The sequence below is a fragment of the Marmota flaviventris genome, chromosome 3 (assembly GCF_047511675.1).
Source record: "Marmota flaviventris isolate mMarFla1 chromosome 3, mMarFla1.hap1, whole genome shotgun sequence".
Classification (NCBI taxonomy): Eukaryota; Metazoa; Chordata; class Mammalia; order Rodentia; family Sciuridae; genus Marmota; species Marmota flaviventris.
The window spans coordinates 148,143,584-148,287,762 of record NC_092500.1 but is presented as its reverse complement, the minus strand read 5'-3'; positions in this window follow the sequence as shown (position 1 = coordinate 148,287,762).

The following is a 144,179-nucleotide window of genomic DNA, read 5'->3' as shown; positions in this document are numbered from 1 at the left end:
ACATCAAAGAAAGATAACTTCAGACCAATAACTCTAATGAACATAGATGAAAAAATTCTCAATAAAATTCTGGCAAATCAAATACAAAAAACATATCAAAAAGATTGTGCACCATGATCAAGTGGGATTCATCCCAGGGATGCAAGGTTGGTTCAACATACGGAAATCAAGAAATGTAATTCATCACATCAATAGACTTAAAGATAAGAATCATATGATCATCTCAATAGATGCAGAAAAAACATTTGACAAAATACAGTACCCCTTCATATTCAAAACACCAGAAAATCTAGGGATAACAGGAACATATCTCAACATCATAAAGGCTATCTATGCTAAGCCTCAGGCCAATATCATTCTATAATAGAGAAAAATTGAAGGCATTCCCTCTAAAAACTGGAACAAGACAGGGATGCCCTCTGTCTCCACTTCTTTTTTTTAATACATGACAATAGTGGAATGTATTACACTCATTATTACCCATATACAGCACAATTTTTCATAACTCTGTATATAAAGTATGTTCACACCAAATTATGCCATTATACATGTACTATTTTTTGCATTACAATTCTTAATACACACATATATACCACAATTTTTCATATCTCTGTTTGTATATAAGGTATGTTGACACTAAATTCAAATCTTCATGTATTTTGTATAATGACCATCACATTCCACCATCCTTGCTATTCCTCTTCCCCCTCCCTTTCCCTCCCATCCCTCTTCCCTACCTAGAAATAATCTTCCTCCCATGTTCTTCCTCTCTACCCCACTTTGAGTCACCCTTATATCAGAGAAAACATTCAGTATTTGGTGTTTTTTTTTTGATTGGTTAACTTCACTTAGCATAATCTTCTCTAAAGCCATCCATTTACCTGCAAATGCGATGATTCTGTTCTTTTTTAGTGCTGAGTAATATTCCATTGTGTATAAATGCCACATTTTTTATCCATTCATCTACTGAAGTATATCTAGGTTGGCTCTACAGTTTAGCAATTGTGAATTGTGCTGCTATAAACATTGATATGGCTGTATCCCTGTAGTATGCTGTTTTTAGGTCCTTTGGGTATAGTCTGAGAAGAGGAATAGGTGGGTCAAATGGTTGTTCTATTCCCAGCTTTCCAAGGGATCTCCATACTGCTTTCCAAATTGGCTGCACCAATTTGCAGTCCCACCACAATGTATGAGTGTACCTTTTTCCCCACATCATTGCCAACACTTGTCTTGAAACACTAGCCAGAGCAATTAGACAGATGAAATAAATTAAAGGGATATGTATAGCAAAAGAAGAACTCAAATTGGCATTATTTTCTGATGATATGATATTATACCTAGAAGACCCTAAAAGTTCCACCAGAAAACTTCTAGAACTAGTAAATGAATTCAGCAATGTAGCAAGATATAAAATCAACACCCATAAATCAAAGGCATTTCTGTATATCAGTGACAAGTCCTCTGAGAAGGAAATGAGGAAAACTACCCCATTCACAATAACATAAAACAAAAAGACACTTGGGGATCAACTTAACGAAAGAGGTGAAAAATCTATACAATGAAAACTACAGAACCCTAAAGAGAGAAATCAAAGAAGACCTTAGAAGATGGAAAGACCTACCTTGCTCTTGGATAGGCAGAATTAATATTATCAAAATGACCGTACTATCAAAAGCACTTTACAGATTTAATGCAATTCCGATCAAATCCCAATGACATTCCTCATAGAAATAGAAAAAGCAATCATGAAACTCATCTGGAAAAATAAGAGACCCAGAATAGTTAAAGCAATCCTTAGCAGGAAGAGAGAAGCAGGTAGCATCACTCTACCAGAACTTAAACTATACTACAGAGCAATAGTAACAAAAACAGCATGGTACTGGCACCAAAACAGAGGGGTAGACCAATGGTGCAGAATAGAGGACACAGAGACTAACCCCCAAGATTACAATTATCTTGTATTAGATAATGGTGCCAAAAACAAGCACTGGAGAGAAGATAGCATCTCCAACAAATGGTGCTGGGAAAACTGGAAACCCATATGCAACAAAATGATGTGTACTTATTATGAATCTCATTGATATATATATAAATGTTTTATATAATATATAAAAAGATGTGTGTGTTTCATATATCCCAATAAAATGATACATAAATAAATAAACAAGTATTTTAATCTAAAAACATAGAATGAGGAGCCAGGCTCAGTGGCACTCACCTGTAATCCCAGTAGCTCTGGAGGCTGAGGCAGGAGGATCATGGGATTCAAAGTCAGCTGCAGCAATAGCAGGTGTTAAGCAACTTGGTGAGACCTGTCTCTAAATAAAATACAAATAGGACTGGGGATGTGGCTCGATAGTTGAGTGCCTCCTGAGTTCAATCCTTGGTACACTGCCACACCCACCCCAACCCTCACCAAAAAAAAAAAAAGCAGAATAAAATTTTGACTAGGTTTTCCTCACAATCATTCAATAATGACACAAATTGGAATAGTTTATTATTTTTACTTCTACCACCACTTTATGCTCCCATCTTATTTTCTAAGATTATGAAAAAAGCCTCATTTCTGATCTTCTTTCCCTGATTCATATTCTACTCCACATATAAATTCTCTTTCAATACATAAAAATAATATTGCTAAATCAGAAATGAAATAATTTCCCTTGTTATCAAAAGCATAAAATTCTCTTATGGATATATAATTAAAAATTTAAAATCATCTCATGATCTTTGAGATCATAATGAATTGGTTCTAGCTATGATAAGTTGATTGCAAAAATAGCACCAATGTGTACACACATTGGTTTACGTTGTGTGTGTGTGTGTGTATGTGTGTATGTGTGTATGTGTGTATTTGGCTTTTTTTGGCAAATACTCCCAGCATGTGACAGAACCTGTTTCCTCATCTCACAAACCTGGGTTGGCCTAGTGACTTAACTTGATGCAAAAGAACTCAGTGAGGTGAGCTGTGACACTTTCATACCCAGAAGACAACCAGCCCTGCATATTCTGTCTCTGCTGGACCCTTAATTCAATCATAAAATCAAGCCTGAGTTAGCTTCTACTAATTGAGAAACTGTATGGAGTAGAAGTGAGCCATCTTATGGAGGCCATCCTAACCTATCTAGCATGCAGCTGACTTACCAGTTCAGAGCAGATGTGTAGGAAAACCTATGAGAGATTGATAGGCCAAGGTTCATGAAGTCATGTAAAATAGGAAACGGTTGTTTTTGAGATCACTAAAATTTGAGAGTGACTTGTGATGCACCAAGTCCTGATTTACCTGTATATCTTTCCAAGATCATTTCCATCAATTGCCATTTATCTCTATTTTATCTAGTCTAGATGGCTTTCCTCGAAGTCGTGCCTCACACCTCTCTCAGTGATTTGTACCTGATCTTTCCTCTATCTGCATGAGATTTTTTCTATATCTTTCTCCTACCCTGTGTTCATTTATCACACCACTATGCCCTTCAGAAACAGCTTTGTGATCATTGTACTTCATAATCATTGTAGTGTTCCCCTAACTGGGATACTTATATCAACTATCCCTACCCAATATACATCATGCTTATGTTTTCATTTTCTACAAAGTAGGACATAAGTTTAAAAATAGATGTGTTGATTTTGAATATCTAGGACTGAAAAATATTCTCAATGAATAAAATCAATCAAATTACAAGTAAAAATTGATAAATTTACATGTTTAGGAACTACATATTATATACACAATATCACTTTCTGAAAAAATAATGTTTCTGAAATACCTCCATATAATAATATTAATGTAAATTAAGACTATAGAGAAAATTCAGCTGTCACCAAACCTGCTATGACAGATGGTATAAAAGTATTATTAGCCTTCCTCAAGTTGAAGTTCACTGTTTCAAAATAATAAAGCTGAGACATATCAAAATTTTTGATATTAGGGTTGATAAATAATGTGACAAAAAGCTGTATTCCAGAAAATTATTTGAATAAATGTATAACTGTTTTAAAAAGTAATTTTCAACTTAAAACCACTGATTGGTATAGACGACTTCTCCATTATTCACAAAAATGTTGCATAAGAATATCAACAGTTTTCAGAGATCACCTTGAATGTGGAGTTCCCTAGACCTGGGATTGCCCTCCTTAGATATTAAGCTTTATGGAGCAGCAACTGTTCATTTGCTTCTACATTGTATGAAAAGAACAGTGCTGCAGACACGGAGCAGTGCATTTTCAGCAAACCACTGAGGAATGTGCACTGATAGCCTAATTAACACTTGTAGAAGCTGCTACACTTAATTTCTGAACACATCATTCACTGTCCCTTTGTTATTCAATTCTTTAAATGCCACATTCATGTCTTTGGCTTAGAATGAGGACATAGGCTCCAGTAGGAAAAAAAAAAAAAAAAGAGGACTTGTGTCTTAGCAAATTTTAATTCTAGTTCTTGCCCCCTCAAAAGTTGTAAAGATTCATCAAACAGACTGGAACTAAATTTTGCTTCATATTTGAGGTTAAGGAGAACCGAATACAGTTGTTTTCGTTACATTGAAGAGAAAGAGAAAAATAGTTTTTAAATAAACACATGAATTTTGTTCACCTTCTGTTCTGAACCCAAGCCAATACCAAATATAAAAGGAATGTGGAGAAATTTGGCATTTTTCACAGCATTTTATATGGCATAATCTTTCACACCCAGGAACACCCAGAATGTCACAATAATCACACCTATTTTATCCTAACAGTATTAGTTTGATTTGAGCATTCCATAATAAAATAGATCAGAAAGTATGTTTAGTGAAAGAAATTTTAAACATCAAAAATTCAAATTATTTAGTAAACAGTTTCCTCGTGTTATTTGAATAATGCTAGAGAGTAAAACAATTTTGAAAATTCACTATGAGCTTTTAATATTTTCAAGCTAATTATTTTCCAGTCATTATACTCTTCAAAGTTTCTATTAGTTCAGAAACTGTTTCTTAACATATTGGACGTAATACATGATGAAAGAGAAGAGTTTAAAATGATTCTAAAATATTTAACTTGAGTGACTGCTAGATATCTTTAAGAAAGATAAAAATAATTGAGGTGAGAATATTGAAATTTGATAATTTAAAATAATAATATTGAATTTTAAAAGCTTGGATTTAAAGATACTTAGAGAAGTTCAGTGAGCAGTTGAAAAGCGTATGTCAGTTCAACTCTGGAACAAGGTCAAAGCTAAGATACAGGATGTGGAATAACCGATATTGATACCTGAAGTTATAATGTGGATCAAGCTGCTCCGAAAGAGGACAGAGCATGGATTCAAGGTGGGGGCTGAGACCTTATTTGAGTGGCTGAGAAGTACCTGGATGTGAGAAGTGGAAGCAGCAAGTGTAGGCTCCCCTTTTGAGAAGTTTGGCAATTAGAGGAGAAGAAATACTTGGCAGATTTTAGGAGGAAAAAAAAAAAGATCAGGTAAAGTTTGCTTATTTTATGTAAAGGAAAAAATCACGACGTTTTCAAAGAATCCCTGGATTGAGATCTGTAAGTGTCTTAAGGTATCATCAAGCATAACAGTTATCACACTTTTATTGCTTCTACTTCCAGGAAAATTACATCACAACACAAAACTCATAGTAATATTGCTTCTGTTTCTTCTTCCTTTCTCTAAATGTCAAGAGAGGGGAGTAGTCTCAGGTAAGATCAAGCATTGTAACTTAATGCAACTTCGTATGTGCCTCAGTTTCATGCCTTTTGCTGATTATGTTGGTATATCCTTTTGAAATTTTTTGTTTGCTTTTATATATCTGGGTCTTTCGACACAAGAACTTTTACCTGTACTAACAACCTTTTGCAGTGATTTTCAACCACTGATGCACTGATGCACATTAGGATCAACTCAGAAGCTTTTTTTTTTTTTTTTTATAAATATCAATAGCTCAATCTGTATTCTTGATTCCTCTTCTATTGTCTCAATTCTGCCCTTCATTATCTTTCAGCAGGACAAGAGAAACAGCTTTCTAACACAGTTTCTTAAATCCCAATTCTCAAGTCTCAGCTCTACAGAGCCCTCAGGTAATCCACTAAAAAGGAAAATATGATCTTGTCATAGCCCTGCTGAAAACCTTTTAATGGGTCTTTATTACCTTTGGTTGAAACATTTATTTTATCTTCACGTATTCATTCTCTGATGTTCATACTTTCTTTATTCTGATCCACCTTTCTTTCCTGTATCATTTTTTTTTCCTCTGAAAAAAAATCCTTCTAATATTTCCTACAGAGCAGGTTTACTGGCAACAAATTCTCTCAATTTTTGCTTGAAAAACTTTTCATTTCTCTTTCACTTTGGAAGATTAATTTTTCAGGGCACACAATTTAAGGTTGATGTTTATTTCTCTCTAATATCTAAGGATTTCACTCAACTCTTGCTTTTATGGATTCTGAAGAAAAGTAAGATGCAATTTAGGCTTATATTTTTTTTTTCTGTGGGTGAGATGTTTTCCTCACTGGCTTTTAAGAATTTTTCTTTATATTTTGATTAAAGTTTGAATATGATATTCTTATGTGTAGATTATTTTTGGAGCATTTATCCTGCATGGTGTTCTCTTAGTTTCCTGAATCTGTAATCTTATGTCTAAGGATAATTTTAGAGAAATTCTCAGTCATGATTGCTGCAAATATTCTTTTCCCTTCTCTTTATTCTCCTTCTGTTCCTACCATTATACACATGTTGCACCTTTTTTAGTTGTCTTGGTGCTTGAATATTCTTTATTTTATTTCATTCCTTGTTAATGGACATTTATTTATTTATTTATTTATGGTGCTGAGAACTGAACCCAGTGCCTCACACATGATAGACAAGTGCTCTTCCACTGAGCCACAATCCCAGCCGCTTGAATATGCTTTACTATTTTTTTCAAGTCATTTTTCTCTTTGCTTTTCTGTTTTGGAAACCCAAGCCTGGAGATTCTTTCCTGAGTTGTACCCCATATATTAAGGCATTCTTCTTTCTGTTACAGAATTTTTGATACTAGAATTTTTTGTCGATTCTTTTTTAGAATTTCTATCCATCTGCTTACATTGTCATTTGTTCCTTTGTGTTGTCTATGGATTTTTTTTTTTCATTAAAGCTCTAGTATAATAACCACCAATCTTTTAAAAATGGTAGGTCAGATCATCAGTCCTGCCATATCTGACTCTGGTTCTGATGCTTGTTCAACCTCTTCAACCTGTGATTTTGCATTTTGTTATAAATTATAACATTTTTGTTGTTGAAATATGGACATGTCATGCTAGGTAAAAGGAATTGAGTTAAATAGTCTTTAGCGATATGGTGGTAAGGATTAGGGAAACAGAAAGTATTCTACAGTCTTATGATTAGGTCTTAATCCTTTCATAAGCTTGGGTCCCCAGATTATGAACTTCACTAGTGCTTCTCAATTCCCTTCCTCTTAAAGTGGGAGAATGACTAGAGGAGGTTGGGAAGGGGTCCTTTCTTGCCCTTAGGAAGTATCAGTTTAGGCTCTGATAAAACACCAGCAGGTTAGACTCTGATGAAATAGTCTCTTCTGAGGGGCAGACTATGTAAAAAGAACAAAATGTGCTGTGGCACATTTCCAAATGGTTCCTTTCCCCCTCTGCCAGATGGAAACATGAGAGGATTTTTCTCTAATACTTACTGTGAAGAGCTGGTAAAACACAAAAGTATCAGGGCTCCCATGACTGAGTGACTGCATCCCCCCAGAAATTGTAATTCTCAGACTTGTCCACACTAAGCTTCCAGCAATTCATCAATTACAGTTCAGGTTTTCCTACCCTGGGAATTGCCTATAGAAATTTCTGTTCCTGAATTTCTATCATAGTAAATTCTGATTCTCTATATCCTCTAATTTTAATGGCATGACTTCAACATGTGACCTCATTTGTAGAAAGATCCAAAAATAGTTGTTGATGTTTCAGTTTGCTCAGCTTTTTTGCTTGTTGTTAGGAAAAAGTGACAAATTTTAAGTTGTATTTAATTTTTGCTATCATAGTAAAAGATAGTTTTTCCTTTGATTTTAACATATGTTTACTTGCATTTCAAAGTTTTTTTCACAATTAAACTCAGCCATTAATCACAACAGCAACAATAATAATATGTAAATAAGTAGACATGGCTTTGCTTCCATAATACCTTATTTATGAAAAGACCATGAAGAGATTTGGCTCTGGTCATAGTTAACTATGTTCTGTTCTAAACTAAAACTATTGTCTAATCTTAAAGATAACAGCTCTAGATAGAGAGTAACTGTATTATTAAATTAAAAACTCACAAAATAGTCAAGAATATTCATTATAATTAAGCATGAAGCAGTAAAATCATATAGAGTATATATGATGGTGTTATTTTTTTTTCTGAATGTTTTTTGCTGTTTTCCTAACTATTAGAGCTGGGATAACATCATGACAATTCCTTTTTTGTTTGTTTGTTTTTGTTTTTTAGTTGTCAATAGACCTCCTTTTATTGATTTATATGCGGTGCTGAGAATCAAACCCAGTGCTGCACAGGGGCTAGGCAAGCGCTCTACCACTGAGCCACAATCCTAGCCCCATTACAATACCTTTTAATTGTTCTAATCTGTGTTCAAATACCATGCATAAATCAGCTAAATACTTACATTCATTTTACATATGTTAACTATAAAGGGATAGATCTATTTTATCTCCATTATACTGAGAATTGCAAGCCTCAGTCTAATTTTTCTTGGGAAACTCTAAAATATCAACTGTAATTTCCTTGACTTTCTTAACCTGCTAGTTTCTTTGTAAACCTTAAAGCCCCAGAGTGCATTTTCCCAGCCTTGCTTACCCTCTGAAAATTGATCTTTGAAACTTTTTCTTATGCCACTGCCTTTGCATCATTGCCCTTTTCTTTGTTTTGAATTTTTCTTCAGATTAGCCTGTGCGATAACATAAAATCTCTCATATCTGCTAGAAGGCAGCACAGACTCATCTTCAGATTGAAGCTCTTGCTAATGGGGACTAAAGGCTTTCACTTTCTTTCTCCATTTTGGTGATTTTTATTTTAGGACGCTTTGACATAACTCAGTATTATTTATCAGTATTAAACTTTCTCTCTTTTAACTGAAAATAAGAACAGGCAAATGCATAAGATATTTAAAATGGTTATATTTAATATTTTATTTCAAGGACCTAATGGTTTGAAAGCAGTCACTTGGTTTCTATTTTTTTTTTACTGCACCTGCTCAAATATAATATATTAAAAGTTAATATATTTTGTTCTTACACAAAATGTCAAAAATAGATTGAACTGCAAGGAAACTTATTTGGTTTACAGTTTTCCTTTTGATTGTATGCATTTGTGTTTAGGACACAGGTGTTTTTTTTTTAAGTTTTATTTTATATTAGTTTATGGAGTTTGTCACACAGAAGCATTTACTATTTGAGGAATAGAACACTGAGATTTGGAAAATCTATATAGTCATAAAACCATTATGAATATCAAGATATAGAAGAGTTTCCTCAACACAGAAACTTCCACTTTCTCTCAAACACTACATCCTGGTAATTTCTGACTTAACTTTCTGTAACTACAGTTTTAATTTTTTTCCCATGCCATAAATAGCTCTTTTAGTTTTTTCTCTTTCACTTAGCATAAAATATTTGAGATGCCTTCATTTTGCAATATCAGTAAGTTCCTTCCTTTATAGTTGTTTTAGTTAGCTTTTTCTCCACTGGGACAAAAAGAAATGACAAAGAGAATAAAATCATGGCATTTGCAGGTAAATGGATGTTTTGGAGAAGATAAAGCTAAGTGAAGTTAGCCAATCCCCAAAAATCAAATGCCAAAGGTTTTCTCTGATATAAGGAGGCTGACTCACAGTGGGGTAGGGAGGGGGAGCATGGGAGTGATAGATGAATTCTAGATATGGCAGAGGGGTGGGAGGGAAAGGGAGGGGGCAGGGGATTAGCAAGGGTGGTGGAATGTGATAGACATCATTATCCAAAGTACATGTATGAAGACATGAATTGGGTGTCAACATACTTTATATATAAGCAGAGATATGAAAAATTGTAGTATATATGTATAATAAGAATTGTAATGCATTCCACTGTCATTTTTTTAATCAATAAAAAAATTTTAAAAAAAGACATGAAAAGAACAATTAGAAGAGGAACAGTTTATTTGGAGGTTCACAATTTCAAAGGTCTTAGTCCATAGACGACCAACTCCATTCCTCAGGGCCTGAGATGAAACAGAACTTCATGGCAGAAGTAGTTGGTAGTGGCTCAGGACATGATGATGATCAGGAATCAGAGGGAAAGAGCTCCACTTAATAAGGACAAAATATATAACCCAAAGGCACAACCCCAATGACCTGCCTTCAACCAGCCATACCCTACTAACTGCAGTCACCACTCAGTTAATCCCTATCAGGAAATTAATGCACTGATTGGGTTAAGGCTCTCATAACTCAATCATTTCACCTCTAAACCCTCTTGCATTGTCTCACACAATGAGAAACCTCATGTTCAAACCATAACAGTACTCCTGAGTTGTATTACATTGTATAAATGTACAACAGATAGTCTTTTCATCAATGGAAGGATGTTTAGGTAAGAATCTAGTTTGTAAAAAAGCACACACGTAAAGTTTCTAGAAACAGCCCTGTCAAGGACTTAACTATCTTCTCACACAAATGTTGCAGCCCTAACTAACTGCCAAGGTAATTGCATCTGGAAATGATCTATTAAAGACATAAGTAAGTTTAAATCAAATCATAGAGTGGGATTGGATCCAAGTCTTATTGATATCCTTGTAGGATGAAGAAAGACAGCAGTTTTCTCTCTCCCTTACCATCCACACCCAAAAAAAAGACCATCTGAGGATATGGGGAGAAAGTACCTTTCTAACCAGAAAGTGAAGATTCACTCAAACCAACACTGCTAACATATAGTTCTGGGACATCCAGCCTCCAGAACTGTAAGGAGATAAATTTGTTGTTTAAACTACTCATTCTACAATATTTCGTTAAGTTTACTCAAGACAACAGATACAGTTCCTATTTACATTTTTGTGTGAACATAAGTCACACATATTTTTACATAAATATTTAAGAATGGGAATGTTGAACGTTAGACTAAATTAATGTCCTATAAGAAAATACCAGACTGTTTCCCAAAGATACTGTATCAAATTTAATTACCCCCTGCAATATATGAGTCCTACAGGTATTCCACATCCACATCCTTGGAGAGAGTTGATATTACCTATTCATTCATATATATATATATATATATATATATATATATATATATATATATATTCATAATCTGTCATAATCATCTAATATTTTAGTTATTTTAGTAGATGTGCAGTGGCCTTTCATGTTTTTAGCTTGCATTTTTCTCTCTTATCTGTCCTTAGTTCCATCTTTCATTATTTCTCTTTTTGCAGTGCTGGGTTCAAACCCAGGTCCTTGCACATGATAGGTAAGCACTCTAGCATAGAGCAATACCCCCATTCCCACCTTGCATTTTTCTGATGACTCATAGTGTTGAACGTTTTTCATGTGCTTATTTTATATGTGTATATCAATTTTGGTATTTAATATTTTTGCCTATTTCCTATAAGGTTGTATTATGGGTTGGATTTGAAATGTCCCCCAAAAGCTCATGTATTGAAAGAATGGTCCTAATGTAGTGTGGTTCAGAGACAGAATTTTTAGGCAATGATTGGATCATGAAGCCTCTGACCCCATCAGTGTATTAATGCACTTGAAGGATTAATCCATCAATAGCTGAGTAGACTACCAGGATGTAGTCAAGCAGCTTCATGTCCAGTATCTGGGACATGTAGCATGAGATTTGATTTCCAAAGGGCTTAAGCAACCCCTTATGACCTCTCTTTTCACCAGGATATATCTGCAGTCAGCAGCTTTTCTCAGCAGACACTCCACATTACTGGCATCTCTTAATCTCCATTTCAGCTTCAGCTTCACCTTCCCAGTCTTATGCATCATGCACTCAGGGGCAACCCACAAGGATTTTGATGCTATTATACTTGGCCTCACCTACCAGACCTTCATTTGAAATACTTTTTAATATTTATTTTTTAGTTGTAGTTGAACACAATATCTTTATTTATTTTTATGTGGTGCTGAGGATTGAACCCCGGGCCTTGCACATGGCTAGGCAAGTGTTCGAACGCTGAGCCACAACCCCAGCCCTCTTTTGAAATCTTTTTTTTTTTTTAATATTTATTTTTTAGCTTTAGGTGAACACAATATCTTCATTTTATTTTTATGTGGTGCTGAGGATCGAACCCAGAGCCTCGCACATGCCAGGTGAGCATGCTACTACTTGAGCCATATCCCCAGCCCGTTCTTTTGAAATCTTAATGGAAGTATTCATGACTCTCTAACTTCATCATCCTTCATTTCTTCAGATCCAATACCATGTAAATCATGCCAAGGTTTGCCACCAGCTTGGGCAAATAACTTTCTAGACAATCCTTTGTGAACAGGTTATCTCTAAGTTTTTTTTTTTTTTTTTTTTTTTAAATGAGTTTTTACTTCTGTATCTTTGAGTATGCAATTGTTATGGTCTTGCTGATTCCTGAGGTATCCTCAGGCCATCTTTCTTACTGTCTTTGTACAATGTATTTAACTTCTCTTTAGTGGTGGTAATGTCTTCAACAACCAGACCCTTCTTGACCCGACTTTTATCCACACTTTTCTGATAAAATTGTGAGTTCTTAAAATCCTTCTGTTCCTGATTCTCATAGTAAACCTGCATAAAAACTGATAGTGATATTTGTGCCACCTCCTGAATGCTGTACTGCATTGAAATTTTCTCCACCAGGTTAACTAGTCCATTATCTTTAATAAAATGAGTGTCACAGAAAGTCTCAGAAACAAACACATTTGTTTTTTATTTGGGGGGCAAGAACATGTGTGGTGTCTTTTCCAGTTCCCAATAGAGTCCTCACTCTCCTTTGAAACCTCATGAGCATAGTCTTTTCTTTCTGAATTCCAATCCCCATTGTGGTCCTTTGAGCTCCCACCAGAATTGACCATTAAGGTCTGCTTCAAACATTCTAAGGTTTCCCACAAATCACTCCTAAAGGCTTCTAAATCACAAGTTAATCACATAACAATGACCCCATTTCTCTGGGACCAGTTTCTTTGTTAGTCAGCTTTTTTATTATACTGTGACCAAAATACTTGATAAGAACAACTTAGAAGAGAAAAAAATTATTTCAGCTCACATATTGAGAGGTTTCAGTCCATAGACAGCTGACTTCATTGCTCTGGGCCCAAGGTGAAGTGGAGCATCATGACAGAAAGGCATGGTGGTAGAAAGCTGCTTATCTCATGATATCCAGAAAGCAGAGAGTGAGAGGAAGCATAGCCAAGGGGAAAATAAATTCTCCCAAAGCACATGCCTATTGATCAATCTCTTCCAAATTCATCTTACCTGGCTGTGGTTACCATCCAGTTAGCCCATTCAAACTAGGATGCACTTTTTAGGTTACAGCTCTGATAATGTAATCAATTTACCTTGGAATTGTGCTGCATTAACAGAGGGGCTTTTGAAGGACACATCATATTCAAATCATAATTGAATTATTCAATTTTTTTTTTTTTTTTTTGCGTAGAAAGGTCAATAGTTCCAGCAAAAGTTGGTAAAAAGCCGATCATTTGATCCTTGAAAATCCTTAATGTCTTGCTAAAAAGTTTATTGATGTTATTTATAAAGACCTACCATTTCTGCATTCTCTATCCAGTTCTACTAATATATTTACTTTTTCTTCAATACCTAAATATCTTGATTAGTGTTGCTTTAATATAATTCTTGCAATTATGTAGCTGAGTACTACAATTATATTGTTTATCCTGATTATTTTGACAATTCCATTTTCTTCCTATATGAATTTTTAAAATTATCTTGGAGATTTCTAGAAAACAAAACAAAAAAAAAACCTTGTCAAATCAAAACATAATGGTTGACATTGATATCTGGATAAATATATGCCATTGATAATGAGTCATCCAAACTTGGAACATTATATGCATTTCTCTGTTTCTTTTGCTCTCTTAAAATTTCTTCTATTATCAATAAGTTCTTGTTTTTAGCTCAAAGATCCTGAATATATTTTGTCAAAATTTTATTTTGAAAAGGCAAAGAAATGTTTATTTATTTTGCTTTTCCACATGTTAGTAATGATCAGTTATTGAGCAAAATCATGTGGTACTGAAAATTTTATCTTCAGGAATACTTAAATTATGAATTTGTTTTCCTTAATAGTATCAGGGCTAATCATACTATCTGTTTTCCTTTAGATAAGTAGCTATAGTTTGTGTTCACACCATCTAAAATGAAAAAGTTATATGCATAGAATTATAATAATATCCTTATATTCCCCTATTAGAGTTTGGATATCCCCAGGGTCTGTAGTAATATCCTGTTTCATTCCTGATGTGTTATAATCTGTATTTTCTCTTTCTTTTTTAATTTATGTTCAAACTATGCACCACCCACATATTTTGATATTTTGTATTTTAATTTTCATTAAATTAAATATACTTTTGTTTATTTATTTTGTCATTTCCTTCTTGAGATAGTTTATTTTGAACTAAATCGTTTTGTTTTTGTTTTTGTTTTACAAATATCAGGATGTGATTTTTTTTCCATTCATTTAGTTGTTAAATTTTACTTTGATTCCATTGTGACCAGAGAATAGATTCTGTAGGACTTTAGTTATTTTAAATTTAATAAGTTTATTTTATGGCCTTGAATATGGTCTTTCTGATATATCTTCCATGGAAACTTGAAAATTATGGGGCTACTTTTGAATGAAGCATTCTAAAAATATCAATTAGATGCTGATGGTTGAGGGTTGGTTGAACTCTTCTATTTGTTTATTTTCTGTCCAATTGCTTAATTGATTGGGAAGTCTCCAACTTTAATTGTGTATTTGTCTGTTTTTTCTTTCAGTTCTATCAGTTCTTGCTTTGTATATTTTACTCCTCTCTTATTTGATGCATATACACTTAGAACTTCCGTGATTTCTGAATACCTTATTATATAAGGTCAATTTCTATCACTGGTGATATTCTTTGCTCTGAAGCCAACTTCGACTGACATTAATATAGCCACTCCTGCATTCTTTTGATTCATTGTTCTGTGATATATCATTTTCTAACTTTTATTTTTAACTTGCTTGTGAAAAATACTTGTTAATTATGCTTTTCAATCTACTTTGTCAATCACTTTCTTTTAACTAGTATATGCCCATTTGCAGTTAATGCAAATGTAGATGTTTAAGGTAAAAGCCTGCAATTTATTTAATTTTTCCTTTTCTTTTTTTCTATCTGTCCATGGGTTACTTGAACATTTTTAGAATTTTAACTTATCTTATTTAGTGTTTTAGATTGCATTTCTTCATATAAACTTAATAGTTGCTTTAAGTATTACATTTATATACATAACATCACAGTCTACTGATATTGTTTTACCAATTTCAGTGATATGTAGAAACTTTACCTTTCTTCATATTTGTTTACCTTACCCTTTTATAATATATTTGCTTTAAAAGATTTTTGCAACATACATTTTGAATCAAATCAGTACTGAAAATATGTTTCACCATAGAATATAATTTAGAAAACTCAAGAGAAGGAAAGAATATCTTATTTGTCCATATATTGTTTATTTTGTTTCTTCCTTATATTCCAAGATTTCTTCTTCCATCATTTCATTCCTTTTTAGAAAATTTCTACCAGCCATTTAAATACACATTCTGCTGGATACATATTCTCCTATTTTTCCCTCATATTATAATGTCCTGTTCCCCCTTCAATCCTGATGGGTTTTATTACTGGATAGAGGAGGGAGGTTTGACATTTATTTTGTTTTGAACTTTAAAAATGTTGTGCCATTTCTTATGAGCATCCATTTTCTGATAGGAAGTACATGGTCATTTGATTTTTTTCTCCCTGTGGTAATTTATTATTTTACTCTGGTTTTGGGAAATTCTTTTTTTTAGACCAATAATTTTTATTGTTAGGCACTGTTTCTGATATTTACTTAAGAAGAAATGTTTTTTTTTTTGTATTAGAGATTTATAGTTATACATAGTAGTTGGGTTCAACCTGACAAACTTATATATGCATGGAAATAGATTTTAGCTCCTGATTCCCTTCTCCCTTTTTCCCCTTATTGCTTTGCCTTCTAACCTCTCTCTCCTCTCCCCTTCTCCTTCCTTTACTCTAATAGACTTCCTTTTGCTTACCCATTAATTTGTATTTGTTTTTTTTCTAAATGATTAAATACTTTTTAATTTTTTGTTTTTTCTTTATATATGGGTTACTTGAACATTGTAATTATTATTACACATATAGAGCATTGTAATTATACACATAGAATGCATTGTAATTATTATTACACATATAGAGCACAATTTTTCATATCTCTGGTTGTATACAAAATATATTCACACCAATCTGTGTCTTCATACATGGACTTTGGATAATAATGATTATCACATTCCACCATCCTTTCTAACCCCATGTCCCCTTCCTTCCCCTCTAACACCTCTGCCCAATCTAGAGTTCATCTATTCCTCCAATGCTCCATTTTCCTATCCCACTATGAATCGGCCTCCTTATATCAGAGAAAACCTTCCGCATATGATCATCTCAATAGATGTAAAAAAAAAAAAAAGGATTCACAAAATACAGCACCACTTTATGTTCAAAACACTAGAAAAACTAGGGATAACAGGAACATATCTCAACATCATAAAGGCATTTCTGTATATCAGTGACAAATCCTCAGAAATGGAAATGAGGAAAAGTACCCCGTTTACAATAGCCTCAAACAAAATAAAATACTCAGGAATCAACTTAAAAAGAGGTGAAAGACCTATATAATGAAAATTACAGAACCCTAAAGAAAGAAGTCACAGAAGACCTTAAAAGATGAAAAGATCTACCTTGCTCTTTGATAGGCAGAATTAATATTATCAAAATGATCATACTTTCAAAAGCACTATACGATTTAATGCAATTCTGATCAAAGTCCCAATGACATTCCTCATACAAATAGAAAAAGCAATCATGAAATTCATCTGGAAAAATAAGAGAGCCAGAGTAGCTAAAGCAATACTTAGCAGGAAGACTGAAGCAGGTAGCATCACTATATCAGACCTTAAACTACACTATAGAGCAATAGTAACAAAAACAGCATGGTATTGGCACCAAGACAGATTGGTAGACCAATGGTACAGAATAGAGGACAAAGAGACTAACAAAATTACAATTATCTTGTATTAGACAATGGTGCCAAAAACAAGCACTAGAGAAAAGATAGCATCTTCAACAAATGGTGCTGGGAAAACTGGAAATCATATGCAACAAAATGAAATTAAACCCCGTCTCTCACCATGCACAAAACTTAACTCAAAATGGATCAAGGACTTAGGAATACAACCAGGGACCCTGCATTTAATAGAAGAAAAAGCAGGCCCTAATGTCCCCATGTGGGATTAGGCTCCAACTTCCTTAATAAGACTCCTTTGGCCCATGAATTAAAAAAGAATCAATAAATGGGATGGACTCAAACTAAAAAGTTTCTTCTCAGCAAAAGAAACAATCTGTGAAGTGAATAGAGAGCCTACATCTTGGAAGCAAATCTTTAACCCTCACACATCATAAAGAGCATTAATCTCTAGGGTATAGAAAGAACTCAAAAAGTTAAACACTAAAATAATAATAACAACAACAACAACAACTACTCAATCAATAAATGGGCCAAGGACCTGAACAGATACTTCTCAGAAAATGATGTACAACTAATCAACAAATATATGAAAAAATGTTCATCATCGCTAGCAGTTAGAGAAATTCAAATCAAAACCATTCTAAGATTTCATCTCCCATCAAAATGGCAGCTATTAAGAATACAAACAATAATAATATTGATGAGGATGTTGGGAAAAAAGGTATACTCATACACTGCTGGTGAGACTGCAAATTGGTGCAGCCAATATGGAAAGCAGAATGGAGATTCCTTGGAAAATTGGGAATGGAACCACCATTTGATCCAGCTATCCCTCCCCTTGGTCTATACCCAAAGGACTTAAAATCAGCCTAACACAGGGACACAGCCATATCAATGTTTATAGTAGCACAATTCACCATAGCTAAACTGTGGAACCATCTAGATGTCCTTCAATAGATAAAAAATGTGACATATATACACAATGGAATATTACTCAACAATCAAAGAGAATAAAATCATGGCATTTGCAGGTAAATGGATGGAGTTAGAGAAGATAATGCTAAGTGAAGTTAGCCAATCCCAAATTACCAAATGCCAAATGTTTTCTTTAATATTAGGAGGTTTGGGGAAATCCTTATATCTTACTTTCAGAAATTTGTATATTTTTCAGTCACTCTGATTTACACAGTTCCACTGGTTTTTATTGGAATTTTAGCCTCGGTTTTTTATTCCTTTGTGCCACTCTTCTCCTAGAATATGTGTTTGGGGCAAGTCCATAAGAAAATGTCATAAAAAAAGAAAGCAAACTCAGGCTTTCATAGGTCACTTTCCATGATCTACTTGCTTCCCCCCGCCCAGTCTCTTTGAATAATTGCTTTTTGCACTTCACCCAGAGATTTTGATATGATGAATGAAAGGCAGCTATTAAGTAGAAAAGTTAGACCATAGTGGACATATCCTGCCATATTGGAAGCAGAATACCCTGGTGTTTTTAATTTCTGATAAATAAAATGGTTCTGGATGTTTTACTTGTTCCATTAAAGACATACATAAAAGTCATAAAAATTCACAAAACATTGAATTGGAAAGATATTAAAAAAAACTGTAACTATGGTTCTACATATTTTTCCCCTTACTAACATTGAAGATACATAACTCATTACAATTCTGAGACTTTTGTTAACAAGGGTTAACATTGTATTTCTTTAGATTCTATATCCCCATAAAAATTAAGTATACGCTTTCATCCATTATTTGCCTATAATCCAAACACAAATAGCAGTACAATGTGGTTAAAGGGTCATTACAAAAACTGAGCATAACCTCTAAACAGATTAAAAGAACATATCTATTATTAATCCTGATGTTACCAAGCATATTAAATGTTGTTTTACCTGCTACAAATAATTGAACTTGTATAACCACTATATGTGCAAATACTGAGAATTAGGCACACTGTTGATTAATGCAATAGATGGCTTGAGGTCCCAGGGACTTAAAGCATTGTAAATCTGCTTATATATTTACACATAAAAATAATGTTAAACAGGCTTTGAAAACTTAGTTTCATATTATCCTTCTACTTGGTTGTACAGAACATAAACTTAAACATCTGTCAAATTCTACAACTTATCATTATGGTTTTGTGGTTTTGAAAAGGACCATTGATCACTTGTATCTAATAATTGATCAAATTTTACTGAAGTTATATATTTTTCCATTTGTTCATCTTTTTGGAAAATATGAATTTGGCAATTATTGTAAGATTTAAAATTATGAAGTGAAAAAAGTACAGTTCCTGGACTTCAAGAAATATAATTAAGATGAAAAGCCACATACTGAAGAAATATCACATCACTAAATTAGGCAGGAGATGTTAAATGACCTTGGACAATGAAAATTCTGCCACTTAGTTTTACTCATCTATGAAATAAGTTTAACACTATATTTTTTTAAGCTTCTAAAACAGCTGTCAAATTAGTGCTAGACATAATACTGTACACCAAGAAAGGATGGGAGAGGGATGATTGTTAGTCTCATGTTAAAACAGGCTCAGAGTTCTCTAGTTAATAGTAAGTTCATTCTTTTTTTCTTCAAGGTTCCAGGTGCTGAACCCAGGGCATCACCCTGGCTAGCCAAGCACCCTACCACAGAGTCACATCAGCAGCTTACAACAGAAAGTTCATTAAATTTCAATCAGGTAAAGGTATTATCCCAATCTATAATTATATATGAGTATTTGAAAAAAAATTTTAGTTGTAGTTGGACACAATACCTTTATTTTATTTATTTTCATGTGGTTCTGAGGATCCAACACCCCCACACATGTGCCCCCACACATTCTAGGTGAGTGCTCTACTGCTGAGCCCCAGCCCCAACCCCTATATATGAGTATTTCAATTATATTTGCAGAATTTATTAGTACTGCATTAATAAACATGTAATGTTTAATAGAAAATAAAACATACAATATGTCTGGGATTTAACTCAGTGGTAGTGTGCTCGCCTTGCATGGGCAAGGCCCTGAGTTCCATACTTAATACTGCAAAAATAAATAAATAAATAAAGACTAAATAAAGTGTATGATAAACTATATAGAATAACATATTATTTACACTGGACACAGCATACCTGAGTGTTGTAATATCTGTGTTGTTTTTTAAATGGTAGATTAAATTTTTAATAGTGACGGTACTTAAAATTTGAAGGATCTCATTGAGAAGACTGAATAAACAAATGCACAATCATAAAGGATTTTTAAAAGAAGGAATAAGAAAAGAGATTGTTATTTTGAGGTTGTTATTATTTTGTTGTTTTTTGTTTGTTTTTTTCAATCTGTTGTAAAATGGAATTGTTCTAACAGATATTAATTGTAAAAATATTCCTGTGGTTAGGTAACTTTAGAAAATATTAAATATGAAATGTTCTAAGAAATTTATAATATATTACTAAAATTCCAGAAGGTTTGGTGGGGCTTCATTATGTAGGCATGATTGATTAAATCGTGAGCCACACATTTGAACATGTCCAGTGCCACTTCTTTCCTACAGTCAGGCTGATACCATCTGGCTCTAAGCTCCAAATTTCTACTCAAGTGGTCGATCTTCTAGACATTTTCCTAATTCCCAAGGGGTTACCTCTGTAGTATAAATTATCTGTTATGATCTGAAGGGCCTTTTCTCACTCTCTCTTTCCGTACTCCCCTTCCTTCCTCTATCCTCCTCCTCCTCTCTCTCTCTCTCTCTCTCTCTCTCTCATCCTTAACCTTAGAACTACATATATTTTTTAATCTTTTTTTTTTAACTCAGGGAAACTGGGTTTCAAATGGAATCTCTGTGGAGTTCAGTGCACAAAATGGAGAATACAGAGCTGAAGTGGGTAAACAGCCTTATCTGCTCACCACAAGGGTGTCTTGGTGGACATTTCTGTTCTATGTCAAGCTCCTCTTTTCAGTTACCATTCTCTTAACATCTGCGACACTAGATCCCTCTAATTCTCATCTTGCTTCATATTCTATTGCACCATATTTTACAGGGAAAGAACTGCAATTCTTCCTCTGCTCACCCTTTAAAGATAGATATATGGCAAAATTTTAGGTGACTGCCCTGAATGGATGAAAAATTGAGCAAAGGAAGTGGTGTTTGAGGAGACTTGAAAAATCAGCAGTAGTCTAACTATTGAAGGATAGTGGATTACCTCAGGAGGAGGATGCAAAGAAGGGGTTAATTCATGTTATGACTTTGTTGAAATGTAAAGGTGAATGGAGGATATGTATTTATGGAGTTAAGTAGCATATACCTTTCTCATTAATTAAGATAGTATTTTTACTTTTTTCACTGTCTTTAAAGAGTGATAGGATTCCCAGTGGGACATAAAGTTATTTTTTAATGAGATAAAGAATAACTGAACCTAATTAACCTATCATTAAGAATACAAGAGAGATTTAAGAACATACATAATTCTTACTTGGGGCAAAGAGAGGCAGGTGAGAAACATTTACCATGCAACTCTGAAAGTAGGTACAGTATAACAACTGGAAACAGTATAGTGTTTATACATAGCCCTTATACAGTGCTAATTTGCTTTCCTATACACACTGGAAATGGATATAGTTCAGAATTTAACGAATAGAGATAGACCTAAGGGGTGGTGGTCAGAGTTTTCTTTCCTACTGATGACTCCTTAAGCTGCTTATAAGACTAGTCAGTGACTATCCCAAATGGTTTAATTGGATTTTAGAAAGCCAATATAAAAGCATAACGCTACAGCAAAGATTATTTCTAATAACTACATAAATTACCATTGAATTTTCATTCATAAATTACCATTGAATTTTCATTCATTTTAAACTGGACATGTAAAATGCATAAGACAACAAGACTTATCTTGAAAGATGGAGTTAGAGTTATGAATAATGGAGTATAAACATGCATGCCTAAGCCTGGCACAGTGGCACATGCCTATAATCTCAGCAACTTGGGAGTTTGAGGCAAGAGGATTGCAAGTTCAAGGGCAGCCTTACAACTTAGCCAGACCCTGTATCAAAATAAAAAAATAAAAAGGGATGGGGTTGTAGCTCAGGGGTAGAGCACCCCTGGGTTTCATCCTAAGTACTACAGAAAAATAACAATATGCCAAATTATTGAGCAAATTTAGTCTTTTTAAATATATTTACACATCTTCAGATTATTTTATAGTTTCTGAATGGGGAAATGTTAAAATATAGTCACTCTGCATTCTATTACAGTGAAGACAATTTCTGTGTTACTTGAATATATTATGTTTACATACTATAACAACATTTTTGAGAATTCTTAGCAAACATCCAAATATTACAAAGTCTTTCAATATAATGACTTTTGCTCCACTAAAAATCACTGAGGCTGTAAAAATCATTTATTCTGTGTACATACTTGTGCATACATACAAAAATCAACACATACATGTGTTTAGATGTATATGTATGTATATGTGTTAGTCAGGTATGTTTTATTAGTTATAAGGAAACTTCTTTATATAATAACTTTGTACAAAATATATATTATTATTTAAATTATTAGCACTACCAGAAAATTGCCTTTTGTAGCTTATGTGAAAAAGATAGCTATGAATTCCCTGAAGCACAAAGACATTTTTTTAAAAGCCAATAATCTGGTGTGAATAATGAATCTTAGTAATGTAAAAAAATTTGAAAGATTGCAAAATATATATTTTGACACTGTATCTATATGTACAAGATAAGGCACTCTGATCTCGATTGTCAGTATGGACTTTTTGTTTCAATTTATAAAGACGAAATTCACAGTTTTGAAGTGAGTTATTATTGCATATCTTCATTTAAGGTCAGGAAAAATTTTGAACACGTTAATCAAAGAGAATACTTATTGTCATATCTCACTTCTGACATTTAAGAAAAACTCTTCATGCAAATTAAGTATGTGACTAAACTGCCAAAAGAGTATATCAAATACTTTACACAGAAATACAATGAACTTCTCTATATTGACTGAAGTCCTTCATGTGCCTCCTCTCAAGTGCAAATTAGACTTAGATTTCTCCTCTTTGAAGTAGAGTTACCCTTGTACATATGCTGCTTAGAGCATACTGATGTCTATCATGAATCAAAATTAAAGTATCACTTTAAAATATTTCCAGGCACAGAATTTTATTTTATTTTCTAATAAAAATACCCAATCCAGCAGGAATGTTAAATTCATCAAACTATTTTCTGTAACTTATAATTGGCTTTTTAAAACTTTAAATATCAGTTCATTTTTTTTCCCTAAGATAATTTCCTTCAAATACTTGACTTCGTTATCACATTTGATTTTTAATCATTAACTACCTATTTTGCTCTAATTTACAGAGCCTATTTATTATACAAATTGTACTTCATCAAATAGGACACTTAATTGGGTATAATTGGTGTGGAGGTTGTTCTCACATGTGTTTTTTGAATCTTAAAGGCAGGGGAATGGTTGCAAATAAGCACTCTGCCACACACCCTCCCTCCTCATAATGCCTCTTCCTAGGATGCTCTGTCAGGCAGAAGAGGCACCTACTCACTCTCACCAGAGTTCCCACTGCTGCAGTGAACGCTGCAGATCCAAAGTTCTTTTATTTACCTAGTATCCACTGGCAGAGATGTGTAGCAGAAAAGGACCTTGTTGAATCAGGAGTGTTTTCTCAAAACCAGAATGCTAGACAAATTTAGAATGACACCCAGAGAAGAGGGGATGCTTTATTCTGGGTTAGTAAATATTTGTTTAGCTTATTCTATGTCTCATCACAGAACTGTGCTGTTGATTCAAAGTGAAGGGGACATGGTATTTGCCCTTGGAGAGCACTCAGATTCTACTTTATGTCGAAGATTTATCTTGGATCATGTCACTTTTTTTCTCCATGTTAACTTCAAAATTAAACTGTCTTTTAATGCACTAGGGAACATCATACAATTCCAAAAACAAAATAGTATTGTTTAGTTCATTAATCTTTTTTTTAAACTTGATATAAGGGTCTCCTATGATAGTTTGTTAAAGAAAACAGTAAAAATGTACCTCATGTTTTAAATTCTACCTTAATCTCTACCAAGTAGTTTATTTAAGCATGGTTATTTAGGTATCAGAATAACCTGGGTATTATTATTTATCCAATATAAGCCTATGAGACATCTGGAAACTTTCATATGATATAACAAGGCAGAAAATTTCATTACTTTTCTGTAAAGTCACACACATGCCATTGAAGGTCAGATTCCATGGCAAACAGATTCTGAGATGGAGATTATTGGGAATTGCTTTCAGAATCAACTTCTGTGTGGACCAAAAAAAAAGGCAGGATTGTGTAGGGAGAAATGAGGTTGCTGTGTGTCAGAACCAAGGTCTAATTTGATCTGTTAGGTAGTTTTTGAGGAAAGATGGCCTACAAAATTGGCAGTAGGTGAAGGTATGGAGACCAGATCTTTATATCTAATAGTATCCAATCATGGGACATAAGCACCACAGAAATGGTGATATCATCTTGGACAAGCAAATCTCTTCAGCAATGGACAATTCCCAGGAAAAGAGACAGCACTGTGGAATTACTGTCAATGCTACAAGCATTTGAAGACAAGTGTGCTTCAATTCTGAAAGGTACAAGAGGGGGGATTGGGGTAGCACTCCACGGCACCCATTACTCATATTTGAAGTGAGCAATATTCTTTTTTCTTGCACTTTGTAATTAAGAGATTGTAATACATTTGTTCATTGAAAGTGCAAATGTCTCCTTAACATCACAGGATCCATAATACATGCAGTCCTCTGCCTGTTTTTTCCCCTATATTTGATTCCTTTCTCCAATCTTATTTGTACAGTTTGAGTGACATTTCTTTTTTAAAATTTATTCTAATTAGTGATATATGACAGCAGAATGCAATTCAATTCATATTACACAAATAGAGCACAATTTTTCATGTCTCTGGTTGTACACAAAGTAGAGTCACATCATTCGTGTTTTCATACACGTACTTAGGGTAATGATGTCCATCTCATTCCACTGTCTTTCCTATGCCTGTACCCCCCTCTTATCCTTCCCCCTTTGCCCTATCTAAAGTTCATTTATTCCTCCCATGCTCCCCCTCCATCCCCATTATGAATCAGCATCCTTATATCAGAGAAGACACTCGGCATGGTTTTTTTGGGATTGGCTTACTTCATTTAGCATTATGTTCTCCAACTCCATTTATTTACCTGCAAAGGCCATGATTTTATTCTCTTTTAATGCCATGTAATATTCCATTGTGTATATATGCCACATTTTCTTTATCCATTCATCTACTGAAGGTTGGATCTACAATTTAGCTATTGTGCATTGTGCTGATCATTAAAAATTAAAAAAAAAACTGTTCAATTTGTCATTCACCTCCTATTAAAGAAAGGAGAATATTTATCCAAAGTCAGAATGAGTAGCTACTAAAATCTTGGTATTGGCGGTATGGAAAATACAACACTTTTCCTTCCAGTTTTAATCCTTTGTTTGTGAATACTAATTATTTTTCATGGATAAATAAAAGTTATTCATTGTGAAATGTATAGCATTATATAGCAAAACAAAAGTTCAGAACATATGCTGACATGAAAAATAGTAAACTTAATAACAATTTTAAAAATTGTCATGTAAAATTGACTATACAATGGAATATTAAAAGGAGATGAGAACATATAGAAACATTATACACAAAATAATTGGAGTATATGGAAGTATTCCTAGTTATGGAACAACACTGAACACTTTTTCTGAGAAAGGCTAAGATGTGTATGAATAGAGGGAGTGTGGGGATAACATATAGAATACAGAGTCCCAAAAATTAAGTCAAAGATATGGAAAGTAACTCATGTTCTACCAGATCACAAAGGACTTAGAAGTGATCAACAAAATTCCTATAAAAAGTTCAAACTTTTCTAATTCCTAGGTCTGAATGAGTATGCAAAACTTGGTGACCACATTTGGCATATAAGATTATGGACAAACAATTAATCTGACTCACAGAAGAATGAATGTTTTACTAAATAAGTGGATATCAAAAGGGTTGTGAAAATGTGATTACAAATCAGAAAATATCCTAGCTCATAAAATGTTGAAGCACTGAGCTACATTAAATTCTTCAGGTCCTGTCCTCAAATAATATGTAGAAGAATATGTGCTGTGGTATATAAGGGCAATAAGAAAATAAAACGATGTTTATAGTTCATATATATGCCAGATATTTGTTAAGCATTGACATAATTATATCCTCTAACTTTTGTAAAAATGAGATAGATAGGCAAAATAATGGTGATCTTATATTTAAAGAAACATATTTGGGAAAGTCAGTAGTTTACCCATGTGTATTACTTACCCAACCAGTAAGTAACAAACCAAATTCTAAATCCTATGCTTAGGAGATCTAGGATTACAATTTGTGAGCTGATGGATGGATACTTTTTCCTCTCCTATTACTCTAAAAACTACCTGTAAAAGCAGACATACAACAAATAATTTAATTCACTCCCCAAATATAATTTTTCACCATTTAAAATTGTCAGAGTTGTAGTAGTTTTGTCACAATATCTGTGGAATCATCATCCAACTGATAAAATTTGAAAAATATACTAAACTGACAATATGATTATGGCTACAGTGTTTACATATACAGAGTCTAGTGTATAGTGGAAAATATCAAGTAAAAATATACCAGAAGCCAGGCATGGTGGCACAAGCCTATAATCCCAGCATCTTTGGAGGCTGAGGCAGGAGGATTGCAAGTTTGAGGCCAACCTGGGCTTCAGCAACTTATCTAAACTCTGTCTCAAAATAAAAAACAAAAAAATAAAAAGGACTGGGTATCTAGCTCTGTGGTAAAGCATTCCTGTGTTTCATCCCCAGTACCAAACAAAGAAAAAAAACCACCCTAAATAAGTAAATATATAAATAAAAACACTAGATAAATAAAAAAGGCATACTCACTCATTTCCATATTTATTTGGCAAACCTATGGCACTATTTGGATGATATGTATGAAGCCAGGAATACTAAAGTAAAGTGTGTGACTTTTTCTAGAAGGAAATGGCACTATTTTAGAAGGTTGGAATTTTAACCAAAAGTTTTGATATAAAGCACTGTTCAAAGTTGCTGGTTGTATTGCAAAATGAAAGTCACCTTAGGTGGGAGAGAGAATAGCAAACTTATATATTCTAGAAATTAATTACTTAATTATTTTAAAAATCTAATAAAAGGAGAGAAATAGTACTTTGTCAAGCGATATCATAACTTCTGAATCAGAAGTCTTTCTTCCATATTTTGAAGTAGATCCTAGTAGATTTCTTAGCTGTCCCACTTCCTCTCAGCATGTCTCAGCACAAGAGGATTGGTACTTTTCAGCAACCTAATTTCTAAAGCCTCCATTTAAATATGTGTTGAGTATTTAAGGCGGATTTTTATTTTGTGGTTCCCTTTTGAAACAAGAAAGGCAGTAGATTCAAAACCATGAATCATTTCTTTTCTAACTAAAACTTCTGTGAAAATCTCTTTCACTCTGGGGTACTGATTGAAAGCATGTGCTATTGTATCTAATGTAATTTTGCCAAACGAATGAAGGGTACAACTCCAGATGTCTTTGTGACTCATGACTGTCTATGTGACTGTCCATTAGCACCAATGCCTTTCCTAATGAGACCAAAGTATATTTTCCTATAGGCACAAAAATCTTAACTTCATACTCAAGGTCATGAGAAAGTGTTGATTAAAGAAAGTCTCTGAAGGAACTGCAGGATGGTATTTAATATCCTTGTCAATTATGTAGGTGGTCAGTGGCTTTTTAAAAATAGAATGTGTTTTAAAACTCACATTTAGGCATAAATATTACTTGTTTAAAAAAAAGATTACTCCATTTCAGAAGAATTCAAGGTGGAGGAATATTTCAGTGTTTCACAGCTTGGATAATTTGGGCCATATACTTATGAGAACCATCTTTCTTTCCAAGACCCCGAGGTCACCATTATAGATGCTGTTAAAAGAACCATGTGGTCTTTTCCATGCTGCCACTCTGGAGGAGGAGATAGAGAGCTAAATTATGCCCACTTTGGAAAGCTGGAAAAAAGCACTTCTTCAGTATGGAATTGATAACTACAAAGTCTTGTCAATTTCTCTGTGGACAGAAATCTCCAGATACCTGAAAACAAAGAACACTTTAAAATATTTCCTTCAGATTACTTTAAAATTGAAATGTGGATTCTTAATACCTTCCTTGCTAATAGAGACAGAATTCATAATGCAGCCCCTAATCAAATTGACTTTAGCACCAAGGATATAGGAAAAAGGAAACATTGTGACATTAATTTAATTCAAAATCGTCATGCAGAATCCTGGCAATATTTGACACAATTCTACCTTTATCTGAAAATAAGCAAGTAGAAAAGTACTGAGTATATTTAAAGATATATATATATATATATATATATATATATATATATATATATATATATATATGTTAGGTTTTGCATTTCCAAAGTCATAAAACATGTAAAATGTTCTAATTTATATTCATTGTTACCAGAGGAGGTATTTAGTTTTCAGTAAACTCTCCAAGGAAATTGTTTCCCCAAATTATTTAACTCTTCAGTGTGATGATTCTTTTATAAGAAAATAATAAAAGTGCATTGCAATTACAAATCATGCATCTTTGTATCCAAATTTTACAGTTGAGAAATAATTGACTCAGGGAGCTGAACTGGCTTGCTTAGAGTAACACAGATGGTAGGTGGCAGACCCAGGATTTGAACAAGTGTCTTCTCTCTCTAAAGCATATGCTCTGCTATTTCCCTTGAAGGAGAAGTTAAGTCTCACTGACACCTGAAAGGAGAGTTAATTCTAAGTGGTCCCTTCAGAAGTTCTCAAAAGGGGTGGCTTAAACAATAGAAGAAATTAATTAGAAAGCAAAAATCATCCAAGTTCTAAAATAGAAAAAACAAGCATAATATAAAAAGTGTATTGACAAAGATAGGCTGAGTCAACAGAAGCAGGTCTTTACGTGAGACTTTGAAAAATTATTATTATGGTTGTATCACTTTGAAAAATGGGATAATAAGGGCAGCGAGAGATTGAGGATGGGGTATTCTCTACAGCCTGGTGTTAGAGTAAACATGGTTTGGATAAAACTAAGACTAGAGATTAGAAGGCATATGATTAGGGTTTAGACATTTTTGGGTTTTGAGGTTCTATGAATCAGAGACAATTTGTAAAAAGGGAAAATGTTAACATTATGAGCATGATTAAGCTTTGTCAGATGATGATTCAGCCCTCATTTTCTCCAAATTGAGTCGTCATCAGTCATAACTAAGGGACTCCAATAGCCTTTCAGTCCTTCCCCATGATGACAGAGCTTCTATTTACTTATTTTCCTCTCTTCCTAAGACCCTTAGCTATGCACGTCAATCATTTAGGTGTCATGTACCTTAACAATTAATTTTTATGCATAAACATTAGTTGCAATTTTGACCAAATATTTACTAAGTAAACTTGTACAACTAGCTTGTCAATAGGGAGAAGTACTGGAGAAAGAGACTGAGTCATTGCTATGTAGATTGTGCAAACCACTATGCCTTGGGGATTCTCATTTAGTAAGCTAAGAAATATTCTTCATTTTACAAGGTGGTGGAATTAGACTTTTCTATGTCCTGCAAAACAAAGTATTATAACTGATAGTATGTATTATGAACTGATACACGGACTTAGTAAGATTAGCTCCAATGAAATAGAAGTCCTTTCTTCTAATGACAGTATAAAGGCAGACTATCATTTATTATTTGCTAAGCCCAAATACTTGCTATAAGATCCAAAATGTAAGATGAGTAATAAGGCATATGAGCAAATAATGAGAAAAGTAAATATTTATATTAATTAGTAGAAATTCAGAATAGTAGTTAAGATTTTTGAATAATGCAATACAAGCATTGTGATTTTAGGAGGATAATTCTAACTGAATTTCTATAGAAGAGTACAAAATTGAGAAAATGTAAGACTTACCATGAATGTCAGATTAAAACTAGCCATACAAGAGGATCGCAAGTTCAAATGCAGTCTCCGCTAAATTTAATGAAGCCCTAAGCATTTTAGTGAGACCCCGTCTCAAAAGAAATATAAAACTGGCTGGGTAGAGGGCTCAGCAGTTAAGTGTCTCTGGGTTCAATTCCAGGTACACAACAACAACAAACAAACAAAAAACCTGTCCACAGATGCTTTGTGACAATAGGGAAGACTAGGTACTAAAGAGAGCACACTTCATACTTTATCCCATCAGAAGGATGAGCTGGTCTGTAATCCCCCTTGACCAACACAGTAGAGCAAATGCTGGGACCAGATGGCAATTCTGAGTCTTGAATTTAAGAGTACTGGCAGCTTCCTTATTCTCTTGTAGTCTATTAGGTTGCCATGCTAGAAGTCCACCCTCTTCATGAGAACACATAGACAGATCTGAGTTGACCTTAAAAGGGAGAAGGTCCCGAATAACCTTATTCTTCCAGGTGTCTATGCCAAATGTCAGTCATGTGAACAATATGGTCTTGGACTTTTTAGGCAATCTAATAACCAGGATAATACCACCAAATATCTCCAGAGGAATCCACATGGAACAGAAAGAATTGCTGAAATTATTGAACCAAAATTTCCTCTATTTACAAGAATGTCATTTGGTCTATCTCCTTCTAATGTCCATAGTTAATCCAACTCTTCTAGCTCTAGGATTCTCTCTCTTTAGTGGGGAGTTTGCAGAAAATGAGAATTCACAGGAATGGGTGAGAAAGCCTTGAAGATGCTTCAAAATGTCAGTGAGAACAGTGTGAGTTATGGATTTCCCTTAAGGGAGAAATACAAAATGGACCTATGCTCCCATTGCAGGTTCCTGGGCAGACTATGGATCTACCACCATTAGCATGTAGTATTAGGCTAAAGAGGAAAGTTGAAGGATTTCAAGAGATTTGGGAATTTCAAGAGATGAAAAAATACGAACAATTGCTAGTCTTCAACATACTTACTGGTATTTAATAATTTTTCCAAAATTAAGTTTTAAATGCATCTCTAAATTTAGAAAATTTTTTAAGAACTAGTGCTACCAATAAAAAGAGATTCACAAATAAGTATATTATGGAAACCCCCCTTCCCAAAAAAAGGTTGAGAAGAAATCTATAAAAGTAGTCAGAGAAAAAAGTCAAATTTTGTACCTAGGAATGACAATTGGAATAAGCACAGTTATCTAAACAATGTAAACCAGAGAATAATGGGATTATAGAATATTGAAGTAGATATATATTAATCTGGAATATTAAAAATGCTAATATCTCATTTGAGAAAAATAAAAACTGAAACAGTAGCTTCATCCTACAAAAATGAACTTCTAAATATTGTACTATAAGATGACAATATATTGCTGGATACAGCAATATTCAAAAATCAAATAAAATGGGGAGGCACAAGTAAGTTGGAAGTTTGGTCCTAACAAATACTCATAGAGAAAAACGTTTAATCTGACCCAAAAATCTGCTAAAGAGAGAAAGCTGGACCATTCTATACTTTATTTTATATTAATTATAACCTTACAATAATACAAGCCTCAAAACAGTAGGAGAAATTAAATTAGGATAGGATAGGCTAATACAGATAGGCTTAAAGAAAATCATAGGCACTCAAAATGATAAATAATGATTATCTTACCCTCACGCACCAAAGCAAGACTAAGCTTAGTCATGAACTTACATGAAAATTTTCCTGAGTTTCTTCCCCCAGGAATTATTAATAACCTTGATTAAGATTCTTAGTTAGGCCAGGAGATCCTGCAGGGCCCTTGAAAGGCAAGGAACATAAACTTATGAGAAAAACATTATTCTGTTGGGTATTTTCTAATTGTTAGGCATATGCTAAGTGTTTTACATACATTATCTCATTCAGTCCTCAGAGTAACCCTATGAGATAAATCCGGTATAATTATTTACTGTTACAGATAAGGAAACTCAGTCTCTGAGATTTTAAATTACTCGCCGCATGTCACACAAAGCAGAGAGGGAACTTTAACACAGATAGTTTGACTCAGGAGACAGCATTTACTACAGTGAGGTGAACATCCTGATTCTACTACTTTCTCATAGTGTAATCTTGGATGAATAATTGAACCTTCTTGAGCTTCCATTTCCTCCTCTGTAAAAGGAAATAAGTATACTAACAAAAGGGATTTTCATGATTATTAAGTGTAGGTAGTTTGAGGATTATATGCAATAAAAGAGGAGGATTAAATCCATATAAAATGTGTGACCTAGAGTCTAGTGTATAGTGGAAAAATATTAAAAGTTGTTTATTAATGCATTATTAATGGGTCTTTTTTAAATTAGTCTATCCTCAACACTGTAAATGTGGACTATTTTTTTAATCAAATATATCTTGGCCAGAGTGTTTACCTACAGTGAATAATGAGATTATTTACAAATATGAATCTTCTAGATTTCTTGAGAAGCTATAACGTAAGTCTGAACTACTTACCACTCAGCAAGTACTGGGCAATTGGTGATCATATTAACCCAGCATAGATTATTTTAGCAGTCCTTTTTAAAGTTTTCTATTTTAAGTAATTTCTTCCATATGAACAAAATTGCAATTGTTGTCTTTTACAAGATGGCCTTAGAGAAAAAGGGCACTTTTAAAGATATGGGCTGTAAAATTGCCATTATCCTGGGCTTAACCCTAGGATTATTATTCTTTCAATTAGATAAATTTCACACATGGCTACAGTGACAATGATGTGTAAATGCGCTTTTTTTTCCTCTACTCAAACAATCCAGAGTGTAGAAAAAGTTATACAATGAAAAAAATAGCAACTCTAAGAAAATAGCATGAAAATAGCTATCTTCCTTTTTTCAAATCATATACTTGATTAGCTTAACAGAAGAAGAAGTTTAAGGTTATAAAACATATGAGGGAAAATATCCCCCCTACTTTTAAAAGTCCAGTTTATGTAAACTGCCTTCATTTATGAAAATGTGTGATTATATTAGAAATAGAGAAACAACAAGGTTTTTTATAAATAATTACAAACAACATCAGCATTTTGTGAATATTTTTAAAAATGGATATGCATTTCATTTTATGTTCTTAATAATTCTGACAAAATTTTCCAAATTATATCTAACACAGCTGTTTCACTAGACCTCATTCCCTCAATCACCTTTAAAATGAAGCTAGGTCTTAGAGAATAAAATTTAAATCATGGCAATCTGCAGGATTAGAGCTTTAAAATATAAGTCAACATCAACAGGATCTTGCCTCATCTCATTCATGTTTTGCTTGCTGTTCATTATCCAAACTCTGCTGCTGTGGTAATTATTTATGCTGTGAGTTATTGTCATACTGTTAAATACAGCTTTGAAAGTGACAAGACCAATCTTTTTTATTTATCATCCACCAATCATTCTGCCCAAATCACAAAAGTAAATTATATTTTTGTTAAGTATTTATTGAAAACATTGCATATTATCACTCAATTTCTTGGGGCAAGGGAGCCAACTGGGAAGCTAAACAAAGTAAATTAAACAGCTAGAATTCCCTTTTTTCAAATAACATTTAAAATGTGTATGGGATAGCCTAAAACTGAGAGTCGATGCCATTGCAATATGAAATAAAAAAGGAATTTCTAATCTTCTACCCCATACCTCCCTCTCCCTCATAATCACACATCTCAGTTTCTCTTTGGATTTCACAAATGAGTTCTTACTTCAAATTTATCCAATCTCTGGCCACTTCTTTTTAGTCCACTGCTAACTGCTCTGGTGCAAATCACTGTTGTCTCTGCTTCAATTTTTGGAGTAGGCTGGTAAACTCTTCCCCAACTCGTGCTTTTGCTACATTTCCATTCGTTCTCAACCTGATTGATACTGAGGAACATCAAGACAAAAAACAATTTTGCTAAAAACAAAAAAACAAAACAAAACAAAACAAAAAAAAACAATGACAATGGCTTTCTAGTTCTAGAATAAATCTAAAGTCAGTCTTAAAGTCCACAGGGACTTACAAGATGGGGTTCTCCCTCTTCCACCTTCCTCTGGCCTCATTTCACACAAGGCTCTCCTCTAGCTGTCCAGACCTCCTTTCTGCTCTCAAAAAATGCACTCACTCTCCCTGAGTGGTGGCACACACCTGTAATCCCAGCAGCTCTGGAGGCTGAGGATAGCAAGTTCGAAACAAGCATTAGTAGTTTAGCAAGGCCCTAAGCAACTTAAAATGGGTTGGGGATTTGGCTCAGTGCCAAAGTTCCCCTGGGTTCAATCCCAGGTACTAAGGGGAAAAAAATGGACTCACTTCTGCTTCAATATTTCTCTACCCTCAGGCTCTTTACCTTCCTTCACCTCAAATGACTCCTTTGTTTGAAGTCTTCCTTACTACACTCTCAAATTCCTATTTCTAACACACACACACACACACACACACACACACACACACACTTTCTCTCCCACTCCATCTAGCCTTTTCATGCTTAATTTCCCTTACAGCATTTATCTTCATCTAACATACTCTAATTGTACTTATTTATTTTTCATTAAGGTCCATCCCTCCTATTAATTAAAATTAAACCATGTTTTATCAGCAGGGACTCCTGTCTGTTTTATTCACCAATGAATTACCAACACTTACACTAGTTCCTGATGCATTACAGATTGAATGAATGAATGAATGTGAATGTGTGGTTCAAAATTTGAGACCCCTCCCCAACAACTCTAATCAGTGTGACGTGTCACTTTTCTCTATGAAACTTACAACATTAACTTCTTCTGGAACCCTCCTCTCCTGCTTAGGTCCTGTATTAATTTTTCTCCATTCAAAAGCAATCACTCTCTTTCTCTACAGCCACCATAAATATTTTCTTACCTAAATAAAAAGTTCAATCTTTTAACTTCTAAACAGTTTCTTATGTATTACATTTATTTTACAATTAGAATTTTGTATTACAGTTATCTTATGTATTACATCTATTTTAGAGTTAGAATTTTCTACTGCCCCTTATCCAGACTGCTTAAATTATCTTACTGTAACTAACTTTTTATTGATTTCAAAAAACAAAAAAAAATGACAGTGGAATGCATTATAATTCTTATTACACATATACAGCACAATTTTTCATATCTCTGGTTGTATATATAGTATGTTCACACCAATTCGTGTCTTCATACATGTACTTTGGATAATGATGCCTATCACATTCCACCAACCTTGCTAATCCCCTGCCCCCTCCCTTTCCCTCCCACCCCCTGCCCTATCTAGAATTCATCTATTCCTCCCATGCTCCCCCTCCCTACCCCACTATGAGTCAGCCTCCTTATATTGGAGAAAACTTTCAGCATTTATTTTTGGGGGGATTGGCTAACTTCACTTAGCATTATCTTCTCCAGCACCATCCATTTACCTGCAAATGCCATGATTTTATTCTCTTTTAATGCTGAGTAAAATTCCATTGTGTATATATGCCACATTTTTTTATCCATTCATTCACTGAAGGGCATCTAGGTTGGCTCCACAGTTTAGCTATTGTGAATTGTGCTGCTATAAACATTGATGACTAACTTTTGGTCAAAACCCTAACCTCTCTGCTTCTGCTTTTTAAATATATCCACCTAGCAAAACAGAAATTGAAATGAATTAAATGTACAATATACACCTTCCAGTCTTGAGTCTGGATGTTACTAGAGAATTCAAACATTCAGTTTTAGTAGCAGTCTTACTAAATGACCCAGGTCAACTCTGATCAACTTGAGTAGATATTTCTATTTGCCTATCTTAAAACACAAACAGGTAAATGATAGCACAGCAAATACTTAGGGAAGACAAGATATTTCCTGTGAAGGATAGTAATGGATTCAAAATTAATTAAAAGTGACAATTAAACAGTGTAAATCCACCTTAAAAATATCTATCATATTCAAATTCTGAAGTGTCCCTGTGTGGCTTCATTCATACATCTGTAATACCTTAACAAGATATGCAACTAAAATTTAGTGATTAATGTTCTTCAACTATTTCAACAAAGAAACAAAAGTTCTTGAATTAGTATATTTATGATGTGATCTATGACACCATATTAATCCATTTAATCAAAACTAGTTATAAAATCAGAATATTCAAAAAAATGTATGTTTCTTAAATTCCTAGAAAATAACATATTTTAAGTATTTGCACAGCTGACACTAACTTTTTTCTTCCCCTGTAAGATCTTTTATGTTTAATAACTCACCAGTCTTCCTCAGTGCCAGATCTTAGAGACTTAACCCTGAACAGAGGCAATCTCATAAAAATTAAAGGCCAAGAGCTCACTGCACTCCAATTGTGTGTCATATCCCTCAGGCACCTACGGGTTTATTTCTCAAACTCAGTGCCCGTTTTGTTTTTATTGTCACATCATATATATAGGATAAAGAAAACATATCTAATCAATAAAGTCAGCAAAATATAATAAGCAAAATGCATCTCCATTCTTTAGCAAATGGAATTAAATAATATTAAACACAAATTTAGAGTTGCATGAAATCTTACTCAGTATGTAACTCAATTTGATTAGTTGAATTAATACCCAATATCAACTGATACAATAACTAAGTGATTAAAAAAAATCTATTGATCTGGGAGCTGTGAATGTAGCTCAGTTGGTAGAGCACTTGTCTAACATATGAGAAGTCCTGGATTCTATCTGCAACACCACAAAAAGAGAGGAAAAAAATCTATTGGTCTGATCCAAACTTAGTCCTATCAATGGGTATTTACTTACCTAAATAGGGACTTCTACATTCTAAATTCTGTTAAAATAGTTCAGGTTTCCCTACAATTAGATTAGCAGTTAGATCAGATCTGTAGTATAAATTGGCAGTGAGATCTAGCTAGCCTCCCGTTACATGTGAATTTTTTTTATTGTTTTGATAACTTCCTGAATTAAATGTGGAATACTTAATCTATCTGGGCTGCTATAGTGCATTGCCAAAGACCCAGTAGCTTATAAACAATGGAAATGTGTTTCTCACAGTTCAGGAGGCTGAAAATCCAAGAACAAGGTGCTGGCAGATTGTTAGTTGAGTACAGGTTTTCTGGTTCATAGTCATTTTTTGCCATGACTTTATATAACAGAAAAAGTGAAGCATCTCTCTGGTGTACCCCAAAGGGGAGAAATTCCATTTATAAGGACTTTAAACTCTTGACTTAATCACCCCTTGAAGGCCCACTACATACCATTACATTGGGAGTTAGAATTTTATTATATGAATTTGGAGGACATAAACTTTCAACCATTGCATTCTGCCCTAACTCCCCCAAAATCATGCCCTTCTATCACACAAAATGCTTTCATTCTATATCAATATTCATGAAAGTCTTAACTCATTATAACATTAATTCATAGGTCTAAAATCAAAAGTCCTATCTAAATATCATCTAAATCAGATATTGCTGATACTCAAGACATGATGCATTGTGAAGCAAATTTTCTTCTCAGCTGTAAGCCTGTAAAGTGAAATAAGTACTGTGTTTATGGTAAGACAATCGCAAGACAGAAATTCTCATTCCAAGAGGGAGACTTGGCAAAGAAGAAAAGAGTTACAGATCTGGAGCCAGTTTGAAACCTTAAAGCCAGAGAATAATCTTTGGCTAGAGGCTCTGGCCTCTGGGTTTGCTGGGGCTGTGGTTCTACCCTTGTCAATTTTTCTGGGTAGGGATTAGACGCCTAAGGCTCAATGAAGTTCTACCCTCTTAGCTTTAGGTGGCCCAACCTCCATGGCCCACTTTGTGACTCTCACCCCCTATTGGAGGTTCTGTGGTGGTACCACCCTGAGGAGATTCTTGGCTTTGGTTATGCACCCACAGCTTCCAGGCTCTTCATGCTTAGAAGTGTAAGTGGTGGCGGCCATATTCTATGTATCCTGCAAATCAGCATAGAAGGCATAACATACCATGTGGAGGCTACCAAATGCTTTTGTCCTCTGAAGGGGCAACCACTGCAGCTTATGTCACCTGGGCTCATCAGAGCTATACCTGGATTGCCAAGGAATGTGTTGCAGGAATAAAGAAGGGAAACATGAGATCTGAGGCAGAACAAGGCAGCACACTCCTAGGCTCCCTAGGCTCAGCAGGCAGTTTGCTTGGAAACCTCTCTGATGATCTCTGCATTAACTTAGGGTAGTGGAAAGACACTCTTCCATTGTATTGGACAACAGCTCGGGAATCTCTTTGAGAGCTAATATCCTTATCATGAGTTTTGAGAACACCCTTTGTGTTCTCTTCCGAATAGGCTCTCCCATGATTTTCAATGTGCAATAGGCTGAAAGTGTCTCAAATCTTTTAAGTTCTGCTTTCCTTTTCATTAGTACTTCCATCTTTAAGTCATTATCCTCTCTTCTTCTATTTTGATGAAAAAATAGTCAAAAGAAATCTAGCCACCCTTCCGAAACATTGCTCAGAAATTTCTTCTGCAAATATCTACTCACAGCTTCTACCCTCTAGAAAATTCTAAACCAAAAAATAATTCAGCCAAATTTCCACTTTTCTATTTCAAATATCCCACTGAGGGCTTTGCAGAAAGGCCTTCATGACTATATTTATGTCATAATTTTGATCAAGATGACTTAGTTATTTTCTAAAAATATTGGGTGTTTTTTTTTTGTTGTTATTGTTGTTGTTTTTACAGATATCTTCTTATCATTCTGTGCTCCCACCATAACTACCCTTAATGGTCCATTCCTGGCAACGTTGGCCTTTCCTGTCATGCACCTCAAAACTCTCCCAATCTCTACCTATCACTCATTTCTGAAGCTACAGCTGCATTTTAGGTATTCATTACAGCAGCACCTTCACTTCTTGATAATCATTTTTTTTTTGTTTCAGTCCATTCAAGCTGATAGAGCAAATCAGCTTGGGCTCAGTGGCTTATACAGAATAGCTTTCTTCTTTATAAATAGCTGCTCATAGTTTTGGAGGCTGTGAAGTCCAAAGATAATACTACAGTCAATTTAGTACCTGATTAGGTCCTCCTTCCTAGTCATAGATGGCCATCTTTTTTGCTGTTTGCTGTAATCTCATATAACAGAAGGACTGAGGAGGAATTTCTCAGAGGTCTCTTTTATAAATGCACTAATCCCATTTATGAAGACTTCTATTTCATAACCCAAATAGCTTTTAATGCCTCAACTTCTAACAACATATTCTTAGATATTAGGATTTCAGTATATAAATTTGGAGGAACATAAACATTCAATCCATAAGTACATTTATACTGATAATTGTGTACTTTTTGAAAAGTAAAATAGAATTCATCTAAATATGATTCATAAAGTTTGAGTCCATATAGCCTCCCATATTAACATTAAGTAGAATTTATTAATATTAAATAGAATTCTTATCAATTTGTTTAAGTAATATATCTGTCAGAAGCTCAAAGCAAAGTCTTAAAATATTGTAATTGTCACTATCCTATGCTTGTTGTATATGTTTCTTCAAATGTCTTGCATGTTATCATATGATGCATAATATAATGAATCCCTGTTCTATATATTTGAGGAGTAAGGAATAATAAATATCTTTCAGAGTGTTTCATTGTAAGCAAAGAACTGATTATAGACATACAATCACAAAACATCACTTATGGTAGAATCCTGTGATGGTGAATTAGGTCATCTTACAGCCAGGTCATATATACTACCAACATAAAGCTTGAACACCAGGCTCCTTGTCACAACACCATAGGAGGGGATATTCTTCCAAACCACAGTAATGCTGACAGCAGACCCATCTTGTTCTACCTCCACATCAGTAGACCCAGAGCTCTCTAGGAGATGGTAAGGAACCTCCCATGAACTAGCAAAACTAGATTGGAGATACCTACTATATCGCTACATTATAACACTGTTGAATCCCATTCTCTGACTCTAGCAGGTGCAGGTCTAGTGCTTCCTCAGTTTCATGGCTTAAAATGTCTTTCTTCCCTCTCCCAGAGCTTTCTGTCTACCCCTGCTGGGTCCCTGTGCACTAAGTCAAGATGAATGATGTAATACGAGACCTGGAAATGTGCTGTTTCTCATGCTTTCGTGAGATTATCTTAGTGAATATTGTGCCAATAGGCATAACATGTGTTGTCAAATAACTTCTAGGGTTTTTTTTTGTTGTTGTTTGTTTGTTTTATTAAGTGGCCCAACCAGAAGGAACCATTTCTAGGTTCAGCAGAGAAATTTATGCATCATTTAGATAAGCTACTCTTTAAAATGAATGAGGTGACTGAATAGGATTTCTGGTTGTGCCCCTGAGGAAGGGGGTTAATGCATTCTCTGTGAGAATAAGAATATCTACATACTTTTGAGGTGTAGGAGAATGATTCCATCTAGTCCACCACATTTTACTGTCATCTTTATGTTGAACAGTACATAACAGTAACTGGAAGGTAGCTGTTCACCCAGAAGCCACAAGTCTTATATGTCCTTATCATTATGTGTGGACATGTGAGCAATTCTTTTCAAAGAAATGAGAGCAAATGTAATGTACGCTTCTCCCAAGTGAAGGGTTTAAGATGCAGGAGTGCCTGTCTATGCTTCCTTTCTTACTTTACCACTTGAAAACATTCAATAACAAAAGCCCTAGGAAATGATAGATTTGTACAATGAAGAATCCTGGGTCAATGAAAGATCACATGAAGAAGAACCAGCCCCCGAACAAGAATAATCTCACAGAACTACGTGCGAAATTATGAAGCAAATTTCCACAGTGTTGTCTTTTTCCATTTTTGAATCTATTTCTTACTACATCCCAGATAACAGGCTGTTGGAGTTCAAATTAACTGACAGAAATTCTGCTTGTTTTATTAAATAGACAGATTTTATACCATTTCCTAGTGCTTATTGGAAGAGCAGAGGACCCAGATTTATCAATATTAAAAGAACAATCTTAAATTAGATAAAGTAAGGAAACACATGGCATACCCAAATTATATAGAACATAGAAAAAATAAGAGGGTTAATGTTACCATAAAAAGGGAAGTAATTCTAGAAAGGTAGCTCATATTCACAGATACTCTGATTTTCCAAAACATTAGTTAGCAACAATGTCTAATGATGAGATAATCTAGCTAATTTCAATATTAGGTGTACTTTAATATGTGTGCCATTATAAGTCGCCAGCTCATTAGTTCTCACTAATATGTTAGACTTTAAAATCTTCAATTAGACTGCACTCTAGGATATCTGATATGTTTCTCTCTCTCTCCTCTATCTTTGTCTTTCTCACACTATCTCTTTTCTTAAGAAGCACTTACCTTGATTGAACATTCAGTTGAGTATGTGTGAGATACTTGTGACAATTAACACATGTAATACCCTACCCACTTACTTGATTGAATCTCCCTGGATCCCTCTGTCTCTATTGACCTTCTACCAGCCTCTTGGGGTAGGATCAACATGTATGAATCCCACTGATCCCAGTTCTACAGCCCCTCCAATCTATTTTCTTTTTGTTCTCTTGATGGCTATCACCCTTCAGCCCCCTTACAGCAATCTGAGACACCACCTGTGATTATTTCATTCTTCAATATACTCGTGAAGGACTTCTACTGAAGGTGCCTGCCTTATGCAAACTAATCATGTCCAGGGCTCTCCCCTTTGCTAACCAGTAGAAAAACAGTCTAATAATCCTCTTGCCCTACCTTTGCAGAAAGTCTTCTCAAAATAGTGGCTATGGACTGATTCACTGTCACCATTCTTTTCTTTTAGCAAAAATCTTCCCTTTATATTATCTAAAAAGTGCCAGGAAAAGGTGAAGGAAAAGGAGAAAAATGGGTCAAAAGAAATTTGGAGTTATTTTCACAGTGTGCATGTAGCCACTGATGAATATCCAAAGTTGATTTTCAGTGTGTTTTCTTTCAACATACATTTTCATCAATGAGGATTTTATTTCAGAAGACACATTTTTGTTCTTCCCCAAATGAACCCTTTTTAGAAAACACTAGTGTATCCAGTTAATCTGTACATATTTTGTCCCCAACTATCCTATCTCAAGACCTCCTGAAAGCAGGATAGGGAGGAGGCAGGCCATAGAATTCTGTATGCTCCAGATAAAATAAAAATTTCCTTGGATCCACTCAGCTTTCATAAGACTATAGAGTCACAGACCCAGGAATACTTCAAAGAGTGAGGAATTTCCCTTGATCCAGTTTCTATATTACCATTTACAAAGGTGAATGGTAAGCCCAACATATCTACATGATTTTCAAAATATAACCACCACCTCTGGACTGTTCACCTTTACAACTCAGGTACCACGACATACTTTGAAACCTGCAGAACTGATAGGGTTGTGTTTCTGTCCCTTTCTTCTCAGTTCACTAACATAACCCACAGACTATCCATTATCCCTCAATTCTGGGCTGGCCATTAATGCCTAATTCTACTTTTCTGTTTTAATATCAAAAGGATATTGATATGTCCCCAGAACTCACAGTCAGTCATCAGAAAAAAGTCTTATATTTTCAACCTCTTCTGTAAATTTTTCCTTCGATTTCTTTCTCTAAAGGAAATCTAAATCCCTAAGAATTATCTCCCTGCTGCTGCCTTCCCCACTGTCTGTTTTCTGTTCTAAACCCTGAATACCACTGGGCTTGGAAGTAGAGCTTTTTGATGTCCTCTAATTCTTCATTTTCTCCCATGATTATAAAATCCACACCAACAGATTATACCACCCACCACATCTCCATGAGGAACTCATCTAGAAAACCACAGGCATTTCCCCTCATTCCTTATAGATTTAAACTCCTGAATCACTGTCATTATCTTCATAATTCATGTCATAATTTCTGATGATTTCCATGCCAATTTAGTATAGTTTTCTAATATCCTGGATTCACAAATGTTTACCTTTGTCTAAAATAACATTTTTTCTCCATCTGTCTCACTTCTTACTTTGAGATCTTGCCTTGTGCTTGCTAATTATCCCAGATCCTCATATCATAGCAACTTCAAACCCATTTTAATTAAAATTAAAACCCATTTTAATTTTCCACATTTTTCCAAGTTCATTCCATGGAATAGAATGATTACAGATATTCTTCCATCTCCCAAAAAAGTATCTAGATCTTACTACCATTCCACTGTGCACTTTTCTCTACAACACCTGAAGGTCAAGAGGAGGAAGTGCTTTAGGAAATCTCCAAAGGGTTACAGGACTGTAACTGCCGTGGCATTAGTTGAGAAATAAGAACCCCAAGTCTCTCTGCCTTTACTCTCTGATCTCCTGCATCTTCCATGGGCCAAACTCAACTAGAAGCCTAAGAGTAGGGAGCCCATGGAATCTGTAAAATAAGCCTCCATGGACAGCCAGGAAAAACAGACAAAAAGTAGATCAGGAGAGCAAGCAAAACCATTAAGCCCACACATTTTAAAAACATACCTTTAGTATACTCATGAAAACAGGGTTTTTCATTTCTATTCAATTAAAAAGCCATCTAAGTTTCTTTATTTTTTTTACCATGATAAAATACTTCTAGCTCTATAGTAACTTAGCTGTTGAGAATTTAATGTACTTACTTTGTGCTACCTTGTTATTATTTCAATCTTGAAAGTAGAATTTTTATTACATTCTTACATATAAAATAATTTTCAAAAATGAGGTAAAGTGGACATATTATTATTTGTACATAAATATTTAGCTTTTAAAAATGCATTAATTGCTTCAGCTGAGTATTTATGTTGACATTCACCAGACACAATCTTGATAATTAATAAATATTTAGTGATTTTTTAAAAAGCCTCAAAACTATATGTGAAGAACCATATTTTCATAATATAGTTAGAAATCCAATCATATGTTATGATGATTGTTCTGAGACAATTAATTAGATTTGTAGGGGACAAAAACTTTGATTTTTAGAGACCTATAACTAAAAATGGAAAAATTTTTAAAACTCATGCTTTAATTTTTTTCTTTCATTTCCAAGTTAAAATTTGGAAATAGATATATTTAAGGTTTCTTTCTACATATTTGAAAACATGAAACGCTTATCTTTTAAATTACCACAATGTAATTTGTAAAATAATTTTTTGGGTTTCAGAATGCTTTTGAAAATGTGTTGTCAATTTAGATGATATTCCTTAAAGTGTATTAGAGAAAGAATATAGGAAAATTTCACATCTCTTATGAAACAAAGTGTTTAAAAAGCAATTGTGAAATTTGCTGTCATTTTGATTTCTTAGAAGGTACTGTTGTGATATGAAAAGAATGCTAGCATGAAGTCACCTTGCTTCTGTCCAATATACAACAATAAAAACTGTTCTCAAATACAATAATGATGTTGCCAAGTTATCATTACGAATATGATAGTAATTTCTTTGGTGCACCATTAATAAGTATGTGTTCAGGAAATTCTAGCAATACCTTCCATATACATGAATAGTCCAATGCAAATGTGTCAATATTTTATATGTCTGTGGAAAAAAAAAGAACATATTATTTTTGTGTTTTGTCATAATTATGTTTTTATCCAAAGAAGTCTTAGATTGAATAAATTATTTAATGTTTTGGTACTATTATAAAACAAAAATAATATCATTTCCTCAATTTCTCTGTTTTGCATTTCTAACAATTTTACTTTTCTTTGAGGGACATGTTCTTTGTTTTTATTGTAAATTAATACATTTTGATTGTGTATATTTATGGGGTACAAGATAAAGTTATGATTTATGAATACAACATGGGATAATTAAGTCAAGCTAATGAACATATCCACCACCTCAAATTCTTACAATGTTTGTAGTGAAATCGTTTTCAATTCACTTTTAGCAATTTTGAAGGATACATTTATTTTTTTTACTCTATTCATCCTACTGTGCAATAGATCTCTGAAAGAATCTTATTTCTCCTTTCTGAGACTTTGAATCATTTGACAGTCATCTGACTATTATCACCAACTTCCAGCCTTTGTAACTGCCATTCTACTCTCGGCTTCCATGAATTTAATTTTTTAGATTTCAGATATGAATGAGAGCACACAATATTTGTTTCTCTGTTCCTATCCAATTTCATTAGCATAATGTTTTCCAGTTCCATTCATGTTGTCACATATGACAGAATTTCTTCTTAAGGCAGAATGGCACTTCCTTGTGTATGTATACCACACTTTCTATATCTGTTCATCTGTTCAGGGACACTTAGGTTGATTCCCTAACCTGGATAGTGTGAATAGTGCTACAATAAACATGGGAATGAAGACATCTCTGATTTTAATCTTTTCAGTAAGTACCCAGGAGTTGGATGCTGAATTACATGACATCTGTTTTTATTTTTTTAGGAATTTTTATACTGTTTTTTTATAATGGTTGCTTAATTTACTAATTTACATTCTCCTTAACAGTGTACAAGGGTTCCCTATTCTTCATATCCCTGCCAGTACCTATTATCTCTCACCTTTTTATGATAACAAGGGTAAGGTGATTTCTAATTTGTTTTAGTTTGTTGTTTCCTCATGATTAGTGACATTGAGTTATTTTTTCATTTATCCAATGGTCACTTGTATATTGTCTTTAGAGAAAGGTCTATTTACACTCCTTGCCCATTTTTTATTCAAATCATGATCTTTCTATGGAATTGAATTTCTCATATATTTTGGATATTAACCAACTATCAGATATGTGGTTTGCAAATATTTTCTTCCAATTCATGGGGTTTATCTTTATTCTGATATTTTATTTGTTATGCACATTTTTTTTTCATATTTATTTTTCATTAGTTCTAACCAGTTATACAAGACAGTGGAAAGCTTTTCAATTCATAAGTAAAATTGTGGCATTTGCAAGTAAATGGATGGAGTTGGAGAATATCATACTAAACAAAGTAAGCAAATCCCAAAAACCCAAAGACCAAATGTTCTCTCTGGCAACAATTTTTTAAATATAATCCTATTTGTCTAATTTTTACTTTTGTTGCCTGTGTATTTGGGGTAAAACCTTAAAAAAATCATTGTCAAAAAGTGTGATGGAAAAGTTCCCTATATTTTGTTCAATAGTTTTTTTTTTTTTTTTAGTTTCATGCCTTATTTTCAAGTCTCTTGTCATTTGAAGTTGATTTTTTAAAAATTATTGATTTATTTTAATTAGGTATAAATGACAGCAGAACTCATTTTGATTCATTGTACACAATTGTAGCACAACTTTTCATTTCTCTGGTTATACATGATGTAGCATCACCCCATATGTGCAATCATACATGTACCTAGGGTAATGATGTCCATCTCATTCCACCATCTTTCCTGCCCCCATGCACCCTCCCTACTCTTTCCCCTCTTTGTCCAATCAAAGTTCCTCCATTTTTTCCATACCCCTTCTCCCCTTATTATGGATCAGCATCTATTTATCAAAGAGAACATTTAGCCTTTGGTTTTTGGGGACTAGTTTACTTCACTTAGCATGATATTCTCCAACTCCATCCATTTACCTGCAAATGTCATAATTTTATTCTCTTTAAGTGCTGAGTAATATTCCATTGTGTATATATACTACAGTTTCTTTGTTCATTCATTTATTGAAGGGCATCCAATTTCCTTCCACAGTTTAGCTATTGAGAATTGAGCTGCTATGAACATTGATGTGGCTGAGTTAATATAGTATGCTGATTTTAAGTCCTTTGGGTATAGACCAAGGAGTGGGATAGCTGGGTCAAATAGTGGTTCCCTTTGAAGTTTTCTAAAGAATCTCCATACTGCTTTCCAGAGTGGTTGCACAATTTGCAGTCCAACTAGCACTGTATGAGTGTGCTATTTCTCCCACATCCTTGTAAACATTTATTGTTGCCTATATTCTTGATAACTGCCATTCTGACTGGAGTGAAATAAAATCTTGGAGCAGTTTTGATTTGCATTTCTCTAATTACTAGAGATGTTGGATATTTTTTCATATACTTGTTAATCAAATGTATATCTTCTTCTGAGAAGTGTCTGTTCAGCTCCTTAGCCCATTTATTAATTGTGTTGTTTGATTTTTGGTGTTTAGTTTTTTGAGTTCTTTATATATCCTGGAGGTTAGTGATCTATTTGACGTGTGTGTGGCAAAAAATTTGCTCCCAAAATGTAGGTTTTCTTTCCACCTCATTGATTGTTTCTTTTGCTGAGAAGAAGCTTTTTAGTTTGAGTCCGTCCTATTTATTGATTCTTGATTTTATTTCTTGTGCTTTAGGAGTTTTGTTAAGGAAGTTGGGGCCTAATCTAACATTATGAAGATTTGGGCCTATTTTTTCTTCTATTAGGTGCAGGGTCTTTGAACTAATTCCTGGGTCCTTGATCTACTTTGACTGATTTTTGTGCATGGTGAGAGAGAGGGTTTTATTCTCATTTTGGTGCATATGGATTTCTAGTTCTCCTAGCACCATTTTTTTGAGAGGCTATCTTTTCTCCACTCTAAGTTTTTGGTGCCTTTGTCTAGTATGAGATAACTATATTTATGTAGGTTTGTCTCTGGGTCTTCTATTCTGTATCATTCGTGTATGTGTACATTTTGGTGCCAATACTATGCTGTTTTTGTTCTATAGTTTTGTGGTATAATTTAAGTTCTGATATTGTGATGCCTCCTGCTTCACTCTTCTTGCTAAGGATTGCTTTGGCTATTCTGGGTATCTTGTTTTTTGAAATGAATTTCATGATTGTTTTTTCTATTTCTATAGGGAATGACATTGTGGTTTTAGTTGGAATTGCATTGAATCTGCATAGCGTCTTGGGAAGTATGGCTAGTTTGACAATATTAATTTTGCCTATCCAAGAGCATAGAGATCTTCCATCTTCTAAGGCCTTCTTCAATTTATTTCTTTAGTGTTCAGTAGTTTTCATTGTAGAGGTCTTTCACTTCTTTTGTTAAGTTGATTCCCAAGTATTGTTCAACAATTTTGTTTCTGAGTATTCTGCTTTTGGATTTAGGTTGTAATAACTCTTTCTCACTTTGGGATTGATTGCTAGCTTCTTTAAAAATATCCTTTCTCTCTCTCTCTCTCTCTCTCTCTCTCTCTCTCTCTCTCTCTCTCTCTCTCCCCCCCCTCCTTCATTAGATTTCTCATTAAAATTTTTTGAAGAATTTATAAATGGTTGGTATTAGTTCTTTGTCTGATAGAATTCAACAGTGAAGACCATAGATTGTGGCCTTTCTTTGATGGAATCTTTTATTTTATTATCCATTCAGTCTCCTCACTTATTATTGGTTTGTCTGGGTTAAATCTTTGGTAGGTGGCATGTAATAGGAATTTAGCTATTTGTTCTTGATAATACCATTTGTTTGGCATATAATTGCTCACCTTGATTAATTCTCTCATCTTCTAATAGCTGATTATTTTCTTGGCATTGAGAATCTCCAAAGGTTTCAAAACAACTGATTATAAAGTGTAGGGGAAATGTCTTGAGATTACATTTGTTATAACATAAATGTTAAATGTTAACATTATCCCAGATGCACGCATGTGTTTACCAGTAACAATACTGACCAGTGATAACAGTAACGCTAACGTGCTCTTGAATTTTATGAGAGATAAATTGGTGGTTTAGATTTATCCATGATTCACTAGTTTATTTGTGCTGAAAAGCACATTCTAAACTGTTCTGGAATGCCTTAAGACATTGAAACTACAAATTGGGATGGTGTACCTAATTTTTTACTGGTTGGAATTAAAGCAAACAATTTTCCTTGATTGAAATGACACAGCTAAAAGACATGACTGATGCAGAGGTAGAGGTTACAAAATATTTGGATTGAAAATTTGTATTATCTGAAGAATTCTTGAAATAATGCTCAAAAACTTAAATTTCCAAATAAAATATACATTTCCATGAAGATACTAAGATTATGTAGAGGTCTAAAAAAATGTTCACTTTATATTTAGCATTATTAGGTTTTATGTGGACTCTATTGTCTTGTGGTAGCTTATGTGGTTGTAAAGCAGCATTAACTAAAAACACGTTTTAAAAACTCTTTTTAATTAACTTGACAGATACTAAAATTTATGTTTTAGTTATGTTTTTTGTTGCTGTGATCAAAAGACTTGACAAGATCAACAAAGAGAAAGAAGTTTATTTTGACTCAGTGTTAGAACTCTGGAACTCTTGACCTGAAGTGAGATAGAACATCATTGCAGAAGGTCAGTGGTAGGGAGGGGGGTAATTTAGGACATGGTAGCAGGAAGCAGAGAGAGAGAGAGAGAGAGAGAGAGTTACAATCACCAGGGACAAACTATAAACCCCAAAGTCATACCCCAGCGACCTACTTCTTCAGCCATCCCTACTTGTCTACAATTATCACCCAGTTAATCTATATCAGTGAATTAATCAATTGATTAGGTTACAATTCTCATAACCTAATCATTTTACCTCTGAATATTCTTTCATTTAATCACACATGAATTTTGAGGGACACCTCATATCTAATACTTTGCAAATTAATTGAGATTTTAACTGACAAATCTAGGCATTTCACTAAACTGATTGTGTCTGTTGGATTAAATAACAACACAGCAGATAACAAAATGAAGAAATGACTATCTGTATCAGTGACTATACAATTTAAACAAAAGTGAATTTAGAAAATTTGATTTTATTTCAATGAAAAGTAAGTAAAGGACATAAGTTTTTGTTTTAAATTAATAACTACTTTTACGTGTTGTCATCACATTAATTTAGCACATTTAAAAGCTTCTGAATTGATTTTGGTTGTTAAAAGGCTTCCAATATTGAAGAAATTAAGGAACACCTAGCTTAAAGTATTTTACATTACTATGGAACATTTATACTTTGAATATGATAATGGCATAATTTAGTTTTATCCAATATGGTATTATTACTTGTAAATTAACTTATCAATAGTTGTGTATATTTCCACTCTTTTAAAAAAAGCATGCTGTGTGTGTGTATGTGTATGTACTTGGCCACTGAGCCACATCCTCAGCCCTATTTTGTATTTTATTTAGAGACAGGGCCTCTAATAGCGCCTCACGTTTGCTGAGGGTGGCTTTGAACTAGTGATCCTTCTGCCTCAGCTTCTCAAGTCCCTGGGATTATAGGTGTGTGCCACTGCACCTAGCTAAAAATAGCATCCTTATGAACAGAGGAAAGATGGGGTGAATATAATATACTAATAATAGAATTAGGTGTTCTGACTGATGTCACATTCTTTGAAATATGAAGAATCATGTATTTCTTCATGAACAAAACCTTAAAATGAATATCACCTCAATTATGAAAGTACTTTTAGCTCAACCTTCTAATAATATATAAAATGTTGAGATTAGATAGTCCAAGTGGGGGGAAAAGTTTTTTTATACATATACACACACACATGTACATACACACACATATATATATATATATATGTCATCAAATACATAGTTTTATGATTTTATGATTATATTGCTTTTATGTTGTTTTATTTTAAATTCCTCTCTTTATTTTCCATATGCACAATTAACCTGTGTCATGAAAGACAATGTAATAAATAAATGGGAGATGCATATAGAAATATTTTTAGATGTGCTTTTACTCCTGAATATGAAGAAAAATATAAAATTTAAACCTTTTATTAGAGAATAAAGATAGTTTCTACTTAAGGAATATCTCCAGAATTAGATCCTAAATCTTCTGCTAATCCTAATCAGCACCCTGTGAATACAGAATTGTATTATAATTATTGTGTACCAGATAAAGAGAATCCATATTTGTAATTTCAACATACTCTTATAGGATAGAGGAAATTTCTTCAAGAATATTATGGTACATAGATGTGCACATATTTTGACCAATTTTAGATATATCCACATTGTTACCATAATCTTCCATCTAATTTTCTTGACAAAGCCATGGGAAATGAAGATATTTAATGATAAGATAAATGCAATTACTTGAGTTCTGCATATTTGGAATTCTGAACATTATTTCAAAATGCCTAAGCTTCCTTGAAATCCATGCATGATTTGTTGGCTAGTCACACCACACCATTTATTCAGTGTACACTGAACGAAGAAGACAAACAACAAGGGAGTTCAATTCCTTTATCATCATAAAAATTGTTGGCATTGTTTTTAAATCAAGTTAGGTTTTGTGCTTAAAAAATAGGACACAATTTTTATTCTTTTTATTTATTTATTTATTTTAAATCACAGACTTTAAATTAAAAAAGACTTGAATTGGCTCCACATTCAGAAAAGGAATCAAAAGCCCTAAAACAAGTCAAGTTTACCACAAGGAAACAGGAAGAATCTGGTTTGAAGGTGTGAGCATAATCTTGACTTATGTATGTAGGACATTGATCTTAGGGAGTGAATTAATTTTTGAAAACCTGGATAATAACACATCAATCTTCATAAAAATAATTTTGAATTTTTATAGAAGTACCATAAGCAAACAACACCTGTGAAGGGATTAAATTATCTACTTTGTTCCCTTCCCAAGGTGTGGAAGAAGAACTGAGCTTGTTAGAGTAACTTAAGAATTCTTGGGCAAATAAGAAGAGAAGCAAAGACCCCAGTGTTTACACTGAAAGGTCAGCAGTACTTAAGAGTTTATTTAGGAAAGCAAATGAGAAACAACTATATTTGAATCCTGAGTTCATGTAACTCAGTTTAGTCTATTATACAAGTTATTCTGTCATATCTAGCTCTGACTTAACTCAGCAAATATTTATTGAACATCTATTATGTACCAGGCATTTTAATAATGCTACATAATCTATGATTGATTCTGTCATTTTTCACAGGCATGTCCTGCTAATATTTTCAAGGTTAAGCTGATTTATTCTTATATACACTTCTAAGCAAAGTTTTTGAAATAATCCAAAAAAGTTTTTAAGGTTAAAATGACAACTACATATATTATAGATTTTTATTCCTTGTATAATAGAATGTAAAATATCAACTTTGCTGTGCTCCATTTTACTATCTTAAAAGTGACAATGAAGTTTATCAAATATGGTTTCACAATTATAGATATTCCTGTGTCCTTATAAAGGACACAGTAATTATGTTCACAAGACATCAAATCATTTGAATAAAAATAAAAACCCACATTATTCAGATGTTGAGTTCAAATAGTGCCAAACATCTATTATTGCCAAATAGATATTACTTGACTCTGCAAAATCAGTTGTGAAAGTCCAGGGATTTAAATGTCATATGTTCTTAGCCAAAAATTTTTTTAGCCTAAAATAGCATAAAAGCATTGGTGATACATTAAAAAGAAGTTATTTCAAGAGATGGGCTGACCCATAAATGCAGAACCTAAGGCTTCTGCCACACCCCAAAGAATCATCCTATTACACTGAAAGCTAAGAGATATTATTTTCTCTTACAAATCCTGCCTTTGAAAAGTTCCTGTCATTGATTTGACCAATACTTTATCTCTATCTACTAGCTAACCTTCTCCATATGTAATTAGTTAGAATAGTCAGGACTAGAAAGTTTCCAAATTAACAATGTTTGTAGTTTATCTATTTAAAACACAAAAATCACGAAACTTTATTGATAAAGTTATTTTTTTTAGTTGTTGATGAACTTTATTTTATTCATTTATTTATATATGATACTGAGAACCTAAACCAGTGCTTCACACATGTGAGGCAAGCACTCTCCCACTGAACCGCAACCCCAGCCCTGGTAAAGTTATTTTAAACAAGATTTCCAATACAGCTTGGGAAAAGACCATATATTAAGAACACTGTTAAACAGTTTGAAAATATGAATATGTCGCTAACAAATATGTTGTAAAAATCTATTTAATATACATACCTCTGTGACATATTTGATATATATATATATAAAATTGTCTACAATGGATCTATTGTTTGGTGTAAATTTCAAAATTTAATTTTTCCTGCAGTGTACCTAGCATCATTTATTGCAAAGACTCCTCTTCTCTACTGCTAGACAGTACCGTGTTTTTCAGGAAGACAGTATTATAGTTGATTGTATTTGTTCTGAACATCAGTTGGATTTTATTGGGTATTTTTTATTTTTTGCGCTGTTACCATACCATCTTAATTATTTTACTTTTATCAGTATAACAAAAGGGAGTTAGTGGGAGTGATCCTCCTGGAATTTAGGGATACTTTATCACTAATATCCTTTAGAATTGCCAGTGCAGGTAAATAATAAAAAAGCAAGCAATGTCTTGTTACTTTTATAATGATTTTAAAAATCTGTATTGACTTTTCATTCCCTTGTGTCCTGAATCCCAGTGAACTACTGTCATCATCTCAACATATTCTTGACACTCAATGTAATTATTATATTTGCTAGAGCATACCCTCCAAAATGTGTTCCTCAAGGGTGTCTTGTCTAAACCTGGAATTCTAAAGTCTATGCAAATCTTTTAATTAATTAAAAATGAAGTAAAATAAACAAAAGCTATGATAACCAAAATAAAACTACTATAATTTTCATTGAAATACCAGTGAATCTATGGAGCATCGTGGAGTTAACTGGCAAAGGATATAGAGGATAATTTATGCACGTGTTTGAAATAATACAAACTATACCTCCTCTACATACCTCAATAACTATCTATATTTCTTTTTCCTTAATAACAATCTATATTTCTCTAAATTTCATATTTTGTGTGTTTATAAAGTATTTAATATTTTATTTTATTTTTTTTAAATTTTTTATTGTTGGTTGTTCAAAACATTACAAATTTCTTGACACATCATATTCCACACTTTGATTCAAGTGGGTTATGAACTCCCACCTTCACCCCATACACAGATTGCAGAATCACATCAGTTACACATCCATTGATTTACATATTGCCATACTAGTGTCTGTTGTGCTCCGCTGCCTTTCCCATCCTCCACCCTCCCCCCTCCCCACCTCCCCCCTCCCCACCTCCCCCCTCCCCTCCCCTCCTCTCTCTCTACCCCCTCCACTGTATAACCCTGAGGGTCTCCTTCCATTTCCATGCAATTTCCCTTCTCTCTCCCTTTCCCTCCCACCTCTCATCCCTGTTAAATGTTAATCTTCTTCTCCTGCTCTTCGTCCCTACTCTGATCTTAGTTACTCTCCTTATATCAAAGAAGACATTTGGCATTTGTTTTTTAGGGATTGGCTAGCTTCACTTAGCATAATCTGCTCTAATGCCATCCATTTCCCTGCAAATTCTATGATTTTGTCATTTTTTAATGCAGAGTAATACTCCATTGTGTATGAATGCCACATTTTTTTTATCCATTCGTCTATTGAAGGGCATCTAGGTTGGTTCCACAGTCTTGCTATTGTGAATTGTGCTGCTATGAACATCGATGTAGCAGTGTCCCTGTAGCATGCTCTTTTTAGGTCTTTAGGGAATAGACCGAGAAGGGGAATAGCTGGGTCAAATGGTGGTTCCATTCCCAGCTTTCCAAGAAATCTCCATACTGCTTTCCAAATTGGCTGCAACAATCTGCAGTCCCACCAGCAATGTACAAGTACCCTTTTCCCCACATCCTCGCCAGCACTTGTTGTTGTTTGACTTCATAATGGCTGCCAATCTTACTGGAGTGAGATGGTATCTTAGGGTGGTTTTGATTTGCATTTCTCTGACAGCTAGAGATGGTGAGCATTTTTTCATGTACTTGTTGATTGACTGTATGTCCTCCTCTGAGAAGTGTCTGTTCAGGTCCTTGGCCCATTTGTTGATTGGGTTGTTTGTTCTCTTATTGTCTAATTTTTTGAGTTCTTTGTATACTCTGGATATTAGGGCTCTATCTGAAGTGTGAGGAGTAAAGATTTTTTCCAAGGGTGTAGGCTCCCTATTTACCTCTCTTATTGTTTCTTTTGTTGAGAAAAAACTTTTTAGTTTGAGTAAGTCCCATTTGTTGATTCTAGTTATTAACTTTTGTGCTATGGGTGTCCTATTGTGGAATTTGGAGCCCGACCCCACCGAATGTAGATCGTAGCCAACTTTTTCTTCTATCAGACGGCGCGTCTCTGATTTGATATCAAGCTACTTGATCCATTTTGAATTAACTTTTGTGCATGGCGAGAGAAAGGGATTCAGTTTCATTTTTTTGCATATGGATTTACAGTTTTCCCAGCACCATTTGTTGAAGATGCTATCCTTCCTCCATTGCATGCTTTTAGCCCCTTTATCAAATATAAGATAGTTGTAGTTTTGTGGATTGGTTTCTGTGTCCTCTATTCTGTACCATTGGTCCACCCGCCTGTTTTGGTACCAGTACCATGCTGTTTTTGTTACTATTGCTCTGTAGTATAGTTTGAAGTCTGGTATCGCTATACCGCCTGATTCACACTTCCTGCTTAGCATTGTTTTTGCTATTCTGGGTCTTTTATTTTTCCATATGAATTTCATGATTGCTTTCTCTATTTCTACAAGAAATGCTGTTGGGATTTTGATTGGCATTGCATTAAACCTGTAGAGAACTTTTGGTAATATCGCCATTTTGATGATGTTAGTTCTGCCTATCCATGAACAGGGTATATTTTTCCATCTTCTAAGATCTTCTTCTATTTCTCTCTTTAGGGTTCTGTAGTTTTCATTGTATAAGTCTTTTACCTCTTTTGTTAGGTTGATTCCCAAGTATTTTATTTTTTTTGAAGATATCGTGAATGGAGTGGTTGTTCTCATTTCCATTTCAGAGGATTTGTCGCTGATATACAGGAATGCCTTTGATTTATGCGTGTTGATTTTATATCCTGCCACTTTGCTGAATTCATTTATTAGCTCTAATAGTTTCTTTGTAGACCCTTTTGGGTCTGCTAGGTATAGAATCATATCATCTGCAAATAGTGATAATTTAAGTTCTTCTTTTCCTATTTTTATGCCTTTAATTTCTTTCGTCTGTCTAATTGCTCTGGCCAGTGTTTCGAGAACTATGTTGAACAGAAGTGGAGAGAGAGGGCATCCCTGTCTTGTTCCAGATTTTAGAGGGAATGCCTTCAGTTTTTCTCCATTCAGAATGATGCTAGCCTGAGGCTTAGCATAGATTGCTTTTACAATATTGAGGTATGTTCCTGTTATCCCTAGTTTTTCTAGAGTTTTGAACATAAAGGGATGCTGTACTTTGTCGAATGCTTTTTCCGCATCTATCGAGATGATCATATGGTTCTTATTTTTAAGTCTATTGATGTGGTGAATAACATTTATTGATTTCCGTATTTGAACCAGCCTTGCATCCCAGGGATGAATCCTACTTGATCATGGTGCACAATTTTTTTGATATGTTTTTGTATCCGATTCGCCAGAATTTTATTGAGGATTTTTGCATCTAGGTTCATTAGAGATATTGGTCTGTAGTTTTCTTTCTTTGAAGGGTCTTTGTCTGGTTTAGGTATCAGGGTGATGTTGGCCTCATAGAATGAATTTGGAAGTTCTCCCTCTTTTTCTATTTCCTGAAGTAGGTTGAAAAGTATTGGTATTAGTTCTTCTTTAAAGGTTTTGTAAAATTCTGCTGTATACCCATCCGGTCCTGGGCTTTTCTTAGTTGGTAGTCTTTTTATGGTTTCTTCTATTTCCTCAATTGATATTGGTCTGTTTAGGTTGTCTATATCCTCCTGACTCAATCTGGGCAGATCATATGACTTAAGAAATTTATCTATGCCTTCACTATCTTCTAATTTATTGGAGTATAAGGATTCAAAATAGTTTTTGATTATCTTCTGTATTTCTGAAGTGTCTGTTGTGATATTGCCTTTTTCATCCCGTATGCTAGTAATTTGAGTTCTCTCTCTTCTTCTCTTCGCTAGCATCGCTAAGGGTCTGTCGATTTTGTTTATTTTTTCAAAGAACCAACTTTTAGTTTTGTCAATTTTTTCAATTGTTTCTTTTGTTTCGATTTCATTAATTTCAGCTCTGATTTTAATTATTTCTTGCCTTCTACTTCTTTTGCTGTTGTTTTGCTCTTCTTTTTCAAGGATTTTTAGATGAAGTATGAGATCATTTATTTGTTGGTTTTTTCTTTTTTTAAGGAATGAACTCCAAGCAATGAATTTTCCTCTTAGAACTGCTTTCAATGTGTCCCATAGATTCCGATATGTTGTGTCTGTGTTTTCATTTATCTCTAAGAATTTTTTAATTTCCTCCTTGATGTCTTCTATAACCCATTGATCATTCAGTAACCTATTGTTCATTCTCCAAGTGATGTATGCTTTTTCCTTCCTTCTTTTATAGTTGATTTTCAGTTTCATTCCATTATGATCAGATAAGATGCATGGCATTATCTCTACTCCTTTATATTGTCTAAGAGTTGCCCTGTGACATAATATATGATCTATTTTTGAGAAGGATCCATGTGCCGCTGAGAAAAAAGTATAACTGCTTGATGTTGGGTGGTATACTCTATATATGTCAATTAAGTCTAGGTTATTAATTGTATTATTGAGTTCTATAGTTTCCTTATTCAACTTTTGTTTGGAAGATCTGTCCAGTGGCGAGAGAGGTGTGTTGAAGTCTCCCATGATTATGGTATGGTGGTCTATTAGACTCTTGAACTTGAGAAGAGTTTGTTTGACGAACATAGCTGCACCATTGTTTGGGGCATAAATATTTATGATTGTTATGTCTTGTTGGTGTATGGTTCCCTTAAGCAGTATGTAGTGTCCCTCTTTATCCCTTTTGATTAACTTTGGCTTGAAATCTATTTTATTTGATATGAGTATGGACACTCCTGCTTGTTTCCGAAGTCCATATGAGTGATATGATTTTTCCCAACCTTTCACCTTCAGCCTATGTATGTCTTTTCCTATCAAATGCGTCTCCTGTAGGCAGCATATTGTTGGGTCTTGTTTTGTGATCCATTCTACCAGCCTGTGTCTCTTAATTGGTGAGTTTAAGCCATTAACATTTAGGGTTATTATTGAGATATGGGTTGTTCTTCCAGCCATATTTGTTTATTTCTGTTACTAAACATGGTTTGTTTTCCTCTTTGATTATTTTCCCCCCCTTTACTGTCCTACCTCCCACTGTTGGTTTTCATTGTTATTTTCCATTTCCTCTTCCTGTAATGTTTTGCCAAGGATGTTTTGAAGAAATGGTTTTCTAGCTGCAAATTCTTTAAACTTTTGTTTATCGTGGAAGGTTTTAATTTCATCTTCCATCCTGAAGCTTAATTTCACTGGATACACAATTCTTGGTTGGAACCCATTTTCTTTCAGTATTTGAAATATGTTATTCCAGGATCTTCTAGCTTTCAGAGTCTGTGTTGAAAGATCAGCTGTTATCCTGATTGGCTTACCCCTAAATGCAATCTGCTTCCTTTCTCTTGTAGCTTTTAAAATTCTCTCCTTATTCTGTATGTTGGGCATCTTCATTATAATGTGTCTAGGTGTGGATCTCTTATGATTTTGCACATTCGGCGTCCTGTAGGCTTCTAGGATTTGGGATCCTGTCTCATTCTTCAAGTCTGGGAAGTTTTCTTGTATTATTTCATTGAATAGACTGCTCATTCCTTTGGTTTGGAGCTCTGTACCTTCCTGTATCCCAATGACTCTTAAGTTTGGTCTCTTAATGTTATCCCATATTTCTTGGATGTTCTGCTCATGGTTTCTTAACAGTCTTGCTGAGCTGTCTATGTTCTTTTCCAGTTGAAATACTTTGTCTTCATTGTCTGATGTTCTATCTTCTAAGTGTTCTACTCTGCTGGTAGTATTCTCCATTGAGTTTTTAAGTTGGTTTATTGCTTCCTGCATTTCTAGGATTTCTGTTTGTTTGTTTTTTATAACCTCTATCTCCCTGTATAGTTGATCCTTTGCTTCCTGGATTTGTTTGCGTAATTCATTGTCGAAGTGATCTTTCATTGTCTGATTTTGCTGTCTAATGTCTTCCTTGATACTACAGATCATCTGAAGCATGTGTATCCTGAATTCTTTATCTGACATTCCATCTGCTGCAGCTGTTACCTCTTCTAAAGTTGCGTTGACCTGCATTGCTTGTGGTCCTTTCTTTCCTTGTCTTTTCATACTGCTTGCGTATCTTTCCTGCAGGCGCGGGCGGCGGCTCTGCTCTCTCCTTATTCCAATTGGGGTGTCGTGGCTACCACGCCGGCAGGTCACTGGGCCTGTTCTGGGCGCTGGCGGCGGCTCTGTTCTGCCCCTACTCCAATTGGGGTGACGAGTGTACCACGCCGGCAGGCCACCGGGCCTGATCCGCCGGTCAGTTGCAGGTTTGCCTACCCTGCAGGCACGGGCGGCGGCTCTACTCTGCCCCTACTCCAAATGGGGTGACGTGTCTGTCGTACCGGCAGGCCACTGGGCCTGTCCCGCTGATTGGTCACAGATCTGCCCACCTTTCGGGCACAGGTGGTGGCTCTGCTCCAATTGGGGTGTCGTGACTACCCCGCCTGCAGGTCACTGGGCCTGTTCCTGGCACGGGCGGCGACTCTGCTCTGCCCCTACTCCAATTAGGGTGGTGTGTGTACCACGCCGGCAGGCTCCTGGGCCTGATCCGCCGGTCTGTCGCAGGTCTGCCTACCTTGGAGGCGCGGGCGGCGGATCTGCCCTGCCCCTCCTACCATGCCTGCGGACCCCTGGGCCTGATCTGCAGGTCGGTCACAGGTCTGCTCACCCTGCGGGCACGGGTGGCGGTTCCGTTCCGCCCCCACTCCAATTGGGGTCACGTGGCCACCACACCGGCAGGGCCTGATCCGGGCGTGGGAGAAGGATCTGCTCTGCCCCTACTCCAGTTGGGGTGACGTGTGTACCACACTGGCAGGCCACTGGGCCTGACCCGCCAGTCTGTGACAGGTCTGTTTACCTTGCAAGCGCGGGCGGCGGCTCTGCCTTGCCCCTCCTACCACGCCCATGTACCACTGGGTCGCGGGTCTGCCCACCTTGCGGGTGTGGGTGGCGGCTCCGCTCCGCCCCCTCTCCAATTGGAATCACGCGGTTACCACGCTGGCGAGCCGCTGGGCCTGCTCCGGGCGCTGGCGGCGGCCCGGCTCCTCCCCTCTGGCTCGACGACAAATTGAGGAGACTCGGGTGTCTGTGCCTCACCCCCCCTACCAGGAGACCAACTGTTTCTGTCGCCGCTGGTATTGATGAAGTTCTCTCCTCCGCCGCTTTCTGATGACATCAGATCTCTGCCATGTTGGTATCCTATGCGAATGGCAGCATTTCGTTCCCCTTGCCGGGCAACCAAAGCAACGGGTGAGTCCTGACCGGCCCTCAGCAGGACCCGGACCGAGAAGCAGTTTCCGTGGGCTCCTAGCCCTGGGCCAGGGCAGTTCCGGCAGTATTTAATATTTTAAAAATGATACTCTTAGCATTATTAGCAACATCACTAAATGTATTTATTGCTCTAAAGTAATTATCTGTAGAATTGTTTGAAATTCCCACCTAGGAATCCATATGATTTGATAATTTTTATGGTAGAATTAAATATGAAAGCAAACAAATAAAGATTGGATTATGAATTACAGAAGCCCCCCCCCCATCTTTACCTGTAGTTTTGCTTTCTGTGGTTTGAATTATCAATCATCAACATGACTTTGTATTTTCTTACATCACCAGGAAAGGAGGGTTAGCATGGTATAATAAGATATTTAAGAGAGAGAAATAGAGGCCACATGCATATGGCTTTTATGGAAGTATATTGATACAACTCTTCTATTTTACTATTAGGCATTGTTGCAAATCTTTTATCGTGCCTAATTTATAAATTAAACATTATAATAGTTACATTGTGTATAGGAAAAGTCATAGAATGTATAGGATTTCTTATTATCTGCAGTTTCAAAAATCTAATGGGTGTCTTGGAATATATTAACCACTGGTAAGGGACGACTACTGTAATTTCCTACTGCTGCATGACAAATATAACTAATTTAAAGACTTGACAACACCTACTTGTTGGCTTATAGTTCTGCAAGTCAGAAGTCTGGGAATGGCAATGGCTAGATCCTCTGATTAGAATCTTACATGATTAAAAAGAAAATGTGAGCAGAGCAGAATCCTCATTGGGAACTTCTTACAGATTTTAGTTCTTTGTGGCTAGAGGACTGAGTCCTGTTTGCTAGTGACTAGCCAGGGGGCCCCTCTTTGTTTTTAGCCTGGTAATACCAATGGAAAGAAGGTTGAGGACCATCTTTGAATGTTGCTTACCATAAAGTGCATTTAAATTAGTTAGAGTCTTTCATTAAATAGAAAATTTTTGATATATATATATACATATTTATAAATATATATATACACATATATGTATAGTATATCAAATATATTTATGTATATAATTATCATGTGCATAAATTATGAAGAACTTCTAGAAGTTAATGACAAAAACATAGATCATCTCATAAAAATTATAGAGAATCTAATAGGACTCATATAGGTTTCTAATAATTTTATCCAAATGACCAGTAAAATGTACAAAACTTTAGAGTCTATTACACAAGATCAGATAAACATAAATAATCACAGAATACAATCATAAATCTTACTAAATTAATTAAAAAACAAAGTTCTGGCAAACATCACAAAGGTCTGAGATTTTTCAGGAGTAGGCCCCAGGATTCTTTGGTAATTTCACTGGATATGTTTTGCTTCAGATTTTTAAACAACAAGGTAACAAGTTTACTCATTACCCTTTTACTCAGTTGTGTATCTAAAACTAAACATTGCAATCAGATAAACCAGGGGCAAAAGAGGTATTTGCACATTTTTATTGAACACTGCATTCACACTGCTGTGGTGTTTCCAGGTAAGTTAAAGAGCAAGAGTGTAAATCACTAGCTAGTATGTTTCACATTGCCCTAGCTAGAGATTACTTCCATGGTTCCAGACATTCTTGGAGAAAAGGGTAGGGTTATGGTGGACTGGCTGTGAGTTAACATTTGTTTATATGGTGCTCAATCTTATTATTAATTAGAGAAATATAAATCAAAACCTCAATATCAGTAGTCCCCCAAATGGGTTAACATTTTAAAACTACTATTAGCAAGCACAAGGAATATGGGGAGTAGCAGAAACTGACAGAAGAGCACCCGTGGGTATAAACTGATAGGACCACATTGACCAAAAAAGTTTAGTATTACTTAGTAAAACTGAAGGTTCACATATTTATTACCAAAATCTCTACTCCTATGCCCAACAGAAATGTCTGTAGATGTACTTCTTACATGTAAACCAGAATTGCTAAAAATTCTAAATAAATCTGATGTCCATCATCAGAAGAATTATTAAATAAATATTGGTATACAATTGAATATCATGTAACCAAGAAAAAGAACAAATTACACCAAACATAACAATATAGGAGGAATTCACAAACAATACTGAACAAGAAGTCAACATAAAAGATGAGTCTATAAACTGGAAAACAAACCAACATTAAACTATAGTCTTTAGGGATGAAGGCATAGCTAGTAAGATAATAATAGTAACTAATAAAGTTACTATCATAAAAGTATTTTGGAGAGTAGGGGCTTATCAGGATGTTCAATGAGAAATAATTTTTTGAGCCATGTGTTAAATTTTTGAGCACATTTATTATGTTTGTTGTTCATAATTCAAATGGCACAGACTATGTAAATTAATCATTCATATATCTTAGAGACTGTGTTAATTTTGCCATTATTTTCTACCAATTGAAGCAGTTTAAATTCCCATCTAAATTAAAGGGACAATGTTAAATACCAAAAATATTAAGAAATACCATATAATGAGATATATATTAATTCTAGCACTGGAACTCTGAATTTGCAATGTATAATTATCCTCCTAAAATAGGCAGAGGTAGGGAAAACCCCTCAACTCCATGGTTTGTTGAAAGACAGGACAAAGGGCTGCAGCACCCTGTACCATTCTGCTTTCATGGTTTTGCTTTCCTTTTTCAAATTAAGTTTCAGCCTCGGCATCAGGAGCTAATCCTACTCAGAGGTAAATGACCTTTGTTCCGCAAAATTTATGAGATTTTTCACAACATGAAATAGCCTTTGACAGGCATTTCCCATCTGCCTGCTCTGAACCACGCCTCTCTCTCCTCACTGTCCCACTTGGGCTGACAATGCACCCATGATTAGTCTTTTGACGCCAGTAACATCCCTTCATTGCTGCACTCTCTACCCTGGGTGAATCATTAAGTATTTTTCTGGTACTGGTTTGAAAGATGAATACTATTATTTTTTTTTTTAAGCCGCTCAGAACACCTTCGCTGTTTGGATGCTTTTGATGTCTACTAATGGGTGTTATTTTTCTGTCAAATTCAGCATAACATTTTAGGGGATATATATGAATGTTTTATAGGAGAACAATTTGGGAAGTTAATTTTATAACTTTTATCCTGAAATCTTGGCATACAAAAGGAAAAATTCACTTTGATCTACTTCCTCAGATTAAGGTAATAAAACCAAGATAGCAAGTTTAGATTTTATATATTGATTCATTATTTTTGCCTGTTACATTCCAGTATGTAATTTTTTCCAGCGGGGGGATTGGAGAGCTGAAAGGGCTAATGGCCTTTGAGTGGTCAAGGAATTATTTTGTCATAGGCAAAAAACAATGAGATAAGAAAAACAAAAACAAAAAAGTAATCATTGAAGTAGGAATTTGCATCCATCTATCCCCTTCTCAACGTTTCAACAGGCAAGAGATCATACTTATTATCCTTTCTCTAGAAATTTGCCCTGAATGCCAAAGTTAACTTTTATGATTGACAGTTGTGACAAACATACACTGCCCAACCCCAGTGTCCATCAGATTATGATTCTGACTTTATTGTTCAACATTATTTTCTTCATAGTATATGTCACTAACTAAAATTGCCTAGCTTATTTAATTATTGTTCTTTGGTTTATTTTCTGACTCCTTCAATTGAAATATTGTCTGAACTCAGTTTTGCATTTTATATTCTCTTAACTTATTGAAATTCAACTTTTTTTTTTTTAAATTATGCCCAAGAGTCTTAACCACTGAGCCATGTCTCCACATCTCCAGCCCTTTTTATCTTTTATTTTGAGACAGGGTCTCACTAAGTTGTTGAGGCTGGCTTTGAAATTGTGATCCTCCTGCCTTAGCCTCTCAAGTCCCTAGGATTACAGGTGCGAGCTACCAAGCCCAGCTGATATTTGACTTCTTAATATAACTTCATTGAGAGTGTAATAGATAGTTATCCAATCCAGGGGCCATCTCTCTTTCACAATCTTAAGGGCAGCTCAATAACATTCCAGAAATTTGAGTAAAAAACTCATCTCCCCTCGATTTAAATAATTACCTCTTTCATTCCTGGACCAAAGGCACTTCTTGGTTTTCCTAGTTTTAGTTCACTCCTTTAGAGTTCCTTTGCTAAATCGCCTTTCTCTACTTCAACTTTAAATGTTGAGTGCCTTTGAACCCCAGCTCGACCTATTATCTTCTCTTCATGAGTTCCCCCTGCAAATCTAGGTTAATACACGCAGGTAATTATATGACATTTTTATTTGAAGGTACAAAAGAAATATTAAACCTGTCACACACAAAGTGGAAATTCCGTTCACTTTCATGTGTTCCACATATATTTTTCTGTTTTATTTAGTGTTCAGGAGTCTACCTGTAGGTCCTAGATCACCATTTTATTACTGATAAGTTTTTTCTTATCACAAAATAAAAATAAAAATTAATTGATGACAATAATTTCTTAGTGCTAAAAAATAAAATAAAATGACCACAGGCATCTGTCATGTCTTTTTGTTTCCTCTGAAGAAAAATGACTACAGATAACTGATCCAGGCATCAATGAATCCATACTGGATGGAATAGAATCCTTTACCTATACGCTTAAAAAAAAAGAAAAAAATCCCTTTCTCAGAGAGGGGCGCTGGCAGGTACTAAACCTAGAATCCCAGTGCATGCAGGAGAGGAATGTGTGCAGAAGCAGCAGCCTGAGCCAAGAGTATCTTGAGGTCATCCTTGCCAACTTAGGGGAGACCCTGTCTCAAAATAAAAAAGAAAGGGCTGGTGATGGTAGCTCAATGGTAAAGTGTCCCTGGGCTCAATTCCCAGTAAAAACAAACAAACACACAGAGAATTCTTTCTTTGTGCATTTTTGGGTGAATTACTGAAATTATGCTCTTGTTCTTTTACTTTGACAATATGCCAATTAGAGCTTGTTGTCTCTACTGACATCATTTAACTCATTCAATGATCCATTTTTTTTTCATTTTAAAGATTTCTAATTTCTAATTTTTTATCTTTTTATTTTTATTTTTTAATTTGTGGTGCTGGGGATGGAAACCAGGTCCTCACACGTCAGGCAGGCACTCTGTCACTGAGCTACGCTCTCAGTCCCCTGGTGTCATTTCTGCCTATTCTCTTAAAAACCATTTTTAGATTGCATTCCCTTTCTTTCCTTTTAGTGAATTTATCTACTCCTCAATTTCAGTGCTTAACTTTTGAAATTTTGCTCATACATTTTGGAATTTGGGCATGTATTCTTGAATGAAGTAAATTTCTCTGCTTTAGTGACTTCTTACTTATTCCCGCCGCGGCCCCCCCCCCCCCATGACCTTTCAGGATACCCAATTCTGAGCCGCATACCACATTTCCAGTCCTACCAATGTGGTAATACTGAGAAATCAGGAGCTAAGGCAGTGTCTATTCTGGGATGAAGTTTGCAGTCTGCTTTCTCCTGAAGTCCCTGGTACACAGATTTATAGAAGCCCTAATTACAGGTAGAGCTCGGTAGCAGCACTTTTCAGCTTCCTTTCAAGGGCAGATGAACTTTGCAGTAAATCTTAACATCAGGCAGTGTGTCTGGCTCTCATTCCACCTGACATGTTGGTTGATTTAAGTGCTCATTGTTCTTTGGTAGATGAAAACCCCAGGCCATCTTTGTTTGCTTCTACTCTCAGGGCAAGCCAGTTAATGCAGTTTCATTTCATTTGTTTGTTTGTTTGTCATCGTGTTTCAATGCTGTTTCTTTTCATTGTCCATGAAATTAAAAAAAAAAATGAGTGCATGTTTTAATCTGCTTATCATTGCCATATAATTGAAGAAAAAAAAAACCCTCAGAGTTTGAACTTGCAATGCCATTGAGATTATAAATTTTCTCATCATAAAAGTTTTATACAAGAAGATGACAGTACTGGTTTTTTGTCTTTGCTCTTTACATAGAAATCATAATAACTACTTAAATAGATTTCATAATGCTTCAGACCAAAGGCTTTTGTTGAAGAGTTTCACCTTTTATGAATACTGAACATTAAGTTGGTTTTTCATAAATTTTTTTTCAATCAACTGTGCCTTTTTCTTTTTTTTATGCAAAAAGTGTGGGAAGGGAAGGCTAGTTATTAAAGGATGACAGGAAAAATTCAATAGTTACAACTTGCATTATTTGTTACATTTTTACTTTAAATATAAATATAAAATTTCTGCCAAGGTTTAAGAAGTTCTATAGTAGTGTTTTATACATCATCTTCTTTAACTCAAAAATACTAAAAATGACCTTAAAGTGATTCCATTTATATTACCTGCTTTTGTTTATGTAAATAGCCTCAGAACCATGTACACTGGAGATTTTAGAAACTAATTATTTTTCACATTGAACTTGTGAGAATTTTTTATCCGGTGAGTAGTGTTCCTGGATGACTAGTGGCACAGGAGAAAGTATTAAAATAGTAAATGAATGAAGGTGTATGCAACAATATGAAATAGATATTATTTAATATGTATTATATATTTGAATAACATTGTATAACAGAAATAAATATTTTTTAAGATTTGGATTTTGAAATAACTTTTGACTTAGACAACATTTGAAAAAAAATTAACTTTCCCTATGCCCTTCATTTAGATACCTCAAATGTGATGAAATGTTTGAAAGTTAGTTATCGATGTGATGTTTAATCTTTAAATACTTCAATGAAAATTTTCTAGAAACAAAGCTGTTTTTATTGATTAATCAACCCATGGTATATTATTAAAATCATGAAATGAAGTCAAGTATCTGAATTCTTTGTTCAAATTGTGCCAGTTATTCCACTTATATTCATTAGGGAAGATATGGGGGGGAAAAAAAACAAAAACAAAAACTTTTCCTGGTCTAGGATCTACCCCAGCAATATATGTGGCACACAGCTCATGATGTCCATTAATCTCAAAGACTCCTACAGTTTTTTTGCCTTTTGTGACTTCAACTTTTTTCAAAGAGACTAGGCCTCTTGTTGAATGTCCTTGATTCAGCTTTCTTGATATTTCTAGATGATTGCATTATGAAATTTTGGCAGGAATAGCAAACAATTGGTGCTTCACACTTATCCATGGATTGTATAGCACCACACACAGTATTAATTTTCTCTTTAATGGTAAGGTTTAATTTTGAATATTTGTGTTCTTTTTTTTCACTTTTAATTTTCATCTTTCTCTTTTAAATTAATTTGTTATAAATTGGGGAGATACTTTGAGTTCAGAAAATCATCTCATTTCTTATTGAAATTTTACCCATGGCACCAGTATCTAGATAAATTTTGCCTGAAACAATCTTTTGTATGATGTTAAATGATAGACTTAAAAAACTTTGTCACTCCTACACATTTTTGTTGGCATTCTATCATGAAGAAAAGTTTTCAATACAGCCCTCTTTAAATATTTCAGCATTTAATTAATTAATAAGTATAGACACACATTTCTTATTCTATTCAGTGACTTATAATTCATTATTGCTCATTATTTATATTACTTCACACTGCTCCAGATCTGGCCTCTGGGATTCCCTTCAAGCCTGCTACTGTGTCCTTTGAACTGTCATTGGTATTCTTTGCATAGATCACCACTTTCTGACACAAACTGATGGTTCATATGAATTCACTTTTCATCCAACCACAGCTTAGGAATTAGGTATTTCTATATGACAAAATCTGAATTTTGTACATTGAAAATATATGTAGAAATATATGGACTCCTGATGTTCTCATTACTATTTGGATGTCATTATTTCCAGGTCTTTTATCAGGCAGAGTTAGGAAATGTGTGTGTGTGTGTGTGTGTATTGAGCTCTTTCTCCTTTTTACAGTGGTAAAGGAAGTCCAATGCGTGGATGTAACTGAATTCACTGAGTTCTGCATATGGGTGTTTAGGTCTTTTTTCAGCTTTTTGTAATCCCCAACTGGTTTTCTATAATTAAGAGTCTTGTACATATGTTATTTGAGATACATCTTAATGATAATTACAGAAATAAAATTACTGTTTAAAAGGTGAAATATATGTAGTTTGTTAGATTTAGACAAGAAGGTTGTATAAATTTATATTCATATAGCAGTAAATGAAAATGCTTATTTTCTCATATTATTTCCAACAGAATATGCCTTCATACTCTTTTAAATTTTTGCGATTTTCTTAGTGGATGTCAAGCAATTTTAATTTCCGCTTTTCAATTAGTGAAACTGAATGTATTTCACTGTTTAAGAACCATTTTTATTCATTTATTTGCCAATGGTTTATGATTTTAACCTGCTTTTCAACAATATTCTTAATGCTTTATAACTTGAAATTTAAGGAGTACTTTTATATAGCAAAGATGTTAGTCCTTTTTCTATAATATTCCATTTTAGTTTTTCTTAACAATTTATATCTTTTTAAGTCGTGTCTACAGCATTTTTGTCTGGAAAAGTTTTATTACATTTAAATTCATCAGTTTTTTCTTTCTTTTTCAATTTTTTAAATCTTAATTTGAATCATAGTTTAAAAATTACTATTATGCATTCAAGTGACAGAGAAATACATTCATGCTCTCTTATGGTTTTTGTTTTCTTTCTTTCAGTTTGTTTGCACTTAATTCTATTCCTAGATTTACTTCGAGTTTGTTCTTATGCACATTATGAAATTTTTGTCTAATAGATGAACCACCAGTAGTCCCAGCAATATTTATTAGAGTCTATATTTGACCTGAGGATTTAGGTGCTATTTTCTTCAGAAACTGAATTCCATGTGTACTTAGGTCTATTTCTACACAGTCTATTTTAATAGACATGCACAATTGTCTACTCATGTGCCCATACTACAATGTTTTAGTGTAAACCATTTATATATTTAAATATCTTCATATCTCAGTCCTTCTTCATAGCTTTTCTTTCACAATGAATTCCTGTTTCTGCATGATTTTTGTTTATTTTACCTCTGACTTCATTACAATATTTTCTTGTTTTTTATAAGATTGTTGGTATTTTTATTAGGAATACATTATTTTTATCACTTAATTTATGAAAGTTGACATCATTATGATGTTAGTCATTTAATATACTAATTACATGTTCTATTTTTATTGATTCTACCCTATAGTGTTTCAATAGAAATGCATCTATTTTTGAAGTTTTAGAAAATGAGGTTACAGTTAGCATCACCATGAGTTTATTGATGAAATCTAATTTCCAGATTCTAAAACATTTTAATTTTAAAATATGCTTTATGGGATATAACACGCAATTATTTCAATTATCAAAAGTGAGTATTTCCTAATTTTCTCACTTTGCAATAAAAAATAAATAATTTTCTCACCACATGTAGTAGATTTTTCTTCCTAGTTCAATGTTACATTCATTTGTTCCTGTTTCTGTGTATTATAGCTTCTGTACCTGTTAAAGACTAAGTTTAACAAAATAGAAATTTCTCTCTGTTCATGTATTTTAGTTATAAATTAAAATTGATGTTAATACCAGGATGTTTATGTGTAAATATCAACAACTGTGCCACATCTATAACAATATCCAAGGTTAAAACCGATATTTCAGACAAACTTCAACTGCTCACCTAAATAAGTTTGTTAGGAAGACATCCATATATATGTACACATATTATATATGTTACTATATATATATATACTATATATATATAGTAACATATATAATATGTGTATATATATTATTATATATGTATATGTGTATGTATATATATTATATAATATGTGTATATATATATTATTTATTTCATCCAAATAATATATATATATATATATTGCATTATCATACATTAGGGCACATGCTCTAATTATACCAACTAAAAGGACCATTAAACTATAAAATTTTTAATTGCTATTAGATTTTAAAATCTATTTTTATTTGAAATGAACTTAGTTATTTTCTATTAAAAATGTAGATATGTAAATGGAAAATGTAAGCAATATAAGTAGGAAAGATGATTGGAACAACATTAATGATTGTACTGACAATTTCTTCAGGGTATTATCTGCTTACATGATATTATTAAAATTTTTAAATATACAGAAAAATTGAAAAAACTTCCCACTACATGCCTATATGCTTACTGCCTATAGATTCTTCTAGTAACAATATAATTGTTTTTCACATATTAGAACATATACCTATTTATCTATCTATCCATCAAGCCATGTCACTTATGATGTCTTTCAATTAAGTTATGAATATCGCTCAGTATTTCCCTAAATACTTCAACATTTATATTAAGAAATATCCAATATTTGTTTATAATTTCTTTCATTGTAAAATTTAGTCAATGAAACACAAAAATCTTTTATTCACTAGATTCTGAAAAGAATGCCTGCAATAGTGTAATGTGTACCTCTAATGAGATATTAAACAATACCCTCACCTCTGGCAGTTCCTCTATGCTTCTTTCTAGTTAAGCTTTCATCCTCTTCTCCAGCTAAATATCTGACTTTTTCCCAATTAAGACTAGTTGGTTGGTCATAACAGTTCATAAGCAAGAAATTATACTCCATATACATTTAGTATAAGCTTTCTTCAGATTAACATGTTGTTTGGATATTAAAAGCATTGTTGAATGTATTGGTAGTTTATTTTTCCTTATTGATGAACATCATTACATTGCTTGAGTACTCTGTACTGTTTTTTATTGAAAGATGTTCTAATTTTTTAACATTTTGTATTGTTATATGTAAAGCAGTTATGATTAATCCTATGAAAATTTCTCACAAACACATTATTTAGTTCTCTTAAATATGTATCTAACTATGGCATTGCTACATCATGGAGCAAGATTAGTATTTAGTTTATAGGAAACTTCCAGACTGTTTCTCAAGGGATGGCACCATTTTAAAAAGCCACCAACAAGAGGGTGCTAATTGTTCACCATGATTACCGCCCTTGTTTGTCAGTCCTCTTTATTCTTAGAATTCTTATGTTATGGTACCTCACTGTGGTTTCAGTTGACATCTTCATATGACAAGTCACTTACGTATCTTTGGCTTAAAGCACTAATTTTTTGTGTGTTTTATTATTTTTTATAGAAGGTACATGTCCATCCTCTGTATGAGTCATTTATCTGATGGCTATTTTATGAAATTTTCTTTTTGGTTAAGATTGCCTATGAATTTTTAAAAGATATCTGCTATGATTTGAATCTAAGTGTCCCTATAACATTCATATTTTGGCTCCTGATATTCAATGTGGTGGTATTAAGAAGTAAAATCTTTTGTGAAGCAATGAAATCATAAGCAAACACTGTGCTAACATGAATGTGACTTGTGCTCTCATAAAGAGGATAAAAGAGGCTTAAAAAGGAGTACCCTAGTCTCTTTTTGTTCTTCAGTCTCTTCCTCCATGTGAGGACACAGGTGTTTGTTTATTTTGGGGGGGGTTAACAACATACATGACTTCCACATAGACACTGTATGTTCAGGCACAGCTATGTACACCCTCCAGAGGACACAACACCAAGGAGCATCAGCAGCTTTCTCTTGGACTTCCTTGATTCTCAAACTGTGAGCAATAAATTTCTTTGACTTGAAAATTACCCCATTTAATGTATTTTGCTCCTAAATGAACTATGATCGCTGTCATTGTAGAAATTTTCATCATGTTTTTTGGAAATTCTCCTTTTATCAAATTTACTGGAAAGTACCATCTGGAAATAAGTTCTTCTTTTGAAATATCAATTTTCAAGGAAAATAAAAAAGTAATTATTCCTATTCTTCACAGTATCCTGCAACTAAAACATGCGATAAAAAAAATATCAGCTGCTGTCGACATAAGGGTCTTCTTTACTCCCTAATCAACCCCTCAAACACAGCTCCTGCATATTGTTGTGTGTATTTGTTTTGAACAAACAGTGTTCAGAATCATCATTTATTGATTCAACAAATCTACATAGACACTTTGTTCTAGGTGCTGAGCACTCTCCTGAATGAAACAGAACTCATGTTACAGAATGTCAGAAGGACACAGGCATTTTAAAAAGCATACTGAAGAGTTCCTGAATAAAAACAGGGAAAAGGGGCCCTTTTACAGTAAAATTTCCTTTCTATTCTTTTCCATTGAAAACTCACCATATGCTCTAGCAACATAAAACCTCACAAAGCCTGGATATGTCCCATATTTCTCCTGGTTCCATCTTGTTTTCATATTCCCTTAATCCAGAATAGATTCTCTTTGTCTCTACTGCTCTGCCATCTTCCTGATTGTTGGGATTATTACTTTTTATCTGGCCTCCTGCACTCTCCTCTCCTTCTTCAGGCACTATCCACAGATTAGTCGGAACCGCATTCATTACTGATTATATCATTTAACTACTTAGCGTTCATGAAGGGCTCATCTTGGGGTTAGAGTCTGTAAACAAGTCAGGATGGCGCCTAGCAAATGTTAGAGTCTGTAAACAAGTCTGGATGGCGCCTGGCATTTTGCCAGAGGGAGTGGTTTATGAAGTAACACCAGCGAACCATTAAGTGTAGAGATTCCTTATTGGTTGACTGCTGTATGGAGTTTATGTAAATTAAGATAAGCTGTGTGGAATGTATATATACCGCTCCTGTCCTACAATAAACGGCTTCCACTCCTGCTGTATTGATCTACACAAGTCATTCGTCACCCCCCGGTTATTTTGCTGCAGCCGGACTGCGGCATCTTGGTACAAATGATAAAAGACAAATATTAAATTGGTCTGCACAGCCATGCGTGACATACCATGGACCAACCCACTCCTCTTGCCCCATCCAACCATATCTGGACACAATCCCTACTCATGCTCATGGCTCCATCCATTGATCAGTGTTTGTTTTCTCTATAATGTTAAATAGCACAAGAGCTGCCTCCCACCTTTTTTTTTTTTTTTTTTGTCTTGCGCAGTGCTGCGATTCCTCCAATTAGCACCTATTTTTAATGGAGAGATTTTAATGAATGCTTGCTTAAAAATGATCTATATTTTATTTAATAAGATAAATATTTATTTAAAAGAAATGGCAGCAAGTCAAACATTTTTAAAAGTAAAATGAACACAAAATAGAGACAAATAATGATATTTTATCTGCTTTATGTATTGCTATAACACTTTACCATCTCTCCACACAGACATTTTATACATTCTTTGCTTCTTGACATGACAATTTGGTATTTGTATAAGGAGATAAAAGCAAATTAATAACCCAATCAAGGGCCAAGGACCTGAACAGACACTCCTCAGAAGAGGATATAAAATCAATCAACAAATATATGAAAAAATGCTCATTATCTCTAGCAATCAGAGAAATGCAAATCAAAACCACTCTAAGATATCATCTCACTCCAGTCAGAATGGCAACTATTATGAAGACCAACAACAACAAGTGTTGGCAAGGATGTGGGGAAAAAGGTACACTCAAACATTGCTGGTGGGACTGCTAATTGGTACAGCCAATATGGAAAGCAGTATGGAGATTCCTTGGAAAATTGGGAATGGAACAACCATTTGACCCACCTATTCCTCTTCTTGGACTATACCCAAAGGACTTAAAAACAGCATACTACAGGGACACAGCCACATCAATGTTTATAGCAGCACAATTCACAATATCTAAACTGTGGAGCCAAACTAGACATCCTTCAGTGGATGAATGGATAAAAAAAATGTGGCATTTATACACATTGGAATATTACTCAGCATTAAAAAAGAACCAAATTATGGCATTTGCAGGTAAATGGATGGCACTGGAGAATATAATGCTAAGTGAAGTTAGCCAATCCCCAAAAAATAAATGCCGAATGTTTTCTCTGATATAAGGGGGGTGACTCATAGTGGAGTAGGGAGGGAGAGCATGGGAAGATTAGATTAATTCTAGATAGGAAAGAGGGATGGGAGGTAAAGGGAGGGGGAAGGGGACTAGCAAGGATAGTGAAATGTGATGGTCATCATTATACAAAGTACATGTATGAAGACTTGGGTGACAACACACCTTATGTACAAACAGAGATATGAAAAATTGTGGTATATAAGTGTATTCAGAATTGTAATGCAAAAAAAGTACATGTATAATGGCATAAATTGACGTAAACATACTTTATATACACAGATACGGAAAAATTGTGTTCTATATGTGTAGTAAGGATTGTAATGCATTCCACTGATGTCATGTATTTAAAAAAATAATAAAATCAATTTAAAAAAGAAAAAAGATAAAAGGCATTCTCTTCTAGAAAAAAAGCAAATTAATACATTCTTTTCTCTAGTATAGTGTATTAAAATTCATTTTGAAAATAGTGCTTGATAGCTTGGACACGTAAAGTACACAATTTCACACACAAATCTACGTACTTCTATTAATTTGGAAATTTAAACACGGGATTCTGATAAATAGTTCCACATGACACCCATCAAAGAAATATGGTACATTTACAACATATACATTATAATTTCACATTTATTTCTGATATGAGAATATTGTCTTTTTAACTGTTTTCAATTTTATGTCTTATCACTGAAGTACTTCCTACAGATAAGCCTCCTTTATTACGTATTTGAAGCCTAGTCTTCTCTTTGATCCTCAGACTTCTAGTTGTGGATGCTATAGCACATGATTATGCAGTAACATGGCCTCTGGTCTTGTAGTTTTGGGTCATTAAGCAGGTAAGTCAGGATAATGGTGGTATGAGCATTCTTAAAACCATCCTAATCCCTAGTTGTTTACAGAGAAACTCAATTCACAGAAGTGATCTCAGACTCTATAAATATTTCCAAAATGCCAAATTAAATTTGTTTTAAGCTGAGTTTTTTCTTGATCCAATCCTTAAAACTGTCCTCATGCCACTAGAAAGCTACCTTAAAGGAAGGGAGGACAAACGTGGAGGAAACAATACACATAATAGTTTACAATTAAAATATCTTGCTTTTTGAAACGCTTTAAACATATAACTATGTGAATTAAACATGCTTCAAAGGACTTTGAAAGGGGTCCACTTTGGAAATGAAACATAATGAAACTTAAGCATCATGATCTCTACAGTAAAATCTAGCTCTGGTATTAATATTTTGTGTATTTTTCTGCTCTCCTTCAAACATTAAGAATCTTGACCAAGACTTTCTGATTTAGATTTGCCCTCCAGGATGGATAAAATTTTATACCAGTTGAATTTCTTTCCTTCCAAAGAATCATATGTAGGGAGAGAATTACCACTTTTCAATTTAAATTTATTTTGTTCCTTTATTTTTCTATAGAGTTTGCCTTCTGACCCTCTATTTTTCCCTCCATTTCCCTCTCTATTCATTTCCTTTAGCCAACATGAAAGAGATTGCTTATTTTCATGGATGTAACCACCCGCCTACATTACCAGGCCCATGCAGTATCATGTACTGTGGAAAGAGGGTTCGAATTTTTCCTAACAACAGTCTGTGAACCAAGAATTTTATATCCATTGAAAAATATCTGTAATGAATAATAAACTCTAACTTTATTCTTTGAAAAGAGAATGTACTGTGCTTGTCTATGCAGTCTATACCAAGGGTCTGTTGAGCTTTAACTTTTGGGCAGAGTATTGACTCCTGAAGAACAGAATATTTACATAAATTATTAGAAAATTTTCTGCATGACAGATTTGTCTATTCCCCCCTTTTACGATCCTGCATTTATATCATAAGGATTTAAGGATATGTATTTCATCCTTGGGTGATAATGAGACCAGGGCTAAGGACAAGCTGATTATCAGACAAAAGGAAACCAACCGGTAGATAGCACTCCCATCACTTGATTGCTTACAGCCTCCAGGGGTGGGGGAGGATCATACTCCTTTCTCAAGTGTTTAATCTTCAGCACCACGGGAACAAGGACCTGATCCTGATTTTCAAGACTGGTTTCCATAGTCCAGTATCACTCCATTCGTTTTCTTGGTGAGATTGATTCAATTGTGGCCTTTGGGAGCTTCCAGGTGGGCTTTTATATGCCTTGGACATATCAGTATCATTTTTAGCACTTCTTTATTGTCTGGCACGACAATATACTATTGGATAATTTCTTTCTCTAATCATAGAATCGGCCATTTTCCAAGGAACACTTGTTCCTTTTATTAAGGAATGACTGATTCTATATTTTGAATAGAAAAGTGATGATTACAAATGAAGACACTGAATATAAAAGAGGTGAAGATATTATTCAAGGTATTAGATAACTGTTTGTAGAATTGAATTTAATTCTCCCTGACACAAAAGTCAAAGCTCATAGTCACAATTTTTCATGGCTTATGAAAATGCATAAAAGTTGGCTCTGATCGCAAAAATTTTATATCCTGAATTGTAACAAAGCATACATTAGCAAACTGGGGACTAACAGCACAATTTGGTAATTTGTTTTCACATTCATAATTATTCTGTGCTTTTAACTCTTTACCTAAATTACTCTCTGTAATCTAATTAGGAAATATGATGAAAGATATTTATCAAGGTTTGATAATAGTATACAGCTTAATCTTCTCATATTTTCCAGTAATGTACTCATTTTTAAAAAAGATTTATGATGCATGTTTTAACTGTCTTTATGTATATCCTAACTCTAATCTCAAACTGATTCAGGTCATACTTACCTCAACATCCTCAATATAAGTATAACCAGAAAATGTCTGTAGAATGAAATGAATGATAGAATTGTTCAGAAATTTATGATGCAGTGATAGGCCTTCTATCATTTGAAAAGATTATTTTTATATTTTGTTTCTAATATGGTTAGTGGTTAACAAAATCAACTAATTTACATTTAATATTTATGGTTATTATTAGAGAAGGGAGATTTATTTTCACAGCTTATAATTTAATCTCATTCCTCATAGTCTTAAAAATTTTTTTATTTCATCTAAAGCATTATTTATATCTTAACAAATTCTGATTATGTTATTTTTTTAAATATATATATTTTTTAGCTTTAGGTGGACACACTATCCTTATTTTATTTTTACGTGGTGCTGAGGATCGAACCCAGTGCCTCACGCATGCCGGGTGAGCGCGCTACTACTTGAGCCATATCCCCAGTCCCTGATTATGTTATTTTTACTTTCATCCATATCTCTAAAATGTATATAGCAGGTGCAGTGGTTATTGCATTTTACATTTAAATTCAAATATAGGCTAGAAAAATAAATTCATAATTTCTCATTCTGAAGTTATAATCAAAAATAGTATTTATTTGATATTATTTTGATTCTAATTAGGAAACAATCATTTTGTAGGAGTACCATTTTGAAAAAGGGATGTCACTATAAATAGGAAAAAGATTGTCTATTGGTCAATAATTATAAAAACAATAGATGACCATTGAAATGATGAGATGGAAGGATTTTGCATTAAGTGCCTAAGTCTACTGTGACAAATGACCACAACCTGGCTCAATTAAGATAACAGAAAATGATTTCTCACATTCTAGAGGTTCAAAGTCTAAAAAGATTCCAGCAAAGCCATACATTCTCCCCTAAGAGTACAGGAGAAAATCAACGCCTTTCTCTCAGTTTCTGCTGTTGCCAGCAACCTTTGGTGCTCCTTATCTTGCTATAACTTAAATATCTGCCTTTCCTGTTCCTTGGACCCGAACTCCTTTAGAGTTCCCTGGTGAGTCTGTCACTATGCCTCTTTTCTTCTTGTAAAGATGTCAGTCATACTGGACTAGGACCCAACTTAATCCAGAATAACTTAAATTGATTCTACAAATATTCAGTGTCCAAATAAGGTCATATTCACAAGTATCTGGGGATAGGACTTCAACATATCTTTTTGGGGAATACAATTCAACCCCAAATGGGTTTTTTTGAGGAAGATAAATTGAGCAATTGCCAACACTAACTGTAAGACCTGAGAGGTTGTCTCACATATGGATTCATTTGAGATAACTTGTAATATTCAGCTCTTTTTGTTGACATTAATGATCATAATTATACTAGTTAACATTACTGATCACATGGATGTAATAAAATAATAGCACTAAAAGGTCTTGAAAACATTTAAAAAATTAAATATTAGCTAAAGAAATAATTTCATTGTAATTTAAAACATCTGTAGATACAATGTAATGCAAATGTGTAAAAGAGATGTTAATGCTATTGCTTACTGAATGCCCTTTGGTGCCTTGAAAAGGAAAGAACAACTCATAAAGTGACACAAATATTAGAAGTTGAAGTGTTTTATATTAGAAATGAAAAAAAAAAAAACTACCAAAATATTCCTTTAAAAATTCAGTTATTTCCATAGGTACAATGACTGAATTTATAAATAGAGGTATTATGATAATAAATACAGAAAAGTATAAATATTCCTACAGTGAAATCATGAAAATTGATGTGCACATTTTCTAAGATTATTTTGGTATGTCAAAATTTATTTTAATACATAAAAATTATTAAGAGTAATCTATCATTAGAGAAGGGAGATTTACTTTCACAGTTTATAATTTAATCTCATTCATCATATTCTTAAAAAAATTCTTTCACCTAAAGCATTATTTATATCTTAACAAATTCTGATTATGTTGTTTTTATTTTCATCCTTATCTCTAACATGTATATAGTAGGTGTAGTAGTTATTGTATTATACATTTAAGTTAAAATATAGGCTAGAAAAACATTAATAGTTTCTCATTCTAAAGTTATAATCAAAAGTAATATTTATTTGATATTGTTTTGATTCTAATTAGGAAATCAAACAATTATTCTGTAGGGGTACCATACTGAGAAATGAGTATTTTGTTAGCCCAATTCATTTTCTTACATTTTAATATCACTCATTTGAAATAACTGTTTTAGATATTCTTATTAATATTCTTATATATCCATGTCTAATCTAAAGAATTGTACACAACGTAGCTATTTTAATTAAATAAAAGCATTTTTAGCTATAATTATAATTAAAGGATTTTTATGTTCTCTGGCTCATTTAGCCATATTCCTATAAAGATGAAAGAATTATTCCCTACTTTCACATTACATAAGAAATTCAGAGATTTACTACACATCAGTGAAGTCTTATTGAATTTTAGACAAAAATTACATTATCTGATAGAACATTAGGTAAACTTTTCATGAGAGCAGGTATCCAATTAAAGATTTGGGAAGAAATTCAAGAGAAAAATGTAGACTTCCATATCATAACTTTTTGCTTTCACTTAATTCAGAACATATACAAAATACATTGAGTAAATTCTAGTAACAGAACTAGTCAATGGTAGCGAACAACAATTCACATTTTAGAATCATTGCTAAAATATATAGTATTTTAAAGTTTATAACTCAGAATAACTTAAAAGTTGACACATTGATAAAATACTGTAAAATGATTGTCTTTGCCAAGTTTTATAACTGGATCCACATAAATCCATTCCCCGCCAAGCACAAATCCAGAATTATATCCAAATTAGAATTATAAACAAATTGAAATTCCCCAAATCACATGGTGAAACTTAATGTGTATTGGCTAAATATTCCCAATCCCATTGTTCAGTTTTTATATGAACATTTTAGCCTATTCGTCAAATATTATTTTTTTAATGAAAGTAATTATTTTAATATCATTTTTGTGATAAAAACCTTTAATATGCATTTCTTTACAAGCAAAAATAAAATAATTTATTCTTAATGGGTCATTCAGCTCAAATTAGTATTTTTTCAACTTTTATTACATTTAGAAATAATTTGTCTATTAAAATACACACCTGCAAATTACAAAATTTATGGATTATAAAGCTTGTATCTTTGATATCAACTATTGTAGTGGTTTCATGTAACAGTAGTTTCATTTTTCTAAGGTAATGCATTTTAAGAATAGCATGATGAAATGCACATTTAACCATATTTTATGCTTTCAGTCAAGTGCTAACAACAACAAAAGACCTCTGAGGATATAATCATGATTCATTATGGAATAACCAAGTGGAAGAATGGGTTAATAGGAAATATGTAGTCTATATCAAACTATTCAGTTTAAGGGTGACAAAATTTTTTTTATAAAGCCCTTTAACGAATAAGGGCTTATTTTAATAATATACTGAAATATTTAAAACAAAATATTTTGTTTCAGACAGTGGAATGAGATGGACATCATTACCCTAAGTACATGTAAGAAGACACAAATGGTGTGACTCTATTTTGTATACAACCAGAGATATGAAAAAATGTGCTCTATATGTGTAATAAGAATTGTAATGCATTCTGCTGTCATATATAACAAATTAAAACTTTTAAAGAAGATTTTCTTTTAAAAGTGACATTTTCAAATTGGGTATGGTGGTGCACACCTGTAATCCCAGTGATTTGGAAGGCTGAGATAGGAAGATCACAGCTTTGAGGTCAGTCCTACGCGGTTGTAGGACCTTATCTCAAAATTTAAAAACAAAACAAAACAAAAAACTAGGGTTAAGTGTATAGCTCAGTTGTAGAGCACTTCTGGATTCAATTCCTACTACTGCACACTCACCCAAAAAGATATTTTGATAAGTGGTGAACAATGGTGATACAGGACAGAGTTCTTTTTTCTTGCAAGTTCTAATTTTACCATGTCACCCTATGGAAGGCTGATTGAGGGAGCCTGACCTCTGTGTGTAGGAATCATTGTCACTGAATTTCTTTTTTTTCTGTGTATTTTTTTAAAAAAAAATTTCATTATGTGTGGCATTTTCAAAATGAAACTTTATACAAAAGGAGTACCCTATGACAAAAGATCTAGGAAATGAGAGTTTGATGAGTCAGAGACAATGAAGTAGATGCCTTCCAAGAGAAGTTAGGTGGCTAAACACTCTGGTTTTATTCGCTAAGGAGAGTTTCTACTACATTTTTGTCCTACAGATTGTGAGGCTAGAATGAAGTTTAAGAAGAATTGTGTATTCACATTAACCACAATATAGAAATAACATTTTTGGAGAGGCATTCCTATGTGGGGTGTGTGTGTGTGTATATCTATCTATCTATCTATGTATCTATCTATCTATGGCAATAGTCTGCCTAACTTGGTGTATAATTGCATTGAACCTAAGTAAAATTTTCATGTCATATATAACCAAACAGACTAGACCTTTGTTCCATATGAGGGTAGGGAAGAAAAAGAAGAAAGAAAGGGAAGGGCATTTTTACAGTAGGATGGTTTTGTGTTTAGTTATTTCCTTGACGGTGCAAATATGTCTTCTACTCCAGGATTTGATAAGCAATGGCCAAATACAGTCTGCCACGTTTTTTAAAGTAAAAATTTGCAGGAATACAACCACATCCATTTATTTATACATTCTCTACAGTTTATTTCACCTCTAACAGCAGAATTGAGTAAGCTTCAAATGTGCCATCTGGCCTTATCCAGAAAACATTCACTATTCCTGACCCACATTTCAAATTGAGGCTGAGTTTTGTCTTCTTTTCCTTTCTGGTTATGATGGTTTTAGTAGATACGAAGTTCATGGTCAAAATCATAAAATGTAAGGGAATGATAAATGCATGTAAAAAAATCTTCCTGATTTTATTCAACTCAATTCTTCAACTATATATATATATATATATATATATATATATATATATATATATATATATAATATATAACATTTATTACCTATCACCATTAGGAATAAAAATAATATAAAAATTACAATATTTACAATTTGGATAAGGCAAATCTGATGAACACCATTATTAAAAATCAAAGAACCATAAATAGTATATGATTAAATTTTCAGCAAATAGTTTTTACTAATGGTTCTAAGGAAGAGTATAAACATGTCACTTCACTGTATTTATCTAAAGTGCTTATAAAAATCTCTCCCAAGGAAAGATGACAAAATGTTTTAAAAAATCAGTAGGTTTTTCAAATGTTTGTTTATTTACATAATCAAATAAGTTTGCTTATGTTTGCTTATTTATATGCTCTTCATGGCAATATATGCTATATAATGCTTAAATAATAAAAATTTCTTCAACACAAAACACCATATTTGCTTGGAAGTTTTCTTTCTAGATTCATACAATAGAAATGATAAAATTGTTCTATGTTTTCTCAATTCTGTATTTAATAATGCCTTTACTAATCTTTATTAATTCAAAAAGCCTGAGGAAAAACAGACATGCCAAATTATGTCATCCACTGAGACTGCATTGTCAAAAAAATTTAAAATAGCTACCTAGAAGTCTATTATAATAGCTGTGAAATTAAGAGATAAAATAGTGATGTTAATATAAAGAAATAAAGTTGGAAAGAGTGAAAGCCTGAAGGAATCTTAATTTGTTGGCAGTAATTCAAATGTATTACCATTTATTGAGCACTTAGTATATGCTCCTGAAAAGTATATGGATAGGATATTTATTAAATACTATCCATCACATTTTACAAAATGGAAGAATAAGGAACATTTCATACCTTGCAACATAGACTATAAAAACTCTGATTAAAAAAGAAAATTGGCAAAGTTATGAGAAGACTATAAAGTTAGAGGTTGAGACCTCTCATGAAAATGGATGCAAAAATTCTAACTATAACAACAAAACCCATTAAATGGATAAAGGAAAGAGAGAAGAAAAAAGTCACTATGTGATTGATGGAATGAGCCCTGAGCTTAATCATCCTGCTATGGACACTGTCTGAAACATAACAACTTCAACAGGCATTCTTGCAAGGATGTGACCATGACAGCAAATCCATTACAGTCTCAGAAAGCCATCACACACTTCCTTCATGTAACAAAAACAGTCATTTTTTTTTTCTCCCCCTGCAAATGTGTCCTTGTACTTGTCAAGTCATCTCTCCTGGTTGTAGTCTCAGAAACATCACTTGCTTCACATCTCATGATGGCAGATTGAAAAGGTCTAAAATAAATAATGGTAAAAATAGGGGCTTTTTGGTTTTAAAAATTAATAGTATTCATGTCCTCATAAATTCTAATGTTAAAACCTGAATCCCCATTTATATGGTAATTAGTAGGTGAAGTGTTTGTGAGGTAATTCAATTTAGATGAAGTTATAAGAGTAGAAGCTCATACATTGCTGGTGGGACTGCAAATTGGTGCAGCCAATATGGAAAGTAATATGGAGTTTCCTTGGAAAACTGAGAATGGAACCACCATTTGACCGAGCTATCCCCCTCCTGGATCTATACCCAAAGGACTTAAAAAAGAGCATACTCCAGGGACACAGCCACATCAATTTTATAGAAGCACAATTCACAATAGCTAAACTATGGAATCAACATAGATGCCCCTCAGTAGATGAATGGATTTTTAAAAAAGTGACATATATATACACAATGGAATATTACTCAGCAATAAAAGAGAATAAAATCATGGCATTTGCAGGTAAATGGATGGCGTTGGAGAAAATAATGCTAAGTGAAGATAGCCAATCCCAGAAAAACAAATGCTGAATGTTTTCTCTGATATAAAGTGACTGACCCATAATGAGGTAGGGAGGGGAAGCATGGGAGGAATAGACAAACTCTAGATAGGGCAGAGGGGTGGGAGGGAAAAGGAGGGGGCAGGGGTTTAGCAATGATGGTGGAATGTGATAGACATCACTATCCAAAGTCCATGTATGAAGACATGAATTCGTGTAAACTTACTTTATATACACAGATATGAGAAATTGTGCTCTAAATGTGTAATAGGAATTGTAATACATTCTGCTGTCATGTATTTAAAAAATCTATTAAAAAAAGAGTAGAAACCTTCTGATGGAATTAAAAATCTTATTGAAAAAAAGGAAGATCCACCTCTTTCATTCATGTGAGGATACCAGAAATATGGTCATCACCATTATAGTACATGGGTCCTTTCCAGACATCACATCTGCCAGCACTTTGATCTTGGACTTGCCAGTCTCATAAACAATGAGATATCAATCCTTTTGGATTTAACCACCTAGTCTATAGAGTATTTTGTTACAGCATCCCAAGAAAACAGGAGAATAACTAGCAGAATTCCTTACCAGCAGACCTACAATACAATTACAGGAAATAATAGTAGATGAAGCTAATATCAAATATGTTGGATGCAGCTAAGACAGTACTAACAGGAAAATGTGTGGCTTGAAATATTTGTATCAAGATAAAATATGACATACATAAAAAGTATAATAGATAGTTATGAACAACTTCATGCTATCACATTTATCAGATTAGATAAAGATTAATTTCTTGAAAACATACCATTTACTTAGATGATTCTAAATGGAATAGAAAATCTGAAGATAATAGTTAAAGAATAAAATACAAGAAACAATTAAAATGTCCCATGACCAAAAAATAAAGACATAAATTTTATATTCGCATAATAGTATGATATGCCACAGTAAAAAGGAGAAAATCAATTACAAAACTCAGTAAAGATTTCTTGGGAGGGAAGAATAAGTAAATAAATGATTTTCATAGAATAAAATATACAGTACAATTTTATTTATTTTATTTTCAGAAGTAATTATATCTATTGTATATTTTGAAGTAAATACTTTGAAGCAAGAAAATGACTAACACACAATTGAAGGTAGTAAAACTTTCAGAGGGAAAACGGGGTACTTTAATGGTATTTGTAATATTCATCATATAACTTGGTGTTATTTACCTGGGTATTAAAATAATCACATAAATACTACATTCACATGTGTTATATATTCCCTCTTATTTATAAGAAAATAAAAGGAAAGTAAGAAAGGGTTCATTGAATACTGAACAGGATTGAGGACTCATCATTCCATATTTTGTGTGATAGTTTTGAAAACCAAAGATGAAAAACAGTTTACAGATAAACAAAATAAACTTTAAAAAGAATATGCTACTAAAACGTAATTAAAGTCAGGTAACCATCAGATATCATAGAAACTGGATTACAGTACAGGTAATACTTTCTATGTGCTACTATTAGGAAAAACCAAATTAAAACAGAATTTTGTACAATTCAGAGAACATCATGAATAATATTGCTTTATGTATCACATTCACAATTTGATATTTTTAAAGAAGAATTACACTGAAAGCAAATTAGACATTCTAAAAGCTGTCTCCTTGTTTGCAAACACTATGGCCATTGTCCTGATTTGAAAATGCTACATGGCTTCCTAGAGTCTTGGGGACAGGTGCTGCCTGAAGTCTTGGAAATACGATTCTCAATTGGCAGGTTCCTGAGGAGATGGAAGCCTCATCTCAGCATATCCGGAAAGTAAAGGATCAAGTCCAAAAGACTATTAGCAAGTGTTTAGACCCAATGGGCTTGCCTTGCAACACTTGGGACTTCCTTAGAACTCATCATTCTTTCCTTCCTTTCCTTTCTCCCTCCCACTTTTGTACTCTCCTTCCTTCTTTCTTCCTTTCATTTCCTTTTTGTGGATTGGAAATGTGAATCCTATGTCTGGCTCCCATGTATTTCAGAAGCACAGCACTAATGTGATTTCACAGGTTCACAGAAGGAAAAGAATGTTGATTCAGGATGAAGAATAACTCAGTTCTCTCTGACTGACATTTAAACAAAACTTCAGAATGTAGACTTTAGAGTTGATTTATAATAAGACTTTTGAAGCCTTTGGGATGGAATGAATGTATGTTCCATAAAAGAATGACAGGAATTTTAGAAGGTCATAATCAGGATGTTAGGGACTAACTGTGTCCCCCCATTATTCATATATTGAAGCCCTAAGACCCAACGCAATGCTATTTAGAGATGGGGCTTTGGGAATTAGTTAGGATTGGATGAACTCATGAGTTCCCATCTAAATCATGATGGGATTTAGTTCTCTTATAAGAAGAGACACTAGAGTTTACTTTTGCTTCTCTCATGTGAGGACACAGAAAGTAGCCAACTGCAAGCAAGAAACAGAGGCCTCACCAGAAACTGAGTCAGAAGCACCTTAACTTTGAACTTATGAGAAACAAATTTCTGTTGTTTAAGCTATTCAATCCATAATATTTTGTTATGGTAGCAAACTAGGAAAATGAAGTATTTTATTTACAACTATAAAGGTAGTGATTATTAAGTAAAATTAAAGATACAAATTCCTAAATAATAGAAGGAAAGAGAAGTGAAAATAGAATAATTTATGTTCAAATATTTTGTTGCAGCTTATCAAGGGATAATACTTATAGCTGGTAAATTAAAACACTGCAATCAAAACATTAAGGATAAAAAATATCCACTTAGAGGAGTCAAAAGATTAATGGTTGAAGATTATTTTGTCTAAAGTGTAGCTGCTGAAAAGAATGTAGGTAAGTTTATTCACTTTTTATTTCTATTTTTATTCAAGTTTTTTTTTTTTTTTTGTGTGTGTGTGTGTGTCATTTGGTTTTAATTCCATGCATCATTTTCAACGAAGGAAAACAAAACATTTATATCCAGCATTATCAATTGCATTGTGAAATAAATTCTGTCTAGACATGGATTATAAGGCCCTGAGAGTATAATGCCCACATTTTCTAACTCCTCAGCATTTCACATTAATGCATAACAGAGTTGTTTTGCACATGGTGGAGCTGAACAAACATGGTAGGCTTATGAATTTTATGTTAGTAGGGAGATAGATGCTGCAGCAATGCCACACAAGAGTTGTGATCCTTGTGGCTTATTTGGTACAAATGCTTAGGTAAGGGAAAATAATTGATCAATTTGGAGTTTAGCTCATTAAATTAATAATGAAGGCCAGGGATATAGGGACCATAGATTCTGTCATTTCACTTTATAAATGAGAAAAACAATAAGAATGCTTATGACTTTAGGAGGAGTAAAAAATATTAAAACCTAGACTTGTCTTAAGAAAGTTAACTCATCATGCATGTAAAGCCTAATCAATTCTTTAATTCTATTTCTTCTTAATTGACTTTAATTGCCAATTCTTGTCAACAAGGACAAACAGACCTTGCATTTTAAATGAAATGATGCAAGCCATATTAAATGCTGCCTTGAAGTTTCCAAACCATTTCATATGCATGAAGCAATAGCTTATAGTAGCCTTTGTTTCTAGTAGTAAAGCAAAAAGAATCACACTGCATTTTAGATTTTCTTAGAAATACATATACTAAAAAACGTATCTTTCATGAAAGTTAGTTTCTTCTGTGAAATTACTTATATGCAAAAAACTTGAAATAATCTTAGCATCTCCACATTATATTTACTCAATCTACTTTGCAATGTATTAAAAGAGAAGTGTTCTTTTGCCTTATATCTTTATATAGGAAACACAAATTTGAACAAACTCCAAGATGCTAACAACACAATTTGAAACTACTGAGAATTAGTTTAAAATGTGAGTCTTGAAATCCTTCCTATCTTCTAATAGCATCAATGGAATACACTCCCGAATATTATCACTGTATCTTTCAAATTCCAGTGAAAAATCTCATCTAACATTTATCAGTCTCTTTGATCAAAAAGTTACTCACAAATAAAAACAGAAATCTTTGGAAATTAATCATTAGCTCAGATATTTTTTTCAAAAAAGTAATTTAAGAATATCTGAATTACTATCAAGATACAGTGATAAAACCAATATCAGTTTGTTTCCAGAATTTTTTTGTTTTTAGGCAGAGAACTATAGGGGAAGAAATTGACCTAGTAAAACCAAGTAATTTTCTTGGTGTACCATTTCAGGTGAACAAGTGCAAATTTAATTTCACGTGCTCCACCCAGAAGTGGAGAACTCCTTTAAGTTTTTGCCTTTTAAGGGTTTATTACATTTTAGTGCAGACATCATCATGCTATTTGATCAATATGTGGATATAGCAAAAATAGTTTTTGGAAATTGAATACATGAAAAATAATATATGTAAAGTGAAATATAATACAATAAATACTTTCTTTGTAATAAAACTTCTCATATGTTTTTATTCTTTGCCTATTTAGTATTCAATAAATCTTAAAGACATTTTGTCTGTAAACATGCATTTTATATGGTAAAAAGGGATTAATTAACTCTTTTCATACATAACTAGATAATTTTTTTTTACCCAAAGTGCTGTATTTTCTTAACCTACATGTCCTTTATTTATTTATTTATTTATTTTTGGTAGAAAATCTACCTTTGGTTTTGCTGCTCTTAATTAGAGGTAGACCTCAATGGGAATTGAAGCAAAGCTGTTCTACAAGTAAGGACTGAAATTCTGCATCAAAAAGAAAAATTCTTTGTGTTTACTTTAACTAATACCTTGATGTTTTTTACTTCTTATTCCTTCAATTTTTCATTTATGATAAAAAAAATAATTATTGTGAAGCCCCAAAAATATATTCATTGGCAAGAATAAGCAAAACAGTCTTTTTATTACCTTTTTAAAAATATTTTAGTTGTAACTATGAAATTATCTTCGTGAAAAGTGGCCACACATTGCTTACATTAATATCAATAATACATGTGTGCAGGAACTTAGTAGCCAAATATTAGCCACTAAAAATAAACTATTTGTGAACAACTAAATATACAGTTTATATCTAAGTCATGTTTGACAATTATGTTAATCAGAGCCTGTTGAAAAAAAATCTGTTATAGCACATTATTAAGTAAAAAGGAATGCAAACTACTAAACAGCATGTTCAGTCTGATCCTGATGTTAAAAAGTAAGCATTGTATCAATTGAATACAAGTAACTAAGAGAATTTTCACCAATCTATTAACAATGATTTTCCCTGTATAGTGAGCTTTTGATAAATCTTATCCTTTTTTTATTCTCATCTTTGTTTTTCCTTGAAAATATAGTGTTGTCATTAGAAAAAAAATTATGATCAAAAGAAGCTATTCCTCTTTGACTTGTACAAGAATTACATGTGAAGGCTGCCTTGAAATGTTTTTAACAGAGACAGAAGTATTATTCTTCCAAATTAAAGATGCCATTTAAAATACTCAAATGCATATCATAGGAGAATGCTTTTTGAAATCTCTTTATCTATGATATGAAATTTTACCCTTTGAAAAGACAACTATTACTAACAAATTTCTTTCATTTCACTTCTCACAAGCAGTCTATCCAATGCAATTCTTTCTATGAGCTGAACAAAAGGACTCAAATAATTGTTCCAAGGGAAAGGACATCATATAGGTCCTGCTGCCTCTATTAAAGATGAGTTTCTATCTAAGGTCAGGATGAATAATAAGCAATTATACTACTCAGGGTTGAGTTAAAAAGTACTTGGTGTTTATATGACCTTCCATGAGCAGTTTAGTATATTTATAAATATTTGCCATCGTTTGCCTTTTGTCATTGACTAAGGATTGACCTGTGTCACTTGTCACTGACACCGAACACCAAAATGAATTGAAATTCTGTCTTTAGAAATAGGTTTCCTTGATACTGTGACATTTATAAATGGACCTTTAAAGACTGCACTTTTTCTATATACTTTGTTTCAATTTCCTGTCACTCTCAAGTGGAGATTTTTATAATACTAAATTTATCACATCTTTCCAAGATCATTTCTCTGACTCTAAGCTTCTGGTGTACACTTCATCTCTGAAAGAATCTATATTTATCCTCCCCCCGCCCCCCGCTTCAACTTATGTCAAAGTATATATAAAAAGCACTCTCAGGATAGAATATGGCATCCCTTTTAAAAAAGGGGAGAAATAAAAACTGTAGAGTGAATTATTAGTTTAAAACCCAAGTTAGTTAGAAGGCTTATCATCAGTTTGCTTTTGAAGATAAGCCATTTTCATTTTCTGAAAATGTCAATCTCTGTCTCAATTTTGTAATATAGAAATTGAGATAGAGAAAAATATTTGATTGGTTTGGTCATTATATAAGTTACAGCTCACCTAAATTTCTTTTTTGCCATTCATTCTATATTGAATGGCTTTTATCCCTTATTGTCTCTTCTCCTTTTATGAATGAATTTATAGCACTCTAAGTTTTGCTATGTGAATTATGTCTCTTACCGCCATCATTTTTGCACTTTCTGTTCTTGTTTAACATCTTTGTAATTTTCTATAGTCTATTATTTCTCATGAAGAAAGGCAACTTAGGATTCTCTTGACACAGTTGTATATGTTCTAAGAATTTTTTTTTCTCATGTCACATATAAGCCCATGATTGCTGCATCTATAATTAGTAAAACTAAGAAATTAAAATGTTTTTTTAAAAAGCCTCAACTTGCTACGTTGTTAATTACTTTATTTTCAAAACATTAATGTGAATAACTTTGCAGTGTACTTCATATATGCTTCAATTTATTGCCACTGCTAGCAAAAAATGTCAGCTTCCAAAATAACTAACACAATTTAGCAGCACACTTCATTCAGTATTTTAATTATACATTTTAGTCCATTCCTCAGTTTATTAGTCTCCTTTTAACATGTACGGCACAAAACCATTGCCACAAGAAGATAACGTCTGAAACTTACATGTCCATTGGGCACAACTATCAGCATTTTTCCTCTGCTTAGGTCATGAACCCAATTAATCCTCATTGCAGAAAGGATAAAGGAAATACCAGTGATCATACACTCTAAATGTTATCTGAATCTAATCTGACAGTCATTGCTGATTGAACTTGGTACACCCTGAAGCTTAAGAAATAAGTCTTAGCAGACATATAGATTTCTCCGTATTTCACTAATGGCTACTCCAAATGCTTTTGAAAATCAGCAAAAGTGAAACTGCAAATTTATATGTGGGATTAATTTTTATTGCATAGGCTATAATGAGTGTGAATATCTGAAAGCTGTTCATAGTTTTATAGAATTCACATCATCTTTACTTCAGAAAATTTGCCTACTTGCTTCTAGTAGTGTTCATGTGAAACTGATAACTCATTGAATGAAATGTTAGCAATTCAATTTTAGTAGATATTTAATATTTTTATTTCTGCGTTTTAGTAAAGGAGGAATCTTGGTGATATTTCTAATCTTACACTTTCACATGGTTCTTGAATCATGTTAAACAATTAACAAATGTTTGCTGAACTTTATGGAATTATATAAAAAATATACACACAGTTACATATAATATTTCAGACAGTTGTAGTCATGGTTAAAAACAATTGTATACCTATCATTTTCATGTGTATATTCACATTATCATGAAATGTTCATAACCGTAAGCTTTATTATTCTCAAAGCTATGTTTCTAGATGGTTTTCCTATCCTATTATAAGCACAGTAGGATATTATACTTGTAGTATATGCTACAAGTATATTAGAGTATATGCTAAGATAGGTTACACTGAGCAATATACCAGATTCTTCATGCTTAATGCATCACAACTAAACTGGAATGATTTGTTACTAGAATTAGCTCAATGATATTTCCAGTCTTACAGGTATGAAATCTGCATATATATCACTTCCTGTTTTTACAGCTAAATACCACACGTTGGGTAATTTATGAAGAATAAAGTTTTATTTAGCTCTTAGTGACTTTGCTGCAACAGTCTAAATTTCAGTTGTCATGGGAGGCAGCTGCATACTGGTACCTTTCCCAGGCAGGTATCACATGCTGCTGATGGCTATACAGTTCTGGGGTCTCAAGTTCAGTCCACTCAATCCACTAGAAACTGTAGTGCAGGAGATGTTCTATACCTTTTAGCAGGTTTTTGTTAGGGACCACAAACTGTTCAATATATCCTTTAAAATCTCAGTGGAAATAACCATAAGTTCACAGCTCTTTCATTCTACACATCTACAGAAGTAGTTCCATGTGGACACCACAGAGGCCTGTCCCTTGTGCCTTCCCTAGTGGCTGTACAAACCACAACAGGATCCATTTGTGCTAAATCTGGGGAGTACATATATCTGGGAAGGAATATATCATGATAGTGAGAACATGGAATGTGCCACAAATCATTCCCCAAACCAATCTGCCCTCCCAGGCCTCTGGAGCTATGATAAGAGTGGTAACCAACAAGAACTTTGAAATTCCCTTGGTATCTTTCCCCCTTTGTTCTGATGCATAGTGCCCAGATTCCTTTATCCATTCTAATCTCTTTAGCTAGTTATCACTGGATCCTACCCCCTGGGTTCTCTCTCTTGAAAATGCTTTTTTTTGCTCTTTACATGATCAGGTTGTGAGTTTTCCAAGTTTTTCCTTTTTCTCTTTGCTCCTACATTTCACTGAAAGAAGCCAAACCACCCATGTAGCAGCTTGATTGCTGTACTGTTGTTTAGATATTTATTCTGCCAAGTCGTCTATCTTATCACTTTTAAATTATCCTACTTTTCATAGGATCCCGGGGCATGGACACACACATCCAAATTTTTTGAAGCTATATAATGTCAATAGCCTTTGCTTCAGTTTCTAATACTTGTTCTTCATTTCCAACTGGGCTATTATCAGAATCTTTATATTCTATATTTCTATCAGCATTATAATTATGACCACTCAAGTAATCTCAAAGAAGTTGCAGACTTCCCATAATTATCATGTCTTCTTTGGGAGCCTTCCACAAGATTCACTCTTAATGCTCTATTCTAACTCCTTCTGCAAATTCTTTCAACCTCTGGCTACTCCCCAGTTCCAAAGTTGCTTCTACATTTTCAGGTATTCGTTACTATCAATAGTCCCACATCTTCGTACCAATTTTCTGAATTGGTCTGCTGTCTATTGCTAAAAGTGAATACTAGTGACTAGGTAGTTTATAAAGGATAATATTTAATTCAGCTCATGTTTCTGGCGGCTGGACTGTCCAAGGTTAAAATTTTGCGTCTGGTGAGGGCTTTTTTCATGGTGGTTACTCTTTGCAGAGACCTGAAGTAGCATAGGCCAATGCCATATAAAGGAGTACTCACAAGAGACACAGCCAAAGTAATAACAGGCCTACTCTCAGGATAATTCCTGAAGCCATTAATCTACAAAGGGGTAGTGATGGCAGAATCCTTAAGATTTAATCACCTCTTAAAGACATTTCATGGTATATAAAAATATGTCAAAATAGGGACATATTCTTAATATGTAAGAATATGTTCTTATATATTATCATAATTTGGTTCCCATCTCTGTGTATAATTGATTGATAAGTCTTCTTACCTCTCAGTAACTTCACATATCCTCACCATAACAGGCTCTTTATTTAGTGATTTTATGTTGTGGGAATTGATAGAAATTCTTGACACTTCATACAGAAATCTTCAGACTCACATTACCTCTAATGGACCTTCTTGTCCCTAAATTTCTGTTCCAAGCTAAAAATACTGCCTTAAAATTCCTCATTAGTCTTTGGATTATTCCTGTGCCGTGTAATGTGAGTCTCCAGGAAATTCATCAAAGAACAGCTCCTGAAAGGCTAATAGTTAAAAACATACTTCAAGATTCTCACTATATTAAGAAATACTGAAATACTGGCACAGCCAGCATGGAAAGACCTTTCAAAATAGCTGAGGCATGCATTTGAAAGGCTACAGGCAGGAGTGAGTCCCATTTCTTGAGTAAGTACTCTTCTTTAGGAGTAAGAGCAAAAGCAAAGATAGACACATCATAACAAAGCCTCTCTTCAAAGCTTAAGGGTATCAAGGAAATCCACCAGTAATTCAATCATCTGTCAAAACAGACCATGACATATTTTAGAAGAAGAAAAACTTCAGAGAAACTATTGACTCTACAATAATATAAAATTTAAAAATTAGACATGTAAAATCATAGAAAAATCCATTAGTAATATAAAGGTAAGACTGTAAATAGCAACAGTTAAGATATGATACAATTATTAAAGTGAATAGGAAAGATTTTGAAATGATTTAATTAGTATTTTAAAGGAAACAGAGGAAAATATTGAAACCATAAGTAAAAAGAAGTATGAACAAAAGAATATTATTATCTAAACAAAGTAACCAAACATTCTCAAAGTGAAAAAGCCTACCTAAAATTAGGGACACTTTAGATGATTTAAATAGCAACCCAAACTGCCAAAGATAGGATTAGGAAAATTGAAGACAGTTCAATTTTAAAAAGATACATATAAACATAGAGGAAAACCATGAAAATAATAGAAAAAAAACCCAATATACTTATTTAAAGCATCAAATTTTATAATATGTTTGTAAGTAAAGTCATAAGAAGATAGAAGAATGATGAGACAATCATAATATTGGAAGAAAATTTTACAAATCTGGTGAAAGATATTTGCCCACCAATTGAAGAAGCTCATCAAATCCCAAGAAAAGTAAATGCTAATCAAACTTCACCTAGATAAAATCACAAATGATTAGAGGACCAATTACTTGAAGGTAACCTGACTTTTCAACAGACATTATGAAGACCAAAAGATGATGAATATTTAAAGTGCTGAAAGTTTTTAAAAAATTAAGCATAGATTCTATAGTTAATAAAAAGTCTCCCAAATTTAAAGCAAAGTAAAGATATTATAAAAAATAAAAACTTAGGCTTCACCACCAGTTGGATCAAAATATAATAAATGCTAAAGATAAAATCTTTTGACGTAATTATGGTATCAGTTGGAATTAACATCTTTAGATGTTGGGTAAATTCAAAGGGTATTAACTATATAAATCACTGATAACAGAGATAATAAGAATAATGTCCTGTTTTAAAAATTATGCAGAATTAAAATATATATGACAAGTGCAAAAAATAAGCAGGAGGAGGCTAAATGTTGTTAAAATGTTATGAAGTTCTGTTCATTGTTTAAGATGTGAAAAAGTATTTTTTTTCAAATAGACTGAAATATGTCAAATGTATATTTTACAATATCTATTGTAAACGACCAATACAGTAATGTTAAGAGTATAGCAAAAATCTAATAGAGGTAATTAAGTAACATAATGACACACATTATTAATATACAATGAGACAGAAAGAAAGACATAAACCAAGGCCACATAGACCAAAGAGAAAATCAGCGTGATATCAAGTAGTAATTACTTATGGGTCTTTCTGGGGAGCTGGCAGAATTACATTTCTTGGAGGTATATTTTGGTCCACAGTTTTAAAAATATAAATAATACAAGATAATACTATTTAACATCATTGGATCCACATTCACACAGAGCCACAACCAACTAGCGCTGAATAGGGAAAAACAACAAAAACAATTAAAAGGACATACATCTCAGGACAGCCCATTTTCCAACAGACTTGCTTCATATCAATATATTATCTGTCTTTTGTAATATGTTTTGTCATCTTTGCCTCAAGCCCTTTGCACCATGAAAGCCGAAAGCTTTTGTTTCTTCCTAAACATCTCATGAAACCAATAGCTAGTATATGGCCAGCAGCCAGTCCTGGATTTGCTTTGTTCCTCATTTGAAGCCCTGACTTCACTGACTATTGACATTATAGAGCAGCAACTATATTATGTTCTGGTACTAAACAAGGGATGCCCAGAGGCCATTGTTCGAAATAGACTTTTTTATTTTTCAGAGACCTACAATCTTCACCCAATCCTGATGATGGCCTGATAGAATTATATACAAAAATTACTGTAATGCTTCACTACCACATCATCATCTTCAAAGGTTTTGTTCATCAGTAGTATTATGATATGTTTGGGGGAGCTATTTTTAGCTTAAAATTTTAAGCTAAAATATTTAGCTTAAAACATTCTGTCTGTCATAAGAGTTGTATGTGTTTGATACCAGTGAATCATATTTTGGTCAAAGGATAAGTAGTTGAGGATTATTGCTTTGCTTTCATTAATGAAAAAGAAAAAAATCATATTATCTTTCAAGAATGATTTAAAGACATAAAAATTAGAATCTTTTGGCAAGCAATTGGGCCTTCAATGTATGTTTGGTGAAGGAATGACACAAAGATTATCCTACAGAGGGATAAAACAGTTAAACATAAGAATGAAAAAAGAATTTGAAACAGAGAAAAAGTAACTGAATTTGCTATAACAAACAGATAATTTTTACTATAAATGAATTGGATAATGAATTACTTAAGGCCACATGCGTGTACTTGGGCAACAACAACACTGGTTTACTAGTTTAATCATGAAATCATAAATGTCTGTAATTAAGCATTTGTCAAAAGGGTACCTGAGACATTTGTGCAGAGAGAAAAGGGAAAAACTCAGTGACTAGTAGGATATAAAATAAAAGAGATCAAAAGTAAGTGAGTTCGATAATATCTTGATTTCACCTTGAATTCTGACAAGGGAGCAAAAGTACAAGAGGAATCAATCAATTATATTGTATGAAGGCAAAGGCAAATGAAAAGCCAAAGGAATGTTCACAGAGGTTTAGACTCTGAGCAGATGAGAATGAATACAGAGCTACAGTAGCTGTACTAAAGCTTGCTTACCCTCTCCTTCCATTATTCTGGGCTTCATTTATTCAGGTACACCATTAAGAAAAGTAGCTCCCATAAAAGTTATGTAGAGATGTTCTTAATATTTATCTTAAATATGTTGATGTGTATCAAATTTTGTGATGATTTGCAAATAAATTTGCTTATGAATAAATAAATAAATAAACTGTCTTCCATGGTGCAAAGGGCTGTGTCTTTGTACTGCCTCAATTTCCAGGAAGGCTCTGCAATAGTTAGATAAGAGAGTATATGAACATGAGGAAGAGGAGCAGTGGGCTCAGCTGTAATTAATTTCCCCAAGCTCATTTCAGACTCTCTTAAGCAAAATTTAGGCCCCAGTTATACAGAGATGTGGATTCAATCACACACAACCCCCCTGATTCAGTGACACAGCTCATTAGCAGTAATAGACATTCCCAGGCTTGCTAAGCACCTAATTTGCTATGAGAAAATGATTTTAAGCAAAGAGAAAAATGAACAAGCATAAAATCATAACTTCTAAGATAATTAAAAAATGCAAGAAAAATATGATTATACATCCAGATACTTCAATTATATAATGTACTATATATTTCATTATATATAGATGCATCCCCACCTTCTATCAAATTCAAGGTGTCAAACATTTTATTATTTACTACAATCCATGTAGTGCTAGTGTTTTGGGGACCACAAGAATAAGAATAAACTGGGTCCTCTAGAATTTTTATGTTAAAAGACTGACAGATGTGAAAGAGTAGTACTTGATATATGACAAAATATAATTTCATGTTGGGGTGAATAGTACAGATTAAATGCTGTCAGACTTCAAAGAAAAGAAAGATTAACATGAGAGAACATTCAAGAAAGATTTAGTTGAAGAGGAGGAACCTGGTAGCATTCAATTATGGATAAAATTTTATAATAGAAGGCTTTCTTAGCTGAATGCATATAATCAGAAGAAAAATGCTTGTCAAAAGTCCTCTTTTGGGCTGGGGTTGTGGCTCAATGGTAGAGCATTTTCCTCACATGAGTGAAGCACTGGGTTTGATCCTCAGCACCAAAATAAATAAATAAATAAGCAAACAAAATAAAGTTAAACCAAATTCCTCTTCAGCAAATTTTTATGTTCATGTCAATAAAGCACCAGTTTCTAATGTTCGTGGAAGACAAGAAAACATGTATTCTACTGCTGACTGTAAGGTTAGGCACTTTCATAGTTGTTTCTCTCTGAATAAGGGGTTCTGGTTACCCACTTGATGCTAATGACACATTTCTGTGCATTCCATTTTGGTTCTAAAGATGCTATTTTGGTTGCAAGTTCAAAAGGATGAGTAATAAGAGAAAGTATGTACATGAAACCTACATGATATAATATCATTGGATATAGTTTTAGTTAGCTTTTTTGTTGCTGCAAGAAAAAGACTTGACAAGAACAATTTTAGAGGAGGAAAAGTTTATTGGCATTCACATTTTAGAGGTTCATAGACAGCCAACTCCATTGATCTGTTCCTGAGGTGAGACTGAACATCATGGTACAAGGTTATGGTGGAGGAAAGAAGCTCAGAACATGACAATCAGGAAGGAGAGAGAGAGAGAGAGAGAGAGAGAGAGAGAGAGAGAGAGAGAGAGAGAGAGAGAGAGAGAGAGCGCGCGCTCTAGTCACCAGGGACATAATATGTATCTCAAAGGTATGTCCCTAGTTGCATACCTCCTAGTTACATACTGCTTTCCTATAGTTTTCACTCAATCTATTCAATTGGACAATGCACTGATTAGGTCAAGGATCTCATAACTCAGTCGTTTCACCTCTAAACTTTCTTGTATTGTCTAATATATGAGCTTTGGGATGACATCTCGTATCTAAACCATAACAGAGTTTTTATGAATGTTCTATACAAAATGTTCTCTTTTGTTATCTCTGCTTGTGTCAAACCTTTGAAGAGAAGTATTATGAATATTCACAACCTATACAGTGGTAAAAGAAGATAGAAGTCCAAATTTTTAACTGTTATTAAAAGATCAGAATGTTTTGGCCCAATTTATTACAAGATCTCACTACAAATTTTATTTTCCCTCTGATTCATTGTACACTCAAATGACATGAGTCTTCAGTTTCCTTTCACAGAGCAAGATAATAATAGCAATAATCTTGAGATACACATATTGTCACTTTCTCTGTCTTTATACTGATTGTATCAAAAGAAGGTGATGATAAGGAGACCTATAACAAAGGTATGTTACAGTTGTTTGTTTGGTAGGAAAGAAAAGCATTTCAGAGCTTAACACTATTTTTAAATGTGCAAAACACAAATCAGGATGATATTCAAATGTTTTACATATACTAGTGAAAAATAGTCAATAGTAAATATTAAGTATGAAAATATAACAAACTATGACAAAAATTAAAACTATGTGGGTAGTTATTTTTACAACTATTGATTGTTCAATCTGTGAAAAATTGCCCCTGTAAGAAAGATAATGTTCTAAGTATGGCCTTTAGAAATGTCTTATAGAAAGATAATAAATGGACTTTATAAGTGGGCTAGAGTCAAGATCAGATATTAAATTTCTGGATATGTACAAGTAATTAAAGAAGGATGCTTTGATATAAAGAAGTATAGGATGAGATCTTTGTAAAATCATGATATTTAGCATGCCTGGTAACTCCTAGAACTTATAACTTCTTGGAAGTGTCTGAATGTTTACTACGTACCAGATAATGAATGTCTGAGATTTAACTGCATGAAGTATAACAAAGAACTTCATACAGCACATCAGAATTATTGGAACTGACACACAAAGGCAGATGTGACTCCCACAAAGGATGTGAGAAACCAAAGCCCCCAGAAGAATGTAAAAAACAGCCTTTAAAATATTGCACCTCTCAGAAAAAAAAAAAAAAAAAAACTCCATTTGCAACTCTCATCACTACATATTTATATATCTGTATTTTTCTACTGCATTATATTTTAATGTATCATTCTTTCATAAAATGCTTATCATAAATGTTATATATTTGAAATATGTAACAGTGCATCTTCATATCAGCAAGGTGTGTTTATAATTAAAATTTATTTTAAAATTACAGAGAGAGAAAGAGTAAATGAAATCTTGGTCAGATTCCATACGTGTTCACTCTTACATGTTAAAAATTTAAGCTTAGTTAATTATTTAGTCATTCAACAGATATTTAGTAAGAATCTAGAATAAGCATGATATATTTCATCAGTCAAAATCAGTATAATATGAATATAATACAGCATAATATCAACTTTTAACTTCAATCAAATTTTCAGATGTTTCCCTCCTTTGGATAATACCTGTGCTTAAATTAGCACCTTAGTTGTATATATTAGTATCTAAGCAAGATTTGGGCCTCTATGATCCCTTCTGCTTGTGTTACTCTGTTACTCCAGGTTGTGTAATGTTTTTTAACAAAGGGGACTTTTCAGATGGAATTTAGGAATTGACTTTAAAAAGGAGAAATTTTCCTGAATGATTAAAGTGGGCACAATATAATCACATAGGCCCTTACAAATGAAAAATAAGGCAGTCAGGTCAATTAGAGAGATGTTTGTGAGAAGGATACAGGGGAAAGAAGTCAAGAACAAAGAAAGGTGGGTAACCTCTACAGAACTCTGACAAAGACCATCAGCTGACCATAAGCAAAAAAAAAAAAAAAAAAAAAAAAAAAATGGGCTCCTTTGTCTTACTACCTCAAGGAACTGAATACTACTAACAATGTTAAGGTGCAAAGAAATGGAAATAGATTGAACAGAAAAAAAGCAAAGCCCTAGCAATTCCTGAACTCCAGGCTTATGAAGAGACTCAGCCAAGCATTACAAACACTTTGATATTTATCAGTCTATTCCTTCATTTATGTACATTGATGTGTGAATAATTAGAGGAACATTGATTTTCATAAGGATCTCTGAGAAGAAAACTTCTTAATAATTTTTTCTATCCTATGCAGGAAATCTAAAAAAGAAAAAAATTCAAAACTGATTTTTAAATTTTATCCTTGGCTTTCACATATAAAAAAAAATGGGAATAAAAGTTATTTTGTTAGACTACAAGTCCTCCTCAATATGAATTATTTTCACTAATATTACACATACCTTTAAATGACACTTAAGATTTTGGACTGAGTCTTAAAAAAGAGGACAGTAGAGGCTTCCACAATAAGAATATTAGGAATGATTAACATGGGATTAGTGTGTGTTGGTGCATCTGGATTGTCAATTTGATTGGATTAATATATGCTTAAAAATTAAGAGACTTCTATGTATTTCAACGAGATTGTTTCCAGAAGTGATTGACATGGTGAACAACAAACTGGAGATTGGGGGAGACCAACCTGAATGTGGGAGACAACATCCAATAGACTGCAGGTCTAGAGGTAGAGAATGTGGAAGAAAGAAGAGTCACACAGAGCAGGCCTGATTGTTCTTGAGCAGTGCTTCAATTATTACTGTAATCCCCTTAAGATATTGGACTCTAGCTCCTTCACTCCTCCAAAGTGGATTCTGGCCAGTGATTCACCAGGGAGTTTCCAAGGCCTTTAATTCTGGACTTGGCTCACATTAGATTGGACTGGTTCTTCTTCTGAGGCTCCAGCTTCTTGGACTGAGCAATTACTAGGTCTCCCAGCTCTCCAGCCTGTAGCCCATAGGCAGACATAGCATTTTCTGATCCTGTAAACCAATCTAATAAATTCCTTTTATATAATCATAATATGTATATATATATATATATATATATATATATATATATATATATATATATATATGCCCACATATATTCCCTGTTCCTGTAGTGAACCCTAATACAATGAGGGTGATGATGGTGACAATAATTCTTGAGTACTTGCTTGACTCAAGATATAGTTTGAATGACTTTCCAGTGTTACTTCTCTTTTCCCAACTGGGGCCCTGAGAGATATTGATATTGTATCAAATTTACATATGGGAAACTATGATCCAAATAGGTGAAGTGATTTTTCCCATATTGCACAGCAGTTGAGCTTCTTAAGTGAACCAAATTACTTGAGGAATGTGTTAGTCTGTTTAGGCTGCTAAAATACCATGGAGTGGGTATCATAGAAATGACAGAAATTTATTTCTCATGGTTCTGAAGGCTGAGCAGTCCAAACTTAGATGTTGACAGATTTGGTGTCTAGTGAGAGCCTGCTTCTTTATAGCAATCTTCTCACTCTAACCACATGTAACAGAAAAGGTAAAGGAGATATCTCAGGAACTAATGATTTTCAAAACTCCATTTTCTATGACCATCACCTTGGGAGCTTTCAATTTCAACATGAGTTTGGGGAGAAAACAGAAAGTTAGACCACATCAAAGGCAAAGCTTTTAGTCTGTATTAGATGGATTTTCAATGGTACATGTCATCTGAATAATTTTAGTAAAAGTAATCGTATGAAGCAGTAATGTTAGGGAAAAAGGTATGTAAAAATATAAAATGTAAAGGAATTATATGACATTGACTATGAAATCATAAATGTCATGCACATATAATTTCATATATGGTGTGTGATAAAAGGAAACTAATCAGATGAGGAAAGAAAAGTCAGCCTTTATGCTCTATTTGCAATAACAGTTTAATTTAATGTATTGTTTTCATTGTGCACATTATGTCTTTCCCTATTCAAAATTCTTGTGCTTGATATTATATGATTTTTATAAAATTGTTGGGTGGTTCAAAAAGACAAGATAAAATCTGACATAGGGATTTAGCACTAAATCACTCCTTAGACCCTGTTCCTTCCATAAAGAATGTCAGAGTATTTATTTCAATCATGAAATATTTTCTGATGACATATTTTAAAAGTGATTTATTTTGAAAGCTTCCTTCTCTGAGTTATCAGTTATCAGGTCAAAATTTAAACAAATTAGGATATATATATATATATATATATATATATATATATATATATATATATATTGCTATCTCTGAAACACTTTAGTGTTATCCATATATTTTAAGAATATAAGATTAAATTTTATTGAGAAAACACAATTAAAATCATAAATAACTGACACTTGTACCTTAAATATAACTAAATTTTAGTAAAGTTGACCTTATTCAATTGAGGGGAGGGAAAAGTGAATATACACTCATCTCAGTCTCACCAAAAACTCAAATTAGGGGAATGAAACAAAAGATACAGTTGGAGTGAAATTAATAAATCAGCATAATTTTGTTCTAAGAACCCTGTTTATGTCTATGAAAGAGGAAAGAAAATGGCAAGGTGATTGTGAATCTACACACCATGGGCATACTTCAAGGACTCCAGGCTACTCTTCATCTGCTAAAAACAAAAGGGGTCATTAGGTGGACAGTATTATTCAGTGAAAAAGGGATGCCTTATCAAAATTAGTTATCAATGTATCAGGATTTTCGACTACTGAAGCTGGACAGAACAGATGACAAAAATGACCTCTTTTGTTGTTGTTAGGGATAAATCACCTAGTCAATTAAATTTAAATTAGGTGTCTGTCAACTGGAAGAGAACAAAGCAAAAGATGTGCTTATTTGAGAATAGGAATGGCAGTTTAGACACATTTCCAAGAGGGGAGGAGGGACAGGCATCAAGCAGAGACTAATAATAAGTCACTTATTCTGAAACCTTTTGCATTTACTAATAGGGGTCACAGATAGAAGATTAAAGTATAGATTTATTTTGTGACTATCAGCAGACCCTCCCATGATAGGCAAACTCCAGACATTCACTGAGTTGCTTAGTCATGCACACTCATCCTGTTCACTTTTCAAAATAATAGAGAGACAAGATGGAGTCTGGATATAACATACCCAAACAAAGGTCACACACAGGGCATTAAATGTCTGATAAGACTTTTCAAAACTTTGTAAACGATAACTGACATTTTGGGAGTTAATTAAATCCAATCCAGAAATAACTGTAATGAAAGACCTTGGTTTTCCTCTCTTCAGTGACCCAAAATTGAACATAACATGAAAAAATTAGCAGTCAGGGGACATAGAATGTGAAGTGAATATTTTAATACATGTAAAAATTTGAATATTTGATCCAATACTTTGTATTGGTAACTTACTGAGTTCTAAGTTTGTTTTATGTGAAACTAAAATCCTTTGAAAGACAGCCAATGAAAATGAAAAACATTTATAAATGCATTTGGAACATTCTAAAGGAGATACAAAACTAAGTTTTCAGCTAAAATGTGCAAATCAAAGTGCAGTATTTCATTTATGTACTAGTGCTTAAAGAACTTAAGACACTGTGGTCAAATTATGGACCAGGCAAAATTATTACACTTAAGAAATTTTGCCATGTTTAAAATCTTTAATGATTCCTGATATTGAATTGATTATGCAGGCTGATATTTTTAATTGGAGATTTACATTCTGTATATTCAATATTTAGATAAATACATAGGTTAATTTAAGGCCTTTCATAAATTGAATACCAATCCTAAAACTAATGGTCATAAAAAGTAAATAATAATATGATATACCTATTAGTAGTTAAAAGAGATTACTAAGAATTCAGAAGTCTAATTTTTCCCTCTGCTCTTTTGTATGTTATAGTTTTCTATTACCTATACAAAATGTTTATTTAAACTTTTAAGCCTGTTATATTTTTGAAACTTTTAAGATCTGTTCATTTGATAGATTAATAATTTGAATGGGTTACTGGGTGGTAACTGTGGGCAGGTGGAACATGGATGGAGGAAGATCATGGTGGACAAGCACTTGGAAATTCTCTCCCCCATCTCCCTTCTTGCCCCCTCCCCCTCTCCATGCTTCCTGGCTGTCAAGAGTCAAACCACTATCCCTCATAAGGGGTATCTAAAAATTAGACTCCTGAATTCTAAGTATTGGAGATCATGCTTTCAAAACATGCTTTTGGGGGGATATTTCTAGATCCAAACACTAACACTGGTAGATCATGTCCAAAGTCATTGTTCTTTATATGTTTTTAATCATATTCTTTGTTGTTTTACCATATATTTCCTTATCTATTCCCCTCAGGTTTCCAGGGTTAGCATATCATTTTCTCAGTTCATGGCATCTGATCATCTTTGATAAAAGTGCCATCTCCTATTATTTAATAATTTCCCTCTTCATTCTCTGTTTATTCCATTCCACCTGATGGCTTTCATTCTAATGTGCTTAATATATGGCATTTGACCTGAACATGCCCTTGAAAAGTATGTGGTGCTGCTTTGAATAATGTTTTTTAACTAATTTAATTGTTATTGTGCTATGAATGTCATCCTGAATTACACATTTTATCTCTCATCATATACTTCTTAAGATCCATGCATGTTAATACATCATTTCAAATTAAAATCAGTGTCACTCAAATTAAATTTCTAATTTTTATTGTTGCTTGTCAAAAAGTAATTCTCTCACATTTTCTAAAGTATAGCTGTGAACATTAAAAAAGTTATGTTTGTCCATTTATATTATATCCATATAATTTACCTACTTGATGCTTATTTTCTGTTTTCCTCTACAGTATTATCCCAATAGGGGATTCTTTAGTGCTTTGTTAAATATCTACAACACTTCTTGTAGCTCAATATTTATTTAATTAAGTTTCTGGTGCATGGTATATAATAGTAAAAAAAAAAAGAGAGAAAAAAGTGCTGTTTATAATTTCAACTGCACATCCTAGGAGAACACAGTGTAGAGCTGAAGCAGGCATTGACCTTAGGATGCTCTCACTATAAGAGAGAAAGTATGGTGAAGTAAACTAGTGCACGGTTAATCAATCCCAACCCAGTTCTCCAGAAATATTCCTGTGAAATATGATAGATAAATGGAAAACTTGACAGTTAACCAAGAGTAATTCAGATAATAAAGAATGGAGAGGGCAACAAAGGGTGTTGCAGAAGGCAAGAACACTACATGCAAAAGCCTGGATTCAAGAGTCTGTGTGGTGTGACCAGAGAACATTTCAGAGAGCACATTTCTGGTTTCACACAAATACCTCATGTATTCTAATTTTGATTTTTTTGTGTGTGTCTTTGTTTTGAATTGGCTTTTATTTTTGTCTCAATATTACTTTTTCTTAAATACAAGTTTCTTTTAATATGTATAGCTACCATATTTCTTCTACTTTTTTGTCTTCTAAATGAGGTCTAGACAGTATTGCTATTAACATGCTGAAGACATTAATTTAATTCATTTTGTTCCCATCACAGTAACATTAATTTTCAGAATTTATTCTCTTATATGAGAAACAATAAATCTAATTGAAATACTTGATCCCTGTATAAAACTCTAATATTTATCAGGCACCACTACAGTGTGGATATAATGATCCAATAAAGAACTATTAGCTGTAGCACTCCCAAAGAGTACTTCAAAACACTGAAGGATAGGCTAAATATTCACAATATAAACATAGGAATTTACTAATTTTGTATCACCATGTAAGCTTCGACCAATTTAGCCAGTCTTCATGAAGGACATATTATGTTTTGGGTAATTATATATCCTAGAGTATATATATATGGATTTATGAATTTTTTAAAAGTACAATTAATGGGGAAAGGGATTGTTGGTAAACACTTGTAAATATAATTTTTAATTACTTAGAAATTCTCTGCCTCAATTTCTTGGGGTGATATTGAACTTTTCCTCTATCTAGTTAGACTCGGGTATCCAAGAATGGACATATTGTGATCTTCTCACTTTATGTAAACAATCCATCCCCCTTCATAAATCCATTGGATAATAAAATTGTTTTGGCATTTCATACCCTTTGATTATTATTTGTACATCCCAATTTTGTTGAAATTCTGCATAAATTCTATATTAATTTGATTGAATTTGAAAGGAAAGGTAGATCATAGTTAATCAAGCCTCACTTTCAGCCACCATAACCTAGGAGATTACCAAAATTTCACAAGCAGCAAAAAGTCAGAACCAGGTACAATGGTACCCAAATCATAAAACACGACATTGTGCTTTTTGTTAAACATTAGATTTGTGAATGAATGAGGTCAAGGGGAAAATGAATATGATTGAAAAGGGGGTCTGTTTTACTTAGGGAATGGGTAGAAACAAAGTAAGTCTGGATATTTCCCTACTTCCTGAAAAAATGGAAGAATTTTATGAAGAAAAATTATCTTCACCTTATTAGTCTTAATGGTATCTGGGATTTGTATTAATCATGTATGATGAAGCACCTGAACAGGGAAATATTGGTCATGAAAGAAAAAGTTAATTATATTCATAAATCCCTAGAAACAGGAGGGACCTCATGCTACACATCAATGCATACGGTTGAAGTAACAGTGAAAGAAAGAGAGAGTGAGGACAAAATGTGGGCAGCAGTCAACAATGTGTAGGAACAGAAGTAGGTAGGAAGATATCAGGCCTCCTAAGTAGGCTCAGGTTTGGCAAATCTGAAATTTCCATCTACTTAAGTGAAACATTTTTCTCAGCATTTACATTTATATAAAAACAGTAATAAAATTGAAAAGTAGTGTATTTATTAATAGGTCTTATTCATTAATCAATATGAGTTAATTTGAAAAATAATGAAATGGTATTTTCTGTGTACTTCCAAGCATTTCAAATAAAATTTTCTTAGTCAAGATGGTGGATTACCAGGAATGGCTTTTCTAACAGCTCCATGACTCAGGACTCAAACACTGAGAAAATTACTTCTCTGGGAGGTGATTGGAAAAAAAAATAACACTCCACTAATACATAATATTGGACAGAGATCCTTGAGGACTGAAAAATTTGGGGTATATCAGACAAAGCTGATGTACCTTGAATTGAGCTGAACTCTAGGTAGGAGCAGGGAAAATACACAAGGTCAGAAGAGATCTGTAAGTGCTGGGAAAATCTTGGCTTGGGGAACCCCAGGATTGGAGGGGCAGCCCTCTCTGTGCTGACCCAGAGGCTATTTGGTCCAATAAATTGTTACATGGAAGTCACAGTCTGCAAGCCCTGTTCAGGCAGTTCAAGCTGGAAACACTTTAATACGTCCACGAGACAATTTCTTCTCTGCAGCTCATGAAACATTCTCTAAAGTAGAAAATATTTGTGCTACAAGCAATTCTTGGCAAATACAAGAAAATAAAGATAATAACTTGCATTCTATCAGGTCATATGTAATGAAACTAGAAATCAATGATGAAATAAAAAATAGAAGCTACTCTAACACCTGGAGTCTAAATAACACACTATTGAATGACCAATGGATAGCAGAAGAAATCAAGTATGAAATAAAAAAAATGTATAGAGGTAAATGAGAATAGTGATGCAAAATATCAAAATCTCTGGGACTCTCTGAAGGCAGTTCTAAGAGGAAAGTTCATTGCATTGAGTTCATTCATGAAGAGAATAGAAAATCGCCAAATATATAACCTGATTTTACATCTCAAATCCCTAGAAAAAGAACAAATCAACACCAAAAGCAGAAGATAAGAAGTAATTAAAATCAGAGCAGACATTAATAAAATTGAATTAAAATATTCAAAAATAAACAAAAAAATTGGTTCTAGAAAAAATAAACAAAATTGATATAAACTTAGCCAAGCTAACAAAGAAAAACTGAGAAAATTTCAAATTACCAAAATTTGTGATGAAAAAGGAAATATCACCACAAACATCACTGAAATAAGAAGATAATTGAGGCTACTTAGAAAATCTGTACTCCAATTAAAAAGAAAATATTGAAGACATTGAAAAATTTCTAGAAACATATGGCATACACAAATTGAGGCAAAAGGTCATATAAAATTTAAATAGATTAATTTCAAGCAGTGAAATTGAAGATGCCATCAGAAGACTACCAACAAAGAAAAGCCCAGAAGCACATGGATTCTCAGCCAAGTTCTATCAGACCTTCAATGAAGAATTTACAACAATACTCCAAAATATTCCAAGAAATAGAAAAGGAAAGAAACTTTCCAAACTCATTCTATGAAGCTAATATCACCCTGATACCAAAACCAAAGACACATCAAGGAAAGAAAACTTCAGACCAATATCTCTGTTGAATACAGATGCAAAAATTCTGAATAAAAACTGGCAAATCACATACAAAAATATATTATAAAGATAGTCCACAATGATCAAGTTGGTTTCTTTCCAGGAATGCAAGTTTGGTTCACCATATGGAAATCAATAAATGTAATTCACCACATCAATAGACTTAAAGACAAAAATCACATGATTATCTCAATAGATGCAGAAAAATCATTTGACAAATTTCAGCTTCCATTCATGCTCAAAACACTGAAAAAACTAGAAAGAGTAGGCATATACCCCAACATTATAAAAGCTATAAATGCTAAATCCAAGGCCAACAACATTCTAATGGGTACAAATTGAAAGCATTCCCTCTAAAAACTGGAACAAGACAGGGATGTCCCCTTTTACTAATCCTATTAAACATAGTCCTTGAACACTATCCAGAGCAATTAGACAAAATTAAGAAATTAAAGGAATACAAATAGGAAAAGAGATCAAACTATCCAAGTAGAAGTCTCCCTCACAATAATAAAAAAAAAAACTCTACCAGAAAGCTTCTCAAACTCATAAACTAATTCACCAAAGTTGCAGCACTAAAATCAACATCCACAAATTCATTGCATTCCTATACACCAATGATGAATCAGCTGAAAGAGAAATCAGGAAAACTATCCCATTCACAATAGTCTCAAAAAAAAAAAAACATAAAATATTTGGGAATCAATCTAACAAAAGAGACAAAAAAGACATCTACAATGAAAACAACAGAACACTAAAGGAAGACATTGGAGAGGACCTCAGAAAATAGAAAGACCTCCCATGATCTTGGATAGACAGAATTAGTATTGTCAAAATGGCCATACTACCAAAAGCACTATACAGATTTAATGCAATTCTTATTAACATTCCAATGACATTCTTTACAGAAATAGAAAAAGCAGTAATTAAATTCATTTGGAAAAATAAAAGGCCCTGAATAGCAAAAGCAATCCTCAATGAGAGAAGTGAAACAGTTGTCATCACAATAGATCAGACCCTTAAATGATACTACAGAACTATAGTAACAAAAACAGCATGATATTGGCACCAAAACAGACATGAAGACTAATGAAACAGAACAGATGACACAGAGACAAACCCACATAAATACAGTTATCTCATACTAGATAAAGGCACCATAAACATACATTGGAGAAGTGATAGCCTCTTCAACAAATGGTGCTGGGAAAACTGGAAATCCATATGTAGTAGAATGAAATTGAACTACTATCTCTCACCCTGCACAAAATTCAAACTGGATTAATGACCTAGGCATTAGGCAAGTTACCCTGAACTTTAGAAAAAAGCGTAGGCTCAACCGTTCATCATGTCCGTTTAGGAATTGGCTTCCTCAATAAGACTCCTAAAGCACAAGAAGTAAAATCAAGAATCAACAAATGGGATGGAATCAAACTAAACAGCTTCTTCACAGCAAAGGATACAATGAAGAACATGAAGAGAGAGCCTGTGTTATGGAAGAAAATCTTTGCCACCTGCACCTCAGACAGAGCATTAATCTCCAGGATATAAAAAGAACTCAGAGAACAACAACAAAAAGATCCAATAAATAAATGGGCAAAGGAACTGAACAGACACATCACAGTGCTGGGAGCCATTAGCCAAGTAGGTGTGACAATTTCCTTGCCAGCGTACCCCATGTTGCAGTGACATTGAATGTAGGTGACCTTGCTCAAGGACCAAGGCAGATTAGGGTGTTCCCGGTTTTAAGATAATCGTGTTTAGGGCGTTCCCAGTTTAGGTTCCAGGTTTAAGGTTTAAGATTATTCCTGCTGGGAATAGGGCGTATCCTGCTGCCTGAGTTCCCCTTGAGTTCTCACGGGATTTAGACAGTATATTTTGGAGATAGAAGCCCAGTGGAGGTGGATTTGGGCAGAGAACGTGGATTTCCCCAGAACGTGATTGTAGATGGCTGGTGTGAGTTCGGGAATAAAGAGTTGCTGTTTGAATCTACAAGCTGTGTGGTGGCTCGTGATTGTGTGCCCAGCCAGACTGCGGCATTTGTGCCCAGCCAGACTGTGGCATCACAGAAGAAATATAAATGGTCAACAAATATAAGAAAAAAGTTTAATATCACTAGCAATTAGAGAAATGAAAATTAATACTACACTGAGATTCTATCTCACTCCAGTCAAAATGGCAATTATCAAGAATACAAGTAACAATAAGTGTTGGTGAGGATGTGAGGGAAACGGTACACTCATACATTGCTGGTGGGATTGCAAATTCATGCAATCACTATGGAAATCAGTATAGAGATTCCTCAGAAAACTTGCAATGAAACCATCACTTGACTGAGTTATCCTATTTCTTGGTCTATACCAACAGGACTTAAAATCAGCATGCTACGTGCTGAGGTTGTGGCTCAGTTTGTAAAACATTTGCCTTGCATGTGTGAGGCACTGGGATCAATCCTCAGCAACACAAAAACAAATAAATAAAATAAAGGAATTGTGTTTGTCTACAACTAAAAAAATATTTAAAACAAATTGGCATACTACAGTGATGCAGCCACATCAATGTTTATAGAAGCTCAATTCACAGTAGCCCAGCTATAGAACCAAACTATGTGTCCTTCAACTGATGAATGGATAAACAAAATGTGGCATATATACACAATTGATTATTACTCAGCCATGAAAAAGAATGAAATTATGGCATTTCCAGTAAATGGATGGAACTGGAGAATGAAATAAGCTAGTCCCCCCCAAAACAAAGGCTTAATGTTTCTCTGATATGTGGATGCTAACACACAACAAGGGAAGGTGGGAAGCAGAAAAGTAGAAGTTTATTAGATTAGACAAAGGGGAATGAAGGACGGGGAAGGGTGATAAGAAGGAGAGTTAGAATTAATTAGACATAGCTTTTCCTAGCCTATGAATATACAACCAGGGTTACTCTGCATCATATACAACCACAATAATAGGATTCTAATTAGAATAAGTTATACTTCATGTATGTATAGTATGCCAAAATGCATTCTATTGTCATGTATATCCAAAAAGAACAAATAAAATTTTAAACTTTTTAAAAATTATTCTTTAATATAAGTAACATATAAAACCTATGAATTAATTTTAATACAAATACTAATGGTAAATCAATCTGGAAGAAAGATCTAAAATTTCTCATCACATGATATTCAAAAATACATACATTTTATGAACACATTTTTGTTTCAGAAAAGTATAATGGTGAAATCAGTAAAAGACTTTAAAGCAGAAATTCAGGATGATGGTTTAGAGGAAGGCTGCATTCATAGTTTCTCCAGGGCTTGGGATTTAAGCAGCAGTACTGGTTCTCAGTGAGTGAATGAAAGAGGTATTTCACTAAAATTTAATGTTGGATAGTCATTTGTCAGAGACTGAAAAATTGGTACATTAACAAAGAAGAAAGAGTACTTTGAAGCTGAGCTGGTTATGGCAGCAGAAACTGCGGTGGTGCTGGTTCAATACAGATGGAGAGAGAAAACTGAATGAAACAGATTTGGTAAGAAAGAAACCTGAGACCAGAAAAGAGATCTGAACTGAGACAATCCAGAGGCTGCAGTGCAAATTGGTGGTTGAGCAGTGCTCTTTTTTTCCAAATTGGCCATAAAAGCTGAGGAAGGAGGCATCTGGAAATTGCCACGTGGAAGTTGCTGCTGAGGAGCCTGGAGATCAGAGGAAATACTGCCATGCTGTCCCAGGAACCACCCGTCAGGTGGCCTGTGGTGTACCTAGCAGAATAGGAGTGAAACAGGTACAGAGAAGATGGTACACAGAGGGATTCAAGTCACAAAAGTGAGGGGAGCCTAACTAATTTCTCCTTTGAGTCTGGTAGCTCTCGTGACCAGCTGAAGCACACTGGGAATCTGAAGAGTCTGGTGTGAACACTCTCAGGAACTAAGTCTGGGAAGACTGCGTTCCCCAGCAACAGACTCTGTGGATGATTGGCTCCCCTGACCCATGAATAGAATTTTTGGGAGGCTCCCCTGACAGAGTTCAGCAATTGGCAGGTCCTAAGGGCAGGTCAGTCTAATCTTTTCAAAGCATACACGATCCAATGAAGCTCCTGAGGCCTGATTAGACCTAAGCCCCATGCATCGAGGCTCATACAACTGGACAGCAGCTCCACCCTGTGAGTGTCCCAATCTGGTCTGTACAGACAAAACTCCACTGACAGTACATTCCACTCCATCCTGCCTCATAGTTGTGAGAAGGGAAGCTAAGAATTATTTCAACCAGCTTCAGGTTTAGGCCACTCCAACTGTCAACTTAGAGAGCAACACAAAAGAGAGTGGTAACAACGCCCAGCTCTTGCTCTTGTGTTCAGTACATGGTTCAAGAAGAAATGGGAAGAAAGACAGTTGGGCATAGACAGCAGCCATCCATTCTAATCAATTATTCTGATCACCTCAGTTAAGATGAGTCTATCATATTTCATTAACAATACTTTCCATTTTATTTTTTTGCTCTGTGTGTGTGAGAGAGTTCTTGCTGTGTTGATTGTTTCAGAGACGTAAACACAAATATATGTGTGTGTATGTGTGTGTATATATACACACACATACACACACACATATATATATACACACACACACACACACATATATATATACACACACACACACACACACACACACACACACACATATATATATATATATATATATATATATATATATATAATATATATGTTTTCTCTCATTTTTAGGATTTTTAAATGTACTTATTTTTTCTTGACTTGTCTTTTGAGGGGTCTGTATAATTTGGTTATGTTTCATGTTGTCTTCATTTGTTTGTTTCTCTTTCTCTTTCCCCCTCACCCCCATCATCCAAATTCTATTGTTCTCTCATTCTCTCTCCTTTCACTTTTTCCCCTATTTTTCTCTTTTCTTCCTTATACCCCTCACTTGCTACATCTCCTCTGCATTCTTTCTGTTCACTTTTTGAAATTTTAAACTCTTTTTCCTTCCTACCTAGCACACTTTCTTTTCTCTTAAGTGATGGCATTTTAACCATCTTTCCCAGAACTAGTTGGTTCATATAATACCTACCTCTACCATTAATACTGAATATTGGATCTGAAAGGCTAAAAAAACCCAAGATAGCGAGGCCTGGGAGAAAGACATAGAAAAGAAAGACATACAATTATGGATTTCTTCTCTCCCAAGATAAATCCTTTCCAGATGCTGGCCACAGGCAGGGAGAAAGTGTCTCATCAAACCTAGTCTAATAGTCTCTAAGAAACACTAATCTCTTCTAAGACAACTGCTCTCCAGGTGCTGGCCACTGATCTGCAGCCCAAGGACACAAATTCCTGAGTGCCCATACTAACTCGCTCACTAAATCACCCACAATCTATATAAGCCCAGTCCCCTCCTTTGTTCAGTGGCTCATTTTCCACCAAGAAAGTGAGTCCATTTCCATAGGTGTAGTCCTATTCCTGAGTGCCTGTGGCACAGTCTCTTTGTTCTGACACTGATGAAATTATTATTGCAGTGGATGGCATAGTTCACACCTTGTTTTCTTTAAAGCCTGATCTAGTTCATGGCTATTGTTTTTATTATTAACACCATTGCTAATGAAACCATTCCTGATTTATGTGGTAATTAATATTATAAATGTCACAGTAGTATCTGGGTATTTATTTTAATACTATATATTGCTTGCATCAGTTTTTGCTATTTTTTGTGCCCTAGTTAGTGAGGTGTTGGCAACCTATAGGGACACTACAAGTTCACAAGTACAGACTCTGATATTGAACTCAACTCAACCAAAAGACAAATACTCTACTTTTCAAACAAATTAATGACACTCAATCTTCATCTGTTCTTTAGTACAAATAGAAGAGATAAAACCCCAAAGTAACAAATAGGCTCCAAGTAAAATCAAACAGGAGTTAGTCCACAGGTCCCACTTATGGACATCCACTGCTACAAGAAAAAAAAAGGCATTAGAATCAACACAAATTCTGTGGGTACTACTAGGGGGACTCTATTTTGTACAAAGTAAAGGCTGTGCCCTAAAAAAACCCATAAATAAGAGAAGAGAAATACCTCCAAAAAGATGCATAAAACACAACACAAATACAAGAAATATTTAAAAAAACAACAAAGTAATACACCTACTAAAGTTCAGAATTCACCAGCATTTACCACAAAAATATTGAAATGGATCAAATAACATATAAATAATTCAAAATAATCATTATCAAAATAATAAATTTCAAGAGAACATGGGATAAAGTCTGAATGGATTAAGAAAGTCAGTAGAGAATATGAATGAGAAATTCAATAATGAGGTAGAAATATTAAAAAAGAACCAAACGGAAATCTTAGAAACAAAAAACATAATAAGTCTAACAAAATGTTAGACTTTCCACTGAAAGTTTGTCTAATAGAGTAGACGTGCTGAAGACAGATTCTCAGAGCTGGGAGACAAAGAGGCCATCCTTGAACATTCATTAACATTAAAGAAAAGGAAATAAATAACTATAATTAGAATATATGAGAACTCTGAGACAAAATTAAGAGACAAAGTTCAAGAATTATTGGAATTGAGGCAGGTTGTAAGATATAGACTACAAGAATTGATGAATTTAGGGAAATAATAACAAAAAAATTTTCCCAATACTTGAGAATGAAATGAACATTTAGATACAGGAGGTATTCAGAACTCCTAAAATACAAGATCAAAAAAACCTTTCCGTGACACATTATAATTAAAATGCGTAACACACTGAAAAAGTATACAATTTCAAAAGCCTCAAGACAAAAATATCAGGTCACATTTAGAGGCAAGCCTATAAGAATCATTTACAACTTCTTAGCACAAACTCTAAAAGCAAATAAGGCTTGTGATGATGTGTTCCAATTCCTGAAAGAAAATAACAGTCAACCAAGACATAAGCCAGCAGAATGGGCTAAAAAACAAGACCCAAATATATGCTGTTTGCAAGACATGCATTTAACAGGCAAAGATAGTCACAGGCTGAAACAGAAAGTATAGAAATTGTTACACAATGTGATTGGAACCCCCAAACAAGCAGGAGAACCCACTCTCATCTCAGACTTCAAACCAAAATCAATCAGATAAGACAAAGGAAGTCACTTCATACTGCTAAGGAAATAATCAAAAAGATATAACAATAAATATTTATGCCTCAAACGTGGGTGAAATTAATTACAAAAAAAGAGACACTATCCAAATGGAGGTCTCAGATAGAACCTACTACAATAATATTGAATGATTTTAATATAACTCTCACCATTAAATAGGTCAAAACAGTAAAGACTCTTTAGACGTGAAAAATTATACAAGTCAAATCGACTTAATAGATATCTATAGAATATTTCATTCAATCACAGATGAATACACTTCTTTTGTCAGTTGTTCACGAAACCTTCTTCAAAAGAGACCTTATTTTATGTCACAAAACAACTCTAAGAAAATACAAATTCCTTGCATTTTATCAGTTCATAATAGAATGAAATTAAAAATCAACATGACAAAATGCTCCAGAAACTATATAAACATATGGAGATTGAACAATAGATTTTGAATGATGAATGGATAATAAAACAAATCAAGGGGGAAATTAAAAAAAAATAGACTCAAATGAGAATAGTGATACAACGTATCAGAACTTCCAGGACACTTTGAAGGCAGTTCTGAAAGGAAAGTTCATATCTATGAGTGCCTACATAAGAAAATCAGAAATATCCCCAATAAATAACCCAATGATGCATTTCAAGGCCATTGAAAACGAAGAAAAAAATACAAAATCCAGTAGAAGAAAGGAAATAATTAAGATCAGAGTTGAAATCAATGATATCATGGAAAAAAATACAGAGTTGGTTATTTGAAAAGATAAACAAAATTTAATTGGTAAGCTTTTAGTCAAACTAACTAAAAGAAAAATAGAGAAAACCAAAATTAATTAAATTAGAGATGAAAAAGGAGTAATCCCCACAGACATCACAGAAATACAGTGGATAGTTTGGGATTATTCTGAACATTTATACTCCAATAAATTTGAAAACCTAGAAGAAACGAATGCATTACTAGACAAACCTGATCTATCAAAACTGAATCAAAACGAAGAAAATCTAAACAGACCAATAACTAGCAATGAGATAGAAGCATTAATAAAAAGCCTTCCAACAAAGAAAAACCAGGGACCAGATGGACTCTCAGCTGAATTCTACCAAATCTATAAAGAACTAATGCCAATAGTCCTCAAATTATTCCATGAAATAGAAAGGGATAGGACACTTCCAAATTTATTATATGAAGTCAATATCCCCAGTTCTTATCAAAATCAGATAAGAACACATCAAGGAAAGAAAACTATAGGCCAGTTTCCCTAATGAACATGTGCAAAAATACTTAGTAAACTATTAGCAAACTGAATTAAAATTTTATTAAATTATATTTCATGACTAAGTTGATTTCATTCCTGAAATGCAAGGATGCTTCATTATATCCAAATCAATAAATACAATTAACCATATAAAGGGAATTAAGAATAAAAATCACTTAGTCATCTCAATAGGTGCAGAGAAGTTGACAAAATTCATGGAAATTTTGATTTATGATTTATGATTTAAAAAACACTGAAGAAACTAGGGTAAAAGAAACCTACCTCAATATAATAAAGGCTATATATAAAAGCCCAAAGCCAACCTTATAGTAAATGGGTAAAAACTGAAAGCATTTCCTTTAGAATCTGGGGCACTTCTAGGATGTCCATCTTCACCACTACTGTTTAATATAATGCTAGACATTTTAGCCAGAGCAATTAGGAAAGAAAAAAATAAATCAGATAAAAATAGAAAGGGAAGAAGTAAAATTTGTAGATGATGTGATCCTATATGTAGAAGATCCAAAGAATTTCACCCCAAAAGACTGTTAGAATAAACAAATTTAGTAAAGTAGCAGGTTATAAAATCAATATATATAAAAATAAATAGCTTTCATATATACCAACAATGGATCATCTGAGAATGAAATTAGGAAAACAATCCTATTTATAATAACCTTTAAAAAATAGAAATAAATCTAACCAATGAGGTGAAAAACCTCTACAAATTGTAGAACATTAAAGAAAGAAACTGAAGAAGACCTGAGGAGATGGAAAGACCTCCCATGTTCATAGATAGGCATAATTAATATTGTTAAAATAGTCATACTACCAAAAGCAATATACACATTAAATGCAATTCCCTTCAAAATACCAATGACATTCTTCACAGAAATAGAAAAGACAATCCTGAAAAATTCATTTGGAAGAATAAAAGACCCAGAATAATCAAAGCAATTCTAAGCCAAAAAAGAAATATTGGAGGCAACACAGTACCTGACTTCAAATTATATTACAGAGATAGAGAAACAAAAACTGCATGATTCTGGCATAAAAATAGACATCAAACCCATACAGATACAGTCATCTTATCCTTGACAAAGGTGCCAAAAATAAATACTGGAGAAAATACAAACTTTTAAACAAATGGTGTTGGGACAACTGGTTATCTGTATATAGATGAGATGAATGAAACTAGACCTTTATCCCTCACCCTGCACAAAAACCAACTCAAAAAGGATAAAAGACCTAAGAGTTAGATTAGCTTTGCAACTCTTTGAGGAAAATGTAAAGTCAACACTCCAGTATATAGGCACAGGCAATGAGTTTCTTAATAGAACCTGTATAGCTCAGGAAATAATACCAAGAGTTAATGAATGAATGGCATTTATTTAAAAATTTTTGCACAATTAGGAATGTGAAGAGAGAACGTACAGAATAGGATCTTTGCTAGTTACTATTCTGACAGAGGATTCATATCTAGAATTTATAAAGAATGCAAAAAATTTTAGACCAAAGAATTTCAAATAAGTCAATTAATAAATGGGCAAATGAATTAAACAGACACTTCTTAACAGAAGAAATACAAATGGCCAACAAATATATAAAAAATATACAATATCATTAGCAATTAGGGAAATGGTAATCAAAACTGAGCTTTCATTTTGCACCAATCAGAAAAATAGTCATTAAGAATACAAAAAATAATAAATGCTGGAGAAGATAATATGTCATTTGTAGAAAAATGGATGGAGCTAAAGATCATTATGTTAAGTGAAATAAGTCAAATTCAGAACACTGAGTCTTATGTTTTCTCTCATATGTGGAAGATAGGAAAAAAAAAACAAAAGAAAGATGAAGGTGGATCTCATGAAAATCAAGGGGAGATCATTAGAGGAGATGGACCAAGGTGTGGGAGTTGGAGAGGGTGGGGGTAAGTAGTGGGGAGTGATATTGGCCAAATTGTGGTTTCATTGTGTGCATATAACACATATATAACAACACAAATCCCATCAGTATGTACAATTATAATGCACCAATTAAAATGTGTGAAAAAAGACTTTAAAGTATAAAATTACATTGCATGAAAAAATTTCTGAAGAAAGTGAAATGAAAATATGGACAAAGAATAAGTAATGCAAATTTTGTGAATTTTAATGACACTGTTATTTATAAATTTCTTTGAATGGATGGTTATATCAAAAGTATATTTAGATTCCAGCAGATACATTCACAATAATGATGTGTGATTTTAAAGCAACAAACTTTTCAATTTTCCCCAAATTTATTATTTTCAACTACTTAAATTATGATAATAATTTAGATTTCAAGATAAAAAAATGTGGGAGATACAGAGGCTTTCCAAATACTTTAGAAGTTTAATCAACCTATCATTATCACAGCCAGGGCTTTTTTACAAGAGACCAGTAGTACAAAATCAGGAGTGTGTAGCCTAACAGAGAAAAAAGAGTGAAGTTTATCAGCACACAGAATAGCGAGGGCAAAATGAAAATATTTATATTGACAAAAGATACTTTATATTAGAGGCAGTAGAAGAGAAATCAAATGAGTACATGAAACCTTCTTTCAACTCATTGTAGAATGATCGGTTGCAAGTGTGGCATGAAAAATTGTGTTCTCTAAATGTAATAATAATTGTAATGCATTCCACTGTCAGAAATAAATAAATACATAGATAGATAAATAAAAAAGAAAATGTGCCAGAATTAAAATTGAATCCAGTAGTATTCCATATTAACTTTCTAACTTGGGGCCAGTTACAAAACATCTGAAACTCAGTTTTCTCAAATGTAAATGAGAATCTGTCTTTAGAACTTTTAAAGACTGAATATCAATACATACTGATCACTCACCAGCTATTAGACTTGATGAATATTTATCAAATTAAAGAAAATTCAAATAATCATGAATACAGACTATTCTTTGTTGTTTCCTATTGAAAGTATACATATTTTTTCTCAGTGCCCTAATTAAAGACTCTTAATAAGGGATTATTTGGAATAGCACTTGCAATCCTGTGTGAACTTTGCTGAGCATCTGGTCATTGGATTAATGCCCAGAAAAAAAAAAAAAAAAAAAACCTTGAGTATTAATCATTTCACACACCTAAAACTTTTCAAGTATATCATTTGAAAGAAACTTGCACCCTTAAATACTCATGGAAACTGTTATTTGAGTATCAATGCATCATGATAGCTGTTAACTAGATACTCTTCAACAATAGTAATATTTTGTTTAAAAATTTTTAATACCCCAAATGCTGTTATTTCTTCTACTGAATTCCCAATAAAAATAATATTTATTACCATCCTGTAATACTTGGTAACAAATAATTGTATTCATAAAAGCATTTTAAAATACTTAGCTTATTCATTTCTATAAAATTTTTATTTACTTTGGAAATTTTGCAAATACTTCCATGAAGTAATGGATCCTTAGACATTTAAAATTGTTCATAAACAGCCTCATTGACAGTTTCTGATATGTACGAGGCACTCAATACACTTTTTAGAAGTTCATATTAAAAAATGAAAAATTATATTAATGGGTATTTAAAGATATAAATGGTTTATATACCACATTTAAATATTACAGCCTTCTGAATTTATATTATTACTCTTACCAATAAGTTATGTAACTTCCTATGTTTACTTCTTACATATTAACATTTCTTTCTTTCAATCTGAAGAAACTTCTTTAACATTTATTATAGAAAAGATCTGGTGGACATATATTCACTCTTTTAGCTATTATTTGGAAAATTCTTTAGCTCTTTATTTGTGAAGTAGCTTTTTTGGATACAGTATTCTCTGTTGACAGATTATTGTTATTTGTTTTCCCCTTCATTATTCTAGAAGTCTCATGTCACTCTCTCTGGACCGTAATGTTTCTGCTGAGAAGTTGGCTATCAGTAAAACTAGACCAACCATATATGTTTTATTTGTTTCTTTTCTCTTGTAATATTGATATTTCATCTTTCACCTCTGTGAGCTTGATTGTGTCTTGGATAAAACTGGTTGAGTTAAATTTCACTAGTTGTCTTTGATCTTGCAATACTGGATATTTTTTTTCTTTTCCAGGTTTGGAAAATTTTGTTTTTATTCCTTCAATAAACTTTTTGGCATTCTCAAGTTTTTCTTAAGCTCCAGTAACCTGATTATTTATATTTTTAACATTGTTTCAAAGTTCTCATGTTTTTAAAATTTCTCTTCATTTTTTTCTGATTTCTTCACTAACTGTGTATTATACCATTAGCCTGCCTTTGAGTTCGTTAAGTTTCTTTTTTCTTTTTGATCTGTCCTGCTATTGATGCCTTTTTATCATATTTTTTTTAAAATTTCACTGAGTGTATTTCTCAGTTCAAGAATTTCCATTTGACTTTTTTTTTTAGTTGCTTCCATCTCTTTATTACATTTCTCGGTTAGATTATTGAAATGTTTCTCTGTGTTTTCTTCAAGCTCACTGAGTTTCTTTAAAACACATTTAAAATTTTCTGTTTGAGAGCCTTCCTGTCGCGACCCCTTGCCCGCAAGGAAGACGCAACTCAGGAATCTTCTTTCAGCAGTTTATTCAGGCCCTTGATATTTCTTCTTCTCTCTCTCGGATGCCCCTCCCAGCCTTAATAAAGCATCTCAAGCCTCAATGTGAAGCTGCCACGTGGAGCTTTCTCATAGGGTGGTGAAAAACCATGCGCCAACTCTCCCAAATAAGGAGTTGTTTGTCACAGACCACAGCGGAGCCAGCGCCATCTTGTAATGGTGGCCATAGTCTGCAGAAACGGCAGAAGCGGCTCACCACACCTTCCATATTGATTATTGTCTGGCCAACTTCGGGCACTTTGAGTATTGAGTGAGGTCATCATTTCCCGAAAGCTCTTGATGCTTGTTGGCATACAACATTGTCTGAGCATATAATACTTGACCCTTCTTAATCTGGATTTATGCCTATTTTTACATAAATTCTTTAAAAATATTGATTATTTTCTCCAAGAAAATTTTATCACTAAACGATGTCCAGGAGTCTATGTTTGGTGTGCTTTCACTATTTTGGTACTGGAGGCAATACTCACCAAGATTTGTCCCAAAAACTCTGTTGACAAATTGTTCAGAAAGAAATGAGAGTAAGTAGCTCTCTCTGAGGCAGTGGTAGGTAGGGCTGAATTCCTTATTCACAGTTCTTGGCCTCAGCCAGACACCATAGGATTCTTCTCAGTTCTAGGCAGACTCATCATGGATGGACCAGCCCTAGGGTCCTATATCACACCTGTGGCCACCAAAGTCAAGCTGTGTCATACCCTGAATCCACATCCCACAAAAACCAGCACAACTTTGGGTTAGATCGGGAATATATAACGCTGATATTATAGACTGGGGCTGCATATGTTACAATGTCACTGGAGTTATTCCAGAAGATCCATTTACAGGCAGGCCTCGGGATAAGGGCCATTAGTGAAGCCAGATTTAAAGTTAGGTACTTAGTGTAGCTAGGTAAATCGGGTCTGATATCCAGTCTAATAAAATGGAGTCCATAAAGAAAATGGAGTCAGATCTGAGCCTGGGAATTGAGAACTACACCTGGGAGATTGAAATGTTAATGTCCCCAAGGCCTAGCCCATTCTAAATAACTGTTAATGAAGCAGCTCCCAGCAAATAGGGAGATGCTAATCAAATCATCATAGGCCCTTCCTTCCAGATCATTCCTTCCCTGCCACATAGGCCCACCAGTTTTCCACCTTTTGGCCTTCCCACTTGCATTCCCCTTCACATGCAGGATAAGCAAGATAAAGGACAGGAATGTAGGAGGACAAGACCTTAGATATAAAAGAGATAAAAACCTCCCCATTCCATGGATTCCACCTTTCTGATCCCCTTCTTCCTCCAGGGGAAGTCTTCTCTGCTATCCTTTAATAAATTATTTTACTTTCCACTCTACACTTGCCTCAGTGTGTTTCTCTGGTGTTAGACTTCAGCATTGGGGAAGCAAGGACTTGTCATAGTAACCAGAGGTATCGTTAGTATCTGCCCAAAGTTAGATGTCACCAGCCTATAACTAAGTTCCAAGGCAAAGTCTTGTGCTTACTAGTCTGTCATACCCCAAGTAAATGAGGTATTGCACCATATTTTGCTACTCAAAGTGGAGGTCATGTTGATAAAGGTACCTGGCCACTGGGATGATGTTAAGTTGGGTCATTTCTGAGCCTCACAGTTATAAGGATCCATATGGTCTAAAAGGCACAATTAGGCCCACACATGCCAAAACATGAGTCTGTCTCACTGGGGTACAGGTCTGCCTGATGGCAGAGCACTTGTAGAGCCTTTTCCAGTGAGTACAAGCCTTGTGATGGTTGTTCTACCTAAGTTTGGGGAATGGGTGGTAGAGACAGTGCCTGGACCATCAAGGCTGCTGCCAAACTCAGTTTTACCCCTACACAGGACTTCATTTTATTCAAGCAAGACACATTTCTCAGACCAACCCTGAGGCTGGAATTGATGCATCTGAAATTCAGATTTGAATTGCAGGTACAGAGGTCTCTTCTGCTGGATCTGAACTAGAGATTCTGTCAATAAACTCTGGCATAATAGATGGGAACTTGAGTTTCTACTGAGTGCTTCCTTTTACCACAGTGGGCCTGTCACTGATTCTGAGACAAAACCATGTACTAACTTCTGTGCCCTGCTTCCCAAATAGACTCCTGCTCTCTGCTGTGCTGCTGGAGGCTAGGGGAGAGACAGTGCAGGCAGTCCCTTTGCTGCCTGGCCTGACGCAGTACCAGCTGCTAACTCTGCAGGTGTTGACCTGGCAGTAGATACATGGGGCTATGCCCAGCACTGAGTTTCACCATGGTGGGCTTGTTACTGAATTTCAAGACTAAGGATTGCTTTTCCCTTTCTCCCTCAAAAGAGCTTCTCTTTGGTATGCTGTTTGCATTGGAAGAGGGGTATTATTACAGTAGTTCTGCTTTCCACTTTCTTCAAAGCATGTTTTCATTTTGTTATGTTAAAAGTAGGCACTAAGGTCTTTCACCTCACTTCCTTAGCTCTTGTGCATGTAGCTTGATACTTGAATACCCATTCAACTTGGTGTGTCAGTGGAGAGCACTAGCTGGGGAATCTTACTCAACTGCAATTTGCTCCTAAGATTTTCTCTCTCTCTTTTTTTTTTTTCTTAGCTATTACAAGTGAATGCTATTCTACATTTCATTGCAATCAACTATTGTACTAGACCTCAGAGAGCGTTTTCATCTGGGAGACTTTTGCCTGAGAATTATGTTAATGATGAAACCAACTAATCTTTTTGTTTGCTTAAGGTCAATGATCTATACTGAACCCTAGAAATTTGTCCAAGGAAAATATGTCCTTAGTCTGATAATTGGAGATTCTGTTTTGCATTCTTAAATGAGTGGCAAAGATATTGAGACAATGTGTATTAAATTAACTAATTATATATTCAAATAAATATTGTTTATTTGCTTTATATTTTTATGAGTAAAAGTTTACCCTTTTTATTTAAAAACTAGGACAGTTCTCCAATAATGATAAAATATTAGTTTAACTTATATTTCGTAAATGCGCTAATAAATTCACCTTAAATTAGTAAGAAATTAAAAAGAAAACATACTTAAAATCCTTTGTTTAACACTGTAAGGAAAAAAACAGTGTTTTTTATTATTATTCATTCTTTAAGTAGCACAAATGTAATTCTTTGAAAAAGACTTTCATGGTGAAGCAAACTTCATTGAGTTTAAACATAGAATCAGTATCCTAGTAGTTTAGTAGCTCCAGAAGGAACTCTGGTATCTTCAATCATTCTTATGCTTTTTATTACCAATTTTTACAACCCCACCCCCCAAAAAAAAGATAACTCCTTTTGTTTTTTTTCTTTAACAGTCTCTGTGTCTCTTGACTTATTTGTGTACAATGAACCGAAATGCATTCTGTCATGTATAACTAATTAGAACAAGTAAAATAAGTGACAAAATAATCAGTCATACTTTTCAATAGCTTCTATAACCAAATAGTCAAAGCAAACATTGAGATTAATATTAAGTGATATAATAATAATTAAAATTGTAAAGGTTAAAGTCTCTCATGCTTCATGTATATGTAAACACTACAGGCATTTTACTAGCACATGATAAACATTCAAATATTAAATAAGTATAGCAAAGCTATATTAATTATCTATTAATATTTGTATATAAGTATACTAATCATTAATAATGTAGTATCTGCAAATACTATTAATTTATTTGTTAAAATTTAGTGACATATGACATCACATTATAATATCAATATATTTCCATATTAGCAAACTCAATTGATAAATTTTTTACAGATTATGGAGAAGATATGAAATTCAGAATTGCTTCTTCAACTTGTAAGGTCAGTTTTAGGCAACTATTTCCAGCTGAACTACTGACTCTTTATAAACAATGGTGCAATTCAGTTACAACAAAAAATATGATGGTGACAATTTTTCCTATTAGTAGACACAGGCAATCTCTTCTTAATTTTATCTGAGAAAATTTACTTTCTGTAAAACCAAAAAAAAATTTTAACAAACTTTGGTCTTACTCCTGACTGCTTCTTGTGAAGAAGTTTGATGTTGAAGAAATTTTTCCTGATTCCAGTTTTTATTCCATGCAGGAAAAATAACAATTGTTAATTTCTTGTTTGCCGCAGTCTGGCTGGGCACAATTCAGGAGCCACTTGTCAAAAGAAATGAACTTTATTTTTAGAACACACACACCACACCACACAGCTCCTCAGGAAAAACCCTCAGAGCCCAACTGCCACCACCGGCTTCCCACAAGCCTCTCAACCTCCCCCACTCCTCCTGATCTTGAGGCCCTGCTCTTGAGGCTGGGTCGAGTGGCAGAGCCAAAAAAGTCCCCAAATGAGCAGCTCCGTGGTCTGAAAGGGCGGGGAAATAGCCCAATGAGCATCACCGCAGAGGAGCCAATCAGTTGGCAGCTAGAAGTTTGCTGGGGCCGCTGTGAGCCAATCATCAGCTGGCAGCTGGAAGTTTGCTGGGGCCCCTTCGGCTGTGGCTCTCAACATCTCCCCCTCTCTGTTTAAACAACAAGTATGTGGCTTAGGGACCGTGCCTGCCTTAGGTTGTCCAATAGTACATATGGTTCTTACCCATCATCAGATGAGCTGATCTCAAGGCATCAGCCTCCTGTCTTAGGTTGGTACCATTGCAATTGATCTTACCCATCATTGACTACCAGGCCAGCATACAGCCACACCTGTGGCTAGGTCTTTGTACCAGCAAGGGGGTGAGGTTCTTTGCCTCCCCTCTGTTGGCCCCCAAATTTTAGCTGAACGACCATGACAAGCAGAAGGGAGGAAGATACACCAAGCCAATTGATGGCTCCTTTTGGAAAAATTGTACCTCCGATGACACCATCAGCAAAAATACCCCAATACTACCACAAGTCGCTGCACCAATAGATAGTTCACAATGCATACAAGTGAGTTCACAATGCATACAAGTGATACACAGTCCAGGCAAGTTCTGCAAGCAGTTCAGTGATGGCTATTGCAGAAGCTGTAGATTGGTTTTATCTTTGTCTTCACTGGCACTGGGACGAAGATAGGAATTCTGGCAATAATGGCTAAAGAAAAAAATTATGTAAAATTCCAGAAGGCACTAAAAGAAAACAATTTTCTGAACAATTTACATTATCTGAACAGAATTATTAAATATAATGAAAAGGAAAGGTGAAAGTAAACAAACAGATCTGTTAACCTCCTTTTTTGTTCACATATTAAAACAATCCTCAACAGCTGTTTACCCAATTTAAATTAAACCATTTAAATCACATGAATAAACAAAAATATTTGGATCCATTTTTTCATGAGCGCTCATCATATATGATATATGGACATACGTACATACAAACATACAACATAAAACACAAGTGTGCACACAACACATAACATAATAGTAAAGGCCTTATAACTTTTTACAGGTGAAATCTTCATTGCAATGTTTAAAAACTCTATAGTCAAAAAATAGAACTGATCAGCAAAACATTAACCTAGGTCTGTATGAGCTCAAAAAACAAAATAGAACTTCATGATGTGGGAAAGGGTAATAATAAAATAGATATTGAAAAAAGCATCCTGGTTCTGTCGCAGATGTAAGAATAGCCAAACTGGAGTTTTTGATATCAGTTGTTATGGATTTGAGCCAAATCATCTTCTTTTTGGTCTGTAGAAATCGCTTTAGTTAATCTTTCTGGAATCCAAACTGGCTGCTGTTCTCCCTGTGGAAACACATAAACAGACCCCCGAATCCAGACAATCACTGGGTCAGGACCTTAGTTAATCTCTCTGGAATCCAAATCGGCTGCTGTTCTCCCTGTGGAAATATACAAACAGACCCCAGACTCCAGACAATTACTGGGTCAGGACCTTTCCATTGTCCTGTTAGAATGTCCTTCCAAAGTACCTTGGGCTTATGTACATTTTTTGGAAACATATGCCTTTCCGCAGCACTAAGCCCTGATGATCCAAATTTAAAAAGTTTAGAGTAAAAAGTGTTATTCTAAGTTTATCTTTGGGGAATATATACTCCTTCCCAATTCCTCCTTTTTGCTTTAATAAGTACATTTTAATAGTTTGATGAGTGCAGGGATAGTGAATGCAAAACGTGGACTATCCTCAGGATGAATTGGAATTGAAAAAAAACAATCTTTAATATCTATAACTAAAACATACCAGGTTTTTGGCAAAGCAGACAATTGAGGAATCCCTGATTGAGCAGGTCCCATAATAACCATCTCATTATTAATGGCTCTTAAATCTTGCAATAATCTCCATTTACCAGATTTCTTTTTGATGACAAAAATGGGAGTATTATGGGGAGATACAGAAGGTTAAATATGTCCTTCCGCTAATTGTTGTTTGACCAGGTCATGGGCTGCTTGTATCTTTTCTTTAGTCAGGGGCCACTGAGGAACCCATACTGGTCTTTCTGATTTCCAAGTAATTTTTATTGTCTCAGTGGCCCTTTCTGAAAATCCAACCCATGTCTGTCGGTTCCTTGATCTATTTGTATTGGTGCTGCTATACCTTGTTCTTGTTTTTCTAATCTTTTTCCTTTCCTAAAACCTTGTCTAGCCATAATAGTGGGTGCATTTTGATTGATGTTATTTGTTAATGTCAAACCTAATTGATATGAGACATCTCATCCCCATAAATTTACAGGAAGATGATCCAATACATATGGTTGTATAGTTACTTCACATCCTTTAGGATCCTTCCAATCTAATACCATTGCACTTCTATGGGGATTAGTCGCAATTCCTAGGCCTCAAAGCCTTTGAGTGGCTTGTTGTAATGGCCAATATTTTGGCCATTCTTGATGAGAGATGGTGCTAAGGTCTGCACCTGTATTCAGTAGCCCATTAAATTCATGTCCTTGAATATTTAGTTTTAGCATGGGGAATCTAAATTTAAAGAAAGCATAGCCCAATCTACACCTGTGGATCCTAATCCCTTGGAACCTCTTTCTACAGTACGACTGGAAAATTTATCATGTAGGCTGGGTATTATTAGTAACTGTGCTATTCTATCTCCTGGTGAAATTACTGATATACCCTTTGGAGAACTGGCTATAATTTTTATTTCACCTTCATAATCGGGATCAATTACCCTAGGACTTATCATAAGTCCTTTTAGAGTAGAAGAACTTCGTCCCAATAATAAGCCTACTGTTACTTTGGGAAGAGGTCCTTTTACCCCTGTGGGAATGATTTGAACTCCAATCTCTGGAGTTAGTACTGTTCTGGCAGAGGTGCAAATGTCCAATCCTGCACTTCCTCTGGTTTGTCTAGTGAGGGATTTAATGGACAATGTGTCCTGGGCACTACCCTGATGGGGTTGCTGGGTTCCTCCAGTGCTCTGTATGTTTGTGGTCTTGGGCCCCGGAGCACTGGGCCCCCCTGTCCATTTTTTGGCAATGGAGCCCGATGCCTTTCTCCACGATATTGTGGATAGACACCTGATCCTTGTTCGTTTTTTGATAATGGAGTACCCTCTATGGTGGTTTGAGAACGACATTCATTAGCCCAATGTCTCCCTCTATGGCATCGTGGGCAAATACCTGGTATTCTACTCCTTTGATACCTAGTTTTGTTAAACCCTCCTCCAATGGGGCAATTCCTTTTAAAATGTCCTGTTTGTTCACAATTGTAGCATGTTCTTGGTCTGGCATCTAAAACCTGTTGTACTGCAGCTGCCACGACTTGCCCTTGTTCATTAATGTCTCTACATAATTTAATATATGTGTTTAAATCTTCATGTTTCCATGGTCTAATGACTTCTCTGCACCAACGATTCGCTTGCTCATAAGCCACTTGTTTTATTAATGGCATTGCTTGTTCTGTATTCCCAAAAACTCTGGTAGCTGTTTGAATAAGCCTATCTACAAATTCAGCGTAAGGTTCATTAGCTCCTTGTATTACCTTAGATAATTGACCTTGTAAACCTACATGTCCTTGTAAAGTCTTCCATGCCCTAACCGCATCTACAGCAATTTGTATGTATACGCCAGGATCATAGGTGATTTGTTGCTGCTGATCCTCATAAGGTCCCTTTCCTAACAACATATCTAGATTTCTTTGAGGGTAACTAGCTGCTGCATTTCGCCTAGCCAACTCCTTGCAAAATTCCTCATTGGCAACCTTCCATAACAGGTATTGTCCTCCATTTAGCACAGCTTTACACATATTAGCCCAATGTGCTGGCGTCATGTTCAAGTTGTTAATGGATTCGACCATGCTTACAGTGAAGGGTGCTTGAGGACCATAGGTTGTTACAGCCTCTTTTAGCTGCTTCACTTTTTTGAAATTTAAAGCATGGTGAATTCGCTGCCCTCCTGCCTGCTCAAATACAGGGCATGTTGATATTTGAGATCCTGTCTCAGGATCCCAACTATCAACTGTGGGGGTTGGGAGCCTCCCAGCATATGGAGGTGGCGCTGTTGGTTGGACACTTACGCCCTCTGGTGATAGAAAGGTGTTAGTAGCAGTCTCCTGTTGTAACTTTTCCCCTGATGGCTTTTTCTGCTCTAAACTTTCTGCCTCTGTCTGACTAACTTGAGAGACCTTCTCTTTTACTTGAATCTTTTCCTCTGTCTGACTAACTTGAGAGACCTTCTCTTTTACTTGAATCAATATGTCTTCTCCTTCCTCTACCATTGTCTGAACTGAAGGCTTTGGACTAAGCAAACAAGATACAAGCATCCACAATGGCAATGTGCCAACTGGCAGAGTCCCTGGGCTTTTCTTTTCTATTCTTTTTAAATCTTCACCATGATGGTTCCATTGTGATATATTTAACAACTCCTCCTTAAAAAGCCATGGGCTACATTTTTGTATTGTATCAATGTATGTCCTGACTGCTCTTGATTTTACTGGGATGTCTCCTTCCTCTAACAATTTACTTAACACTTTCAGTTTGTTTTTTACTAATTTCTGATCCCATATTTCTACTATAATACAACCCAACAAGATGACGCCAAACAAAACTGAGACAGAATGAAACAAAAATGGAACAACACAAAATCATTATATCAGCCTTTCTATCCTCCTGAAATGTCCATCTGTCCTTTCTCCCTATCTGTTCCTCAGACGCAAATAGTTTTTCCTCAGATGTGAGTGGTTTTTCTTCCGTCTCACTCATCTCCAGGGACAGGCAACTTAAAACAAAAGCAAAACAAAACAAAAGAAGAATCTTAAAATGGCTACCCATCCTCTCGCCCTGCCCTCAGGGGCGAGCAGTTTACCTTATCACTTACCCTCAGTCGTTCCCCGTGTGGCCCACCAAATGCCGCAGTCTGGCTGGGCACAATTCAGGAGCCACTTGTCAAAAGAAACGAACTTTATTTTTAGAACATACACACCACACCACACAGCTCTTCAGGAATTCCCTCAGAGCCCAACTGCCACCACTGGCTTCCCACAAGCCTCTCAACCTCCCCCACTCCTCCTGCTCTTGAGGCCCATTGGCTGGGTCGTGTGGGCGGAGCCAAAAAGTCCCCCAATGAGCAGCTCCGTGGTCTGAAAGGGCGGGGAAACAGCCCAATGAGCAGCACCACAGAGGAGCCAATCAGTTGGCAGCTAGAAGTTTGCTGGCAGCTGGAAGTTTGCTGGGGCCCCTTCGGCTGTGGCTCTCAACACTTGTTCAGGAAATGTTTGCTCAAACCACTATATTGCTTGATAGTAAAAAAATAATAATTGCTCTGAATACAGTGACTAACAAAAACTTGGTGTTAATTTTCTTAAAAACTTCCTTTACTATTAGATTTTTCATTTTGATAACAAACTAATCTTCTCTATGCCTAGTTTTAATTTTCATATAATGGATAATTTTAATCATACAGAAATCTTGGAAGAATTTTACACTAAATACTCATGTAATAACCACTTAGATTCCACCATTAATGCCAAAGGTACAGGTTTTACAAGATCTAATTTTGATGAAATAAAATGTTTCAGAAATCTATACACTTCCATCCACCAAATACTTTGTGCTTTGTAGCATTAATTATAATTCAAAACTTGTTTAGCTTTTTTCTTTTCTTTTGATAAAAAATTTAGATAAAAAATTTAATACATTTGCTAAGTTTGACAAATGAAAACATTTTTGTTATCAAACTATAAAGCAATATAATCACTTGAAAAATTTTGTCTTGCTTTATTTTTGAATAAAGAAACCAATTTTCTGACATTTTCTACCTGCTCTACTCATGTAGATGGAATCTTACAATATTATTTCTTATAAGGTTTTTCTTACACCACGCAATGCTGACATTCATCGTATTAACTAAAGCATCAGTAATATTGCTCAGTAGTATTCATTATACCTCAGTTTGTTTATCCTTTCACTTTTTTTTTTTTTTTTTTTTTTTTTTTTGCTTATTTACTCAAAGGTGCCTACATAAAGCAAATAGCACTATTATATATCATTAATTATTTTCAGTTCTAGGAATTGAACCCAGGGCTTCTTGTATGCCAGGCAAGCACTCTAACATTTTTCGTGAATGTGTAAATATGTGTGTGTGTGTGTGTGTGTGTGTGTGTGTGAAAGAGAGAGAGAGAGAGAGAGAGGTGTAAATGTGTGTGTGTGTGTGAGAGAGAGAGAGAGATAGAGAAAATGAGTGTGTGTGTGTGTGTGTGTGTGTGTGAGAGAGAGAGAGAGAGAGAGAGAGAGAGAGAGAGAGAGATTTGTTTTAGATAAGTACTAAAGATATGAATTTCTTTTAGGCATACCTTCAATTTTATAGGAAACTGTAAAACTTTCTATCAAGTTGCTTTATATTCTTACCACAAATATATGAGAGTTCTGGTCTCTGCATGTCCTCCTTAACAATTCTTTTAATTTAAGACATTCTGATGACTATCATGTAGGATTCTTAACTGGTTTTGTTATTTTAGATGTTTTATATTTTTGTTGTTTTTTTTTTAATCTCATTTCATTATTTTGTAATAAATTTTGCCCTACATGCCAACTCCTCTTGACATATTAGCATATAAATGACAAAATTATCATTAGCTGAATTACTACAAAATACTAATATTCATTAACTTTATTTCAAAAACTATCTTGCCATATATTGAATCCTGTAATCAATGCATTCAGAGTTACATGATTTCTGTCATATTTCATGAGAGAAAGCAAAGTTAAAGGTATAAAAATAAAGAATGTAAAAATACAACAAAAATATTTTGTGAATAAAAACATAAAAGGGAAATTTAATGTCTCTGTCAAGAGTTGGGTGAAAAAAAAACATGCTATGGAGGTTTCTCTTCATTAAGGCAATTATAAAAGAATTTTCGCACTCAATTTGGATCAATTTTGAGAAGCTGAAAAATTAAAAATTGGAAAGGATGCTACTCACAACGAAAGAGAGTGTGAATAATCACGGTAACAGGCATGATTCAGGGACAGTTATTAACCTCTCAATCTGGAGAAATTTCCTTGTGAAGAACAGGGAATACTTTTACTTTGCACTAACTTATTTCTTTTGCTACAGTTGAGAAACACAATCTTCGAAAGTCATTTTTAAATGATAATACTATGCCATCTACCTAAACAAATTGCTACACTAGAGCCCATAGACAAATCTTTACAATAGAATGGAGGACAGATTTTACTACTGTAGTGAATGGCTTCTGGACCAGGAAACACGTACCTTGCTTTTAAATCTTTTATAATGTTCGTTTTCTTGCTCCTAAAGCTAGAGTTTGCCCATTCTTTTCTTAAAATGCTGTTGCCTTTATTGACTCAATGATTACTATCAGATGTCACCTAGACTACTTAACCATATATCATAATGCCCATTAAAGTATGTGCCTACGAACATATGGAAATAATACTAAATAATGCTGCGCACAGAGCCTCAGTGCACCCATGCATCAGCATAAGCAATAAAGTGTTTTACTGACTAGAGACGTGGTACTTGAAGACAGGGTTACAAAAAGTCCCTTGTGCCCTCTTCAAGAGAATATACCAAATTATTTCATTGGATGCTGTTTCCATGTAAACTAACAAAAGAGGAGACATATCTAAGCTATCCTTCCTTTTACTAATCTGTCATCCAGAGATCATCACTTGAAATTAAGAGTTTTTTTTTTGTTTGTTTGTTTGTTTGTTTTAAGATTGTAATTATGTCCTTTCCTCTTTCTCAAGGAGTGGCACAGCTGGGTGCAAGATATAACCACAAATGTCATAAACTGTGAGAGCAGAATTATTTGGTTTACATCATGACACTGTCCATTAGGTTACTGTTACAGACTATTGAAAAGCACAATGTACTAAAAATCAGCAAAGAGCTGATGAATATGTAAGACATAAATTTAAGAACTAAGTATTAGTCAAAGGATTTTTTTTTAAATTCTTATGTGGCATTTCTTTAAAATTCATAGTCACCATTGCAAAACTTTTATAGGCAAATAAATATCTAAATGAGTAGATTTCACCTACATTTGAATATTTAATACCCCCCCATAATTCAGAAAGATACTTCAAGTATGCTCTAAATGTCCTCCCTTAATTTGAGAGACAAGGTGCTAAATATCACCCACAATTTCATTGTAATTCTTAAGGTGTATTAAATCATTTGTCTTAGCCTTGAAGATTAGTGAATAGCAGTGAATAAAAAACAATACCAAGTTACAAAAATAATTTAAAGCACTAATTATTTAAATGGGTATTTTGGTAGTCATTCAAGTTTCGCTGGCATATAGAATATTCTATCCCTATGAAGTTAAATGTGACTATATAACTTACTATGATCAGTGAGTCATGAGAAGTTATTTGGACTATCCCCATATTAAGTTTTCAAGGATCAAAGGGAGATTTTTCCAAAGTTTTCATCCTTTGGCCATAGTGCCTTTCCATGTTCCCAGAGTGGCCCCTCCATAAATCTGGGTCTTGCATGAAGGCATGGAAAAGTATGGAGATTAACCAGTACAAGATGCTCACAAAGCAAAAGTCAGATAAGCCTTTGTTTGAGGTTGTTTGTTGCTATAGTATAAACTAGTCTGAATTGACTGATGCCAGTAATGGGGTGAGGGCATAATAAAACATAAGAAAATGTGATGATGTCTTAATGATCAATTGGAAACCAGGAAAGAAACAGATATTACACCTGGAATGCTGGGTATCTGTAGTGTACAGTAGCAAAGCCTCAGTAAATTGTAGCTTCTATTAACTTGAAAGGAAACCATATGCCAACAGAATTTTTAGTATCAGAGGAAAAGTCTGCAAATTGAATGTTGATTGACAAGACTTCATTTGGATAATGTAATATTTTTAATTAATTATTTTTATTTATATATGACAGCAGAATGCATTATAATTCTTATTATACATATACACAGTTTCCATATCTTTGTATACAAAGTATATTCACACCAATTCGTGTCTTCATACATGCACTTTGGATAATAAAGTCCATCACATTCCACCATAATTTCTAACTCCATGACCCCCTCCCTTCTCCTCCCACCCCTTTGCCCTATCTAGAGTTCATCTATTCCTCCCATGCTCTCCCTACTCCACTATGAATCAGACTCCTTATATCAGAGAAAACATTCAGCATTTGGTTTTTGGGGATTAGCTAACTTCACTTAGCATTATCTTCTCTAACTCCATCCATTTACCTGCAAATGCCATGATTTTATTCTATTTTATTGCTGAGTAATATTCCATTGTGTATATGCCACATTTTTTTATCCTTTCAGCTACTGAAGGGCATCTAGGTTGGTTCCACAGTTTAGCTATTGTGAATTGCGCTGCTATAAACATTGAAGTGGCTGTGTCTCTGTAGTATGCTGTTTTTAAGTCCTTTGGGTATAGACCGAGGAGAGGGAGAGCTGGGTCAAATGGTGGTTCCATTCCCAAATTTCCAAGAGTCATTTGGATAATGTAATATTTTAAACAGAAGAAGATCTGGTTTAAGAGCAGTGATAAAGTAGAATGAAGTGCAGAAATGTGGAGACTTGCAGGATTAAACAGGACTAATATTCCCTAAGAGACAGATGATAGAACCAAAAAGTTTCTAGAGATTCAAGGCCATTTAAAATTCAGCCTTGGGGAAAATATCTAATCAGCGCCATAATTTTCAAACCTATTGTTGAATTTTGTAAATAAGATATCTTAAAGCAGAGACCAAATTATGATTATGACACCTGGCAAATCTTTTCAATTTAAGAGGTAGCCTGGAGAAAGATACAAATATAAATTTAATGAGCTGAGGCTACCTCCAATTATTCAGTTTTTATAAAAGGCAAATCAATATATATGGCAAATTTAAGAATTCTGTCTAGAAAAAAGCTTTGGATTATAGCTTTAGTACATGAAGCTAAACTGAATAAAATAGATAAGAAGACATTTTAGCTTTAATAGAATGGTATAAATAAATAAATAAATAAATAGCCCACAAGTTATAACTAAGAAGTGTAGGTCTTCTGGGAAATTCAAAAGACTTTGACTTCAGTACAAAAGCAGACTGAGAAAACACCTTACCTTAAGGAAAACAGAATCGCTAAAAGTCTATACCATGTTGCCAGTAAAAATAATAAAAATAAAGCATCACTCAATAGGTAGAGAGTCAAGGAACATGGAAAATTAAAGACTGGGAAGTCTTTGTAAATAAAGATCCACCACCACCAAAGTAAGAGCCTATCTCAACAATGTCCAGTGTGATGTCAGAATTGCAGTGATCTCCCATGGCACTTCTTTCCAAGAAATTGTTTATTGTGATTACACTGTGCCTAGTTCCTTCATTTTATATTGAGCATGAGGGAATTCAATTTCTCAGTTTTAGTTATAGATTTCTAGAAGGAAGCAATCATGTGGAGAATGAGTGGTAAAATTATTGGCATAACTCAAGTTCTTGAACGTTTAGTTAGACCCAGTGACTGAATGCAATGAATGGATCAACTGTCACAGATTAAGCTAGTCAGAGAAAGAATACACTTACTTTTAGGTGACAAAAAAGTCAGATTATGGTAGTTTTTAGTATGCCACCTAATATTCCTGGTTCTCCAGGGCACATATGAGTCTTGATCATCCCCATTATGTTAAAACTAAGTGAGATCATCTGAATTGTAATGAATATGAAAATTATGAGGCTGAGTTTTAGCTCAGTAAGAGAGTATATGCTTAGTATGCATGAGGACATGAATCCAATCCTCAGCAACAAAGTCAAAAAGAAAACAGAGGAGGAGGAGGAGGAGGAAGAGGAAGAGGAGGAGGAGGAGGAAGAGGGGGAGGAGGAAAAGAATTGGCAAGCGCCTTTCGCTTTGGAAAATTTAGGAAACTTTTATGTGTTCTTTATACACTATTTCTTTGTTATACTTTCTTTTTCTTCTGTAGTGGTCCAAGTGCTATTTGCTTTTCAGCAGAGGTGCAAGAATAATGATCAAAAAGAAGAGAAGCACTCAGCAATTCTGGAATGTTTTCATAGCTCACGTGAGAAATACGTTTCTGTTCTTTTACACCACCCAAATTTGGAAGGTTTTGTTACTAGTGCATGACCTAGACTGTCCTGACCAACCATTTTTAAGAAATGATATAGAATGAGTTTCAAGTGCTAAGAGGATAAATATACCTGAGGTTGTAATATTTAGAATATTTTTATTAAACTGAAATGGTTTTACTGTAGGTCACCTTATAGATATTTTTGAAAAGAAATCACTTTCAGTATATTCCAGAAATGGCATTAATTCTACATGTAATATTGAAGCTTGAGAAAATATAGGTGACTATTTGACTACTGGATTGGTAATAATTAAGCATGTGATCAATGACAGGAAAAAACAATTGGCTGATTTTACTACATAAGTATTAAAAACATTTTACTGTTATATGTAATAAAATTGTAAGTAATTTTAATATCTGCAATACATATTACAATGGATTCACATCTTAATGAGTATAAAATGAAGATAAGACAAACACTGCAAGTTAGAATCCTGAGCAATAATTAAAATGACAATTTAGGAAGGAAATAATTTAAATGAACATTAAATACTGAAAAAGTTTGGCTTAACTAGACTTGTAGAAGTCCATGTGAAACAGTGGAATTCCAAATTTCACAAGTAAAAATTAACAAAATCTTTAAAATGATAAAGATATTGTTAGATTGGCATACTCAGACTGGTATGAGTTTTTTGTAGTGAAACAAATTTGATAAATGATACACACACTCACTGGACACAGAATATGTGTGATGATGTTATTTTATTTCTAGAATCATCTATAAAATATAATTTTTATAAATAATCGCAAACATAAAATATTCATTTGTCAAAAATGTGTTCATTGTTACTGCATACATAATTTTAAACAACTGAAAACAATGTGAAAGTCCAAAAGTATTGAATTGTTAAGCAATTTGTATTTTATTTTCTCCTTCATTATGCAGCCTTAAAATTACGTCAATAAAATGTTTCAAGAAAATGTAAAATATTTATCTAATAACTTAAATGAAAACAGGATAGATAATAAACACAAAATATGAAAATATTAACTAAACTTTATTCAAGGAAGGGGATTATAAAAAATTTAATATTATTTTTACATTGAATACTGCCAGAACACTCTCTGTAGGCAAGGAATAGTTTGTTAGGAATTGAAAAATCATCAAAAGTCCCCATTAATGACTTTCAAAAAAAAAGAAAGAAAGGGGAAGGAGAGGGAATCTTTAGCTTTACTGAAAAAGTAATATGGCCATTTTAAATTCTAAACATGAGTGATTATCAATGATAAATAATAATGTCCATATGATAAAAATAATTATAGAGAAAAACAATTATTAGAAAATAATACATCCTGAAGGCGTGTTATTTTCAAGGATGTATTCTTTCCTGGCAAGCTTTTAAATTGTATACTTTGGGAAATGATATTTTGCTGTGGAGGTTAATTCCTTGAATGAAATTTAATGTTCATCCTAAAAAACAAATATGCTTTCTTAAGTGATTACAAATCTAATCTAAATGTTTTAACACTTTACTCTTAATCCTATCTACATGTAATCTGAACTGAGAGAGAAATATATACTTTAAAAAATATTGACTTCATCTGTTTCATTCAATTTTAATAAATTAATGTATAACTCGATGAACACAGGATCATTAACATTTTGTTGATTATTCTTAAAATAAATGTACATTGCATCAAAAGGAAAATAATTAGCAAAGAAATCAAACAAGTGTTAAGATCACCATTTTTGTCAATAATTTCATGTAAAAATCAATGGAAATTAGTTTGAAAAGAAGCATAATAATTATCTAATTACATTAAATTTGAGCTGAGTAGACATAATGATGCATTTTCTTTATAGAAAAAGTTGTAATAATTTAGGCAGTTATTACTGAAGTTTTAAACTACAGATACTTTTGCAAATTGTAGTGTATAGTCTTACTGCATCAGTTTTAATATTTGCATTAAAAATAACTGGATACCAATCATATTAAAAAGTAAATGAGAGAGAACCTTCTCACCAATTATTTTTCAGTGTCACCACATTTTAAAATTAGAAATGACCTTAACAGTAATGAAATGAGGCTGATGAACTGAGGTTAAATTATTGTCAAGAGTTACATTGCAAATTAGGATCTAAGCTAGGACTTGAATCTAGATTCATGATAGTGTGCTCAATCTGCAAATCTACTAATGTAAAATTTTAAAGGAACAAACGGTACAATTTTCCCAGTTTGATTAGAAATCATGGTGTTTTCCAAAAGTGTGTTGTGCTTGCAATATTGTAAATTTTTAGCAATGTCTATTGAATTGAACTGAACAAACTACTATAAAAGCTATATTAATATTCATAATAAATTTGGGGGAAGTCATTGTGAAAGTAACATTCTTGATTTCAATAGAGATTAAAAAGATCTATATATATCACCCACAATAAGGGAGGGAGAGGAAGAATAGAAGTTCAGTGGATAGGACAAAGGGGAATAAAGGTAAGGGAGGCAGGTAGGAAAAGGAAAGACAGTGCAATGACTCTAACATAACTTTCCTATGTACATATATGAATATACCACAGTGAATCTCACCACTGTGTACTTCCACAAAATCGGGGTCCTAATTAGAATAGGATACATTCCATGCTTCCATAATTACATCAAAATAGATTCTACTGTCATATGTGACTAAAAAGAACTAATAAAATTTTTTAAAAATCTAAATTTTTGCATGGAAATACAGGTGTTCATTTCCTTTAGCATCACTAAACTAACATTAATATAATTAAGTTAAGAATATAAATCTAAGTAGAAAAGAAACACTGGTCAAATTTATAAAAATGAAAATTCATTTCTTGCATCAACATCTATGGTAAACTTTGGTGTGGTCTTTTGCAACATTTTATTTGCATAAATATATATATATATATGTTTTTGTGATATTATGATATTTAATTATACTAAAATAAAATTTTAATGTTAAATTTTAATCTAACAAGCTAATGATATTTCTTCATTTTTTAAGGAAAGAAAACCTAATTTATTACCATGAATAGTGTTTGTGGACTGGATTAAGGTTATCATATTTCCTTGAATAACTAAAGTCTGTACATAAAACCAAATGCTGTGTCAACCCACTTATTGACTACAGTGAGTAATAAATATGAAACATTACAAAAAGCATCCAAATAATTTACACTGGACTGTTTATATAATGTTTGTTATCTAGATAAAAACAAATCAAATTAGTTCACTTGGTATTACAGTCTAGATACATGATGTCCACCAAAAAACTCAGGTTGAGCCAATGCAAGAGATTTTAGAAGTGAAATGACTGAAGTATGACAGCCTCAACCTTACCAGTGGTTATAATTCACTGATAAGAATTAAGTGGGAGGTGACTGTAGGCAGGTGGGGTGTGGCTTGAAGTAGTAGGTCACTGGAGACATGCCTTTGGGGTTTATATTCTGTCCTTAGTGAGTGAAGCTCTTTCTGTGTTTCTTGCTTTAGATGTCCTGATATGTTTTCCTTCACCACACCTTTCCACCTTGATGTTCTGTTTCCCCTTAGACCCAGAGCAATAGAATCCCCCGACTAGGGACTGAGGCCTCCGAAACTGTGAATGTTGGATGAACTTTTCAGTGTTTTTGTCAAAAGTGGGGTAAAGCTGACTGGAACACTTGGTAAGTAAATACTTGGATGATGAAGGAAGCTACATAATTGAACTTGAATCCTGGTATTGTTACCACTAACTCTGTGACATTCCCAAATCAATTTCTCAAAGACTCTGTTTCCTTATCTATAAAATGGAAATTATAATAGTTTTAAAACTACAGGGTTGTTGGGAAGATTCAATGCCACAAATAAATACTTAGCAACTTTTTGGACATAAAATAAATTCTCAGTAAATTTTATTAGCTATAGTACATAAGTGCCAGTTACAGAAAATATCTGTATTCTAGAAAAAGAACATTAGCATGAAAATGGTATTGGCCAAAATGAAAAAAAAAGTGATTAATATCCACATACTGGAAGGAAAGAAATAAAAAGAATGGACAATTCCATTCTTCATGAAGTAACAAGATAAAATAGGTCAAGTGTTCAGTAGACTTAACCTGCTTATTCACACATTCTTCATCCATCTTTCCTTTTCACATACACAAAAAAATATTAACTTAAAATCCAGCTATAATTTAAATTCATTTTTCTATAATTTTCCAACATCTTCTCCACACTTTCTTCCTGCATCATCTGTCCTATTCTAGGACACCATCAAACCTATCAGCATCCTGTCTCACCTGGAGCACACATGGCTACATCACATCACTCTAGCCAACTGAGTCTTTACCTATACTCAGTAGTACTCTCGACACAGGTAACAGGATCAAATGAGTGGGAATTGTCAGCCTGTCCTACCTAGAATATATCAACCATCTTGGCTTAAAAAAATAACATATTCTTTTAGTTCTCACTTAAAATGGCAAAAAAATATGCAGAATGATAATAAAATTATGTGCTATTTTGACAAGTAATTGTAGTTTACTTGGTTTTATTGATTGTTGTTTTGACAGGTATATAGTTCACTAGGTTTCATTGATTGTTGTTTGACAAGTAAATTAGTTACAGTTTATAAGGTTTTAGTAATAGTTCACTAAAAACACATATAAAAATAATCATGGGTATGTCAGACATTTATTAAAATACATTTATACTCACCAAAATTTCAAAGATAGAAAAAGCTAAGGTAACCCAGTGTTTATGTGGGACATTTTATGTAGAATATAGTTTTGATTGCCTCCCTTCAAAAACTAAAAATGGAACAAATCCACTGAAGGACATTTTGCTTTAAGATGTATAGTGAATCAGAAATCAATTTGTGCTGGTTTGCAATATGGACCAGGAAAATGTTATGGTTTTTATTATTACCCAACTCCTAATTCCTAAGGGGTACAATACATTTGAATCAATTGTAGGAAGAAATGAATCTTTTAGAAGTTAACCACCATTCTTGGAGGAGATGCATTGAATTGAAGCAGGACAGCCTCTGGTGAGTAGGAGTGGGAGCTGGAATCAGAGGGTGAAGGGAATTCAGCCAGGAAACTGCTGCCTGCACAAACGGATGTTCAGGTGACACTGTGAATCTCATCTCAAATCTAACGATAACCCCAGGTTAAGTAATTTACTCACAGTGACACAGCTAGGAAGTGTCAGGAAAAGGAAGAGAATTACTGGCAGGGGTGTGACCACAGATGGTGTCTGGTGGTTAAGCAACCACCATGAAATACCATCTCTTAGTAGTGACAAATAACCTGCCCACATTCAGCTAAGATAGGCAGCTGACGATACTTTTAAAAATTTTATTTCTTTCAATTCCTCCCCCCTTTATACTGGCCATTGTATTTAGCTTGAATTTATTACTTAAAGAATTTGGTATAAAGTGAACTCAATTTGGTCAATGCCAACAGGTGGTTTAAGGAAATTGAAGTAGGCTGTCCCAGAAAGTATTCTACGACAAAGGCTAAAATGCAATTGAATCTTTTCCCAATATATGATGTTCATTAAAAACTACCACTGTTTCGCTTTTAAAATATAAACTCTGTAGACTTTTCCCCTTTAATTTACCACATAATGCCATATGCAGACTACAAAGGAAAGTGCCTTACAGATTGCAATAAGCAGCCACTTAGAAGCTCAGTGAAAGATCATACAGTTGCTAGTGGACAAAGTGCTTAACTCCATTAGTGCCATAGGCTGATTAAATCACCCACATTACATTTCAACGGTGTTTCAGCCAATTAAGCCAGCTCAATTCATCTCTTCTTTCTGGGGTCATAAAGACATTAGAAACAAATTTACGATCAGGCCTGTTAGTGAAATGACTTGTAGAGTTGTTTTTAAATCAGGGCGGCTAAATTAATAATAATAAAAAAGTTCAAAATTATCTGAAACAAGTATTTTTTAATATTCAAAGTCATCACGATATAGCCTTGATTACGTTCAGAAATGCTCTTTCCTTTCTTTCCCTAAGCAGACTTAGGAAGCAGTGAACTGAGCAAACCAGTCAGCTGGAACAGAGGAAGAAATAAGCGGAATTCATTTTCAGTCAGGTGACCCCATTGTGGAACTATCTTCTTGCAGCATTCAGTTCCCCTGAATGATAATTCCACCAAGCAGTGCACAGGAGAGGGTAGATTTAATCCCTGAAGTAATGTGTATCTAGTGAATGCTGTTTAGCCGATTAGGTTGTGCAGTTTCTAAAACTACAGATACTGCTTTTGATACTCTTTGCCTGATTCATCAAGCTCCCCACAAAACACCATCTATCATCAGATCTTTGACCAAAATGAAAACAAAGAGCTCATCAGGTATGGGGAAAATAAATTTATGTAAATTGATAGCAGCAAATGCTCCATGAATAAATAGATTCCTACTTCATTATGCTAAAAAAGAACCCTTTTATTGTTCATGATACCATTTATAAAGGATTGAAAGATATTTTGACTAATTTTACTGAGATAATCTTTCAGACAAAATTTCTCTTTTTCTAAAATAAATTCACTAAAAGAAATTTGAAAATGGTAAATTTGGGATCAACCACTAGAGGTACTTCTCATTTATCATAAATGATCTCTAGATTCAAGACTCATGTTTGATGGTCTTAAAATCTATTTGTTCAGTAATTAGTTAAGAGTGTAATCTGTCTGCTTAAAAGAGACATACAAATAATCACTTATAAAAAACAGAATTCAGGATTTGTTTTGTTTTTCTTCTTGTTTTATGTAACAATTGACAGTAGATTCAAGTCTAGTGTGATAACTGTGTTAGAAAAATATATTCTATGACCAAACTTCTTACATTTCACTGCTTCATTATTCCTATGCTGTTTCTCTCCAAGCCTTATCCCAGATAATAAAATCTGCATTTCATCCAGAAGAAAGTCAAGGGAAAAAAAGAAAAAAACAACTTTTTACACTTAAGAACACAGTCTATAAAGTATATTTTTCACTTGCATTCATGCCATTTATGTAACAGTCATAGGAATATACCTGGCTGCAAATACCTGGCTTCAAAGGCAGATGGATAATGGGACACTTTTTCTCTTTTCATAAAAGACTGAGAGAATATATACTATACATAAACACACACACACACACACACACACACACACACACACATATGGAGTCCACTAACAGACTCT